The sequence below is a fragment of the Brassica napus genome, chromosome C4, assembly GCF_020379485.1.
Source record: "Brassica napus cultivar Da-Ae chromosome C4, Da-Ae, whole genome shotgun sequence".
Lineage (NCBI taxonomy): Eukaryota > Viridiplantae > Streptophyta > Magnoliopsida > Brassicales > Brassicaceae > Brassica > Brassica napus.
This window is the reverse complement of record NC_063447.1, coordinates 43,069,076-43,190,957: the sequence shown is the minus strand read 5'-3', so window position 1 is coordinate 43,190,957 and position 121,882 is coordinate 43,069,076. Positions and strand designations below refer to the sequence as shown.

The 121,882-nt window shown below is 35.6% G+C and overlaps 14 protein-coding genes, 3 long non-coding RNA genes, 1 other non-coding gene and 1 pseudogene across 19 annotated transcripts in view; 11 read left to right on the top strand and 8 right to left on the bottom strand.

Moving 5' to 3' along the window:
* The first annotated feature begins 1,806 nt into the window (after positions 1-1,806).
* Positions 1,807-14,856, top strand: LOC111202621. Its single transcript, XM_048754777.1, has 2 exons — positions 1,807-8,412; positions 8,481-14,856. Exon 1 carries the CDS (start codon positions 2,869-2,871, stop codon positions 4,024-4,026), a length of 1,158 nt encoding a protein of 385 aa, XP_048610734.1. The 5' UTR covers positions 1,807-2,868; the 3' UTR covers positions 4,027-8,412; positions 8,481-14,856.
* Positions 14,857-23,403: 8,547 nt separating this feature from the next.
* On the bottom strand, positions 23,404-24,571 carry LOC111205035 (annotated as a pseudogene).
* Positions 24,572-31,133: 6,562 nt separating this feature from the next.
* On the top strand, positions 31,134-35,022 carry LOC125585526. Its single transcript, XR_007322503.1, has 2 exons — positions 31,134-34,526; positions 34,602-35,022. It is a non-coding gene; the product is annotated as an uncharacterized LOC125585526 (long non-coding RNA).
* An 8,900-nt stretch (positions 35,023-43,922) lies between these two features.
* Positions 43,923-50,019, top strand: LOC125586095 (mucin-1-like). Its single transcript, XM_048755900.1, has 3 exons — positions 43,923-43,979; positions 44,564-44,998; positions 49,483-50,019. Exons 1-3 carry the CDS (start codon positions 43,923-43,925, stop codon positions 50,017-50,019), a joined length of 1,029 nt encoding a protein of 342 aa, XP_048611857.1.
* Positions 50,020-52,194: 2,175 nt separating this feature from the next.
* Positions 52,195-52,782, top strand: LOC125586094 (RING-H2 finger protein ATL34-like). Its single transcript, XM_048755899.1, has one exon. The coding sequence runs from the start codon at positions 52,195-52,197 to the stop codon at positions 52,780-52,782; it is 588 nt and encodes a 195-aa protein (XP_048611856.1).
* Positions 52,783-54,190: 1,408 nt separating this feature from the next.
* Positions 54,191-54,802, top strand: LOC125586093 (E3 ubiquitin-protein ligase RNF181-like). The gene has a single exon (XM_048755898.1). The coding sequence runs from the start codon at positions 54,191-54,193 to the stop codon at positions 54,800-54,802; it is 612 nt and encodes a 203-aa protein (XP_048611855.1).
* A 4,840-nt stretch (positions 54,803-59,642) lies between these two features.
* LOC125586092 (RING-H2 finger protein ATL34-like) lies at positions 59,643-60,230 on the top strand. The gene has a single exon (XM_048755897.1). It carries the CDS (start codon positions 59,643-59,645, stop codon positions 60,228-60,230), a length of 588 nt encoding a protein of 195 aa, XP_048611854.1.
* A 1,408-nt stretch (positions 60,231-61,638) lies between these two features.
* Positions 61,639-62,250, top strand: LOC106448188 (E3 ubiquitin-protein ligase RNF181-like). Its single transcript, XM_013890112.2, has one exon. The coding sequence runs from the start codon at positions 61,639-61,641 to the stop codon at positions 62,248-62,250; it is 612 nt and encodes a 203-aa protein (XP_013745566.2).
* Positions 62,251-67,092: 4,842 nt separating this feature from the next.
* Positions 67,093-67,680, top strand: LOC125586091 (RING-H2 finger protein ATL34-like). The gene has a single exon (XM_048755896.1). It carries the CDS (start codon positions 67,093-67,095, stop codon positions 67,678-67,680), a length of 588 nt encoding a protein of 195 aa, XP_048611853.1.
* A 1,408-nt stretch (positions 67,681-69,088) lies between these two features.
* LOC125586090 (E3 ubiquitin-protein ligase RNF181-like) lies at positions 69,089-69,700 on the top strand. The gene has a single exon (XM_048755895.1). The coding sequence runs from the start codon at positions 69,089-69,091 to the stop codon at positions 69,698-69,700; it is 612 nt and encodes a 203-aa protein (XP_048611852.1).
* A 2,771-nt stretch (positions 69,701-72,471) lies between these two features.
* LOC106379149 (15.7 kDa heat shock protein, peroxisomal) lies at positions 72,472-74,110 on the top strand. Its single transcript, XM_013819163.3, has 2 exons — positions 72,472-72,702; positions 73,544-74,110. Exons 1-2 carry the CDS (start codon positions 72,582-72,584, stop codon positions 73,840-73,842), a joined length of 420 nt encoding a protein of 139 aa, XP_013674617.2. The 5' UTR covers positions 72,472-72,581; the 3' UTR covers positions 73,843-74,110.
* Positions 74,111-76,503: 2,393 nt separating this feature from the next.
* Positions 76,504-79,684, bottom strand: LOC111202674. 2 transcript variants are annotated; one of them, XM_048754774.1, is made up of 2 exons: positions 79,036-79,684; positions 76,504-78,723 (listed from the first exon to the last, which is right to left on the bottom strand). In XM_048754774.1, the coding sequence occupies exon 2, from the start codon at positions 78,714-78,716 to the stop codon at positions 77,475-77,477; it is 1,242 nt and encodes a 413-aa protein (XP_048610731.1). In that variant the 5' UTR covers positions 78,717-78,723; positions 79,036-79,684; the 3' UTR covers positions 76,504-77,474. The 2 variants fall into 2 exon arrangements, with proteins under 2 accessions (XP_048610731.1, XP_048610732.1); XM_048754775.1 differs by having other exon boundaries at positions 79,067-79,684.
* A 9,708-nt stretch (positions 79,685-89,392) lies between these two features.
* On the bottom strand, positions 89,393-89,543 carry LOC125586503. The gene has a single exon (XR_007323032.1). It is a non-coding gene; the product is annotated as a U4 spliceosomal RNA (small nuclear RNA).
* Positions 89,544-90,211: 668 nt separating this feature from the next.
* On the bottom strand, positions 90,212-91,802 carry LOC106437000 (ADP-ribosylation factor-like protein 8c). Its single transcript, XM_048754773.1, has 5 exons — positions 91,516-91,802; positions 91,102-91,183; positions 90,855-91,009; positions 90,611-90,772; positions 90,212-90,536 (listed from the first exon to the last, which is right to left on the bottom strand). Exons 1-5 carry the CDS (start codon positions 91,551-91,553, stop codon positions 90,419-90,421), a joined length of 555 nt encoding a protein of 184 aa, XP_048610730.1. The 5' UTR covers positions 91,554-91,802; the 3' UTR covers positions 90,212-90,418.
* A 2,895-nt stretch (positions 91,803-94,697) lies between these two features.
* Positions 94,698-97,319, bottom strand: LOC106437002 (GDSL esterase/lipase At5g37690). Its single transcript, XM_013877943.3, has 6 exons — positions 97,013-97,319; positions 96,474-96,601; positions 96,262-96,388; positions 96,025-96,137; positions 95,269-95,518; positions 94,698-95,101 (listed from the first exon to the last, which is right to left on the bottom strand). Exons 1-6 carry the CDS (start codon positions 97,248-97,250, stop codon positions 94,881-94,883), a joined length of 1,077 nt encoding a protein of 358 aa, XP_013733397.1. The 5' UTR covers positions 97,251-97,319; the 3' UTR covers positions 94,698-94,880.
* A 2,865-nt stretch (positions 97,320-100,184) lies between these two features.
* Positions 100,185-104,451, bottom strand: LOC111212156. Its single transcript, XR_007322502.1, has 3 exons — positions 104,256-104,451; positions 100,683-104,128; positions 100,185-100,568 (listed from the first exon to the last, which is right to left on the bottom strand). It is a non-coding gene; the product is annotated as an uncharacterized LOC111212156 (long non-coding RNA).
* LOC106436452 lies at positions 104,034-107,414 on the top strand. Its single transcript, XM_013877419.3, has 5 exons — positions 104,034-105,193; positions 106,381-106,439; positions 106,528-106,656; positions 106,732-106,867; positions 106,963-107,414. Exons 1-5 carry the CDS (start codon positions 104,492-104,494, stop codon positions 107,269-107,271), a joined length of 1,335 nt encoding a protein of 444 aa, XP_013732873.2. The 5' UTR covers positions 104,034-104,491; the 3' UTR covers positions 107,272-107,414.
* Positions 107,415-107,524: 110 nt separating this feature from the next.
* On the bottom strand, positions 107,525-110,190 carry LOC106436453 (THO complex subunit 4D). Its single transcript, XM_013877420.3, has 7 exons — positions 109,998-110,190; positions 109,490-109,771; positions 108,621-108,764; positions 108,475-108,543; positions 108,183-108,382; positions 108,018-108,104; positions 107,525-107,872 (listed from the first exon to the last, which is right to left on the bottom strand). Exons 2-7 carry the CDS (start codon positions 109,721-109,723, stop codon positions 107,704-107,706), a joined length of 903 nt encoding a protein of 300 aa, XP_013732874.1. The 5' UTR covers positions 109,724-109,771; positions 109,998-110,190; the 3' UTR covers positions 107,525-107,703.
* An 8,806-nt stretch (positions 110,191-118,996) lies between these two features.
* The window catches only part of LOC111212155, a 5,556-nt gene continuing 2,670 nt past the window's right edge, over positions 118,997-121,882 (bottom strand). The window contains exons 1-2 of the long non-coding RNA XR_007322501.1: positions 121,322-121,882; positions 118,997-121,112 (exon numbers count right to left, since the gene is read on the bottom strand). The exon at positions 121,322-121,882 is cut by the window's right edge and continues 2,670 nt beyond it. This is a non-coding gene — a long non-coding RNA (uncharacterized LOC111212155). The remainder of the gene's footprint in view (positions 121,113-121,321) is intronic.

Here is a 121,882-nt window from a genome sequence, read left to right as displayed (position 1 = left end):
TACCTCTACATCCTTTGTAGAGATCAACTCTATAGAAGAGTAGTAGCTGAAGAAGAAGTCGAAGGGATTCTCACACACTGTCATGGATCATCTTATGGAGGTCATTTCGCTACTTTCAAGACTGTCTCAAAGGTGTTACAAGCTGGGTTTTGGTGGCCTCATATGTTCAAGAACACTCAAGACTTTGTCTCTAGGTGTGATTCATGCCAAAGAAGAGGGAACATCACCAAAAGGAATGAGATGCCTCAAAACCCAATTCTAGAAATGGAGGTGTTTGATGTGTGGGGTATTGATTTCATGGGACCATTCCCATCATCTTTTGGCAACAAATACATTCTTGTAGCTGTTGACTATGTCTCCAAGTGGGTAGAAGCTGTAGCAAGTCCTACCAATGATGCTAAAGTGGTGATCAAGATGTTCAAAAGCACCATCTTTCCAAGGTTTGGAGTTCCAAGAGTTGTCATCAGTGATGGAGGCTCCCACTTCATCAACAAACTGTTTGAAAGTATTCTCAAGAAGAATGGTGTGAAGCATAAGGTTGCAACTACCCACCATCCTCAGACAAGTGGTCAAGTTGAGATCTCCAACAGAGAAATTAAGTCTATTTTGGAGAAAACTGTGGGGACTACAAGGAAAGACTGGTCTATCAAGCTAGATAATGCACTTTGGGCTTATAGGACAGCTTACAAGACCCCTTTAGGAACCACACCTTTCAACCTTGTATATGGAAAGACTTGTCATCTACCAGTTGAGCTTGAATACAAGGCATTATGGGCTGTTAAGTTACTGAACTTTGACATCAAGAGTGCCAAGGAGAAGAGATTTATCCAACTCAATGAGCTTGATGAGATTAGACTGGATGCTTTTGAGAACTCAAAGATTTACAAGGAGAAAACCAAAGCTTTTCATGACAAGAAGATCTTGAAGAGAGAGTTCAGTACTGGAGATCAAGTGCTTCTCTACAACTCTAGACTGAAGTTGTTTCCCGGGAAACTCAAGTCAAGATGGTCCGGTCCTTTCAAGATCAAAGAAGTTAGGCCATATGGGGCAATTGTGTTATGGGATAGGAATGGTGGAGACTTTACAGTCAACGGACAAAGAGTTAAGCTCTACATGGGAACCACAATAGAGGAGAAAAGAATCTCGGTTTCACTCTCCGACCCCATCACCGCCTAGCCAAAGGGAAGCAAAGTCAAGCTAGAGACTTAAAACAAGCTCACTTGGGAGGAAGTCCCAAGTCTATCCTTGTACATACCAAAAAAAAAAAAAAATGAAGACAGTTAAAACGCGGGTTAGTACACGCGGGATGCCTTACCCGCGTCACTTCGTCGATGTCTTGACGCGGGGTGGAGTCACGCGGGGTGCTCAACCCGCTCGCACAACGCACAAGTCGATGTCTTTACGCGGGGTGGGGTCACGCAGGGTGCTCAACCCGCTCGCACAACGCACAAGTCGATGTCTTGACGGCGCGGGGAGGGCAATGCGGGTCTCGGGAAACAATTTCTACCCGCGTCACTCGGGTCTAACCCGCTCAGGTATGGTTTCTAACCTTAAACCCGACCCGGTTACACCCTAAAAACACCTACCCCGCATCTCTCTCTCTCGTTTCCCTCATCTCACTTTCACAAAACATCAAAACTTCCTTCACCAAATCAATCCATTCTTCTTCCTAAATCAAAGATTTCGCCTATGTAGTCTATTTTCTTGTTTCACATCTACATTTCCTTTCATCCAAAACAAGGTATTGTATCCTAAAGCTCAATTTCGTAGGTCCCATGAACCCTAGAAATTTAAACTTGAAATTTGATCGTTTTCTTGCTTGATACTTGTGAAATAGACTAGAGAATGCTTATATATCATGTTGGGTTGTTGATTCTATGGTGAAATTGAGTTAAATTTGAACTTTAAAAAATTAGGGTTCATTAGAATTGGGGATTTTTCGAAATTCCTATAATTCCATACGATTTTGGCTAAGTTGGGTTAGTTAAGATGTTTTGGAACCTCATTTGATAAGTGTCCATTTGAAGAACTCATTTCATACTTAAAATTTGCTTAAAAGCCTTATTCTTTGCTTGTGATCATCTCTTGTAGCTTTCTATAAATAATTTGTGTGCATTGTGCTAATTAGCTTTAGCTAAGTGATCATGAATTGAATTCACATTTGCATTTATAATGTTTCCTTCTTCCATTTGCTTATCCTTTTCCAAGGTTTGAAATTTTCAGGTACAAATGGGGAGAAAGGATCAACAAAAGATGGAAGCTAAGAAACAAGAGCTTGCAAGGCAAAAGACTGCTAGACATGGGAAGTCTCTATCCTCAATATCTACTCCGGGAGGAACTTCTAGGCAGCAAGTATTGGCAGCAAAAAAGAGAGAAGGAAAGCAAGTCGCCACTGCTGAGAGTGTGGATGCTGGTGGTAGAAAGTCAGCCCATTCCAAAAGGTCAAAAGAACCGAAAGGCAAGGGGCCAGCTCTTCCCCAAGAGGAGGAAAATGAAGACATCACTGAAGAAGACCAAGCTCCGCACAAGCGAGCCAAAGTGTCTACGGGGAAGAAGGTCGACACTGAGAGAGATAGAACCAAGACACCAACTGAAGATGAGCTATATGGGCATTTGAAGAATGGTGTATTGTGGCCTCCAACTCGATTTGCAGATATCAAGATCATGGAAGAGTTGGAGATAGGTGACGACATCAAGCAAATGTTGGAGCACATGAACATGCAAAGCTTCTTCACTATGGCCTATCCTACCTATGAAGAAGAGTCTTGTCAGTTCTTGTCATCATTGGTAGCTACTTTTCATACCGCCAAACATGTGAGGCAAGGATGAGGAAAGATCAAGTTCAAAGTCCATGGAAAGATTTACAACATGACCTTCAAGGAGATTGGACAGGCTCTTGGTCTTCAGGATTTGGAGGAATCTTCCATCCCTATCCTATATGATGCCCCTAGGGAGGAAAGCATGGCTAGAATGGTTTGGAAGGTGTTGGCGGGGAAGACTCGCAAGCCAAGCCGTGACAAGAATGCTTCCATTCACCACCCTTCAGTGCGCTATCTCCACCGGATAATTGTCCACACCATCTTTCCAAGAAAGGAACCATGCACTGTTAATGATGAGGAGCTACAACTTCTTCACCAAACCGTTCAGCATTATGCTCATCCCTCTCAGTTGTCTTTGGTCGATGCTGACTTTTACAAGAACTTTGGCATGGTGGGATTCTTTGTGAAGCGCCTCGTCCACTACAAGGAATGGGCTTGGACAACAAGTGACTCAGAGCCTCAGGTTGGCATTGGCGGCATGATAACCCCATTGCTTCAGTTTAAGGATATACCCTTAGAAGATAATCCAACTGGTCTCGCCTTCTTAGACGGAAGCTACTTGAAGAAAGCTCAGTACTTCAGTGGGAGGTTCAATGGAACTTGCGTCTATTCCTACATACAGTCTACACGAGAGGTTGAAGTGCTTCTCCCAAACACCGCCCTGACAAGCTTGACTAGGCCTGGAGCTATTAGCTTTGATATTGGGAGTGAGAACTTCCTTGGTCCCCATGGTCCTCTAGGCCCCATACGATCTCCAAAGAGGAAGAAGACAACAGATAGATGTGGTGTTTTCCAAGAAGAAGCTTCCGGTCTAAACTCCGAGCTCCTCTATGGTCCTTCTCGTTACTACTTTGCGCAGCATCCGGGAGCTCTTCCCCATGGACCCCTTCGCCAGGCTCATGAGCATATCAGCAAACTCCAACGATGGAACAAAGCTCAGGACAGAACAATCTTCAAGCTCAAAGACAAGTGTAAGGCGTTGAGTAAGACTGTGAAGAGGCAAGCAGAAGCTTCAGCTCAGTTCATGAAGAAGGTAGCTGATATACTGACTAGAGGAGCTGTAGCGGGATGTTCATCATCAGACTTTGACTTCCTTACCCCCCAGCCTCAGCCTGCAATTGGTCCTTTAGCACTCAGACTTCCCGCCACCGAGAAAGAACTGCTCCGCCAGAAGAGAAACCCACCAGCTCAACAGTCCGAATCATGAAACAAATCTCCATCCCTTGCCTCTACAGATGAGGAAGCTGACACCAAGGATGAGGCATCGGCCTCCTCCCACGCTTCATAGAGAGGTACTCTACCACTTCCCATTGTATATACCAGTTTTTCTTTGCATTTCTTTCTTTTTTTCGATATCTCCTTCAACTTCCTAACACATAGACTGTGTGAACTAAGTTTGGGGGAGGTATCAAGTATTTGATCACGTTTTCTTTGATGATGTGAGTCTCATGCATTACATTGTACATACATATATGCATAAAAAAAATTAAATAATAAAAAAAAAAAACATGTAGTTGCATCACTTGCACTTTTAGGATTGAGTCTAGAACATATAGGTTGCATTCACTTGCATTGGGAACAATGATTTAAAATGCCTTGCAAAGAACCCTTGTCTAGAACTCAAAATGACATCCTAGTTAAACACATCAAGTAGCTTAAGCATCTCTTGAAAACCTTGTACGCTTCGAGCCTTGAAAACTCTTCTTGAAGCTTGTTTGCTTGCTTGATGTTGGCATTGTTCTTGAGATCAGCTCCAACCCGAACTTGGCTTGAATGAACTTAATCTCTCTTGCATATGGGCATTTGCATACTTGATCATGGATCTCATACACATTTGGGTTATCTTATTCCTTTATATACCAATCTTTGTTAACCCAAATGGCACTCCATACCCTACAACCCTAGCCATTCTTTGAAACCAAACATTTAATTGCATGAGTGAGGCCTCTTTTGATAGCTTGTCATGTGCAAAATCTTGAGAGTATTGGAGGCGACATAGATTTGTTCTCATCTCTTGCTAGAAAAATAAGCTAGCATTTGGGGATGGTGAGAGGGGTTTGTGTGTTCTAAATGTTAATATCTTGGGTTTTTGAGTGTGAGAAAGATAAGAGAGATGAGCAAAAGAGATTAAATAGAAATGAAAACTCTAGGGATAAAAAGAAAATGTGAAACTCTTGATTATGCAACAAAGAACCTTCCCCCTAATATAAAAAATAAAAATAAAAAAAAAAAAAAAAAAAAAAAATCAAAGAGAAGTTGGGGAAGGGAATGAAAAAGAGTTAGAGTTTGTAAAGAGTGAATTAAAATCCCTAGTAGTTGAGTCAAAAGAAAAAGAGAGTTGTTCATTGAGTGAGTGATGTGAGGGGTTTGCTTTGATTTTGAGATGATGATAAAAAGGGTAGAACTTGTGATTATAACAAAAGGGGTAGTATGATGAGAATGAATCTATGTATGCATGAGTTGCTTCTAATCTTAGATAAATTTTGCATAATGATCAAGCTCCTTGTTTTTGAGTGATAACCACCTTGAAATGATGACATTTAAACCTTTCTCTCTTCATTCATATTAGACCATCCTTACCTAGCCAAATGATTGAGATCATGTGCCCATTTGTGAGAATTCACCGTGTGTGTGTGTGTGTGAATCAATGTGAGAGCTGGTTTAAAGAACTTGTTGGTTGATGAGTATTGCAACTTGTGTAGAGGCATAAAGAGTATTGATAGGCCTAGAGAAGCTAGAGTTGAATAGGGAGTTGCTCATGCTATTTCCTATGTTTCCTTAAGATGATAAGTTGAGTACTAGGAAGTGTTACTTTTGGCTATGAGTTCCCACCTTCAAACCTCTTTCCCTTATGAGTTCTTGCAAAGTCACTTGAGGACAAGTAAAGAACAAGTTTGGGGAAGTTGATATCTTGCATATTTGCATTGTTTTAAGCTTCCATTTTGTACATAATGTTCATATAGAGTAAGAGTTTAGCATCTTTAGGATCCATTTTGCATTCATATGTCTTAATCAGGTATTAGAGTGACCTATGGAGTGATTGGAGGTGTTTAGAGGCATGGGAGTTAAAGAAAAGATGAAAATGAAGTTTAGTTCGAGTTCAATCCAGTTCAACTCGGGGAGAACCAGTGCGGGTTAGTTTACCGGCGTCGAGATGTCGAGAAGAAGAAATGAAGAACTCCACGCGGGTTGAGCAGCTCGGGAAGCAGTACCCGCTCGCGCCGAAAGCCACATCAACGCCAGTCTCGCGCGGGTTGCAACACCCCGAGTCCTTTTACCCGTGTCACGGAAAGACCAAATCGGAGGAGCCACGCGGGAAGAGGCACGCGGGGACAACTACCCGCTCGCACGAGCTAGAAGGATTGTCGACGTCTTCACGCGGGACGACGACGCGGGGGATCTCCATCTTTCCTTACCCGCGTTAAGAGCTTTGTTCGAGGAGCCACGCGGGTGAAGCAGCGCGGGGACACTTACCCGCTCGCATGAAGAAGGAATGTCGTCGAAGGTCCAATGCGGGGAAGGCCACGCGGGTTGGTGCCGATCGTCTTGACCCGAGTCGAGACTTTACCTTAGTCGAATTTTAATGTTTTCAAGGGCTTTTTAGACTTTTTAATGGAAACCATTAGGTTTACCAAAGACATATAAATACTCTTGTAATCCCAAAGTTGGGATCTTATCTTGTTTTCTCTATCTAATCACAAAGAACTTTTAGGTGAAAGATCTTATCTTGATCATTTTCTCTTGTGATTGTTTTGATTATTGGGATCACTAATCATTATTAGCACCAAATCATCATTGATTCTTGGGCTCATCATGAAGAGTAGTGAGTAGTCATCTTTGGATTCATGGGTTAGGGGGATTAAGGGTGATTAAGCTAGATCTAAGGTGTTTTAGTATAGATCCATCTTGTTCCTTGCTAGTAGAGTGCTTTTAATGCAATTCTAGAGTTGGCCTCTCTAAAAGTTGAGCTCTAGGCATTTCATGCCTGAAAGGTGTTTGATGAAATGCCTGAACCAACTCTCCTAAGCTTTTAACATTATTTACCAAAGAGATTTGTTGTTAAATGTGTTAAGATGGCTAGTAGACTTGAGATTAATGATTACTTAGATAACATTCAACCAAAGAGATTTGATGCTTGAGTTATCTTAGTAAATGAACACTCATCTAGAGATAGAGTTTGTTTAGGATGATGTCTAGGTCTAAGGTAGATAGATTGGTTGAAAGTTAACATCTTTAGATTGAAACTTGATCACTCAAGGTCAATTCCTTTAGCCCATGAGTTCTCTTATCCTATAAGAAAGAAAACTTTGTCCTTTATTGCATTTTAGTATCATTCCAGTTAAAAAATCATCTCACCAATTGATAGCACTTAGATTAAGCATGGTCTTGCATTCCCTTTGCTTTAGAATCACTTAGAACTGGTTTGACATTCTTTATTCTACAACATTTGATTAGGAGCCTTGAAACTCCTATCATCAGTTAGGAGCACTATTTATCGTGAAATCATGGACTTAAAAAAATAAATTGATGTAAATGGGTAAAACAAATAATTATATGAGCACTATTTATCGTGAAATCATGGACTTTAAAAAATAAATTGATGTAAATGGGTAAAACAAATAATTCCTATGTTTTTGTTTTTTGCTAAAACATTATTCGTATGTTAAATGCTCAGTATATGTCAAATTAAAAAAATTTAGTTAATTTTTTTGTTTATTCTGCTCTTCACCTTATATATAATTTTTAATAACAAAAAAATGGATACAAAAATTTTGAATCACGTAAGACAAAAACATTGAATATTTTAAATTATTTTATAGCTATCTATAACTACTTATATTTTTATAATAGATAATAAAATTCATATATTAAAATAACCATACTAAATATATAATCAAAATTTAAATTTAAAGAAAAAACTCAGGCGTAGTCCGGACCGACGCTGGGGAGAGTTCAACCAACTTTTTCACATCATATAGTGGATGTTGAATCTTCTTTAGTATCTCTGAGAGCACAAATGAGACACTTGTACAGAGACGTTCCTATATGATTAAGATTCAAAAGAGGAATAAGTTTCTTGCAGCAAGAACATATGATTTTTCTTACATATGCAAGAACATATGATTAAAGGTGATAAATAATGTTTCACTTAAATCAACCGATGCCTTGTGAGTTCTATGTAACCAGAGTTTGGTAAGTACCCGCGCCAATGATCAATTCAACTTCTGTTAAAAAGTGGGCCAGATTCTCTTTTTTTTTTGGAACTAAAATGGGCCAAATTCATATATGCATATTTTCGTGATCTATGTATATAAAGTATTAATTTTCTGTCTTCCAAGCGCATGCATCCTTGGCGAGTAAATTACACAGCATCAAAATATATGGATTTTAGTGCTCGCGTGACTCTACTTTTCAATATGGACTTTTATTCAATGAAATAAATTTTTAGTTTTTGTTGAAAACCTTGGTCACCCACCGTTTCTTCGTCTGGTCTTTGCATGTTCTCAGATTATTCCTTTTGCGTAGGAAGCAATCAAATCATGGATTATCGGCGAATCCTCCTTTATTATCGTTTGCTTGATTATTCAAACATGTGAGGTAAATCCTAGCTATTATGTGGAGTTCTAACGCTTAGGTTTTCTTGTTCGGATTATTTTGTAGATCGGGATTTGACTGAAATGGAGAACGAAGATTCGGATGTCTTGCTATATTATGAGAGATTTCTGAAGAGTACTCTTGTTTAAGTCAGGCATGGGCTTTGTTTTCTCCGGTGAATCAAGGTTAGAGTTCGTCTACTCTCCCAGCAACCATCTGCGAAGAAATCATCATCAATAATCGAAGGCCTGACGTAGTAAAGGTATGAGTTTTCATGGGGGATTGAAAATCATGGGGATATGGTGGAGGCAAACGTCTCCAGCGTCGATGTTAGAGTAGAGACAATGAGGTCTCCCCTAGTTCTTTCTAGATCTCTCTTCAAATCTCTAATTACATCGTAGTGCGTTAATTTTTAGTATTAAGAGTTTGGTTAGATATAATTAGCTTGTTGTATATGGGCCTTCGTTTGTACTTTTTAAATCCATTTGGGCTTGAATGGAAAAAGTAGTAAAAAAATGTTCACGTCAAAGAAAGAAACGCAGAGTACTGAAAGAGAGGGACACGTGTCATGACGAGGGATATCAATTTATCTAGTTGGCATCCTATGTGGCGTTATGAGAGTGAATCAAACACTCTTATATAATAATAATAATAATAATAATAATAATAATAACTAGGATTGGCCCAGGCTACGCCCGGATTTTTTGTTTAAATTTTAATTTTAATTTTAATTATATATTTAGCATGTTTATTTAAATATATAAATTTTATAATATATTATAAAAATATAAGTATCTATAGACAAATATAAACTAATTTTAGATTTTTCATCTCTTTTGTCTTACGCAATTCAAAAATTTTAATATCCAATTTTTTTTGTTATTGGAAACTATATATAAGGTGCAAGATAGAATGAACAAAAATTAACCAAATTTTAGTTATGGTGTTTAAATGGTTGAATGGTAGATATATTTCAAATCAGTTAAAACTATTTATAATGTTGTTTCCAGTTAGTCTCTAAGTAATTTAGGGTTCAATTGGTAATTAGACTGTTGAGGCTTTGTGGTTATGTAAAGCATTGAAATCCAATAATTTACCAATCAATTATTTGAGATTTTAGAAATATATAAAGCCTTAAAAGCTCATTTTTAGAAGAAGCTGTTTTTTTGTTCACCTTGTTCTACAGTCATTTTTAAAGATTTTAAAGCTTTTTTCTTTATTTTTTTTAAAAAAAGTGGCTAACTAATATTTTTTTTGTGTCTTTTGTCTATTTTTGACCAAGAAAATAAAAAAATAAAAATGATGATTGATAAATTAATTATTATTAATTAGTTAGATTTTTAACATGAGGAAAAAATCATAACCTACTATTATTGAAAATTAATTTTTTAAAGCCTAAAAGTTATTGTCTATCGTAACTAAAACATTTACGAATGATTATATTATTATTTCTATAACAAATAAATAAAATATATTTGTTGATAAATTTTAACTGATTTATCGTTTAAAACTATTCCACATATTCTATAGACTTGCATAAATAAAACAAAAGTAGATAGAAAAATGTAGATAATACATTTTGAAAATGAATCATAAATATATATTTATAACAGTCAGAGCTTCTAAAACTTTTAATGCCAAACAGGTTTTTAAACTTTTTAATGTAATAGTTTCTGGTTTTAAAGCTAAAATATTTACAGCCACAAATCTAAAACCAAAGCATAAAGCGAAATTCGTATCAATCGGAACTTGAATGGACTCTACCCCTTAAATTTACAACCCTATATATTTTTATGCTTCGTCCAAAGTCTATTTTGATGTAAATGCACCATATATATATGTATATATATATATCGATTTTGAAGAATGATCATAATCGTACTTTTATCTCAACATTGACTGTTGGTTAAAAAAGTTATCACCAAACTATAACAAATTTTGTATCGTGGTTTTAACCGATATAGACAACCAAGATAAGTCATTTAAATATGTCTAGATTGTGTTTGTACTTTATTCATTGTTTTCACTTTCGTCCCCACATCTCACCTTTGAAGCAAATACTTAAGATTTTATTTGGAAGGGTCTGATTATATATTTTATGTGATTCAATATTTTCGACCATCCTAAGTCCTGTCTCAAAAAAAATAAAAATTCTTTACCATCCTTTTTAATTAAAAATGATATTGAATTCATTCTCGTTACGATTAATTAAACTTCGCATGACTGATTATTAATTTTTCAGTATAATGCTAAAAATAAAAACGATAATCGATCACAAGATGGCCAAATAGCCAAATCTCATTGGATAAACATAATTTGACATAAAAGAGTAATGCTAAAAGTAAAAATGATAAACGATCATAAGATGGCCAAATAGCCTAATCTCATTGGATAAACATAATTTGACATAAAAGAGAGTTTCAACATTAACTTAAAAAATTTGCTTATATGACACAAATATGTATATAGTTCAATGTAAAAGACTCGTACCACAAAGTAGACAGAATAAGAAAAAAGATAGTTACGAATCTATCACTATACGCATCAGCAAAGGAGCAGAGAAGAGAGGCAACATAGAAACGGAACCCAGCCCAAGAATTTACTGTATGGCTGCTCATGAATTACTCATCTTCACTACATTTGTTAGATATGTTACTTAGTTTGATGGAACTCCTTTAAGCGCATATCTCTCCATTCCCGCAATCACTATACACAAAAACATCATATACAAAAAAAAAAAATTGATCATTAATTTCAGTGAAGTCTGAATCTTTGAAAGAGACAAAATAAGAGAGAGAGGAGATGGGTAATTAGCATATGAGAAAGGCATATGACTTGCCAAGTTCTCTGGAAGTTACGTTTCAGAGGAGACCAACATATATTCTTATGGAAGCTGGGTCGTTCTAGTGTTCCTTAGAGGAATCCAATGAAGAAATGTTTTCCTAGGACAGCGAGACTAACCTCTGAATTTTAATAGTCGCTATCACACGTACTTTGCTCTGTAAGTCTTCATTCAGTGTGCTTCTGATCTCAGTCAATTCACCGAAAATGTCTGCCAAACAATAATTGGCAGTGACAGCATCAGCAAGTACCTATTGTTCATTGCGGTATTTGATGCACACAAAAAAAACAGAATATATGTTTTAGAAGCAGAGGCCGAGAGAGTACCCAGGAAGATGAGTATTGACGTTTGCTAAAGCAAGTAGCTGATGTTAACTGCAGAACCTGAACAGCTACATGGGTATTGGATTGGCCGGTTCGGTTATCTCAGCAAGACAGTTTGATCACTGAAACGTACGGAGAGATTGGAGTCCGACAGCTTGAAGTTAACATTGCTACACGGAACGTCAAACCCACTAATAGAGTACAATGAGCCTTCCTAAAACATCTATTTGAAGGTGTTGAGGCGGTGGCCTAAAGATCAACAATCCAGAAGTTTGCATTCTTTCTCGTAAAAACACTAAAAACAGTTAATGTCCACTGAAATTACCTTCTCGTCAAGGAGGAGCCTCAACATTCGGACTTCGGTGTTGCAGCAATGCCCAGATTTCAAGTCGGCTAGCAAAATTGATGAGTCGGCCATTCCTGGTGAGAGATTTTATGGGGACTATAATGATTGATCCATAGAAACTGAAAGGAAAACTCGAGAGCCATTTCTCATTAAATAAGTAGATTGATAGGATGATTTAGAGTGTATGGATGCCAACCTTTTTATAGTTGAACCTCCACCGCCTATGGATTAAGAAGGAATTTAATAGGAATGAATCTGTAACCGATTGATTTCTGGATCGGCAGGTAGAAGATGAATAAATCGATAGAAACCTTAGAATCGCTACTGTGGAGAAGAGAGAGCGATGAAATTATAAAATCAGAAACGTTGGACACCATTTTTAGGTCGAATTCTTAATTAATTTTTTTATTTGAATATATATATGTTAGAATTATGTATTAAAATAAGTTAGTACACAAATTTTAAACTATTACTTTATTGTTTTCTGCCTAATAAATCTAAAAATTTTAGAACTTATAGTTTGTCGAGGGTTCTATAATATAACACTATAGAGATGATGGTATAAGTAAGAAATTAATGGATCATCTCTTCTGGAGAGTCTCCCCACCGATGTAGGATCATCAATTTGTGTGGATACTTTGGTACATTTGGAAAGGAAGGAACAATAAAGTTTTTAGTAATCTGGACATGGACCCAAGGGACACGCTCAAATTGGCAGAAACAGAGTCAATACTTTGGACTGACGCACATGTATTGACCGGAAATAGGATAGTATCCCAAGTCGAGGTTATGACTCTCCCATAAATTCCAGGGAGATGGTGTTTTACAGATGGTTCCTGGAAGGAGAATGAGATATTCTCTGTGCAAGGTTGGCAGAGTACTTTAGAAGGTTTTGATGGGCCGTTGGGAGCAAGGAATGTCTGGGCTTGTCTATCTCCTCTACATGCGGAGATAGAAGCACTACTCTGGCAATGGAATGCATGAAAAACTTACGCCAATTTCAGGTTACGTTTGCAACAGATTGTTCTCAGTTGGTGAAGATGGTTTCGGAACCAGAAGAATGGCAAGCATTTGTAAATTATTTGGAAGATATTAAGACCCTGAGAGAAGGTTTCACACGATCATAGATTATCTATGTGCCAAGGACGCAAAATTCAAGAGCGGATAGCCTAGCACGTAGTGTCATGAAGCAACCGTCGTTTGTTGTTCACATGGATCAAGATTTTCTGGAGTGGTTCACAGAGTCAGTATGAGTCTGTAGTTTGATGTCAAAAAAAAGTAAGAAATTAATGGTCAGACATGAAAAATTCTCTAGCTAGATTGTTACTGTAAAAAATTGGTTAACAAGATTTTAGTTTAACCAATAATTTAAGTGTTAATATTTAGTTTAACCAATAATTTAAGTGTTACTATTTATAAGGCAAGTCAAAATGACCAAAACAACTGAAAACTTTTGTCCACCAAACCAATTTATGGAACGCCATTACAAATGAAAGGTTAGACGAAAATCAAACTAAATGACAAATTCTTAAGCAAACTACCACCCAAAAGGCCAAAACTTTATATTTAAATCTTACAAATCAGGCCATGAAACGCAAACCAATTTTTTTTTAACTCTTAGAGAAAATGGAAAGTGTCAAAAACACCATAAAGATTCAAAAGGAACCTCAACAACAATTGAAACTACACTAAAAACTAAAAAGCGAAATAGAAACACTAAGAGCCTAAAACTCCAGCTTCTCTCCAAAAACACATAGATTCACCATAAACTTTCAACTCCACCATCATCTGTTACACGCTGTTCCTCGCACCTTCTTCTGCAAGCAAACCATGTAACCAAGAAGGATTACTTTGGGCCACATAGGACTGAAGTCTCATCTTCTTTGTCACGCTTCGAGCAATCAAGAAAACACCTCAGTTAGCCTCTCTTGTCACCATATTCACCTTCCAATCTGTAAGATTACTCAGCACTTCAGTTTATTCCAAACCATACGCTCGAAAGGCTGGCCAGGCACGTGGTCTATTAATTGATCCAACCAATTCTGAAGCTTCTAACTCAAAAATCACAAGCTGCAACCTGGTGTATCGTCTCTGTTAGAGGCAAAATGCAAACCAATTAATCTATTTTCATTTCTTTATTCTTATTTATAAATAAGCTAAGCTTCTTATACAGAGAAGAAAAAATCTCATTGCTGCTTACCCTATCCTTCTGGTGAAAACTGAAAGCACAGAAGGTATAAACTCAATAAACTCGTGATGAATCTCTTATCTAACGGCATCCCAGGTTTACCTTGCTCCAGCTTGCAGCTAACTTCAGATTCAATCTCTTGGACAACATTTTAAACCCATGTTTCAACCTTCAAATTTCAAACAGACCTCTAGATTTCAATACGAGAAAATCCGGATTCATGACAGGAACAAAAGTGTAAGCCATGAAGAACCCTATCACTGCAGCACGACCTGCAAGACAAAAACTTCAAACTTCAAATTATGTTTAGCTGAAAAGTACGCAAGATATGGAAATCACCGTTAATTGAGGAGTTGATATTCTTGTGATGATATTGCTTCATCCATTCCCACCATTGGATAATCGAGGTATCGAAGAGAAAAAAAAACTGTTAGTAGTTATTTCTGAGTTATCTTCAAGCCACTTTCTCCTCTTTGCCTCTATAAGTAAAGCAAAAAATCAATCACTCATCTCCCTATACCTTATTACAAAACCAAAGCAATAAGCTTACATAAAATGAGTGCAGAACTGAAATAAAGATTCGAGCTTTAGAGGATCTAACCATGAACTATCACCGAATCCCGATCTGTTTTGCCTCGAATTGTTTCTGATCCTAGTTTCCATTAACTCACTTAGAATATTGAAAGAATGATCTCACTCTTGGTGATTGGCAAATTTGTCATGTCCCCGTTCCTTGAACTTGACATGGGACATAGATGTTTCAACAGAAACGGGACTGCTTTGGTTCAGATCATGGGAATTGATCGTGAACAGGCTGTAATGAAGTGAATGATCAGGATGGATCATGAGAAAACCAAGTCTAGGTCTGAAAATAGAACAAGGGACTTAGTAGGATTGAATAATATGAAGAGAGTAAGCTGGAAGAGTGATGAGACAGCTGGACAATGCCAGAATGAAGCTCAGTCAGCTGGGCGAAGCTTAGACAAGCTCAGTGTAGCTCACATCAAGTTCAGCCAGCTCAGCTCGCTGGACTACTAGCTCACTCATCTGGGCCAGCTGGGAGTCAGCTCAACTCAGCTGGATCGAGTGTTGGAAGCTCGGACCAGTGTGACAGTTCTGGGTGGTTACATGGCCGGTTGGTTGGCCAAGGATGGCTATTGGCCGGTGGGCTCTTCTGGTCAGGCCATGGGCATGGACAATCCATGTGGGCTTGTTTTGGACATGTTCAGGAGTGGTTTGACAGTTCCAGGACGTCTGGTAACTGCCATAGGCGAAGGGGTGTGATCTTGTCCATTGATTAAATCAATGGCCAGAATTGATGCAATGGTTAAGAAGTAACCACCCCTTCTCCTATATAAGGAAGGCAAGCCTGTGCCGTTTCAGGCACGCCAAGGCTTCCTCTTACACCCTGAAACACAAATAAAAATAGAGAAAATCCAGAGAGTTGGTCGGATTCATCATCCAAGACCAAGAGTGGTGTGAAGGCCACAAAGAGGCAGTTTTGGGCAGATCAAGAGGGACGTTATGAACGCCCCTCTGAATGTTTTTGATCATTGTTGGCAACACCCAAGCATCCTCCAGAGCCTTAGAACACACGAAAATGGTCAGGAAAGAAGAGGGATGGCCGGATTCCACTCTCAAAGGCATGGACAGCCTTGTAGGCGGATGCAGCATAGAAATCGGTTTCATGGAAGTTCAAGGGAAGAGATGAGCGACCATTGTATGGATCTTATCATTACTGTAAGTATATGATAAGGTCTTGATGAAGGTGTGGGTTGGAGGATCATGGATGATCACGATAAGGGAAGGAGCCAGATCCTACACCATCATGTATAAGGTAACCGGTTTTATGATTACCTTTTGGATTACAATTCTGTTGACTGTGGAATTGATCATTGCCAAGTATGGCATGGCCTTGAGGACTATATATATTATGAATGATTATGGTGTAGTCTGTTGGATCAGACTTGATGGCACTGAACCATGGCCTTGGTCGGTTCAGGAATGGTGCCCATGGCCTTAGCCGGGCTGTTCATGATCAGGATCCATATGGCCCGGGTCGATTCTTTGGAATCTGATTATGGGAATATCTTAGTTGGGATTTATCATGAGTTTTAGTGAATTGTAATTAGTTTTTAGACTACTTTCGAAATTGGTCTGATTTGGGTCTGATGAGTAATTTGATGATTAGTTATGGAACCAACCATGCAATGATAGATCCTTGTGTTAGGTTATCTTATCACATGCTTGTGTGATGTGATATGTTTGTCACTTATGATTATTGATCATAAGGAATGGTAGTTATCAAACTTGGTATTGATAAGTTATGTGCAAATCCTTGGCTAAGAGCCATAAAGAAGAGTATAGCTAGTACTTGGTGGTGTGGACCATAAGTACTGAACTTGGGTGTTATTATTCAAGAAAGGGTGTGTGTTATCTGATCTTGGGCAAGGATCGACGACATGATCCATTGGTGATGGAATAAGGTGTCTGCTCTGATTGATCAAAGGATACACCGGATGTTAGAACAAGATTGATCGGCTCCGTTGGGACAAGGTTCCATGGCCGGTTGGGTAAGTGTGAAGACTCATCAGTTCTGAGTCATGTGGTGTGGTTGGTTGATTGACTTAGGATCTGATGGGCATTATTAGTCCATGAAAGGACTTGGCATTGTTAGTCCATGAGCTGTACTTGGTATCATAAGCTGATGATCAAAAGGATGTTGGATGTTGCATGAGCCGGACAGAACCAAATGCATATCCTTAGCTGTTTGAAGACTTCTCAAGGGTTACTTAAGTCTGTGGGGATGGTTGGCTGAATGACTAAGTACCTAGGGGAGTTGTTTTATATGTACAGGAGCTGGACGCAGTATATGGCAGCTGGCCATAGCTCGGTCTTAGCTCAGTTCGAGTGTGACAGCTCGATCAGCTGGTCTACGAGTTCATTCAGCTAGAGCAGCGGGGCCGATGAGCTAACAAGCTCCGTGGATGTGGCTAAGGTATGATCTAGTAACTCGTATGACTTGATTCGGGTTTAGGATCGACCTTAGAGCTAGTTGGTAGCTGGGTAGACTTACCACAGCTGAGGTGATTCGACCGGACGAGTATTAGATTGGATTTAGTCCAATGGTTAAGTAGAGAATATTCCGCTGCGTATGAGTTGAAATGATCTAAGCTAGGGAATGGCTAAGGTAGTCTTGACCTAAGATCCGAGTTAGCTTTCGCCTATGGGCGATGTTTTAAATAAAGGGCGAAATTTTTAGAGGTTCGGCCTGGAAGTGGACCGAGCGACGTGAGGCGTCGACCGCGGCCTAGACCGCCGGGATCGGGTCTTACAAAATCAGTCTCGTCTCCTCTATTATCAGACACAGTGGATCTTTTCGTTGGAGATTTAGCCGGCACCTCTTCTACAGAAACGAAAGCAGGCTTCAGAATTTCCACGATGGTTGCAGAAAGAGGACCAGAAGAGTGAGAGATCTTGGGGATAAGATTAGGGTTTTGAAGTGAAGCAGAGATCGCTTCCATATAACCGTAAAGTAGAGAGGGCTTGGTCTGATCGAGAAGAAACGGACATGTATAGATATTCAAGTGAAGAATGATAACCTTTATATAGGTGTAGATACACCGTCTTACAGAGAGTAAACACGCCTTTAATGTCAGATCGTGCTTCACATTGATCTGTAACTCTCAGTTTTTCAACTGATTAGAAGAGGAAACGGAACAACGCAGAAGAACTCTTTTTTGGTGTTAAGAAGAGGCCAAACCTTAAAACAGCATGTTGTTCATAAACAATATATGGGCTTCTGGGTATCAGGCTTAACTCGGTAATCAAAACAAACAATGGAATGCAGGAGCCCAATGTCTCATTAATGAAACGCAGTGTATTGCAAGAAGGGAGATATGTCGGGCTCTTGTGAGCCGAATTTGTGACGTGTCTGCTGATGTTGAGGGCCCTAGAGAGAAGGAACTCTACTTTATATGATAAAAGATATATAGATAGATAATAAATTTGTTTTCGTTCATTTTGTTAAAGATCCTTAATAAATCCGGATTTTCTGCATAAAAACGTCGAGGCAGTTTTTTTGCAATTTAATCTGTGAAACCAAGAATCTATAGGGCAATCCACGAATTGGCAGTCAATTTACAATATGTGTTGTGTACTGATGACATGACAAAAGTTAATAAGGTTAACTATTTACGGAAAAGCATTTTGATTATTGTTAGAGAAATCAAGCTTCAAATCAGACCGAGATTTATTGGGCTTGGAAAAGGACGCTTCTATGAAACCACTCACACTTCTGAGACAACTGGTTCACAAAACAAACAAATTGCTGATATGTACGTATTAACATGGTTTACACTTCCAAATGTGGAATGTAGATTTAACATCGGGATCTATAAACAAATTTATGTTTTTGCACGTAAATTCTTCAAGTACAATATAATAAGAGATTCACTAGAGAACATTTAAATTTCATTGAATTAAAAAGATGATATATAAATATATCTGTGTAAACAACAACAACCTTTTCCAAAAAAATAAAAATAAAAACAACAACAACAAAAACAACAAGAAGAAATGGTAGTAAATAAAAACTAGAAAACACAAATCCAATAACATTTAACATCAAATAAAACGGCAACACAAAGAAAACACGTGAGAGTTTGGAGTTGTAGCAGCAGGTGTGCCACTGCCTGAGGTGGCGGGTGGTGGAGCACTGGAGGATTCACCAGGGAACAACTGCTGCTGTGGAGCAGTGGAGGATTCACCTGGGAACCCCTGCGGCTGCTGAGGCTGGTGGTGAGCCTGACGGTAGTGATGGGTATTGTCCATAAATGGAAATCCCATTTGGTTAGCAGCATAACCCATAGGCAGGTTCTGACCAAAGAATCCAGCATATGGAGCAAATGGTTGATAAAACTGCTGCTGATTCTGAGCCAAAGGGTACATTTGATATTGAGTATTGGAATCGAATGATCTAATTACATTGAGGAACTCTGTTCTTATATGTACAGAGATGATTACAAGAAAGGCAAGACAATATTCTAGGAGATACAATAGACTAATTACAGACTATGTAGCCGTTGATAGACGTTAATGATTATACACTTTCCATACTCTTACACACCCCCTCAAGACGGACGGCCATTAGAAAATCCGATCTTGACTAGTAGAGAATCAAACCGTGTGCGAGGTAATGGCTTCGTCAGTGCGTTGGCAAGTTGATCAGCTGAGATACGCGCAGTTCACCGCTTTGCACATATTGTCGAACAAAATGATAGTCAAGAGCAAGAATGAAAGACCGGATTGGCAGCAAGGTATGTAGCTCTAATATTGTCACAGTAGATGACCGGTTTAGTAGGAGATGGGGCTTCAAGCTCGGACAGAAGAGACTGAAGCCAGCAGACTTCAGCTGTAGTGGATGCAAGGGACCGATACTCTGCTTCTGTTGATGATCGAGCTACACCAGTTTGTTTCTTAGATGACCAAGCAATAGGATGACGGCCAAGATAGACTATATAAGCACCAGTGGAAGTATAGTCGTCTCGGTTCCCAGCCCAATCCGCATCAGTGAAAGCGTGAAGACTAGGAGTGTTGTGAGCTGGAAGAAAGATGCCGCGTGTGGTTGCGCCAGCAAGGTAACGAAGGATGCGCTTGACTGCTTGCCAGTGTTCAGTGGTGGGCTTGTGCATGAACTGCGACAGCTTATTTACTGGAAAGGAGATGTCAGGCCGCGTCAATGAGAGATACTGGAGGCTGCCGACTACTGCTCTATATTCTGAAGGATCAGCCAAAGGAGTACCTGAAGACAACGTTAAAGTAGTGTTAGAACACATAGGTGTCTTAATAGAATGACAGTCAGCCATTTTTGTACGATGTAGAAGATCTAATATGTAACGACTTTGATTCAAGTGCATTCCCTCCTTTGTCCTAATTACTTCTATGCCAAGAAAGAACGACAAATCATCTAAATCTTTTAAAGAAAAACGTTGAGATAAGGATTCGATAAACCGTGATGTATGAGAGGGACTGTTGCCAGTGATGATTAAATCATCTACGTAGACAATCATGTAGATGAGAACCCCGCTGTTGTTGTAGATAAAGAGAGAGGCATCCGCTACGGAGTTCTTGAAACCAGACTGGAGAAGAAACGTGCGGAGCTCATTGTACCATGCCCGTGGGGCTTGTTTAAGTCCATAAATAGCCTTCCGGAGCTTACACACTGCGTTGGGATTATCTTTGTCAATAAAACCTGGGGGTTGCATCATGTAGACATCTTCTTTGAGATGGCCTTGAAGAAATGCATTGTTGACATCAAGTTGACGCATGTTCCAATTTTTAGTGACTGCAATGTTGAGAATGGTCCTGATTGTGGCCGGCTTCATGACTGGACTAAATGTGTCATGATAATCGACACCGGGTCTTTGAGTATAACCCTTGGTGACAAGTCTTGCTTTGTAGCGAGCTATGGAGCCATCTGCGTTTCTCTTTATGGTGAAGATCCACCTGCAACCTACAACATTAACATGATTAGCTGCTTCAGTTAGTGTTTCTAAATCCGATGAATGATTCCCTGTTTGAGCATCAAACTCATCACTCATAGCTTTGCGCCAATGGGGGCTCTTGAGGGCTTCAGCCACTGTTTTAGGAATCTGTTCCAAGAGTGAGGTAGTTGTAGTATGAAGTTTTAGTTTCTGGACTGGTTTCCGTGTACGAGTACTCGCGCGAGTAGGTTGAGGGAGTTGTGTTGAAGGTGGTATAGATGGAGGAGGTAAAGGAACATCGAGAGGTTGAGTGTTAGTGGGAGTGGTAGTAGCAGGAGGGGTAGGCTGAGGTGTGTTTGTTGCGGCTGGAGGTTCAGTATGAGGAACCGGTTGCGGTATAAGAGAGACAACAGGATGAGAGCGAGTGGGAACGTCTTGATCATCCTCTGTTGAAATTTTTGAAGAAGGAATAGAGAATGGAAAAACCGATTCATGAAAACTACATGACGCGAAGTACAAATCCGATTTGTTTCTCTATCAAGACAGAAATAGGCACTTTGTGTTATAGAATAGCCGAGGAAGACACAAGGTGTCGATCGTGCATCAAGCTTGTTAGATGCATATGGTCTAAGCCATGGAAAACACAGGCAGCCACAGATCCGAAGTTTTTCATAGTTTGGAACATGTCCATGTAACTTTTGAAAAGGAGTTTGAAAATTTAAATCCGGAGTTGGCATTCTGTTTATAAGATAGACAGCCGTAGCAAATGCATACGTCCAAAATGATTTAGGCATTGAAGCATGAGATAGCAGAGCAAGACCAGTCTCGACTATATGTCGATGTCTACGCTCCGATATACCGTTATGTTCTGGAGTATGCGGCAGACTTGTCATATGAGAGATGCCATGAGAAGCTAAAAAGGATGTTAACGCTATATATTCACCCCCATTGTCAGTGTATAGAGTTCTAAGTTTGGTTTGAAATCGATTTTCAACCAAGACTTTGTATCTAGTGAAAACATCAAACACTTGGGATTTTTTTTTCAATGGATATAACCATGTATAGCGTGTAAAATGATCTACAAAAATAACATAATACTTGAAACCATCTTCTGAAATCTGTGGAGATGTCCACACATCGGAAAAGACTATATCAAGCACAAAAGATGATTGCAAAGTAGAATTTTGAAAATGCAACTTGTGCATTTTATTAATAGAGCAAGAAGTGCATGGAGAAGCCATTAAAACACTAGATGTAGTAGGTAATTGATAAATAGAAACTAGTTTTTGAAGAATTGGAAAAGCAGGATGACCAAGACGCAAGTGCCAATCAGACGAAGAGAAGGAGGTTTGGAAGTTTTTGAAAGCGGCCATTCATAGGTACCATCTTTAGGCTTGCCCTCCAGACGAAGAGCCCCCGTCTGCAAGTATCTCACCTGAAAGTAGGTTGGAGTAAACGTGACAGCAAACCCCATTAGTTGAGCATAATTGAAACACAGAAATTAAGTTCTTTTGTAACGATGGAACACATAATACACTATTAAGAAAGAAAGGTTTTGTATAAGAAGGAAGAGATAAAGAACCAGTATGGGAGATGTTGAGGCCTGACCCATCACCGAGTAAGAGACCATCACCGCCACTGTAAGGATTGTGGAGAGACAGATTAGCCAAGTCAGATGTCATGTGGTGGGAGGCGCCACTATCAAAGAGCCATGTAGATGCATCAGACATGATTGGTTGATTCATCTGAGATTACATGAATGCTTGATTAGCTTGAGGATGCCACGCCAGGTTGAGTTGTTGAGAGTTCCAAGACTGTTGAGGTTGCATTGCAGTCGCTTGTGGTGGCGTTACTGCACCTCGAACAAGACGGAACTGTGGACAATACTTGGCACTATGTCCTTGTGTGCCGCATGCTTGACATCTGCCAAGATAAGGTTTGTTAAACCTCGGTTGAAATGTGGCTTGATTCCCTCTGTTCTGTGAATAGTTGTTTTGATTGTTGTTGTTGTTCTTCCAGTGAGAACGTGATCTAGCATCAGTAGCGTGTGCCACAATCGGAGTCGCAGCAGAAGATTCTTTACACATGAGCATGGCCGCGCAATTAATAAGTCTTTCGTATAGCTCAGTGAACGGGATCGTAGTGTCACGGCCGTTGATAGCATCAATCTCTGGTTTGTACTCCTCAGGGAGTCCATCAAGAATTCTCTCAGTAACATCTTCTGGATCCATTGGCTTGCCGAGTAAGGCTAGCTCATCAACCTTGGACTTAACTAGGCGCAAATATTCACTAATGGTCTTGGTACCTTTGACAGAAGATTCGATTTGCTTTTTGATCTATCGCACATGACCACGCGTCGGAATGCCAAAGGTAGATAGGAGAATAGTCCACACATCTTTTGTTGTTGTTGCGCTAGAGACGACGGTCTGAACCGGTAAGGTGATCGCACCTATGATAGCGCTGTAGAGAAGCCTGTCTTGTCGCCTCCAAGGAGCAAACGCCGGGTTTGGTTGAGCCTCGCCATGAACATTAATAGTCAGAGCGGGTGCGGTGTTGTTATCATCGATAAAGTGATGAAGTTCATGACCCTCAAGAAGCGCACGGATCTGGCGACTCCACATCAGATAGTTCGTCATGGTGAGTTTGGTCACGCTCGACATATTGACCGAGAGCAAGGTGGTGCGTGGATTATCGGGATTGAACACAACCGTACGTTCAGCCGTGTGTTCATTCATTGATACATGGAGAGAAAGTTAGGTCTGAGACAAGAATAAGAAATGAGATTTGGGAGAAGAGAGGCGGAAGAGAAAAGAGAAGAAGAAAAAAATAGGTTTTCACCTATAGCGCTCTGATACCATATTGAGTATTGGAATCGAATGATCTAATTACATTGAGGAGCTCTGTTCTTATATGTATATAGATGATTACAAGAAAGGCAAGGCAATATTCTAGAAGATACAATAGACTAATTACAGACTATATAGCCGTTGATAGACGTTAATGATTATACACTTTCCATACTCTTACATTTGATTGAACAAATATGCACCAGCAGCAGCAGAAGAGGAGGAAGAACCTACCCCATGGACAGTAGTGGCTGGAGCGGTTGTACCTTCCACGAAGTCAACGCTCCAACCGGCTCAGAAGGATCCTGAGTCGTAGCGCAACAACATTGGAGGATTCACCGATCTCCACACCCGAGCCTCCTACTAAAACCTCAATCATACGATTAAAACCATTCAGAAACTGATCAACAAGATAACCTAGATCGTTCAGATCCCTAGCTGCAGTACCCGAAGGTCCCATGTTCTGTTTCAAACATTGATACATGGCCTCCGTCAGCTGAACCTCTCTGTTGTCCTTCCTATTCTTCATCAGAAGGTTGTCGGCTTTTGTTATCCTTTGTTTGAGGAACTCCTGTTGATTGGCCGAATTCTTTTGCCGGTCTATCTCCGGCATGTTCCGGAAAGCAGCAATCAGCTGGTTCATACCATCAACGGAGGGCCACACCGCAGGGGTAGGATCTTAGGGACTGTAAATGATGGCCCCAGCTCTAATCCCACATAAAGTGGATATCTCATGCACCTTCCTAAACCACCCCCTTTTCTGTTTCTTGTAGGTTGCTTTCCGGGATGAGTTGTTAACAAGGAAAACAAGTTTGACTTTCTTTCTTGCCATGGTGTTTGTTACTTTGTGATGTATAGTTTTGAGTTGAGGAATGTGTGCGTCTTAGAGCACCCGCAACCCAGAACCGACGGCTCGATAACCAAGAAACAACTTTTGAAATATTTTATTATTTTTTCTTTTTTTCGTTCGAAAAAAAAAAACTGACCAATCGCGGACCGCCACGCGAAGTGGGGCCCGCGAGCAGTAACGAACTTGCGCATGAATGAGTCCTTATGCAAGAGGTTTATGGGGCACAGAAACCTAAAAAACGAATATTATAATATTTTTTCTCCTAAAAAACATTGCTAAGGACTCCTACCAACCTAGCGTTGCGGGTGCTCTTATATATTTATGATTAATAAAAAATGAAAGAATATTAGTCACCAATCGATAAAGAAGTGATTAATATTTTTATTGACTATGACTAATATTTTTCTTTTTCTACTAGTTATAAATCAAAAAAATATTCTCAACTTAAAAATATATATTTAAATTTACTTTTAAATAAGACACACATATCCCTGAACTCAAAACACCATACAAAGTAACTACCACAAAAACACCATGACAAGAATGAATGTGAAACTTGTTTTCATCGTCAATAACTCATTCAGAAAAGCAACCTACAAAAAAAGGAAGAAGGGTTTGCTTTCTTTTTTTTTTTTTGTCACAGGGGAAGAAGGGTTTGTTCAAAAAAAGTGATTGAGATATTCTATCTTTCTAAGATTTGGTTTTCAATAATATTTTGTAAATAATAATATTTTAATTATAATTCAAGTAGATATCTTAAATACATATACATTTGAAAAATAAACTGGTTATAACATTTTGTAATACTATTAAAATCTATATTATAATAGTTGAATTTTTGCTGACTCCTCAGCGCGCCACGTCAGCGTTTTGTAGGTTCCATTTTTAAAAAGTGTGAAAAAGTGTCAAGTCTATGGCTCGAACCCGGGTTATTGAGATATAAACACCAACATTTATACCACTAAGCTAAATGATACTTTGTACATTGATGACCGAACCTAATATATATTTATGAAGGTCGGAAGCCATTGCTTCTTCGGCTTCCTCTGAGGGTCGGGCATACAAGTATATTATGGGTTTCATTTTTAAATGGGATTCATCACATTATATGAAAAAGCTTAAGTTTGCAACGATTATGGTTTTCCTATATTGTAAATTGTTGTCGTTTAACATGAGTTCGGGTTCTTTTCATCATTGTCTCAAACAAGTCTGAGTTACAGAGTTGCGCCGTGTGTGTTCGTAATCTATTTTTTCACCGGTAAACTCTTTATCAAGTCCCCATCTTAAATCGCTTTAACATAAATGTTCCTGATTTGTAGCTCCTCTGTAAACCCTATATATATGATTCTCATCTTTGATGAACCCAATCTGCATCTCCACAAAACTCATTGATTCCTCTTAGCTTTAACCATCTTCTAGAAAATGTTTCTCTCTGTCTCTCCAGTTCCTCAAACCGGCGTCCCGACGTCCATCACTCAACCTTCGAGTCTCTCTGTCTTGGTCGTAGTAGTCAGAGCATAGCCTCTGGCTTCCTCTGCTTATGGGATTCCCTGAACTTCAAGAAAGACAGAGAGTTTGTGGGATTCACTGTTCTCTTCCTCGATGAAAATGTAAGTTAATCTTCGATCTATCATACTTATTTAACATAATTGTTTTAATTGATTTCCTGATTCTTTGTTGAATAATATTATTTGTAGATTCCGTGATTTATGGGTTTACTCCCGTCGGACGTGCTAATCATTACATGCCATCTTTGAAAGCATGTTCCATTGTGAAAGTCGATCATTTTGAGGTTGCTAGGTGCTCAAGCATGTACAAGATAACTGATCATCCATTCCTCATTCGTTTCATCTCACTAACCATTATTGATGAAATCATCATGGGTGCTCCTGAGATCAATTTCCAGTCAAGATTAGACTGTTCGACAATCTCTAAGTGATTGCGAACATAAACCTAGAACTACCAGGTATATTATCATATTGCATCTGAGTTTATATTATGTTTCGATATCATAACTGATATTTAAACTCGCAGATGTGATTGGGCAAATCCGTTATGCCCAGGGCTCTGACCTCACCAAAGAAACAACTCGAGTCGTTATCCGTCTCCTCATTGATCCGTCTTCTCATTGATCCGTAAGAAACAATCAACACATAATTCCCTTTATATTACTGTCTATATTGTGCTAACATCAATAATCAAAAATATTTCCTACCCAAGATTTGTGGTCGTCTATATATCTCCCTTACTTATCAATCTAATTTTACACAAATCTTTATTTTACAGCTTAAAAGAAACCACAATAACCCAAACAATCAAAACACCAAAAACTAGAATCCCAAAAAAGACGAATTATTAATGATCACCTCTCTTTTTGTCTAATCTTACAAATAAACTTCAAAACAAATATATACCAAATCAATCAACTCAACTAAAACTCAACGACACATACATTGAGCCAGCTAAACAAATACAAACTACACGACCAGCTATTTAACAATTTACAAATTTACTTTCGCAGATGCTTACGAAGAAAACGAAGACGACAACCAATTAGTGAAATTACCTAAACAAAAAAAGCAGAGTAAGTTACAAACTCTGATAAATACAACTAACAATGATTTTTGTTTACATATTACTCATCAAATAAAAGAGAAACAAACACAACCACACCAGGAGATACAAGAGACAATCCCAACAGACGCAAAGGAGGCAACAACATCCCCACCTGCTCACTCCTCTTGTCTATGAAAATAGCTTACATGATCAATGTCAACATGTCAATGCTATTGTCTTCTTATGAGAAATACATATATTCGTTTAAAACTCATTAAGGCTCAAATACTAATTTTCACTCATTTTATAATTATTTTTACAAGTCTTCATGTATTTGTTTTAAAGGTCCGGTAAAAACAACAAGTTTAAAAATAAAATAAAAAACATATAACCAACGTAATAAGAATAAAAAAATTATTACTTAATACACAAAACTTACACAAATAAACTGGAGAAAAAATATTCAGAAACAAAAGGTACTCTCAACAACATTAATATAATTTATGTAATCTCAACAGTACAAGTAACAAATTAAAAAGACAAACAAACAATAAGTTTCAGTGACACAGCAAGCGACACCACGAACTATATCAATCACATTACTAACACAGTTTAGTCTTTCATGAGTTGAAAACAGTGTATACACAGTTCATCGTCACAACTCTAACCCTATAACAATAAAAAAACTTGAAAAACAATGATCAACCCAAAGACGCAAAATTCACAGCTACAATAACCCTAACAAATATTGAGACGAAACAAGAACTCTGTCCACAACTCCGAGCTTGCGCGGAAGCAATGCCCCTAGTATTAAAATAGTTATATTTCCCAAAAAGATAGAATATCTGGACGGATTTTATTACATTGTATTTGCTATGATCAATACATATTGTGTATTGATACTAAGAATGCAATGCAATCAAATCTTATAGAATTTCTGTTTACTAGTAAATTATTTATTTTTTATTTTCTTCTTTAGAAATGAATAAAAAGTAAAATTAAAATATTTATCTTGAAAATGAAATTACAACACATAGTCTTTATGTAAGTTTTGCAGTGATTAAAATATATGTAACACCTAACTATAACTAATTGTTAGAAAATATGAGTAAAATAAATTCATCTGGTTTGATGAAATAATCCAAAACTGACAATACAATTTAATGAATGTAGTTATAGCTTTCTAAGTAATGACAGCACTTTTCATGTTTTCTTATAAACCGAAAAACCAAATATATGATAATTATATAAAATTGTTTCGAACTAAGGATTTTAAGAGATAACATTCATACTAACAAACAAAATTCAACTAAACTACTACAGTTATTTTTCAAAAATCATCAAATCCAATACATAATTAAAATGAAATGAAATATACTGAAATGTACTGAAATATATTTTAAAACAAAAAGATGATAACGTTTATAACAATCTTATTTTAAAATAAAATAAATAGACACATGTAATAAATCAAATTTTAATTATGAAAATTATTGAGATCAATCTGTTTAAGAAGTATGCCATATATTTGGTGTTAGAAAAAGAAAATGAGATGCTAAAGTTTGTCTACTGGTTGAACATCTTCTTCATTTGTAGAGATATGAGTTCAGTGATTGTTAATAACTTGTATGAAAAAAACATTATTGTTAAGAAAAAGTAATGAAAGTTAACTTTGTAACAAGTTTTTCTTTTTAAAAATCTTTAGAAAAGAAATTTCACTGAATTATTTGAAACGTAATGAAAATAAGCTTTACATTTCACTTGATCTTGACGAGGATGATCTCTTTATATTTTCTTTTGGATTATATCGTAACATAGACTTCTGAAGTGATCATTATATACAATGTTTTCGTTATGAAATAATGAAACGCGTCATCATTTTCATCTACCGACATAGTTTAATATTAAATTTGACTAAAAAATTAGGTAAGTAATATTGTTTTATCATTTTTACGTTGTCACACAATATAGAATACGATATTGGTATCAAAAATATAATTATATTTATTTTATGGTAATACAATGCTAGACTAATTTATATCTAAAGCAGTTTTCAATAAAAATAAATAAATATTATCATATTTAATATTAACACAACATTTAAAAATAAAAATACAACAAGGCTCCATCAATCAATTTATTTTTAGAAACATATTGAAAATCTGATTTATTAATTATCAAATAAAACATGTTTAATTATTCTTTTTATATAATTTTTTGCAATTAATTTTATGCTCAAAATTTTATTTAGAATGAATAATATTAAAAATATATTAAATATTTAATAATTTGTTAGTAGTTATTTATTTATTATCTGGTTTAACTTTTTTGCTTAGTTTTGTATACATATTTATTAAATTTGGCTAAACATTTAGGTGAGTAATATTGTTTTACTATTTTCACGTTGTCACAGAATATAGAATACGATCTTGGTATCAAAAGTATAATTATATTTATTTTATGGTAATACGATACTAGACTAATTTATATTTAAAGCAGTTTGCAATAAAAAAACACTAAATTTTATAATATTTAATATTAACACAACATTAAAAATAAAAATACAGCAAGGATCCATCAATCAATTTATTTTTAAAAACATATTGAAAATCTGGTTTTTTAATTATCAAAGAAAATATGTTTAATAAATCTTTTTATATATTTTTTTGTAATTAATTTTATGCTCAAATTTTTATTTAGAAGGAATCATATTAAAAATATATTGAATATTTAATAATTTTTTAGTAATTATTTATTTATTATATGGTTTAACTTTTTTTTGTTTAGTTTAATTTTTGTATACATATTTATTTAAAACTGTATGTTTGCATATGGGTTCTCGAAATTTTATTTTCATGTGTGTATATATATATATATCAAAATGAATATATTAAAAGTTATAATATTTATGCTTATTTTGTGTCTATCATTTGTGATTGTTGTTTGGTAAATAACTGAAAAGTGAAATTTATCTTTAATTAATTTCCAGGCACAAATAATATATTTAAACAATTGAACTTTCAGTTCGTTTTTTAAACAAAACTTCTAATATTTATTTTTGAACAAATCTGTTAGTATTTCATGTAACATCTCATGAAACTCATCAGCAGATATATAATCTGAAGTAGTAAATAACAGTCCACATGATTACGTACCATGGAACATTCTGAATGTTTTGATTTTTTTCTAAAATTTTATAGTTCAAAATTCTCACTACAAATATAATATTTTTTTGAAAGACCCAATATAATTTTAGTTTAATGAATATTATTAACAAACAACGTAACGTGCTATGTGAAATCTTAAAAATGCAAGTTTGTTGGCAGTAACTCAATATCAAAAATGTGTTAGGTTCATGTTATAAATTTAATTAGCATCATTTTCTATGATCTATATTTTATAAGAACATGAAACAATATTGTTATAATAGAAGACAATTACTGTACAGAGATTCTATAAACAAAGTTATGTATATATGTAGTATATATGTAGTATCTAACATATATACATAACTTTGTTTATAGAATCTCTGTACAGTAATTGTCTTCTATTATAACAATATTGTTTCATGTTCTTATAAAATATAGATCATAGAAAATGATGCTAATTAAATTTATAACATGAACCTAACACATTTTTGATATTGAGTTACCTTTGAAAAAATTAATATGTATATTTTAAAGCGCTTTAAATATACTACATGTGTTAGAAAATAAAATTATAGTCATCATTCTCTAAAAAATATTTTTTCTAGATAAAGATAGATTTTCTGACATAATATTTTTCAGTCAACAAAAGAAATATTACATATCTATATATGTGATGATGATGATGACGACGACGACGACGACTGTATTTTGTTTAAATAACTAATATGTTCATATCATTTTTTTAATTTCCAATTTTAACATTAGCATTTTCAAACATGTCTTATGTGTTAGTAAATAAAATTATAGTCATCATTCTCTACAAAAATATATATTTCTTGATAAAGATATATTTTCTAAATATAGTGACATATTATTTTTCAGTCAACAAAATAAATATTATATTATATATGTGAAGATGACGACAACAACTGTTAACTTAGAAGAACTCAGTATAACTACACCTCAGTAGTACTCAGTATAGCTAGTATAACTCAGTATAACCAGTATAACTTAGAAGAACTCAGTATAACTACACCTCAGTAGTACTCAGTATAACTCAATATAACTAACATCAGTATTACCTAGTAGAACGAAGTACAACTAAGTAAAACTATATGATATAATGTAGAATCCAAATTTTGAAATTTTGAAAACTCGAAATTTTGAAACTTTGAAAATTTGAAAATTTGAAAATTTGAAATTATTTTTTTTATTTTAAAAAATAATAATTTCGAAAAATTAAAAAGGGCAAAATCGGATTTCCATATTTCATTAAAGCAATGAGGGTATAGGAGATTTGAGAGACCCATAGGAGATTGCTCTATCACATAAGGGGGCATGGGAGGAGTTGACTCGGAGGATAGCAAAAAGAATCTTTCTGTTTCTCTTTTTTTTCTCGGAACAATGGCTTGTCTATGCCCTCCTGAAATCTCCTATACCCCCAATTCATTAATGAAGTGGTGATTGACGAAAATACACTCTTATTTAAGAAAACAAAATTAGATAAAACATAAATTGAAGTTTCGGTTTGGTTGGATTGGTTTAAGGTTTGATTAAAAATCGGTTTTGACTTTATCATTTTTTTTAAAAAAATAATAAAACATGGCAAAAAAAAGGAGCGTAACCGCAGTTCTTCATTCCCAGCTCCGCTTTCCCCGCTCACCTCCACTCCCTCGGCTCTGGAAGCTCTCTCGCAGCTCAGCTTCTCCTCCTGAACCTCCACTCCTCTCTCCCCTAGCTTCTCCATCGCCACCGTCTGTCGGCGTAGACCAATCGAAAGTAGGTTGTGGTCTCCGTTTTGAGCTTTCTTTGGGAAGTAGGTTTTAATGGATTTGCAATTGAAATGCACAACAGCCTTGTTTTGTTTGGGGGTCGATTTGTAAAGGAAATTGGTATATATTGCATTTCAGTGATGGAATGAGAGTGTATAGGCAGTAGAATTAGACCTAGATCGATCTTGGGCACCTGAAACCTAATTCAATTATTTCTTGATAATTGTAGTATAACTGTCTAACTCAGAACAACGGGTAGAACTGTGGATAACTGGAAAACTAGGAACAATTGATTGAACTGTGGATAACTGGAAAAACTAGGAACAGCTGGTATAACTTTGGATAACTGTAGTCAGTTTCTTGTGTTTGTTCCTTTTTTTGGCAGGATACAATGAGCAATCACGTCAGTGATATACCTGGTAGTCCGAAGAGAGCTACAAGATGATGTATAGCTATTTGTACATGTTAGAGCAAGTGAATCCGGAAACAAAAACTTGTGTGAAATTGGATGATGCAAGTAAATTCAAGTACCTCTTCATAGCTTTGGGAGCTTGCATTGAAGGGTTTGCAATTATGAAGAAAGTGATAGTTGTGGATGCGACATGGCTGAAGAACAGATATGGTGGTGTTCTAGTTTTTGCGAAAGCTCAAGATCCTAATGTTCACAGTTATCCACTTGCATTTGCAGTACTAGATGGTGAGAATCTTGTTAGTTGGACTTGGTTTTTCGAGATGCTTAAAAGTGTTATACTAGACTCTTCTGAACTGGTTATCATGAGTGAAATAAATCAGAGCCTGATCTTTGCTATTGGAAATGTGTTTCCACAGGCTTACCATGGTCATTGTTTATGGCATTTGATGGAAAATGTGAAATGGCATGCTTGTAACGTCAACAAGAATATAGTCGGGCATAGATTTATGGAGTTGGGCATATATTATACGGTGGATGACTTCAACTCTGCTTATGACTCATTTAAGATAAGATATCCTGTTGCGTACAAGTATGTGGAGAAACATACTGAAAAGGACAAATGGTAAGAGTTTTTTTCCCATGTGACAGGTACAACTTGGATACATGCAACAATGTGGAATCAATGAAGAACGCGGTTAAAGAGGCAACAAGGCTGGCCTTAATACCAATGCTGGATTGTATCATTAGGAAATTCTCTGATTGGTTCAATCAACAAAGGATGATGTTTCTAGATCAATCGATACAAGACTGGTGCCTCTGGTTGAGAACTACTTGCACGGTCTATGGGCTGAGAACTACTTGCACGATCTATGGGCTGTTGCACAACAGCTATCTGTGCGGGAGCTTGATAGTTATGAGCTTAAGTACGAGATCACTGACACTGCAGGAAAGATGTTTTGGGCGACCTTGGTTGGAAAATCTTGTACTTGCAAGGTGTGGGATTATGAAAAGTTTATTTGTCTGCACGGACTGGCAGCTTACATCTATTTCACTAAGAACGTTGATGGCAGCCGCCTTAAGATCCATGAGCTGTGCTCAAAATACTACTGGACGGAGCTGTGGGCTTTGGCGTATTCCAGGAAACTTTATGTTGTGCCCGAGATGTCTTCTTTGAATGTACCGGATCACATCAAGGAGGTGAAGATCATGCATCCAGATCGCATCACACGGAAGGGAAGGAAAAGAATTAAAAGTTAGTTATTTGGATGAATTAGGAGTAATACATTTAGCTCTATTATCTGTTTATTTTGTGTTGTATGCTTCGGAAAAACTGAGTAAAACTTGGTTATCTACTTTTTTTTGTTCCTTTGTTTTGTAATGCATTAGTATTATCTATATCACAACTCGGTTATCATAGTTTTCCATTTGATTTCTATACTCTAACTTATAATTCTTACAAACATGACAAATGTTTTTACAAAATTTTGAATACTCGTAATATATGCATTATAAAACCTTGTAGTTTCAATCACACTTTTTCAATGAAGAACTTCTTACAAAGGAAATTTTCGACTTATATCTATTAAACCTACATTATTGTACAGAACAATAGAAATTACATTTTTAAGTACTAAAATCGAAAATAAAACTAAAAAAACAAATTAAAAAAATTAGTAACACTAAATAAATTAGAAACCACCAAAAGTAGAACTATGACCAAATTTCGTAACACTACTATCTTCTGTATAACTAAGAACAAATGTTAGGAGGGAAATGAATTTTTTTTGGCGCCTAAACAATAAAAAAAGAACGAAAGAAATTTCTCATCTCAGTTGGAACCTTCACTTTTTCTTATCCATCTCTCTCTTCTCCTAAACTCTCTCTATCTCTCTCTCTCTCTCTCTCAGAATTCTCATCTCAACCACACAACATCCTCTCACTTTTTCTTATCTATCTTTCTCTTCCTTCATTTCGAGAGTCAAACCGGTCCATTTCCCGAATCTTCCATTTACCAACACTAATTCTCTCTCTCTTCTATTACATCTGAAACAACAACTTCCCTCTTCCTCTTCCAACTCTCTATATTCCTTTCGACCTCTCTCTCTCTCTCTCTCTCGGAATCGTTCGATCTCTCTATCTCTTTTCTTCTATTCTCAGGTGGAAAAAGCGAAGGTGGAAAAAGCGAAGGTGGAAAAAGCGAAGATGGACGTGGGTTCGGGATCTTCGACGAGGAGCCGAAATTATGGTTGGAGATTGCGTTTTTGTAGCTTACCGGCGAATATAACGCAAGCTTGGACTGACAAAAACTCAGGTCAACGATTTTATAGCTGTCCGCGTTTTAGGGTATGAGATATGTTATGATAATTGAACTTTAGATGTGGAATATATATTTAAAAACAAATTTGGACCTTGTGGCAGCTTGGAGATGAATGCAATTACTTCTCTTGGTTTGATGAAGAGGAAGGTACGAAATGGCAAAGAAGAGCTTTGATTGAAGCCCGAGATGAGATCAGGCAGAAGACCAGAGTGATTGAGCAATTAATTAAAAGCATCTCAGAAATGAAAAGGAATTTGGAGAACAAAGAGATAGTGGATGACGATAATGACGATGGGGTTGTTAGAAAGTTTGAAGAATTCTATGTTTAAGTGTTTTGGATTGTCGGTCTTTTCCTCATTTATGGTCGGTCTTTTCCTGTTTGTTTTCCGTTTCTTTGCTTCGGCGAATAGGCTTACAAGTCTTTATTTTGTGGTTTGTCTAAGACTTGTAAAACTCCAAACTTTCGTTTATTTATTTTGTGGTTGACGATAACATGAAATTGAAATTGCAACATGATCTCATTAAATTGCAACATCCTGAAAATGAAATTGAAATTGAAATTGAAATTGAAATTGTAACATCAAGAAAATGATAGTTTCAAATTTCTACAAACCGAAAGACATAGAGTTTTGCAAAATAATCCGACATAAACAGTTCCCATGAAACATCAACAAAACAACTCAGGGTTCCTTTCTTCTCTTTCTCTTTGATCCCTTCTGCCCTTCCTTCACAAACGGATGAGAACACTATCGACAATGAACCACACTTCTTTGATTGCTTCGATGGGCTCAAATTCCTGCAAGTTACATTTACTTCTACGCCAGTTATACCAATAATACCAAATAGTTTTCACAAAGTTAGTATAGTATTCCTTAGTATACCTACATATTACTAATTTTACTAATTTCTCAATGTTTCACCGAGTGGTACTAGTATTACTATAGTTATACCATAATTCCTAGTTCTACACATCATTACCATAATTCCTATTTCTAGTTCTACACATGATTCCTTCCTTCATTCCTTCACCAAAACATTACCAATTCAAACAAAACCTATGATTCAAAATCCAAGGAATTTCAAAATCCAATCCTAAATTGGGAATTCTCCTAAATTGTTACCTCGTTGTCGTCCTCCTCCTCGCCCCCATCCTTATCTCCTTCCATTACACTTTCCGAACCTTTATCCTCAGGGACATCATCCTTACCGTCATTCTCCTCTCCAGATGTAACTGCCACTGCAGCTTCAACGAGGACATCATCCACACCGTCATTCTCCACTATACACCTATACTAATTTGGAAGAAATAATGTATATAAAGTTCAAAAAAAAAATCATTATATCTAGAAATTAACTTAAAAGTGGTGATGGAAAATCCATGTGCAATCAAAAAACAAAAGTAGAAGATTTGAAGATAAGAAACACTCAAATGTTCATAGTACGTACGTACACGTTCACATACACACACCGAAATCTTGTAAAGTTAAAGTAAGTCAACTGACTTTTGTCTAAGAACACTTACCAGAGAAAGAATAAAAGAATATTAATGTTGTTAACAATTCTCCATCCACTTTTTTTGCAAGAAAATGGACAAGATAGTTTCTTCACATCACCTGCATCATCTCATGAGAGAAACGGATGTAATATAACAAACACTGTAGGAATGTATAAAAGCATCATCATTGATAAAATGAGAAGACACAATTTTAATTTTAAAAAACGGATGTAATATAATAAACATTCTAGGAATGTAATATTATGCATAGACATATAATTACAAAAACACTATATTACATCTGAAAGGATACATAATTATAGAAGGAATACTTATTGAAATATGTTAACAGTTATTAAAAAATAATTTGTGTTTTATAATGAGAAGACAAAATTTTAAAAACTAATAATTGTAATAAAAACATTTATTGGAGTATTTTAACTACTTTGTAAGAACTTTTCCAATGTTGGAACTCCCCTGCTCAGCTTGTGCGATTGCTGGACAGAACAATACCCTGAGTTCAATAGCCTTCTGATGCAAAGATGGCTGGGAAAGAATTAAAAGTTCTGCAACTGCAGTAGCAATTTAAAGATTTCAGTATTGTAAACATTTTTTCTTTTGTTGATATATAAATTTAACATTTTAACAAAAAAAAAAATTTCTAATGGTTGCATGTCGGAGAAACAAAGATAATATCAGTTTTTTTTTAATGAAAAGACACAACCTATTGGCACTAAAATGAGATTTTAATTATTAATTATTAAAAATAAGTTGTCCTTATATTGAGAAACACAACTCTTAATACTAATAATTGTAGAAAACACTTATTGAGATTGTAACTACCTTTTAAGACTTTTCTAATATTTGCATATTATAAAAATAAAACTAATCTCAGTTTTTAATGAATATACACACAACATTTCAACATTAAATGAGATTCTTATTATCAATAAATCCTTTATAATGAGAAGACACAAATTTGAAAACTAATCTACTAATAATAGCAATTTCAATTAATTCTAAAGGTTGTGAATTCCAATTATGTTGACAGGTTGTGACTATTCATACATAGCTTTGAAAAACTATAAATATTTCATGTTATTGAGTTTCTTATTGTAATCTATCACAATTAATTAAAATTTGTTTTTGATCATATGATTTTTTTTATTTAGGGTATTTTTTTGTAATGATGTGTCTCATTAAAAAAATATTTTAGAGATACTATTTTAAAATAACTACCTATAATCTGAAAAATTATGACTATTTGTATATAGCTTTGAAAATCTATAAATAATCCATGTTCATGAGTTTCTCACTGTAAATCTTTCACAAATTCTTAAAACAGTGACGAAAAAAGTTCTGTATAGTTACCTGGTTCTAAATATTTAGAAGATTAGCTGACAAAAAAATATTTAGAAGATATTCAAATGAAACGTTATTAATAAAATATTGTAAGAAGAGTCATTCGTGTTTGGCTAGCAACAAATCTTAAACGAAACAATGAATTTATTAATCTAAATTTTCTTCTACTAGATGAAAGGTGTTTTTTTAAGGTGTGTTTTTCTTTTTTATAATTTTTTCATTTGTGATCATGTCACAAAAGTCTGTAAATTTTGGTAACACAATACCTGCCTGAATGAATGCATGCACGCTGTTTAATGCGGTCAAACGTATAGTGTTTGTTGGTATATTTGTAAATGCATAGAATACAATGAAAGAAAAATTGAAAATCCAAAATAAACTCGATAAATTAATAAACATAATAAATTAATAAATTTCAGCGGTACCAAACTAGGCCGATGTAAAGTATGACACAAATTTGATAAAATAGTGGTAATATTTATAAAAACATTTTTGTAAATATATGATCCCGATATGAATATAAATTAATATATAAAAAGTTTACATATATAAACAATATATTTTATTGTTTATTGTTTATTCACAATAAAGTTTATCTTCACTTTTTCTTAATATTTATAAATATATTGATATTATTTTATCATTTTACACTTAAAATAAATTTATAATTACGATACATATTTTCTATACATTAAATATTCAAATGAAAACAACATAAATTTTTATCTATAAAATTTAATTAGTACATATACGGTAAAAACAAGTATTTTTTTCTTATTTTTACATAAAATCATACTTTTAAAATATATAAACATAAAAAAAAATTTCTGTAAATTAATAACTATATAAATTAATAAAATATCAAAATCCCGACATTGTTAATTTATAGAAATTTTACCGTACATTATCTGAATCCGAAAGGATAAATAAATATTCATGCATATCTGTTACTATACGAACTTTACTATGTTATAATAGTATGATTGATTATGATTAAAGAAATGTTATAAATAACATTTGTAAATGCATATAATACAATGAAAAATCTACAATTTGTAGAAAAATAGATCATAATCAAAATCTGGGGATAAAATAAAGTAACATTTATAATATAGATTTCTATGGTTTGTGGATCACATTTTTTTTTCATTTAGAATATTTTTTATTGATATGGTATGTGGTTATTTCTCATTTTACTTATATTATACATTTTTAAAGTTCATGAAAAATCAAAAATATGTAATTTTCTCCTTATTTTAGTATACTTTGATGACAAATGAACTTCTTTGATAGAAAAATAAGATGCTTTATATTATATTAAGTTCTACAAAATGGCATATGCTTTTTAATAAAATAAGTTCACGATAATAGCTTAAATGCATAGATACTTAAATGCGTGTGCATTTACTAATTGGTACTGGCATATGTGTAATTTATCACAAGTAGCCTATAAAAATCTTTAAAAATGCATGTATGATGATTTTGTAACACATGTATTTTTTCAAAAGTAATTATATAAAATGTGGCATACTTTTTTTATAAATGAGTTCTCGTGCGATATCGCAGGGTTCCTTGCCTAGTAATTATAAAAAGGCACTTACTGAAATATTTTGGTTACTTAAAAAAAAATCCAATAGTTGGAAGATGGAAAAAAAGTAATCTATGTTATTTTTATGAGAAGACACAATTTTTCAACACTAAAATGAGATTTTTATTATTAATTTTTTTAAAATATTTTTTCCTTATATTTGATGTCACTCAAATTGCCCTAAAGAGTAATTTATTCTCTCAAATAAAAGGTTCGATTGCAGTACATAGGAATCGAATCTACAGAGAGCTAAGACACACGATAAATTCTAATCAGCAGTGATTAAGCTAGATTCAGTATGATTAATCTTAAGAAGCAAGGTTGAACAAGATACTTGTTCGGTTGATTGAGGTTGAAGATAATATTAAGAACGCGGTAGACCTAGAGTTTCTATTCAATTAATTAGGATTGTATATAGAGGCTAATGTTGCATGCATGATATTATAGAACTCAACTTAGCAATAATCTATCAACTCTCGTTTTACTAGATTATCTATTGTCTAGAATCTCAAGATCTCAGCTGTCGCTTGTTGATCCGAGAAAGCGTCGATCAATTTTCCCCCACGGTCGTCGATCGATTTTCCCTCGCGGTCGTCGATCGATGCACCCTTCAGAAAGTCAATCGATTTATCTATACGATAATCGATCGATGTTTTTTCCTAGCAAGCTTTACGAATAGGTTGAACTATGTTCACTAGATTTACTAGATCAACTCTCGTTTGTTTCTAACAGATCCAGCTCAATAAGGATTATTCAAGTAAATAAGTTAAGCTAATGCCTAAACCTATCAACCTAGATCAATGTTATAGTTAGCTACTCTAGAACAAGCAATAAGCACAATCCTATTGATGAATATCACAACTTAGCAATTCTATATTTTGGGCTAAACCTATTTGAACCCTAAATCTAACAAGTGAATTACTCAGACATAACAAAACAATTCATAACAAGAGATAAATAAAACTGCATAGAATAGATTATAGTAAGAAAACTAGATTCCAATACAAATCTCTGAATGAGTCTTGGATTTTTTCTCCAAACATAAAACTCTAAGTATGAAAACTAGAAAACAATAAAGCATACTTTGCCTCCACAATTGGCAAAGCACATAAGTATTAGGTTAAAACTTGTCAGGGGTAATCTTGTAATTTGGTGTTGACTTGGGCTTAAGGTCAGCTGGGACCAATTCGGGCCTTTCTCGCTTCGCCGTCGATCAATGGCACAGGGTGTGCATTGATCGATTTTTATCTCTGATCGTCGACCTCTTGTCTGCTCGATGGTGAGCTCGGGTAACTTCTAATTTTGTCTCAAAAATGCTCTAAAATCATCATTTTATTCCAAAACACTTCTGAACCTAAAAACATACTAAATAGACTCCAAAACATAATAACTATATCCTAAACTACTTATATACCATGACTAATAATAGGTAAAATCTATAGTATACCAACTCCTCCATACTTACCATTTTGCTTGTCCTCAAGCAAAACAAGAGTATTCTTTCTGAAAGGGGTTTGAAAACAGCAGCTACTCACATGATTTAAAAACTCAGTATCATCACCTCTACAATGTTGCAGCCACTCAAATCAATATCAACCTTAGAGATACTGTATATGCAATATCCTAGCTTAGCAACCAAATCCATTCACTCAGCAACTTAACTAATCATGTCTGACTAACTCCTCTACTGACTTCATTTCTTGCATAAAATAAAAGTGTAGGCTTTATTAGGAGTATCGATCAAAGAACACATGGACTCTTACTCAAACAAGTATTTGGACCAACAAATATTATCTTCTCAACAGGAGTTCCTTTCCTCTCTCTCTTCTCACTTCTCTCAGTCAATGTCTACTTCTTTTGCGGGGTGTTTTTTATTCTCTCCATTGACTGAGATAAAAGACAGGCTTCCATGAATCAAGCCTTGACTATTGCCGCCACCAGGTCATGTTCACTTCTTTTTGACATATATCTATTTTCTAGAATTCTTGATGAATCAAGCCTTAATGGTTGCAGCCACCAAGTCATGTTTGAATCATTTTGACCTCTTCCAGAATTCTTTATGAAGCAAGCCTTAATGGTTGTGGCCACCAAGTCTTGTTCGAATCCTTTTTGATCTGAAGGGGAGAGAGAGTGGAATTATCAACACTTTTTCCAGACTTGTAGGAGGAATCCGATCCCTTGTATACCAAGCCCCAAGACAAAAAATTCTAGCTCAATTAGGTTAGAAGTCAGCTTTGGTTCCTTCGAACAATCTCAGCAAGTGTGAATAACTGGCGGATGATCCACTTTAGCATCTCTAGTATACCTTATGGTCAATAAATCTAAGAATGGTGCTAAAGAGTGGTTAGATAATAAGTATAAATCGAAAAAGTTCATTGTCCCCTTCTTAACTCAATTAAACTTTTTTGAAAGCATTTAAATAAGACTCACAAAGTAAATTGATATCAGTAAACCTTCACTGGGACTTAAATTACATTGTCCCCAGTGAAAATCCAGTCAGAGTTATGGTGAAAACATAAATCATAAGGACTCAATGTAACAAGTTGTATCGATATACCTGACCGAACTTTGGATCGATCGATGGAATGATGGTACCATCGATCGTTTCTGGTGTTGTACTGTCGATCGATGTCGACATGGTCTCATCGGTCGATTTGGGCACACGTCTACTCGGTTCTTTTTCTTTCTTTTTTTGACCTGCAAAATTAAAAACAAAAATTAGTAACTTATAGAATAAAACCAAATAAAATTACCGAATAGTGGGTTGCATTCTACTCAGCGCTTTGTTATAGTCATTTAGCTTGAATTTGGATGTGTGTGGCTAGTATGGAGGTGAAAGACTACTTGTTGGGAAGCAAGTGTCTACTGCTTCTTTGTCCTTCTGGAACCATGTACCAATGAAGCGTCTTATGTCCTCTTCTGCTCTTGTCCAGTGATTCTTCAATACTGCTATTGTGCCTTCCACTGTATGCATCCTCCTCTCAAGATGTCCAATGCTCCCCTGATGCATTCTGAGTCTGGCATACGTCTACTCTGAGATATCCTTCAATTCCTGATTGATTTCCTCTTTCATCATGTCCTGAGAAAAATTAACATTATCAAGAATATCTTCGAATGACTGTAGCCTTTCCTCGAATAATGCAAGACGAGAATCGATCGATTTGTGGGAGTCACCATCGATCGATTTCGAAGCTCGTGCTCTGGTCGTTTGTTGCTGCTGAATCGTGGCTATGTCCTGCTTCATCTCGTCCGTGCGTGTAGTCAGCCAGCTGATACTGTTGTCGAATGGGTAGTAGAGATCATCAAGCCTCTTGTAGAAATCATCTTATGACATCCTTAAAGCTCTGTAGCTCCCTTGTGCCCTCTCATCAACCTCTTCTTTGTTGTAAGTGCATGGCTCTGGCATGGACTGAGTGTATCCCTCTGCATGTTTTGGAAGACATATATAAGAGCGCTCATGCATTGCAGCTCTTTCAAGAATGACTCTGATGTCCTCCTTTGACACATGGATGCCTCTACCATCTACAACTCGTGCATATCCATGATCATCTCTGTAGACAATATACTCATCTCTCTTTTTACAATGAAATATGCTTTGTCCGTTCTGATCATAGGCTCTCCGTCCGAACTCTAGGCAATTGTCGATCGATGGTGGGACTGGACCGTCGATCGATTTTCGACCTCGTGTTCATTTCTGATACTCATAACGCATTTCTAAACCACAAGCCGTAGCAAACAGCTCGTCTATAACCCTATGCTGGTACTCTGGATCTCTACGTTGCTGAAGGAAGAGGTTGTCTGGTCCATTGGCCATCTCAGGGATGTCTGCAATATTTTCTCTCGATATTTTTTAGAACACGTCCATCCATAGCTCGTCTTGGCCTCATGGGTCCCTGAAAATACCAAATTCATCCGGTGTTAGATACCCATAATATGTATCATCTTCTTGTTTTACCTCGGATGTCGGTGTGGAATGAGGGTCGATCGGTGAGCAGTTGCCGTCGATCGATTTTGCTTCCTCTGTTCTGGAGGAATTAGGGGTGTTCAATCCGGATATCGGTTCGGTTTCGGTTCGGTTTTTTTGGTTTTTCGGTATTTCGGTTAGTAAAATATAACTACCATTCTAAATCCATATTTACTTCGGTTCGGTTCGGTTTATATACCGTCGGTTTTCGGTTTATTCGGTTTTTATACCAAAAAACATAATTCTATATTTTGGGATCATATTATATGAATTTTAGAGTCTTGTTGTCAACACATTCATTTATTAAAAAATATTATAAGTTTAAATAAAAGAACAAAAATGAAAAGTGTTTCTATCATCTAATAAAATAATCAAATCTATAATTAAAATCAAAGCTCAAAATTTTGATAATAAAAATAAAAAACAAAAAATAAAACAGAAGCACGAAGCACAAAAAATAAGTTATTATATTCTTTCATATTTAGCGTTCATCAAAGTCATGTTTCTTCTATTAAACAAGAAACTCTATTCGTTTAAAGATAAAAAAAATTGTGAAGAATTTCCACTAATTGTTATCATCAAATTTATAATCTTTATTTCAATTTAGTCAATGCTAAATTAAAGCAAAAAGATCAAAAGAAGACTAAGAAAATAAGAAGCATGTTTGCGATGAATTGTTATTTAATTATAGTTCAAGTGTTTTACAAATCAGGACTATTTTATTACTGTAAAAAATATGGTAATAGTTATTAGCAAAAAAATTAACTTATAATTTTCATACGTTGTTATAAAATATATACATATTTACATGTTTCCATTTTTTATCGGTTTTATTCGGTTTATTCGGTTTTATCGGTTATATACCGAACCATATCCAAATCCTGCGGTTTTTTAAAAATCATATCCATTCGGTTTGTATGGTATATACCAAATCCAAACCATATTATCTATTTTGGTTTGGTTCGGTTCGGTACGGTTCGGTTTTGCCATATTGAACAGCCCTAGGAGGAATGATGGATAACTCTTTCTTCCATAGCAAGACTTTGGTGCTCAATAGCATGTTCCTCTCTGTAATCCTCATCATACTCATCAGAACGTAGTGCAGTATCCACTGTATAGGTTTTTTGGCAGCAATTATCTGCCCAACTCCCAATCGAGTAGTTACTGTTGGACTCAATTTCGGTTAATATTTTTACCGGGCCAAAGAGAAGATGGGCCGTACGATCCCGAGCAGAGGCAAAGTGTGACGCCCAGACCCGGTTTCCCTTACCGGCGGTTTGTCCTCAGTTCGCTTCCCTCGACCAAACTGGCCATATCCGAATTTTAATCTTAACTTAGGATTTTTATCCAGTTTTCCCTTAGGAGGTTCAGTTCAGATCCAAGTGTTCGCTAAGTATATCCAACATCCTAGCGAATCACTACAACAGACAGTATAATAAACATATACCTTACTGCCTCAGTGCTTTGTTATCTGAAAATCCATCCGAACACTCCGTCTTATCCAGCCAGCTCGATCAGATACTTAACCGAATCCCCTTGTTCCTTAGTCACTCAGCCAACCATCCCCACGTGACCCAAGCAAACAAAGAGAGACGGCTTGGTGTCCAACCAGCCATCCAGAACAGACAGTACGCTAACCTTATTAGCGTTCCAGAAACAGTCACGTGATCACCACCAGATCAGTCAGTACACAGTCGGCTCCACAGCCATCACTTCAGTCAGTCCTGATCACGTCGGGATCAGTCAGTACACAGTCGGCTCCACAGCCATCGCTTCAGTCAGTCCTGATCACATCCGGATCAGTCAGTACATAGTCGGCTCCACAGCCATCGCTTCAGTCAGTCCTGATCACGTCGGGATCAGTCAGTACACAGTCGGCTCCACAGCCATCGCTTCAGTCAGTCCTGATCACGTCGGGATCAGTCAGTACACAGTCGGCTCCACAGCCATCGCTTCAGTCAGTCCTGATCACGTCGGGATCAGTCAGTACACAGTCGGCTCCACAGCCATCGCTTCAGTCAGTCCTGATCACGTCGGGATCAGTCAGTACACAGTCGGCTGGCTTGGTCTCCAACCAGCCATCCATTCAGTCAGTTCTCTACACGGCTACCCTGCCATCGAACTATCCAGTTCCAGTACAAGTCTCAGTCCATTCAAAACCGATCCATCAAGACTCGGCGCAATGCCATAACCGGTACAGATCCTGAGACTCGATCCTGATTCCAGTCGATCCTCCTTCAGTATGGCACCGGTCCCGATCGCCTTCAGCGATCCGATCACGACAGTACCACATCTCTCCATGGCGAGGATCGTTCCAAGCACAGTATCCGATCCTTCCTTCAGTTCATCAGAATAGGCTGATAGCGTATGCTGTCGCACACCGATCACACCCAAACCGTACACAGTATCCGATCGGGGTTGATCAGATCAGGGCATCGAACCCAACTCAGGCCCGCGACCACTGCATCTCGATCTTAACCACCGCAGATAACTCCAGACGCCTCCCATCAGATCAGATCGGACAACGTCGCAGTGAACCAACAGACCTGCAGTCTCTACGAGACTCCGATCGGCCCTCCGGCCAAAGCTCTCTTGTTTCCGATCTGTCTCCCTGATCTAACAGTGTCGCAGTGAACAGACAGCCCAATGGTCTCTATCTGAGACCCCGATCCGCCTTCCCAGATCTTCAGTACGTCCCTTGGCTCAGTCCGCAAGGATCAGTACGCAACTAACCCAGACTCGCGGTCACCGTCGATTGCTCGGATCGGCTTTCCGGCCATGTATCTCACTCTTCTCGTCCCGGTTTCTCCTTTCTTTCCTCTGTTTTCTGTCCCAGAACAGAGTAAAGCAGAGTAGAATAGAGCAGAACAGAGTAGAACCGAGATCCCCTTTCAGATCCGCCGGATTTCCATTGCTCAGTACGCGGCTCACCTCTTACGACTCAGACTAAGCCGCACAGGCACCATCGCTCTCCGACGGTTGGGTTAGAACCCGATCAGTCTGTTTCCGCGAACTCAGTCTCTCTCTCGATCCCCTTTTCTCTATGGGTTCTGTTCTCTGAAATTTTGTCTCAGAAAACCTGTATCCCCTTTTCCCTTCCGCGAAATCGCACTTAAGGGAAACGTATGGGCGGTTTCTCCACCAACCCCCACCGACAATCACTGTTCCAAACAGTTATTTACTTAACCCACCGACACCCCGCGCTCCAAGGTGTTCCATGCGCGAGTTTTTCCACTTTTCGGACTTTAACTGTTCCCGCCAGTTTTACTTAGGCGAAAACCGAACTAGAGCTGACTGATCCAGTCAACAACTCTAACCTTGTCCGAATCAGACTGATACTACTGAATCAGCTCATCTCAGCTTAGCCGACAGTCTTAACCGACTTGTCTGGCCGTCCTGATAACTTCTCGGTAACTGTTCTATTAACTGATCCCGCCATTCTCCTTAGCTAATCAGTTCATGTACAGCTCAGTCTCGGTTCCCGTTAGAACGTATACAAGTCAGTCCACACATTGACTAACTTGTCTCGGATGACAAGACCAGATGCCTTCTCTGAATCCGTCCAGCTTAGTCCAACAAGCTAAACTGCTATGTTCGGACAGACAGTATCATCTTAATCAGATTAGAACTATCCAGATGACATGTCCAACATGTCTGTCCCGTTTGATCAGTCCGACCTTGGACTGATCCAGTTCAGACATCGGGACAGGGATGCTACAACTCTCCCCCACTTGGAATGAACTCGTCCTCGAGTTCAGCAGGCAATAGAACTTTGTTCTACCCATTCAGAACAGTCTCCCCCACTTGGAATAAATCCCAATCAAACGGCACTCATGCCCTGACTCAATGAACAGCCTTTCGGTCACACGACCATTCTGTGTTCCAGACTTCCTGATCACAATCACGCTTGGAGTTCATTCCAACAGACTCGGTTCAGTGCACCAACTCACTAAGCATAGTAGTCCTTACTTCCGAGCAATCTTTTGGTGTTTGGTCATACACTTTGGCGAGAACGTTAGACTCCCAACAGTGCTGACCAGTTTACCTCAATTCTCGAAGTGTTAACTCACTATCTTAGTTAAGTTTTTCCAGCTTAAACCTTACCCGATCACAGTCACATATTGACTCAGTTTCATCCTTCTGGAACTCAGTTTCAACCAGTCTCAGTCCAATCCTGACATGACTGTTTGATTCTCGCACTCCAGTGTTCCGTAGCATGGCCTAACTCCGAGTACTAGGAACTTAATCTTTTCAGAACGCATGGATCTCATCTTGATCCTTACAGTTGTTTCCTTCGGATCACTCCCTGATCCTATCCAGTCACCGACCACTTATGATCGACTTCAGCTTTTCTCAGATCTTTACTGATCTTTTATTGACACCTCCGGATCATTCTTGATCCTTACAGACATTTCTTACCGGATCCTACGCTTGATCCCTTGCACAATTTTCCTTTCGGACTCTCAATCCTTTCCGGTTCACAACTTCAAAATTGCAAACTCATCTAGTTCCCATTGACTCAGTCACAGTTATGTCTTGGAAACTCAGCAGTTCCCAATGACATCAGTTCATACCATACGTACCGAACGCACATACGTCCTACAGACATGGGATGGCAAACTCTCACTAGTTCCCATCCATGATTTCATCGCGATCGGAAACCCACAGTAGTGAACTCCTAGAGTTCCAGTAACAGTACAGTTATGCCTTGGAAGGTACATCTCCCACAGACATCAGATTGGGTTCCCGCAGATCACAGTACAGACACGCGATGGCGAACTAATCTAGTTCCCACCGACGCGATTACAGTTACGTCTTGGCAACTCTACAGTTCCCACAGACGTCAGGACAGTACACGCGATGACAGACAGTCACGTCTTGGAAACTCTCGGTTTCCATAGACGCCAGAACAGACAGTCTCATTACAGTTATGCCTTAGCAAACCCATTCAGTTTCTAAGGCATATTATCACCACTCATCATCAATAGCATCTTGTACCTCCGAGTAGTTTCTTGATCACTTAACAAGTCTTTGGCAAGTACACTTGACTTCCAATCTCTTGTTCCGATGATCTCAACTCTCGGACAGCACAAACCTACTAAGACAATCAAGCTTAGATAGTCTTGACAATTCCATTGTCCTTTTCTTTGTATCCAGACTTGCTTACACTTGCCACTTGCTATGTGTAAGTCTTACGCAGATTTTTCCGAATCCTTTCATGGAACTTCCAAATTTCAATTTCCCGGACCAGCTTGTCCTTTACCTTGAAAATCTTAGAATCCATCTAAGCATTCTCAACAGGTGTCCCATTCGAATGTAAGTCTCGGTACTTCACATTCCAGCATCAGTGCCTTAGCCATTAGTCCTTAGGCTCTTCCATGGACGACTTGTCCAATTCAGTTTTCCGATTCCCTGACTCTTTCAGGTTATCCCTTAGCAATCCAGCTATCGCCTTAGCCAGTTCATTGAGATTCCATCACAATCCTCGGACCACCTGTCCAACTCTGTTTCCGTTCACAACCTTCAGCTCATCCACTCGGCTATTCTGCCTTGAATCTGTCCGCTGAAGTCTTCTTTCCAAATTCAGTTAATGGACGTCTTGTCCATACAGAGTTAAACTCATCAGCTCCTTGGCTCCATATCCGACATCATTGTCCTTGTCTTACTTAGACTTTTCCGAAGCATCCTTGGCTTCCTCGAGCCACTTGATTCAATCCTAACTTCAGCAAGCTTATTATCCTTAAGCTTCAGAATACACTTCGTCAATCTTTCCCGTTTCTTCACTTCAGAATTCGGGTCCATTGACTTAAATAAACCTCTCGGTTGTTTCCAACTCTTAGGTAGATTTATTGGATAACTCTTCTCGAGTAATCCTGAACACCTTAAGCAATCCGATCATTCTCCAAATGATCTTAACTCAGACTTCATTCAACCAATCCAATCATTCATCAATGATCTTATCTCTGGTTCTTTACAGTTAGACTTTTAACTTACATTTGCCCATACAATGTGTAAGTCCGACTTGATCACTCCCAAGATCAAGTCTCTCATCAATTCTCCAGTGCTCGCGCTCAGCATTTTTCCGCGTCCATTCGGTCTAGACAAATCTTGAATAACCCTTCCAACTCTGTCCTAGAACCGTAATCGCTCTGATACCAACTTGTGACGCCCAGACCCGGTTTCCCTTACCGGCGGTTCGTCCTCAGTTCGCTTCCCTCGACTAAACTGGCCATATCCGAATTTTTATCTTAACTTAGGATTTTTATCCAGTTTTCCCTTAGGAGGTTCAGTTCAGATCCAAGTGTTCGCTAAGTATATCCAACATCCTAGCGAATCACTACAACAGACAGTATAATAAACATATACCTTACTGCCTCAGTGCTTTGTTATCTGAAAATCCATCCGAACACTCCGTCTTATCCAGCCAGCTCGATCAGATACTTAACCGAATCCCCTTGTTCCTTAGTCACTCAGCCAACCATCCCCACGTGACCCAAGCAAACAAAGAGAGACGGCTTGGTGTCCAACCAGCCATCCAGAACAGACAGTACGCTAACCTTATTAGCGTTCCAGAAACAGTCACGTGATCACCACCAGATCAGTCAGTACACAGTCGGCTCCACAGCCATCACTTCAGTCAGTCCTGATCACGTCGGGATCAGTCAGTACACAGTCGGCTCCACAGCCATCGCTTCAGTCAGTCCTGATCACATCCGGATCAGTCAGTACACAGTCGGCTCCACAGCCATCGCTTCAGTCAGTCCTGATCACGTCGGGATCAGTCAGTACACAGTCGGCTCCACAGCCATCGCTTCAGTCAGTCCTGATCACGTCGGGATCAGTCAGTACACAGTCGGCTCCACAGCCATCGCTTCAGTCAGTCCTGATCACGTCGGGATCAGTCAGTACACAGTCGGCTCCACAGCCATCGCTTCAGTCAGTCCTGATCACGTCGGGATCAGTCAGTACACAGTCGGCTGGCTTGGTCTCCAACCAGCCATCCATTCAGTCAGTTCTCTACACGGCTACCCTGCCATCGAACTATCCAGTTCCAGTACAAGTCTCAGTCCATTCAAAACCGATCCATCAAGACTCGGCGCAATGCCATAACCGGTACAGATCCTGAGACTCGATCCTGATTCCAGTCGATCCTCCTTCAGTATGGCACCGGTCCCGATCGCCTTCAGCGATCCGATCACGACAGTACCACATCTCTCCATGGCGAGGATCGTTCCAAGCACAGTATCCGATCCTTCCTTCAGTTCATCAGAATAGGCTGATAGCGTATGCTGTCGCACACCAATCACACCCAAACCGTACACAGTATCCGATCGGGGTTGATCAGATCAGGGCATCGAACCCAACTCAGGCCCGCGACCACTGCATCTCGATCTTAACCACCGCAGATAACTCCAGACGCCTCCCATCAGATCAGATCGGACAACGTCGCAGTGAACCAACAGACCTGCGGTCTCTACGAGACTCCGATCGGCCCTCCGGCCAAAGCTCTCTTGTTTCCGATCTGTCTCCCTGATCTAACAGTGTCGCAGTGAACAGACAGCCCAATGGTCTCTATCTGAGACCCCGATCCGCCTTCCCAGATCTTCAGTACGTCCCTTGGCTCAGTCCGCAAGGATCAGTACGCAACTAACCCAGACTCGCGGTCACCGTCGATTGCTCGGATCGGCTTTCCGGCCATGTATCTCACTCTTCTCGTCCCGGTTTCTCCTTTCTTTCCTCTGTTTTCTGTCCCAGAACAGAGTAAAGCAGAGTAGAACAGAGAGAACAGAGTAGAACCGAGATCCCCTTTCAGATCCGCCGGATTTCCATTGCTCAGTACGCGGCTCACCTCTTACGACTCAGACTAAGCCGCACAGGCACCATCGCTCTCCGACGGTTGGGTTAGAACCCGATCAGTCTGTTTCCGCGAACTCAGTCTCTCTCTCGATCCCCTTTTCTCTATGGGTTCTGTTCTCTGAAATTTTGTCTCAGAAAACCTGTATCCCCTTTTCCCTTCCGCGAAATCGCACTTAAGGGAAACGTATGGGCGGTTTCTCCACCAACCCCCACCGACAATCACTGTTCCAAACAGTTATTTACTTAACCCACCGACACCCCGCGCTCCAAGGTGTTCCATGCGCGAGTTTTTCCACTTTTCGGACTTTAACTGTTCCCGCCAGTTTTACTTAGGCGAAAACCGAACTAGAGCTGACTGATCCAGTCAACAACTCTAACCTTGTCCGAATCAGACTGATACTACTGAATCAGCTCATCTCAGCTTAGCCGACAGTCTTAACCGACTTGTCTGGCCGTCCTGATAACTTCTCGGTAACTGTTCTATTAACTGATCCCGCCATTCTCCTTAGCTAATCAGTTCATGTACAGCTCAGTCTCGGTTCCCGTTAGAACGTATACAAGTCAGTCCACACATTGACTAACTTGTCTCGGATGACAAGACCAGATGCCTTCTCTGAATCCGTCCAGCTTAGTCCAACAAGCTAAACTGCTATGTTCGGACAGACAGTATCATCTTAATCAGATTAGAACTATCCAGATGACATGTCCAACATGTCTGTCCCGTTTGATCAGTCCGACCTTGGACTGATCCAGTTCAGACATCGGGACAGGGATGCTACACAAAGCCCAACTCGCATGGCCGTGATCGAATGGACTGAGAGAATATTATCAGGTATAGAGTCAAAATTTTAATGGTGTGAATATAATTGAATTGAACCATTGGTCTCGTGTAACACCTATATATATATATCAGAAATTAATAACCAACTCCCAGTCGTTTCATCAGTTATTGACTGACTTACTGAAGGTGTAATTAAACCTTAACAAACCTATTCTTTTGGATTGAGTTTCCAATAAATAATCCAATCCAAAGGTACAAAAAAAAACTATTTAACGGTCAGTTATTTAAAATGAAAAAGGAAACAACTTGGGTTTTAACAAAAAGAAACGAAATAAGGAAATAACGATCAATAAATGATCAAGTTTTACAAAAAAGGAAATTAAAAAAATCTTGCAAAAATAAGGAAATTAAGACCTAGTTTTGCAACATCGCTCTCTCTATATATATATCATGCTCACTCGTTCCCCCAGGATTTCAATCTCAAAGTCTCTCTCTCCCTCTTAAGACCCAAAAAAAAATCATCATCTTTCTAATACGGAATTATTTAGGGTTTATTGTCGTTTGAATCTTCTTCTACTATTGCCATGGAAATAGAAGAAACTAATATAATTGAAGTTGAAACGAAGGTGATGAATCTAGCGCTAAACATGGAGTCTATGAACATTCTCTCTATCCGTGTACACAATCTGATTGAAGATTTTACCGAAGACGTGATTTTACATATAAGATCACGTTACATCCGCTTGGAGCCACACGGCTTCACGCCAAGTCATATCTCTGAACTCCTTCGTGGCCAACAAGTTAATGAATCTCAACACATAGGTGAAAAGATCGCTAATGAAATCAATCGTTCACTTAGTAATGATAAAACTCTCCGAGAGCCTGTCTTCGTGAACGTCGAAGTTGAATTCATCAAAGAGAGGCGTTTGGTTGTGCCGTCTGATGTTCCTGCTTCGTTTGACGTTTTACAGAGGTTGGTGGAAGAACATAGAGTGGATTTGAACGGAAATAAAGAAACTCTGTGTTCAATTTGCATCGAGGATTTGTCCAAGAGTCAACAAAGCGTCATTGAGATGCCTAACTGTTTGCATATGTTTCATCAAAACTGTCTTTTCGAGTGGCTTGGTCGGAAAAACTCGTGTCCGTTGTGCCGGAGATTCGTACGACCTAGGAATAGGATCAAGAAACAGAAACTCGAAAACGTTACAGGTTTCGATTCTGTTGCGAATTGTTGACACTCATCCTTATGTTAATTAATTCTTATAAGATGAAATTGTTTACAAGTATCATGAATTATTGACTGACTTACTGAAGGTGTAATTCATTATGTAACCAGATCACAATTAGATTTTTATTTTTTTAAATGAAAGGATTGTGATGATTAATCCTTAGCAATTCCGACCAATCTTAAAAGTAAGGTAATATATTACACATAGAAAACTCAAGTTGAGATCAAAGGAGTGTCAGATGGACTGGATCTCATCTTCACATTACCCCTGTTCTTTTCTCCGTCTGCGTCAAAAAAAAATACAGTTAGAACACAGAAACAATTTTTTTGGTGTTCTAATTAAAAGTAGACGCAACGGACAATCGGAGGCATGGAAAGGGAGTTGCCGCTGCCCCTGAAATTTTCAGGGTCGTATTTGATGGGTTGAACTTCTGGCGTTTATAAAACGAACAGCACTGTTATCGTTATCCTCTTTTTCGTTTGGCATGAGTTTTCGTTTCTTCATCTTGATTTCAAAAACACTTATTTCATATCTGTATACATTGTTTGAATAGGTATTTCTGCTTAGACTATTGATAGACTTTGTTTGGGTCAGTCTATCTAAATCCAAGACTCTCTTAATGAATACAAAAGGAACAAGCGATTACAGCTTTGAAGTACAATCTTAGCTTCACTCTCATGGGCCATGGCGAGCTACACTAAGATCATCAGTCTCATGTCGACTGAGAAGTCTTGACTCATGGCGTCAAGAACATACTCATGAAGTCCTGAATGAGTGGAAGACAATCCCAGTCATATAAGAGAAAACAGGACAGGATGCCATATTCTAAATCATTGTCGATTTACTCTTGTTTTGATCTCATAAATACTCCACTCACCAGATCAGTGTCGATTTACTCTGCTTATGATCTCATCAGTCACAGTGCCACATCCAGAGTAAATAAAACATCATATGGGATGATAAAGCGGTTTGGTTTGGTCGGGTTCTGTATCACCGATAATATGAGATATTTACAAACTGACCTCAATTGTCTTCGTCTCTGTGGAGGAGGATCTAGTAAAAAACGGGTTCTATCTATTACCGGATTTCGGATGCCTATTAATTAGAATCTCTCTCAATATCAACAGCTAAACCAGAATAAACCGAACGTATACAAAAGAAAAGTATCTTCTGGGTTGAATTCCGGTACAGATATCCTAATGCGAACAATTAGTTAACGTTCGGATTTTAGAAAAAAGGAAATAGTCAATGAATGATCTGTCTTTAAAAAAGGAAATAACCAAAATATCCTTATATACTACAGAACACTCATTCGGGAATCGATTTCTCTTTCACTATCTGTCTCAGCAATCTTCGTCTTCTTTACTTTCGAAATCAGGGTTTATTTTTCTTTCTTTTTGTTTTTCTTGCGGCCATGGAAACAGAATTTGATACACCGAAAGTCTACACGCTGGTGGCAAACCTACCTAAAATATTCACGAACACAGTCGAGATCCTCTTACAAGAACTCATCCAAGACGAAACAGGAGTGGTACAAGTTTTAACATCGGATAACATCAACCTGAACCCAAGCGGCGGCTTCACGCCGCATCATCTCTCTCGACTCCTTCGCGACGAACAAGTTCCTGAGTCTCAGTTTCTAGGTCAAAAGATCGCTCTTGATATCAGTCGCGAACTTGCTAATGACGATTCCCTTAGAGAGCCTGCTTTCGTATTCGTCACTGTCAATTTCATCAGAGAGACACGTTTGGTCTTTCCACCTGATGAACCTACTCCATCGAGAGGTGCTTCCGGTGAAGTTCTCCATAGGTTAGCGGACGAACAGAGAGTTGAAGTCAAGAAAAACGAGATTCAGTGTTCGATTTGTATTGAGGATTTGTCCAAGAATCATGCAAAAATCATTGAGATGCCTAAGTGTTTGCATAAGTTTCATCAAGATTGTCTCTTCGAGTGGCTTGCTCGGCAAAACTCATGTCCCTTGTGCCGGAGTGTTCCTTACGGCTTGGATCAAGAAACAGAGTCTTAAAAAAGATATCACATTAGGGTTTGGAGTTTAGAGATCGGCTTAGGGTTTTTGAATGATTTATCACATTGGGTAATATGTTTGGAAATTTTGTAACTTTTTAGTATAAAAGTTGAAATATTTGTTCTCTTGATCTTATTGCAGTGTAACATATAACTGAAAGTACATATTGGACTTGTTGGCTCTTTTTCACTACTTTCATAGTCTTACATTTTCATCCATCATTGTTGCACTCATACTGTGTACTGAAAATTTCATACATACATCTTCAATCAATAGTCCCTTTCTCTGATCAGTAAGCATATGATCATACTAAAATCATCACTTTATTCCAAAACACTTCTGAACCTAAAAACATGCTAAATAGACTCCAAAACATAATAACTATATCCTAAACTACTTATATACCATGAATAATAATAGGTAAAATCTATAGTATATCAACTCCCTCATACTTACCATTTTGCTTGTCCTCAAGCAAAACAAGAATATTCTTTCTGAAAGAGGTTTGAAAACAGCAGATACTCACATGATTTAAAAACTCAGTATCATCACCTCTACAATGTTGCAGCCACTCAAATCAATATCAACCTTAGAGATACTGTATATGCAATATCCTAGCTTAGCAACCAAATCCATTCACTCAGCAACTTAACTAATCATGTCTGACTAACTCCTCTACTGACTTCATTTCTTGCATAAAATAAAAGTGTAGGCTTTATTAGGAGTATCGATCAAAAGACACATGGACTCTCACTCAAACAAGTATTTGGACCAACAAATATTATCTTCTCAACAGGAGTTCCTTTCCTCTCTCTCTTCTTACTTCTCTCAGTCAATGTCTACTTCTTTTGCGGGGTGTTTTTTATTCTCTCCATTGACTGAGATAAAAGACAGGCTTCCATGAATCAAGCCTTGACTATTGCCGCCACCAGGTCATGTTCACTTCTTTTTGACATATATCTATTTTCTAGAATTCTTGATGAATCAAGCCTTAATGGTTGCAGCCACCAAGTCATGTTTGAATCATTTTGACCTCTTCCAGAATTCTTTATGAAGCAAGCCTTAATGGTTGTGGCCACCAAGTCTTGTTCGAATCCTTTTCGATCTGAAGGGGAGAGAGAGTGGAATTATCAACACTTTTTCCAGACTTGTAGGAGGAATCCGATCCCTTGTATACCAAGCCCCAAGACAAAAAATTCTAGCTCAATTAGGTTAGAAGTCAGCTTTGGTTCCTTCGAACAATCTCAGCAAGTGTGAATAACTGGCGGATGATCCACTTTAGCATCTCTAGTATACCTTATGGTCAATAAATCTAAGAATGGTGCTAAAGAGTGGTTAGATAATAAGTATAAATCGAAAAAGTTCATTGTCCCCTTCTTAACTCAATTAAACTTTTTTGAAAGCATTTAAATAAGACTCACAAAGTAAATTGATATCAGTAAACCTTCACTGGGACTTAAATTACATTGTCCCCAGTGAAAATCCAGTCAGAGTTATGGTGAAAACATAAATCATAAGGACTCAATGTAACAAGTTGTATCGATATACCTGACCGAACTTTGGATCGATCGATGGAATGATGGTACCATCGATCGTTTCTGGTGTTGTACTGTCGATCGATGTCGACATGGTCTCATCGGTCGATTTGGGCACACGTCTACTCGGTTCTTTTTCTTTCTTTTTTTGACCTGCAAAATTAAAAACAAAAATTAGTAACTTATAGAATAAAACCAAATAAAATTACCGAATAGTGGGTTGCATTCTACTCAGCGCTTTGTTATAGTCATTTAGCTTGAATTTGGATGTGTGTGGCTAGTATGGAGGTGAAAGACTACTTGTTGGGAAGCAAGTGTCTACTGCTTCTTTGTCCTTCTGGAACCATGTACCAATGAAGCGTCTTATGTCCTCTTCTGCTCTTGTCCAGTGATTCTTCAATACTGCTATTGTGCCTTCCACTGTATGCATCCTCCTCTCAAGATGTCCAATGCTCCCCTGATGCATTCTGAGTCTGGCATACGTCTACTCTGAGATATCCTTCAATTCCTGATTGATTTCCTCTTTCATCATGTCCTGAGAAAAATTAACATTATCAAGAATATCTTCGAATGACTGTAGCCTTTCCTCGAATAATGCAAGACGAGAATCGATCGATTTGTGGGAGTCACCATCGATCGATTTCGAAGCTCGTGCTCTGGTCGTTTGTTGCTGCTGAATCGTGGCTATGTCCTGCTTCATCTCGTCCGTGCGTGTAGTCAGCCAGCTGATACTGTTGTCGAATGGGTAGTAGAGATCATCAAGCCTCTTGTAGAAATCATCTTATGACATCCTTAAAGCTCTGTAGCTCCCTTGTGCCCTCTCATCAACCTCTTCTTTGTTGTAAGTGCATGGCTCTGGCATGGACTGAGTGTATCCCTCTGCATGTTTTGGAAGACATATATAAGAGCGCTCATGCATTGCAGCTCTTTCAAGAATGACTCTGATGTCCTCCTTTGACACATGGATGCCTCTACCATCTACAACTCGTGCATATCCATGATCATCTCTGTAGACAATATACTCATCTCTCTTTTTACAATGAAATATGCTTTGTCCGTTCTGATCATAGGCTCTCCGTCCGAACTCTAGGCAATTGTCGATCGATGGTGGGACTGGACCGTCGATCGATTTTCGACCTCGTGTTCATTTCTGATACTCATAACGCATTTCTAAACCACAAGCCGTAGCAAACAGCTCGTCTATAACCCTATGCTGGTACTCTGGATCTCTACGTTGCTGAAGGAAGAGGTTGTCTGGTCCATTGGCCATCTCAGGGATGTCTGCAATATTTTCTCTCGATATTTTTTAGAACACGTCCATCCATAGCTCGTCTTGGCCTCATGGGTCCCTGAAAATACCAAATTCATCCGGTGTTAGATACCCATAATATGTATCATCTTCTTGTTTTACCTCGGATGTCGGTGTGGAATGAGGGTCGATCGGTGAGCAGTTGCCGTCGATCGATTTTGCTTCCTCTGTTCTGGAGGAATTAGGGGTGTTCAATCCGGATATCGGTTCGGTTTCGGTTCGGTTTTTTTGGTTTTTCGGTATTTCGGTTAGTAAAATATAACTACCATTCTAAATCCATATTTACTTCGGTTCGGTTCGGTTTATATACCGTCGGTTTTCGGTTTATTCGGTTTTTATACCAAAAAACATAATTCTATATTTTGGGATCATATTATATGAATTTTAGAGTCTTGTTGTCAACACATTCATTTATTAAAAAATATTATAAGTTTAAATAAAAGAACAAAAATGAAAAGTGTTTCTATCATCTAATAAAATAATCAAATCTATAATTAAAATCAAAGCTCAAAATTTTGATAATAAAAATAAAAAACAAAAAATAAAACAGAAGCACGAAGCACAAAAATAAGTTATTATATTCTTTCATATTTAGCGTTCATCAAAGTCATGTTTCTTCTATTAAACAAGAAACTCTATTCGTTTAAAGATAAAAAAATTGTGAAGAATTTCCACTAATTGTTATCATCAAATTTATAATCTTTATTTCAATTTAGTCAATGCTAAATTAAAGCAAAAAGATCAAAAGAAGACTAAGAAAATAAGAAGCATGTTTGCGATGAATTGTTATTTAATTATAGTTCAAGTGTTTTACAAATCAGGACTATTTTATTACTGTAAAAAATATGGTAATAGTTATTAGCAAAAAAATTAACTTATAATTTTCATACGTTGTTATAAAATATATACATATTTACATGTTTCCATTTTTTTATCGGTTTTATTCGGTTTATTCGGTTTTATCGGTTATATACCGAACCATATCCAAATCCTACGGTTTTTTAAAAATCATATCCATTCGGTTTGTATGGTATATACCAAATCCAAACCATATTATCTATTTTGGTTTGGTTCGGTTCGGTACGGTTCGGTTTTGCCATATTGAACAGCCCTAGGAGGAATGATGGATAACTCTTTCTTCCATAGCAAGACTTTGGTGCTCAATAGCATGTTCCTCTCTGTAATCCTCATCATACTCATCAGAACGTAGTGCAGTATCCACTGTATAGGTTTTTTGGCAGCAATTATCTGCCCAACTCCCAATCGAGTAGTTACTGTTGGACTCAATTTCGGTTAATATTTTTACCGGGCCAAAGAGAAGATGGGCCGTACGATCCCGAGCAGAGGCAAAGCCCAACTCGCATGGCCGTGATCGAATGGACTGAGAGAATATTATCAGGTATAGAGTCAAAATTTTAATGGTGTGAATATAATTGAATTGAACCATTGGTCTCGTGTAACACCTATATATATATATCAGAAATTAATAACCAACTCCCAGTCGTTTCATCAGTTATTGACTGACTTACTGAAGGTGTAATTAAACCTTAACAAACCTATTCTTTTGGATTGAGTTTCCAATAAATAATCCAATCCAAAGGTACAAAAAAAAACTATTTAACGGTCAGTTATTTAAAATGAAAAAGGAAACAACTTGGGTTTTAACAAAAAGAAACGAAATAAGGAAATAACGATCAATAAATGATCAAGTTTTACAAAAAAGGAAATTAAAAAAATCTTGCAAAAATAAGGAAATTAAGACCTAGTTTTGCAACATCGCTCTCTCTATATATATATCATGCTCACTCGTTCCCCCAAGGATTTCAATCTCAAAGTCTCTCTCTCCCTCTTAAGACCCAAAAAAAAATCATCATCTTTCTAATACGGAATTATTTAGGGTTTATTGTCGTTTGAATCTTCTTCTACTATTGCCATGGAAATAGAAGAAACTAATATAATTGAAGTTGAAACGAAGGTGATGAATCTAGCGCTAAACATGGAGTCTATGAACATTCTCTCTATCCGTGTACACAATCTGATTGAAGATTTTACCGAAGACGTGATTTTACATATAAGATCACGTTACATCCGCTTGGAGCCACACGGCTTCACGCCAAGTCATATCTCTGAACTCCTTCGTGGCCAACAAGTTAATGAATCTCAACACATAGGTGAAAAGATCGCTAATGAAATCAATCGTTCACTTAGTAATGATAAAACTCTCCGAGAGCCTGTCTTCGTGAACGTCGAAGTTGAATTCATCAAAGAGAGGCGTTTGGTTGTGCCGTCTGATGTTCCTGCTTCGTTTGAAGTTTTACAGAGGTTGGTGGAAGAACATAGAGTGGATTTGAACGGAAATAAAGAAACTCTGTGTTCAATTTGCATCGAGGATTTGTCCAAGAGTCAACAAAGCGTCATTGAGATGCCTAACTGTTTGCATATGTTTCATCAAAACTGTCTTTTCGAGTGGCTTGGTCGGAAAAACTCGTGTCCGTTGTGCCGGAGATTCGTACGACCTAGGAATAGGATCAAGAAACAGAAACTCGAAAACGTTACAGGTTTCGATTCTGTTGCGAATTGTTGACACTCATCCTTATGTTAATTAATTCTTATAAGATGAAATTGTTTACAAGTATCATGAATTATTGACTGACTTACTGAAGGTGTAATTCATTATGTAACCAGATCACAATTAGATTTTTATTTTTTTAAATGAAAGGATTGTGATGATTAATCCTTAGCAATTCCGACCAATCTTAAAAGTAAGGTAATATATTACACATAGAAAACTCAAGTTGAGATCAAAGGAGTGTCAGATGGACTGGATCTCATCTTCACATTACCCCTGTTCTTTTCTCCGTCTGCGTCAAAAAAAAATACAGTTAGAACACAGAAACAATTTTTTTGGTGTTCTAATTAAAAGTAGACGCAACGGACAATCGGAGGCATGGAAAGGGAGTTGCCGCTGCCCCTGAAATTTTCAGGGTCGTATTTGATGGGTTGAACTTCTGGCGTTTATAAAACGAACAGCACTGTTATCGTTATCCTCTTTTTCGTTTGGCATGAGTTTTCGTTTCTTCATCTTGATTTCAAAAACACTTATTTCATATCTGTATACATTGTTTGAATAGGTATTTCTGCTTAGACTATTGATAGACTTTGTTTGGGTCAGTCTATCTAAATCCAAGACTCTCTTAATGAATACAAAAGGAACAAGCGATTACAGCTTTGAAGTACAATCTTAGCTTCACTCTCATGGGCCATGGCGAGCTACACTAAGATCATCAGTCTCATGTCGACTGAGAAGTCTTGACTCATGGCGTCAAGAACATACTCATGAAGTCCTGAATGAGTGGAAGACAATCCCAGTCATATAAGAGAAAACAGGACAGGATGCCATATTCTAAATCATTGTCGATTTACTCTTGTTTTGATCTCATAAATACTCCACTCACCAGATCAGTGTCGATTTACTCTGCTTATGATCTCATCAGTCACAGTGCCACATCCAGAGTAAATAAAACATCATATGGGATGATAAAGCGGTTTGGTTTGGTCGGGTTCTGTATCACCGATAATATGAGATATTTACAAACTGACCTCAATTGTCTTCGTCTCTGTGGAGGAGGATCTAGTAAAAAACGGGTTCTATCTATTACCGGATTTCGGATGCCTATTAATTAGAATCTCTCTCAATATCAACAGCTAAACCAGAATAAACCGAACGTATACAAAAGAAAAGTATCTTCTGGGTTGAATTCCGGTACAGATATCCTAATGCGAACAATTAGTTAACGTTCGGATTTTAGAAAAAAGGAAATAGTCAATGAATGATCTGTCTTTAAAAAAGGAAATAACCAAAATATCCTTATATACTACAGAACACTCATTCGGGAATCGATTTCTCTTTCACTATCTGTCTCAGCAATCTTCGTCTTCTTTACTTTCGAAATCAGGGTTTATTTTTCTTTCTTTTTGTTTTTCTTGCGGCCATGGAAACAGAATTTGATACACCGAAAGTCTACACGCTGGTGGCAAACCTACCTAAAATATTCACGAACACAGTCGAGATCCTCTTACAAGAACTCATCCAAGACGAAACAGGAGTGGTACAAGTTTTAACATCGGATAACATCAACCTGAACCCAAGCGGCGGCTTCACGCCGCATCATCTCTCTCGACTCCTTCGCGACGAACAAGTTCCTGAGTCTCAGTTTCTAGGTCAAAAGATCGCTCTTGATATCAGTCGCGAACTTGCTAATGACGATTCCCTTAGAGAGCCTGCTTTCGTATTCGTCACTGTCAATTTCATCAGAGAGACACGTTTGGTCTTTCCACCTGATGAACCTACTCCATCGAGAGGTGCTTCCGGTGAAGTTCTCCATAGGTTAGCGGACGAACAGAGAGTTGAAGTCAAGAAAAACGAGATTCAGTGTTCGATTTGTATTGAGGATTTGTCCAAGAATCATGCAAAAATCATTGAGATGCCTAAGTGTTTGCATAAGTTTCATCAAGATTGTCTCTTCGAGTGGCTTGCTCGGCAAAACTCATGTCCCTTGTGCCGGAGTGTTCCTTACGGCTTGGATCAAGAAACAGAGTCTTAAAAAAGATATCACATTAGGGTTTGGAGTTTAGAGATCGGCTTAGGGTTTTTGAATGATTTATCACATTGGGTAATATGTTTGGAAATTTTGTAACTTTTTAGTATAAAAGTTGAAATATTTGTTCTCTTGATCTTATTGCAGTGTAACATATAACTGAAAGTACATATTGGACTTGTTGGCTCTTTTTCACTACTTTCATAGTCTTACATTTTCATCCATCATTGTTGCACTCATACTGTGTACTGAAAATTTCATACATACATCTTCAATCAATAGTCCCTTTCTCTGATCAGTAAGCATATGATCATACTAAAATCATCACTTTATTCCAAAACACTTCTGAACCTAAAAACATGCTAAATAGACTCCAAAACATAATAACTATATCCTAAACTACTTATATACCATGAATAATAATAGGTAAAATCTATAGTATATCAACTCCCTCATACTTACCATTTTGCTTGTCCTCAAGCAAAACAAGAATATTCTTTCTGAAAGAGGTTTGAAAACAGCAGATACTCACATGATTTAAAAACTCAGTATCATCACCTCTACAATGTTGCAGCCACTCAAATCAATATCAACCTTAGAGATACTGTATATGCAATATCCTAGCTTAGCAACCAAATCCATTCACTCAGCAACTTAACTAATCATGTCTGACTAACTCCTCTACTGACTTCATTTCTTGCATAAAATAAAAGTGTAGGCTTTATTAGGAGTATCGATCAAAAGACACATGGACTCTCACTCAAACAAGTATTTGGACCAACAAATATTATCTTCTCAACAGGAGTTCCTTTCCTCTCTCTCTTCTTACTTCTCTCAGTCAATGTCTACTTCTTTTGCGGGGTGTTTTTTATTCTCTCCATTGACTGAGATAAAAGACAGGCTTCCATGAATCAAGCCTTGACTATTGCCGCCACCAGGTCATGTTCACTTCTTTTTGACATATATCTATTTTCTAGAATTCTTGATGAATCAAGCCTTAATGGTTGCAGCCACCAAGTCATGTTTGAATCATTTTGACCTCTTCCAGAATTCTTTATGAAGCAAGCCTTAATGGTTGTGGCCACCAAGTCTTGTTCGAATCCTTTTCGATCTGAAGGGGAGAGAGAGTGGAATTATCAACACTTTTTCCAGACTTGTAGGAGGAATCCGATCCCTTGTATACCAAGCCCCAAGACAAAAAATTCTAGCTCAATTAGGTTAGAAGTCAGCTTTGGTTCCTTCGAACAATCTCAGCAAGTGTGAATAACTGGCGGATGATCCACTTTAGCATCTCTAGTATACCTTATGGTCAATAAATCTAAGAATGGTGCTAAAGAGTGGTTAGATAATAAGTATAAATCGAAAAAGTTCATTGTCCCCTTCTTAACTCAATTAAACTTTTTTGAAAGCATTTAAATAAGACTCACAAAGTAAATTGATATCAGTAAACCTTCACTGGGACTTAAATTACATTGTCCCCAGTGAAAATCCAGTCAGAGTTATGGTGAAAACATAAATCATAAGGACTCAATGTAACAAGTTGTATCGATATACCTGACCGAACTTTGGATCGATCGATGGAATGATGGTACCATCGATCGTTTCTGGTGTTGTACTGTCGATCGATGTCGACATGGTCTCATCGGTCGATTTGGGCACACGTCTACTCGGTTCTTTTTCTTTCTTTTTTTGACCTGCAAAATTAAAAACAAAAATTAGTAACTTATAGAATAAAACCAAATAAAATTACCGAATAGTGGGTTGCATTCTACTCAGCGCTTTGTTATAGTCATTTAGCTTGAATTTGGATGTGTGTGGCTAGTATGGAGGTGAAAGACTACTTGTTGGGAAGCAAGTGTCTACTGCTTCTTTGTCCTTCTGGAACCATGTACCAATGAAGCGTCTTATGTCCTCTTCTGCTCTTGTCCAGTGATTCTTCAATACTGCTATTGTGCCTTCCACTGTATGCATCCTCCTCTCAAGATGTCCAATGCTCCCCTGATGCATTCTGAGTCTGGCATACGTCTACTCTGAGATATCCTTCAATTCCTGATTGATTTCCTCTTTCATCATGTCCTGAGAAAAATTAACATTATCAAGAATATCTTCGAATGACTGTAGCCTTTCCTCGAATAATGCAAGACGAGAATCGATCGATTTGTGGGAGTCACCATCGATCGATTTCGAAGCTCGTGCTCTGGTCGTTTGTTGCTGCTGAATCGTGGCTATGTCCTGCTTCATCTCGTCCGTGCGTGTAGTCAGCCAGCTGATACTGTTGTCGAATGGGTAGTAGAGATCATCAAGCCTCTTGTAGAAATCATCTTATGACATCCTTAAAGCTCTGTAGCTCCCTTGTGCCCTCTCATCAACCTCTTCTTTGTTGTAAGTGCATGGCTCTGGCATGGACTGAGTGTATCCCTCTGCATGTTTTGGAAGACATATATAAGAGCGCTCATGCATTGCAGCTCTTTCAAGAATGACTCTGATGTCCTCCTTTGACACATGGATGCCTCTACCATCTACAACTCGTGCATATCCATGATCATCTCTGTAGACAATATACTCATCTCTCTTTTTACAATGAAATATGCTTTGTCCGTTCTGATCATAGGCTCTCCGTCCGAACTCTAGGCAATTGTCGATCGATGGTGGGACTGGACCGTCGATCGATTTTCGACCTCGTGTTCATTTCTGATACTCATAACGCATTTCTAAACCACAAGCCGTAGCAAACAGCTCGTCTATAACCCTATGCTGGTACTCTGGATCTCTACGTTGCTGAAGGAAGAGGTTGTCTGGTCCATTGGCCATCTCAGGGATGTCTGCAATATTTTCTCTCGATATTTTTTAGAACACGTCCATCCATAGCTCGTCTTGGCCTCATGGGTCCCTGAAAATACCAAATTCATCCGGTGTTAGATACCCATAATATGTATCATCTTCTTGTTTTACCTCGGATGTCGGTGTGGAATGAGGGTCGATCGGTGAGCAGTTGCCGTCGATCGATTTTGCTTCCTCTGTTCTGGAGGAATTAGGGGTGTTCAATCCGGATATCGGTTCGGTTTCGGTTCGGTTTTTTTGGTTTTTCGGTATTTCGGTTAGTAAAATATAACTACCATTCTAAATCCATATTTACTTCGGTTCGGTTCGGTTTATATACCGTCGGTTTTCGGTTTATTCGGTTTTTATACCAAAAAACATAATTCTATATTTTGGGATCATATTATATGAATTTTAGAGTCTTGTTGTCAAAACATTCATTTATTAAAAAATATTATAAGTTTAAATAAAAGAACAAAAATGAAAAGTGTTTCTATCATCTAATAAAATAATCAAATCTATAATTAAAATCAAAGCTCAAAATTTTGATAATAAAAATAAAAAACAAAAAATAAAAGAGAAGCACGAAGCACAAAAAATAAGTTATTATATTCTTTCATATTTAGCGTTCATCAAAGTCATGTTTCTTCTATTAAACAAGAAACTCTATTCGTTTAAAGATAAAAAAAAATTGTGAAGAATTTCCACTAATTGTTATCATCAAATTTATAATCTTTATTTCAATTTAGTCAATGCTAAATTAAAGCAAAAAGATCAAAAGAAGACTAAGAAAATAAGAAGCATGTTTGCGATGAATTGTTATTTAATTATAGTTCAAGTGTTTTACAAATCAGGACTATTTTATTACTGTAAAAAATATGGTAATAGTTATTAGCAAAAAAATTAACTTATAATTTTCATACGTTGTTATAAAATATATACATATTTACATGTTTCCATTTTTTTATCGGTTTTATTCGGTTTATTCGGTTTTATCGGTTATATACCGAACCATATCCAAATCCTACGGTTTTTTAAAAATCATATCCATTCGGTTTGTATGGTATATACCAAATCCAAACCATATTATCTATTTTGGTTTGGTTCGGTTCGGTACGGTTCGGTTTTGCCATATTGAACAGCCCTAGGAGGAATGATGGATAACTCTTTCTTCCATAGCAAGACTTTGGTGTTCAATAGCATGTTCCTCTCTGTAATCCTCATCATACTCATCAGAACGTAGTGCAGTATCCACTGTATAGGTTTTTTGGCCGCAATGATCTGCCCAACTCCCAATCGAGTAGTTACTGTTGGACTCAATTTCGGTTAATATTTTTACCGGGCCAAAGAGAAGATGGGCCGTACGATCCCGAGCAGAGGCAAAGCCCAACTCGCATGGCCGTGATCGAATGGACTGAGAGAATATTATCAGGTATAGAGTCAAAATTTTAATGGTGTGAATATAATTGAATTGAACCATTGGTCTCGTGTAACACCTATATATATATATCAGAAATTAATAACCAACTCCCAGTCGTTTCATCAGTTATTGACTGACTTACTGAAGGTGTAATTAAACCTTAACAAACCTATTCTTTTGGATTGAGTTTCCAATAAATAATCCAATCCAAAGGTACAAAAAAAAACTATTTAACGGTCAGTTATTTAAAATGAAAAAGGAAACAACTTGGGTTTTAACAAAAAGAAACGAAATAAGGAAATAACGATCAATAAATGATCAAGTTTTACAAAAAAGGAAATTAAAAAATCTTGCAAAAATAAGGAAATTAAGACCTAGTTTTGCAACATCGCTCTCTCTATATATATATCATGCTCACTCGTTCCCCCAAGGATTTCAATCTCAAAGTCTCTCTCTCCCTCTTAAGACCCAAAAAAAAATCATCATCTTTCTAATACGGAATTATTTAGGGTTTATTGTCGTTTGAATCTTCTTCTACTATTGCCATGGAAATAGAAGAAACTAATATAATTGAAGTTGAAACGAAGGTGATGAATCTAGCGCTAAACATGGAGTCTATGAACATTCTCTCTATCCGTGTACACAATCTGATTGAAGATTTTACCGAAGACGTGATTTTACATATAAGATCACGTTACATCCGCTTGGAGCCACACGGCTTCACGCCAAGTCATATCTCTGAACTCCTTCGTGGCCAACAAGTTAATGAATCTCAACACATAGGTGAAAAGATCGCTAATGAAATCAATCGTTCACTTAGTAATGATAAAACTCTCCGAGAGCCTGTCTTCGTGAACGTCGAAGTTGAATTCATCAAAGAGAGGCGTTTGGTTGTGCCGTCTGATGTTCCTGCTTCGTTTGACGTTTTACAGAGGTTGGTGGAAGAACATAGAGTGGATTTGAACGGAAATAAAGAAACTCTGTGTTCAATTTGCATCGAGGATTTGTCCAAGAGTCAACAAAGCGTCATTGAGATGCCTAACTGTTTGCATATGTTTCATCAAAACTGTCTTTTCGAGTGGCTTGGTCGGAAAAACTCGTGTCCGTTGTGCCGGAGATTCGTACGACCTAGGAATAGGATCAAGAAACAGAAACTCGAAAACGTTACAGGTTTCGATTCTGTTGCGAATTGTTGACACTCATCCTTATGTTAATTAATTCTTATAAGATGAAATTGTTTACAAGTATCATGAATTATTGACTGACTTACTGAAGGTGTAATTCATTATGTAACCAGATCACAATTAGATTTTTATTTTTTTAAATGAAAGGATTGTGATGATTAATCCTTAGCAATTCCGACCAATCTTAAAAGTAAGGTAATATATTACACATAGAAAACTCAAGTTGAGATCAAAGGAGTGTCAGATGGACTGGATCTCATCTTCACATTACCCCTGTTCTTTTCTCCGTCTGCGTCAAAAAAAAATACAGTTAGAACACAGAAACAATTTTTTTGGTGTTCTAATTAAAAGTAGACGCAACGGACAATCGGAGGCATGGAAAGGGAGTTGCCGCTGCCCCTGAAATTTTCAGGGTCGTATTTGATGGGTTGAACTTCTGGCGTTTATAAAACGAACAGCACTGTTATCGTTATCCTCTTTTTCGTTTGGCATGAGTTTTCGTTTCTTCATCTTGATTTCAAAAACACTTATTTCATATCTGTATACATTGTTTGAATAGGTATTTCTGCTTAGACTATTGATAGACTTTGTTTGGGTCAGTCTATCTAAATCCAAGACTCTCTTAATGAATACAAAAGGAACAAGCGATTACAGCTTTGAAGTACAATCTTAGCTTCACTCTCATGGGCCATGGCGAGCTACACTAAGATCATCAGTCTCATGTCGACTGAGAAGTCTTGACTCATGGCGTCAAGAACATACTCATGAAGTCCTGAATGAGTGGAAGACAATCCCAGTCATATAAGAGAAAACAGGACAGGATGCCATATTCTAAATCATTGTCGATTTACTCTTGTTTTGATCTCATAAATACTCCACTCACCAGATCAGTGTCGATTTACTCTGCTTATGATCTCATCAGTCACAGTGCCACATCCAGAGTAAATAAAACATCATATGGGATGATAAAGCGGTTTGGTTTGGTCGGGTTCTGTATCACCGATAATATGAGATATTTACAAACTGACCTCAATTGTCTTCGTCTCTGTGGAGGAGGATCTAGTAAAAAACGGGTTCTATCTATTACCGGATTTCGGATGCCTATTAATTAGAATCTCTCTCAATATCAACAGCTAAACCAGAATAAACCGAACGTATACAAAAGAAAAGTATCTTCTGGGTTGAATTCCGGTACAGATATCCTAATGCGAACAATTAGTTAACGTTCGGATTTTAGAAAAAAGGAAATAGTCAATGAATGATCTGTCTTTAAAAAAGGAAATAACCAAAATATCCTTATATACTACAGAACACTCATTCGGGAATCGATTTCTCTTTCACTATCTGTCTCAGCAATCTTCGTCTTCTTTACTTTCGAAATCAGGGTTTATTTTTCTTTCTTTTTGTTTTTCTTGCGGCCATGGAAACAGAATTTGATACACCGAAAGTCTACACGCTGGTGGCAAACCTACCTAAAATATTCACGAACACAGTCGAGATCCTCTTACAAGAACTCATCCAAGACGAAACAGGAGTGGTACAAGTTTTAACATCGGATAACATCAACCTGAACCCAAGCGGCGGCTTCACGCCGCATCATCTCTCTCGACTCCTTCGCGACGAACAAGTTCCTGAGTCTCAGTTTCTAGGTCAAAAGATCGCTCTTGATATCAGTCGCGAACTTGCTAATGACGATTCCCTTAGAGAGCCTGCTTTCGTATTCGTCACTGTCAATTTCATCAGAGAGACACGTTTGGTCTTTCCACCTGATGAACCTACTCCATCGAGAGGTGCTTCCGGTGAAGTTCTCCATAGGTTAGCGGACGAACAGAGAGTTGAAGTCAAGAAAAACGAGATTCAGTGTTCGATTTGTATTGAGGATTTGTCCAAGAATCATGCAAAAATCATTGAGATGCCTAAGTGTTTGCATAAGTTTCATCAAGATTGTCTCTTCGAGTGGCTTGCTCGGCAAAACTCATGTCCCTTGTGCCGGAGTGTTCCTTACGGCTTGGATCAAGAAACAGAGTCTTAAAAAAGATATCACATTAGGGTTTGGAGTTTAGAGATCGGCTTAGGGTTTTTGAATGATTTATCACATTGGGTAATATGTTTGGAAATTTTGTAACTTTTTAGTATAAAAGTTGAAATATTTGTTCTCTTGATCTTATTGCAGTGTAACATATAACTGAAAGTACATATTGGACTTGTTGGCTCTTTTTCACTACTTTCATAGTCTTACATTTTCATCCATCATTGTTGCACTCATACTGTGTACTGAAAATTTCATACATACATCTTCAATCAATAGTCCCTTTCTCTGATCAGTAAGCATATGATCAGATTCCTCAGATACTACTCTAGCTAGTAATCATCGATCCTCTGTGAAACAAACATCCTCCAGCTGAAAACATTAATCAAAAAAGGTTTCAGAGCTATTGCCGGATTTAACAAATATGGAAAAAAGGTTCTAACTGAAACAGAACAGACCAGAAGGTTCAAACTTGCCATCCATCATCTCTGTAGAACCTGCAGTCACTAAAAAATTTCATACTTTGGTAGAAGAGAACCCTATGTCATAGAAAACTCAAGTTCAGCATCAACGGTCTGATCTTAGAAACCCGAGCCGGTTACAAAACATTAATTTTTTAGATTTAATTCCAAACCGAGCCGGTTACCAAGCAAATCACCTGTCGGTTAACCGCTAAACCATAACAAACCGAGCTGGTTAGCAAACATTTACTTTTAGATTTTATTCCGGTACAATAAACCCCAAATTGTGAAAAAAGGAAACAACAAATCAACGGTCGGATCAATATAGAGTTGTAGAAAAAAGGAAATAAAACATCCCTCTCTCTCTATATATATATGATTCACTCATTCATTCTGTCATTCACCCTTTAAGAAATCGATTCTGGTATCTCTTTCTCTGGTTAAGATAAGCAATCTTCATCTTTATCACATCTGAAATTAGGGTTTGCGTCCTTCTTCTTTTTTTCTGCGGCCATGAAGACAGAAACTAATGACACAGTCGAAGTCACCACGCCCGTGTCTAACCTAGCTCAAAACATGGAATCTACGAACACAGTCTCGATCCATCTACACAAACTGATCCTCGAAGACGAAAGTGGAGTGGCAACACATTTAGGATCATATCGCATCTGCTATAAGCCACGTGGCGGCTTCACTGCAAGTGATCTCTCTCAGTTCCTTCACGAACAAGAGGTTTCTCTTTCTCAACAATTAGCTGAAGTAATCGACGGTGAGATCAATCATTCGCTTGCTCTTGATATTTCTCTTCGAGAACCTGTTTTTGTAACAGTCAATATCAGTTTCATCCAAGATAGGCGACGACCGACGAATCGAACCGATGGGTCTGAAAGAAACAAGTGATATTCAGTGTTCGATTTGTATTGAGGATTTTTCGGACAGTCACGAAAACATCATCTGGATGCCTCAATGCAAACATGTGTTCCATCAAGATTGTCTCTTTGAGTGGCTTAGTCGGCAAAACTCGTGTCCCTTGTGTCGGAGTACTGTTCCTATGGAAGATCAAAAAAACAGAGAATCAAAGAATGGATTGTTCATAAACTAGAAGTTTCAGGGTTTTGAATATTCCGTTTGACATTGACCTTTTTAGATAATCTTTTACTTGCAGTTATTCATCAGAAGCATAACTTTGTTTATGGATTTAATTCGATAGATGAATAAGATAAAAAAAAATCTTCATTTTTTTACTTAAAAACAACAGGTTACTACTACGTTGTATAATGTGCATATTGATGGCTTGTTGACTCTTATCTCTACTTTCATGTTTCTGCAGTTTGATCTTCCTGTTTGATGCATTTGTCTCTTGAAATTTTTTCATTATTATATTGCCTTGCCTGCATTTGAATTGGATACTGTAGATTCCATACAACATCTTCTGATCCACGGTCGCTTGTTCTGATCCTCAGCGACGACCATATGTTCTTCTTAACAGATGAGATATGCCTAGCAGCTCAGTTTTACTGGTTTATCTTTAACAAAAACATTCTTCAGCTGCAAAAAGTTAAAAGATAAGAAAGGTTCTGACTGAAACAGAACAGACATCAGACATGAAGCTTCAAACTTTACATCATCACTGAAGAAATCTACAGCCACATCTTTTGGTATAAAATTTGAATTTTTTCTTCAGTTGTAGTAATATAACGTTGTTATGGAAAAACCCTTTCTTTATATGAATTTCCCAACATATGAAGTGGTGTAGCCAATAAGGATTGAGAGAGAGATATATATATTTTCTTTGTTAAAATATAATGAAGAGGATGAACTGCAACAACAACTTTTCCCACCAAATTTTGATTTAATAAAAGGAAACGGGCCAAACCCAAATACAAAGGTCCACATTACTAATCGTCCAACCAAAAACAAACAAAAGCCTAAGCCCAAATTGTCTACACCGGCCCAAAGGCCACATCCTCGAGCCCAGCACCGACCGGCTCTGGAACGCGTGCATCGAGGAGGCTGAAGCGAGACACGTGTGGAGATCCTGACCGTCAGTGCGCCACGCATCGCTCCGCCTCGACCCAACCTTCTCCGCCTCACCAAGCCGCCGTACCCAACCGCTGAAAACCTCGTTTCGCCGGAGCTCTTAATGTTAATCGATTTATCTTAAATAAAAAGTGCAATTGTTTGTGTCCTGAATTTTCATCCAACGGTTGAAATAATCGATATCCACGATAGCATTGTACTCCGGCCCGTAGGTCACACCGACCCCTCTTTCGTCTTCTCCAATGTTCTGGATAGATGATAAAAAAACAAGATAACGAAGAACTGTCTAGACTCTTACTCATTTCCTCTCGTCATATACTATATATACACAAGTTTGTTTTGGAAATAAGCTCCGCTAAAGAAGAAAAAAGAGAAGAAAACAAATGGCGGATGGAATATTCTGGTATCCACTTCGGAGATTTCGTGAATGGTCAGGAGGATCAACGGCTCTGATTGATTGGATGGAATCTCCAAACGCTCATATCTTCAAAGTTAACGTTCCAGGTAAAAATAAATAAACAAATTATTAGGGCAAATGTCCAAAATAGCACATTTCTAAGTTTATATCACAAAAATAGCACTCAAAAACTAAAATGACCAAAATAACACTTTTCTAAGTTTATATCTTATCCCCAAAACCTCATTTCTCAATTCTAAACCCTAAACTCTAAACCCTAAATCCTAAACTCTAAACCCTAAACCCTAAACCCTAAACCCTAAACCCTAAATCCTAAACTCCACCCTTTAACTCTAAACCCTAAGTTTGTGACTTTTGATAAAACATTAAGTGCTATTTTTGTGACTTTTGACTTTGAGTGCTAGTTTGGAAACAAAAATTTGATTTAGTGCTATTTTGTCTTTTTCTCCAAACGCTCATTTCTCCAAACGCTCATTTCTTCAAAGTTAACGTTCCAGGTAAAAATAAATAAACAAATTATTTGAAATTTTCACTAAGGGTATGTGTCAAATTCATGATAAGTAATGGTGTGTAATTTGGATAACTTATTCTGGTAATTTAAAACAAATTTGAAGAATTTTACGACACTCAGTTTTAATTTTCAAAAGTTTAGTGACAGTTTTTTGTTTTTGTAAGGGAAAATCGAATATAATAAAAATGGTTCAAGAGACTAGTATACAATTATGTCAAAATTAAATGATGTCTGCAACTACGGTCTTCTTGTTTATGGAATTATAATTTCATTTTAGTTTTAGAGCTTAAAAAGTTAAAATTCATATTTTATTATGTTTTTCAGATAGTTTTCTTCTATGATTTAGGGTTGTTTTTTTTTATTTTTAGACTATTTTCTTAACCTAAACAACATTCCATGGATTATTTTGTTATTAGGATACAATAAAGAAGACATAAAAGTGCAAATTGAAGAAGGAAACGTTCTAAGCATTAAAGGAGAAGGACTGAAGAAGGAAGAGAAAGAAAAGAAAGAGGATTTGGTGTGGCATGTGGCGGAGAGAGAAGCTTTTTCCAGTAAAGGAGAGTTTCTCCGACGGATTGAGTTGCCGGAAAATGTGAAAACCGACCAAATAAAAGCCTACGTGGATAACGGTCTCCTCACGGTGGTCGTTCCCAAAGACACATCACCCAAATCCTCTAAAGTACGGAATATCAATATCACTAGCAAGCTCTGAAGTTTATACCGGTGTGAACCGGCTTTTGGTTTTCATTAGCCTAAAGTTTGAATAAATGTAGACTGTGGAGTAGTAGTACTTAATGAATCCGACAAGACTCAAAACCAAACCCCGTTTAACTGAGTTTTGGTTTTCATGAGCCAAAAATTCAAATCAAACTGGGCTTTATACTTCATAAATTCATGTATTAAAGTTTGATTTAGTACTGTAAACAAACGCTTATAAGATCTCAAACCAAAGATAAATCAAACGCTTATCGATTTACATCGCTAGTAAGGCTCTGAAGTATAACTGAATTAAGCAGGTTGGTTTTCATAAAGTCTAAAGTTTGTACAAAATTGGATTATATTGTTAGGAAATCCATTTGGATCACGTTTCTGAATTTTCAGATTTAGCCTCGTTAGTTTTGTTATGGTTTTACATTTTAGGTCCTATTCGGTTAATAATATTTCAGGTGCAAGTACAATTTATAATTACGTTTAAAACTTATTTAGAATCCAAACTCATTTCGTTGGTTAATTTTTGTTGATGTTCAAGTCTTTTATATATCATACTAGGAAACATGTAATTAAATATTTAAGGTGATTATTCAAGTTTTGAATATCCGAAGAAAAGAACTGAATCATGTCTAACCTTATAATATTTTAATAATACATGCGCCTTGCGCAGGGTGAATTTATTTCTATATATTATCGATAATTTTTTTTATATATTTGATCATTTTATTTATATATATATACAATATTTTTTGTTGTTATTATATAATTTCTTTCCGATGGATCAAATCAATTTTTATTAAAAATGATGGAACAAAACTATAATTAATACATCATGGGTTGATCGGATTGGACATTAAACAAATTATGACATAAAAACCTTATTTTTTTCATCGAACACATTTTTGAAAAAAGTGAACAGTGTTGTTTTCACAGTTGAATTATTTTGACTTTTATCTTTCATATGGTTTTGAAAGCTTTCAAATCAACCATCGAATTGATACATGTCATTTTAATGTTTTTAGTCGTATACTTAAGGAAAATTTACATTTTTGTAATTTAAAGTCGTTTTAAAAAATTCAAAATATAACATATAAGAAAAAGTCTAACATATAAGAAAAATATAACATATAAGGTGTCCTCATTTTTGTATTTTAAAGTCGTTTTAAAAAAAATAACATATAAGGCTTCCTCATTTTTGTAATTTAATGTCATTTTAAAAAATTATAAATATAACATATAAAAAAAATCTATTTTTTTATTATATGGTTAATGTGATTGTTTATGTTTTTAATAATATTAAATTAAACAAAATGAAGAAAGATGCAAAAATTGTTATCAAATCTTTATTATTCATAATCATTAATTACCATATATATGTAAATCATATTAGGCAATTTTGTAGCTTTTATTTAGGAAAAAAAATACACACTTCTTATATTTTAGGTTAATATAATGTTCTCTAGTGGACATTAAACAAATTATGACATAAAAACATTATTTTTTTCCTCGAACACATTCTTGAAAAAGTGAACAATATTATTTTCACAGTTAAATTATTTTGACTTTTATCTTACATATGGTTTTGAAAGCTTTCAAATTAGTCATCGAACAGATACATGTCATTTTAATGTTTTTAGTCGTATACTTAAGAAAAACTTACATTTTTGTAATTTAAAGTCGTTTTAAAAAATTCAAAATATAACATATAAGAAAAAATCTAACATATAAGAAAAATATAACATATAAGGTGTCCTCATTTATGTATTTTAAAGTCGTTTTTAAAAAAAATATAACATATAAGGTTTCTTCATTTTTTTAAATTTAATGTCATTTTAAAAAATTCCAAATATAACATATAAGAAAAAATCTAATTTTTTTATTATATGGTTAATGTGATTGTTTATTTTTTTAATAATATAAAATTAAAAAAAATGAAGAATGATGCAAAAATTGTTATCAAATCTTTATTATTCATAATCATTAATTGCCATATATATGTAAATCATATTAGGTAATTCCGTAGCTTTTATTTAAGGAAAGAATACACATTTCTTATATTTTAGGTTAATATAATGTTCTATAGTGTTATATAATTATGGAATAATGTGACACCATTAGATTAAACTATACTTTATATTAGATGCTCTAGAATTCTTTGAAATTGAATTTAGAAGGCATTTAGAGTGTCACCTAGGATTTGGAGTTTTTTTTAATTAATACAAAATTAAGGTTCTAATTTTTCAAATGCTTCTCAATTAATATATAGGGGATATTTGAAATACTAAACATATAAAAATTTTAATATTTGAAGAACTGAAACGCCACAATCCAAATATTTATTTGTCATTAGTTTAAAAATTCGAATATATCTGGATCACAACTATATACTTATATATATTATTTATTTTTAAGTAACATATCTATAATATATTTAAATTATATGAAAATATCTAATTTATTTGAAGATAGCTACAAATAACATTTTGAAAATAGCCAAAGTATTCAAAACACAGAAAATATTTAAAATACTTACCTGATTTCCACCTAAATATTCAACAAACCAGTTTTATGTTAATTTTAGGTACTTAGTCTTATATTTTAATTTATACTAGACTTTGATCCGCGCACCCGCTCGGGTGTTTGTTTTATTTTTATAAATCAAATATGATTGGTTATCTTTTTCAAATATATTTATACGATGTTGGTATTCATTCGGATTCGGGTCCCCAATTTGGTTTGGTTCGGATTTATTTGGATTGTGAGTTTTTGAGTTTGAAGATTTCAACCATATTGAGGTATTTATAAATTTTGGTACAAGTTCGGTTCGAATCTCTGTGGGTTTGGTTCAGATTCAGATAACCCGTAAATTATTTTGTAAAAGTTTAAAATTTTGATATATTTTAATTTTTCCAAATTTTAAAATAAAATTAATATATAACATATGAATTTGAATATTATATGCCAAAATATTTAAGTTTAACATAAAATTGTTTTGACATGAATATCTAGACAGAGAATCAATATATATTTTAAGTATTTTTGGAGTTTTGAATATTTTTTAGCTATTTTAGATTGGACAATTTCAAAATATCTTATATATTTTGGATAATTTTTGTATATTAAATCTAAAAATAATTAATATATTTAAATATATGAATATGATTCAAATATATTCAGACTCGTAATATTTCAGATTGGATATATACAATTAGATGACCCAATGATATGGGTTGCGTTAGATATTGGAAGATTATAGCGACCACAAAATAGAATATTCTTCTTTAAAAAAAAAGAAATATAATGATTTTATTGATCCAAGTTACTATTTACGTATATAAGAGCATCCACATTAGTGAACCCCCATTTGGGGTTCATAGGATTTTTTTAATATTTTTTAGGTGGGGTCATGAATAGTGTTGAACCTCTTAGTATTGTGCTTCTGCATTAGTGAACCTGAGAAGGGGTTCACAGGAATTAAATAATATTTTTTTTAATTTTTTTTTTGTTTTGAAATTAGTTTGAAAACATGTATAAAATATTATGCAATAAATTTTTTAAATAAAATTTATTCATTACATTGATAATTGATAATTGATGAACATACAAAGATTATTGATCGTTTCCAAATGTTTGTCATACATTTTCAACTAAATCAGCTTTCAAACGTTCATGTTTTCCTGAATCTCGAACTTCATTGCGCATGCCTAGCATGTTAGTGGAATGCAAACTTTCTCGCCTTGTGACCTTCGAACCTCTGCTCGACTCTCCTGACTCGAACTGAGAAGTATCAGTTAGACTGTATTTGCCTCGTTCGTTCTCCACAATCATATTGTGCAATATGATACAACATCTCATAATCTTCCCTAACGTTTTCTTGTCCCATAGCCGGCCTGGGTTTTTGACTATTGCAAACCTCGGTTGCAATACCCCAAAAGCTCGTTCGACATCTTTTCTGGTGGATTCTTGATGTTTAGCAAACAGCTCTGCTTTCTCACCTTGAGGAAGTGAGATAGATTGGATAAATGTCGACCAATTTGGATAAATTCCGTCAGTAAGGTAGTACGCCATACGGTAAGTGTGGTTGTTGACCTTGAATTTAACTTTAGGTGCTCGACCTTTTATAATGTCATCAAAAACAGAAGACCGATCAAGAACATTGATATCGTTAAGGGTACCTGGTAATCCGAAAAATGCGTGCCATATCCAAAGATCTTCTGATGCCACAGCCTCTAAGACAATTGTCGGCTTTCCTGAACCTCGTGTGTACTGCCCTCTCCAAGCCGTTGGGCAGTTTTTCCACTCCCAATGCATACAATCAATGCTGCCAATCATCCCGGAAAACCCGCGTGCCTCTCCAATATTGAGTAATCGTTGAAGATCTTCTGCCGTAGGTATTCTTAGATACTCATCACCAAAAAAGTGTATTATCCCATTAGTAAAATGTTCCAAACATAAAAGAGCAGTACTTTCACCGAGTCGGAGATATTCGTCATACGTATCTCCCGATTGACCATATGCGAGCATACGTATAGCTGCCGTACATTTTTGAAGTGGTGAGAGCCCTTTCCTTCCGTGAGCATTTACTCGGTGCTGAAAGTACGGAACACCTGTAGTTAGCCGCTCGACAATGCGAAGGAACAATGGTTTGTTCATTCTAAAACGCCGCCTAAACATGTCCGTTGTGTAAGTAGGATTTTCGTCAAAATAGTCGTTCCATAGTTGAATGTGGCCTTGTTCCCGATCTCTTTCGATATAATTCCGTTTCTTTGGGTTGGTGGCTTGTTCATCAAGTAGGGAGTTGAGGATATTATCAAATTCTTCGTCAAAATATTCTTCAAAAGCTTCATCTACTCCATCGGATGATGAGGACGACATTATTTGGCTACATTTGATTTTAAGATAAAAAAGAAAAGTTCGATAAGAAAATATAAAATGGATTAAGAAAAAATGGAGATGGAACAATATATGAATGGGGTTTAAGAAAAAATGGAGATAGATGAATTGTTTTTTTTTAAAATAAATCAAATGGAGATAGAACAATAAATGTGGTTTAAGAAAAAATGTGGTATTTTCAAATGGAGATACAATTCCCATATATATTATAGTCTGATTAATTTAGAAACAAAGAGAGTGGAAAAAAAAGTTAGACGACTGTGGCTGTCTGAAATTAAGCAAAGTGTGTGAGTGTGCTTACTAGAGAACAGATGCTGTCTGAAATGAATTACCAAATTCGAGATGTGGGCTTATGTGTGCTTCAGTGTTGTTGTGTGATTAATTACAGAGAAGAGATTGGAAAGATGGTTTTGTTCTGATTGTTTTGAGAGAATAGATCGAGATGAAGATGAGAGCAATGCATAAAATGAGAGTGACGATAATGTAACCCATCAGCCTTGGTTAAACAATAAACACATCAGACAACACATTCCAAATATTGAACTAAAGCACAGGTTTGTATCTAATAATTCAACTGGGTAACAGGGTTTGTATCTAACCTCGTAGTTTACACAGCTGAAGAAGCGTTTCCCTGGCTGAGTGTCGAACTCATCCTTCACTCGAACCTCGTGTATCATTCTCCCACCACAAGCGCATCTTTTGGGCATCCCATGTTCCGAATCGGAAACGTATCTCAGGAGGTTTATGTGCTCCAGTTTCCTCTTACAATCTGTTCTCTCATCTGCGGGATCCATCTAAAGCACAAAACAAGAATTGATTAGCACAAAAAAACTGTAAAATACGATCATACCAACCGTCTATCCAACCCACACTACAAGAAAACATCATCTTAACGAGGGCGGTTTTCCTCGTTATTTCGTCGTAAAAGAGGCTTTACGACGAAATAGCGAGGAAGCGCGTTTGCTCGTTACTCGTCCGTCGTAACACATATTTCCTCGCTAATTCGTCGTAACTTAGCGAGGAATATATTTCGTCGTAAAGACGAAGTAGGGCGATTCGTCGTAAAGACCACGTCAATATTCCACGAAAAGACGTCGCTACAATTCCTCGTAAATACCTCGAAATGAGTTCCTCGTAACCTACACGTAAATACCTTGAAAGAGTTTCCTCGCAAAATACACGTAACAACCACGAAACGATTTCCTCGTAAAATACTCGTAAACTTTTCCTCGTTATTTCCTCGCAAATGTTTCCTCGTAAAATAGTCGTTAATTGTTTCTCGTCATTTCCTCGTAAGGTTTCCACGTAAAGAGGTGGTACATTAGCTACGAATTTACTTCGTTTTTATTATTTTTACAGAATTTAAAAATATAATTAAAAAATAATTAAAATTATTTAATTTAATAATAAATTAAAATTTAAAATAAAAATAAATCAAATGAAAATATTTATATATAAATAAGTTTTGAATTTATATAATACAACAACCAAAAAAAAAACTAAGGGTCGTTCATCGCCCGGTAGAATTCATCACTCCTCCTCGTAACATCCGCCTCGTTATGTACGTCGGATGACTCGCCTTGAATGGGATGTTGTTGTCGCATGTTCCTCAACATGGACTCCCATTCCGGATTTGTGGCCGCAATAACGTCCAAGAAACCCTCGACTCCACCCATACGAGATTTTGTCGCGGTCAACTCGTTACGCAGCTGAGCGGACTCTCTACGCAGCTCAGTGACTTCATCATCCCGTCGCTGACCATAAGACGATGTCGCTCTCGGAACATCGTTGACGGAACCAATACCCAACGTCCGTCCCTTTTTTTTAGGGACAACCTTAAAAACAAAAAATAAATATTGTAAGTAAAAATTTAAAGTTAAATTAAATGAATAATAAAAAAATAATTTTTTTGAAAATTTACCTCCTCGTAAATCTTATCCACGTCAAGTGTGGATAAGGTGACGGGTAATCCGTCGGTAGACTGCTGGGTCAGCTGAGTCTGGCGGTCTTCAACCCGAGCAACTACGTCGTTGTAGATTTGCTCGGACTTGCCATCTACAAATACGCCCGCCTTGTTCTTGTGGGTCCTCTCGTAAAGTTCCATAAGAGAAGGGAGATGTCCCGTCTCTTTGGCCTAAAAAACAGTTAAGAAAGTTAGAATAAATTAATATATATATTAAAAAAATTATTTAATAAAATATTTAATTACCATTTCCAAACGGACACCGGCGTGGGGTTTTTGGCCCGTAGTGTGAAGCATCGGCCCGTTCCCGTGCTCATCGACCGTGTTACGGGAGTTAGAGCAAGCCTGGGCGATTCTAATGGAATCAGGAAGGCGCCAATAACGGATGAGGCCATCCCACACATCCGTGGTGAGCTCAGCGGGTTTGCCACGCTCATACCCCTTCACGATCCAGTCACCCTTCCAGTTGGAGACCGTGTCCAACAAGCGAACTTTCGCCTTCGCGTTAAACTTCTTCCTCACCCTCTCAGTGATCCCCAAGGCCCAAGTATATTTTTGCTGTTGGAAAAATAAATTAACAATTAGTTTTTTAGAAAGTATATATATAAATCATGAAAAAATTAAAGTATATATAATTAATTAATAGAAACTTACAGCGTAAATTTTGAACCACGTCTTTCTGACGTAGTGAGGCGTCTTACTCCAGTTTGGATGTGGCATGGAGAAGTAACCCTTGATCGTGTCGGTTACGTCCGATGCAAGACATCCGTCAACCCCCCACCTGGAAAATACAAATTTAAAATATAAATTATTTTTTAATGTTATAAAAGAAATTTAAACGAATTAAAAAAAATTAATGCAACATACCACAAAGTTCCGTCCGGTCGGTCTGGGTCGATGACTGGTAAACCTTCTCTGCCTGGCAGACTGAGAATGTCCTCTACAGTGTACTGCGAGTAAGGAGCACTCGGAGGCACCATCAAATCAGGATGAATATCGGCGGCCATCGGAGGTGCCATCGGAGGAGGCACAGGAGGAGGCATCGGAGGAGGCACATGAGGAGCCGATGGTGCAGTAGAAGAAGTAGACCCAGAGACTCTCTGAGTGTACTGAGTCTCGGGGACAGTCTCCTGGCCCGAAGAACTGGGAGCGGAAGAAGAGGCCGGGTCTAAACGACTACCCGGCTCACCGAAGATCTCTCTGTAATGGGCAGTAAGTCTTCCTTTTCGAACCTGGAAAAAAATGAAATTTTTAAAATTAACATCAACAATATATTTCCCAACATTATCCACATAATCAACACTAAACAACATAAAATCCGCAAACCTATCTAAATTCCCTATACTAACCACCTAATCTATCATAAACTAACCAAATTAGAGAGGAATCAGAGAGGCTAACCATTGCTACGAAATGGAGAGGAAGTAGAGAGGAAGTAGAGAGGAAAGAAAGAGTGAGCGCTCGGGTGTATATATAAGATTACATATCGTCGCAAATTCCTCGTAAGTTTACGACGAAATAGCGAGCAGTTACAAAGGCCCGTTTTTTTTTTAACGAGGAAATTGCGAGGAATCACAAAGGCCCGTGTTTTTTTATACGAGGTATTAACGACGATTTACCTTACGAGGAATTAACGAGGCTTGCTTTCCTATAAATATACCCACAACTCTCACTCTCAAACCACACACAAACTCCCAAATCACACCTTATCTCAAATCACAATCCTCAAAAAAATCCTATTCAAATTATAAATATTTGAAAAAAATAGGAAAAAGAGAAGATATTAGAATTCATGTGGGCGAGACTTACGTATTATAATTGCTGGAAGTCTTGCCACATGTTAATCTTTTTTTTTTCAAGTTTGTACACTACGAGATATTTACGACGATTTGTACTTACGTGGAATTAACGGGTTTATGTATAAATCCGTTTATGTGGTCTTTACGACGATTTCTGCTTACGTGGAATTAACGAGTGTTTTGTTTAAATCATTTTACGTGGTAGTTACGACGATTTCATCCTACGAGGACTTTACGACGATTTGTGCTTACGTGGAATTAACGAGTGTTATGTTTAAATCCCTAGAATCCGAAACCCGAAACCCGAAACCCGAAACCCAAACCCGAAATCCGAAACCCCATACCAGAAACCCCAAACCCCAACCCCCAAACCCGAAACCCGAAACCCAAACCCCCATCTTTAATTTTCTACTTCATATATTCCAAACCCCATATTTAATTTTAAGTTTCGTCGTTATTTTTAACGAGTGTTATGGTTAAATCCCTAGAACCCGAAACCCGAAACCCGAAACCCGAAACCCGAAACCCGAAACCCGAAACCCGAAACCCGAAATCCAAAACCCGAAACCCCAAACCCCGAACACCTAAACCCGAAACCCCAACCCGAAACCAAAAACCCGAAACCCGAAACCCGAAATCCAAAACCCGGAACCCCAAAACCCGAAACCCAAAACCCCAAACCCGAAACCCGAAACCCGAAACCCCAAACCCCAAACCCCATATTTCTTATTTTCTACTTCATATATTCCAAACCCCATATTTATTTTTAGGTTTCGTCGTTATTTCCTCGTTGTATTACGTTATATTTACGACGATTTCATCCTACGTGGTTTTTACGACGAATTCATCCTACGTGGTATTTACGACGATTTAGTCCTACGTGGAATTAACGAGTCCTTCGTCGTTATTTACTCGTTGGAATACGAGGACTTTACGACGATTTAAGCTTACGTGGAATTAACGAGTGTTATGTTTAAATCCCTAGAATCCAAAACCCGAAACCCCAAACCCCAAACCCCATATTCCTTATTTTCTACTTCATATATTTCAAACCCCATCTTTATTTCCATTCCAAACCACAATTCCCACATTTGCTTATTCATAAAACAAACTCCCACATTACCTTATTCATAAAACAAACCCCACATTATCTTATTCATAAAACAAACTCCCTCATCTTATTCATAAAACAAATACATCAATCGGATACATCGACATTCTCGTCATCACTAGAAACATCATCATTTTCATTAAACTCGTCTTCAACAGCTTCGTCTGTGGCATCATCGGTAAGATCTTCGTACTCGTGATTATGCGGATCAATGAGAAGGATATCATCAATTTCTTGTTCAGGTTCCTCAACTTCATTTATCTGTTCTTCTTGCAATGGTGGTTCTTCTCCACTGATGATTCGTCCTCGAGGTGTAACTTTGATTACTGCTAACCAATTTATACCTGAATCTCTCATCCGAGGGTATGGAAGGAAGCTAACTTGGTCTGCTTGTGAAGCTAAGATGAAAGGCTCGAATTTGTTGTACCTTCGTCCACCGTTGACATCAACTACACCGAATTTGTTAGACCGAACACCTCTGTTGACGACGGGGTCGAACCATTCACATTTGAAGAGGACGCATTTCAGCTTCAGTATCCCTGGAAATTCGACTTCAATAATCTCCGTCAAGATCCCGTAGAAATCTGTTTCCCCTTTCACACATATTCCATAGTTACTGGTCGCCCGTTGTCTACCATAGTCATATGTATGAAAAGTATAGCCTCGTGTGAAATACATCTGTGATGTGGTGACCTTTACAAGTGGAGATTGAATTACTTCGTGTAACCACTTAGGATAATCTGCATCGTCGTCGTCATAATCAACCTGCAAAAATAAAGAGAATGTTAATGAAATACAGATAATGTATGAAATTTTTTTAGTTAATACCTGATTCCGCAACCACTTAATGAAGTGTTGATCTTTCCTTTTGTCTACGTCACTTGTGGATATACCAGGAAATGTTTCTTCGACTTGAGAAACAAATAGGCTGTAAAATCACATTTTATAGGAATGAATCTCTCGCAATTATACAATTAATTATACTTATATGTGTTTCGAAGTGTCAATATATGTTACCTTTCAAAATAACGCATCAATGGATCTTCGCAATTGAGTAGAATATAGGTGTGTGCACTATGAGCGTCTTGTTCACTCGACCACCAAACCTCTTTAGACTTCCCACCGAGTCGCCCAATCTGGCTAAAGATGTCTGGAACACCAGCAACTGCATATGTTGGCGCAACACCACCATCATCATATCTTCTTGGAGCTCTTCTCCGTGTACGTACTTTTGACGCAAAGTAGTACGATGTGAAGTGAGAAACTTCTTCCGTCAAACTTCCAGCAATTATAGAACCTTCAACTTTGGCGAGGTTCTTTGCTTTTCCCTTCAAATATTTCATGGCTCGCTCATACTGATACATCCATCCGTAATGTACAGGTCCACGAAGCAATGCCTCATATGGGAGGTGGACAGCTAGATGCTCCATGACGTCAAAAAATCCGGGAGGAAATATCTTCTCCAAGTTGCACAATAAGATGGGAATGTTCTCCTGAAGCTGTTCCACAACTTCTTCTTTAAGAGTGCGTGTGCTCAGATCCCTGAAAAATGCTCCAATGCCTTTTATATTCAAAAAAAAATTAAACACATTGTTAGTCATATATTATTTTGTAAATTATTGTGATATAATACACTACGTACCTGCAAGTGCTTCATGTACGTTTGTTGGAAGTAGCTCCGCAAATGCAAAGGGCAGTAGTCGTTGCATAAATACATGACAATCATGACTCTTCATCCCGGAGAACTTTTGACCCTTTTCAACACATCTAGAGAGATTCGAAACATACCCATCGGGGAACTTCACTTCTGATGCCACCCAGTTGAACAACACCGACTTTTTTCTGAAGATAATCTGAATATCGGAACGGGAACTTGTCCATTGCTTTTAATATGTAACTCGCTTCTTGAGCAAATATCCGGCAAGTCCAACCTCGATTTTATGTTGTCTTTTGTCTTCCCTGGGACATTCAATATTGTATTCATGATGTTCTCAAAGAAATTCTTCTCTATATGCATCACATCGAGGTTGTGGCGCAGAAGAAGATCCTTCCAATATGGCAACTCCCAAAATATACTCTTCTTGTGCCAGTTGTGATGAACACCGTAAGAATCTGGCATATTACGAGGGACATGCCAATTACCACCCCAACGAACTGTTTCGTTAGCTCCGTAGTAGTCGATTTGCGCTTCAATTTGTTCTCCAGTTAGATATGGAGGAGGAGTGTCTCTCACAACCCTTTTGTGCCTAAACAAATTCTTGTTTCTTCGGTAAGGATGGCCAATGGGAAGAAATCGACGGTGACAATCAAACCAACTTGTCTTCCTACCATTCTTCAGTTGAAACGCATCTGTCGTTCCATTACAATATGGACAAGCTAATCTCCCATGTGTAGTCCATCCAGACAACATCCCATAGGCAGGAAAATCACTTATGGTCCACAAAAGCATCGCTCGCATCGTAAAATTCGTCTTCGTTGAACAGTCATACGTCCTCACCCCTGTTGACCACAAATCCTTCAACTCTTTTATCAGTGGTTGTAGGAAAACATCCAGGGACCTTTTTGGATGGTTCGGACCAGGTATTAATATGGTCAAGAATAGTAACTCCCGTTGCATGCACATCTCCGGTGGCAGGTTGTATGGAGTAAGAAAGACTGGCCACAATGAATATTGTCTCCCTGACATTCCGAACGGACTAAATCCATCTGTGCATAATCCGAGATACACATTCCGGATATTGCTAGCGAAATCTGGATGTACTTTGTTGAAATGTTTCCAGGCTCTTGCATCTGATGGATGAGTCATCTCACCATCCGTCTGAGTATGCTCGGCATGCCATCTCATCTTTCCAGCAGTCTGCTCTGATTGATACAATCTTTTCAATCTGTCTGTAATTGGTAGGTACCACATCCTTTGGTACGGTACCCTATTACGTCCCCGTCCTTGCGGCTTGAATCGTGGCTTCTTGCAGAATCGACATTCTTCTAGCTTCTCATCATCTCCCCAATAGATCATGCAGTTGTCGATGCAAACATCTATCATCTCCGAAGGCAACCCAAGACTATAAACCAGTTTCTGAATCTCATAATAAGAATCAGCAGACACATTGTCTTCCGGCAAGTACTCTTTAAACAAGTCCGCCCATTCGTTCATGCAACTTTCAGGTAGATTGTGATCAGTTTTAATATTCATCATTCTAGCAGCTAACGACAATTTAGAGAGACCTTCTCTACAACCACTGTAAAGTGGTTGATTCGCCGCGTTTAACATTTCGTAAAACTTTTTTGCATCTATATTAGGTTCTTCATCTTCATCATGAGCTACGAATGCATCAGCTACCATATCATGAACCCTATCATAATCTACCATCTCCTCCTGATGGTAACTATGTTCATTATGCAAATGATGATCAACCGGTTCTTTTTCCTGAAAATTGCTATTACTACTACTTGCTTCATTCTGATCATAATTAAAACCTTCTCCATGTTGAAACCAGATATAGTAATTTGCCGTGAAACCTCTATTTATTAAATGCTTCCAAACATTTTCACGATTTGCCAGTTTCGAATTGTTGCATTTCCGACAAGGACATAACATCTTACCACTTTCTTGGGCGAGCGGTGTTGAATCTGCTTGATGCATAAATGTCTCCAGACCCGCAAGGTATTCTTTCGTCACTCTCCCGTTAGCATCTCTATGCATATACAGCAACTCGTAAATAGTCCCGGAGCCAGCCATTTTTTTTCTTTCACGTTTTTTGTTGTTGGTGTGTTTAAAATGATGTTCAAACATCCATATTTATAGGAAAATTCGAATCTGGTAGTTGTAATTTTGCTATGAATTTACGACGAAAATTAATTAGGTGGGCAAAAAAAACGTGTAACACCTATAAAGTTGGTGGATTCAAAAATTTTCTCGCTAAATACACGTAAACTATTACCTCGTAAATACCACGCAAAGTTTACGTCGTATTTACGAGGAAATAGTTTTTCCTCGTAAAATACTCGTAAAATTACATCCACTTTACGACGAAACAGTTTTGTCGTTACGTTACGAGGAAATAACGATGACTTTAGTTTTTCACGTAAATTCGTCGTAAACTCGACGCAAATTTACGAGGATTGTTTTTCCTCGTTAATTTTCGTAGTTAAGCATGTGTTTTCTTGTAGTGCCAGTTTAATATATCAAACCACAAATCGAAACCCCCAAATTTTTTTTTAACCCTAATTCGAAAAACCCCTATTCGATTTTCAATCCGCAAATCTCGGACCATTAATCGATAAATAGAACCCGTAGACGAGGTTATACAACCCTAGATCCAAACACATCTCGATTTCGAACCCTAACCCGAGATCATAAAATCTTTTGACAATTCACAATGGCGATATCGACAACAGAAGGCTAATATCTAAACGTCAATCGACTCGGAACTCACCTCTGGTCGTGGAGGAGACAATCCGGCGCCGAATCGATCGAGAAAAGGGGAGAAAATGGGTGAGAGCTCGGCGTCGCAAATGAAATCGCCACACAGAGCAAACCCTAGCTTTCTCGCAAAAATGAGAAAAATGATTCTCTCTCCGCGTTCAAGCGCGTGACCTCTACTCCCCTTCACCAATCAGAATGCGACACCTGTGCTGAACCTGTATCGGACGGGATCACAGGTAAGAGGCGGTTCGCCAAATTAAACCCAATTTCTCATTTATTTTTATCCAAAAGGCCTTAAAACCTGAGTCCATGAACCTGTTTAAAACCCTGAATGGGGTTGCTCTAACAGTTAGATATTTAGGGATCTTATGGCCTATAATCAGTGCCTATAATGAAGGCCTAGTATCTGCAACTATATCGTATCTATAGGAAATATTAACCAAAAAGGAATAATACATTAATGGTGAGTCACGACAATTATACGTATCAATAAAATAAGTAAATCAAATTGAGTTGGTTTGATAATTTAATATGAAAGATTTAAGTCAGTGGCATGTGATGGTAATTATTGTGGAAAAGTCAAGTTTAAGTACAAAATGTTTTTAGTTTTAATAGATTAAGATACTTTATATTATTTTTATCTTTCGAGTTTGAGAATTATAGGTATATTTGGGTTTTTTAAAAAGTTCATATAATTTAAATGGATATCCAAATCCGAAACTTGCAATGATCCTAACCAAATTTAAGCAAATGCTACTCCTACCTATTTAAAATATTAATTTAAAATTTTAGCTCGGATTTTTTGGATTTGAGTTTTTAGATTAGGGAAATTGCACCTCATACACTACACTTTTATCCTAATTAACCAAACACCCTAAATCCCACAATGTTATACTTTTTCCATAGAGAAAAATGAATCAAATCATAGGTATTTTCATTTGTTTAGGGTTTTCAACCGATTGACTCTTTAGATTATCCGTTATGTAGCTAATTGTCATCCACTAATATACATTTACACTTCCAATCGAATACGAATTATCAATTAAAGTTCATATCTGAGGTTTCAGATTTTTTTCCAGACCTAATGTTTCATATATCAAGAAGAACACAGAGAGATCAAGACCATAAAAAGGATTAAGTTCGGTTAAATGTTTTTGTTATGTAAGTCTAAAACCATACATTCAATCTACCAATAGGATGTTCTCAGCCTTTTTTTGGTCCTCGCTCTAATCTAATCGAGCCGGTTAATTAACTTTATGAGGATTGTTTGACCGTATACTACAAATAACGTGTTTGTTTGACCGTATACTACAAATCACGTGTTCCTAAGGCTTAAAAATATTAAACTGAATATTGTAGGGCTTTACCCCGAAAGGAGCCCTTCCAGAAATTCTCGAAGGCCCAAGACAAGCTTAGGCCCAGGAGGGGGTTTGGAAATAGTTTTCAACCAGCAATAGACGCGCCTCGGTTAGTACCTCATTAGCTGCGTCATTGCCCCAAGCGCAAAGATAATTACTAAAAGACAGAAGGCCCTTTTTTTATACGGAAGCGAAACAAATCAGCTTGACATTAAGTTCCGATGTGGGATGTTTCTCTTTTACACACCGTGCCGTTTGCGAATTATTTTATTATTTAAACAACTTGCTGGTCTCTTGCGAGCTTGAAACGTCATAAAAGAACGATCTCCCCATCACCCAAATCCTCCAAACCCCCCCCCCCCCCCCCCCCCCCCCCCCAAAAATCAAGCTCTTAGGATTAAACCGGTTTTTGGTTTACATGTGAAATAAAATTCGTCAATTTACTTCGCAAATCCAAGTAGTGTGCTTACCAGTATTTCAAATGATTTCACGAATTGTAACACACGATTCTATGATTAGGACCCAAAAAAGCAAACCAAAATGCTTATGAATTTAATATAACCGGATTAAACCGGTTTCTGGTTTACTTTATAAACCTAAAGGTTGCATAAAATTGGATAGTGTACTTCAACAGTTCAACTAAGAGTATGTTTACCAAAGTTCAACATTTGAAAAATACTGTATTTTCAAGCAGTGTAAACAAGATTTAAACGAAAAAGCTGAAGATTTACTTTATCAGAAAGCTTTGGCTCTAACCGGAGTAAACCAACCGGGTCTCTTATCTTAACAAGTACAACAAGCATATGCTTAACAGAATGTATAAAAGGAAAGTGTTTTTCTGAACTCTGAAGAATGTAAAACAAGGTTTAAGATAATAAGATGAAGAAGACCAAGAAGAAACCAAAAGCTGGTGATTTACATATTTGATTGATTCTCGACAAATAAACAACATCAAGAAACCAAACACACAAAGCCTGTCTCCTCCTCTGCACCGATGAGATAGATGAACTCGTTGGCTGTCTGCTGTTTATTTAGCGGTTCTGGAGTGCTTAATGAGCCAATCAATTACTGCATCGATGTTTATTGAGTCCTTACACGAGATCATGTAACAACAAACCTCTCTGTCTGCTACGGAATCAAGCCCCCTGCATCAAAACAAACCAGAGTCATCCTCAAATTCAGACCGGTCTCGAAAGAGTTGTTCCCAGTAAAAACTTACAGTTGATCAACCAAAGCTGGCTTGGAGAGAGCTTCAGACTTATCAATCTTGTTGCCTAGGATCAAAAGAGGAATGCCGTTCAAGGACGGCTTCGTTAACAGATCATGCAACTCACTTCTTGATATGGGTACACTGTCTCGGTCTGCGGCATCAATCACATACCTGCAAATATTACCAACACAATACATCAAGATTTGTCTACCAAATAGTAAACTTCAAAGATATCGCAGAAGGACATAGTTACACAATGGCGGAAACTCCACGACAATAACGCTCCCACATGGTGCGGAACCTTCGTTGACCTCCAAGATCCCAAATCTTGATGGTAACGTTTCCTTTAGTGACTTTCCTCATGTTAAACCCCACTGTTGGTATCATATCTTCACTGTAACCTCCAGTCTTTGACCAAATCCAAAGGAAACAAGAACCCGTTTAATCTAATGTTTGAGAAAAAAAAACACACTATCTATGGAGGATATGAATTTACACACAGCGATGGCATTGACAAGAGAAGTCTTTCCAGCATTCTGAAGGCCAACGAGTGAGAGCTCCATCTCTTGTTTGAAGAACAAGCTGGCAAATATAACAACATCAAGCAAATACTGATTTGTGTTGAAATTATAATTCAATACTAAAAGAGAAACCAAGGCACAAGAACATCTAAAGGAACAGTAGATTGGTTAATGAAAATCAACTCATACAATGTTTATGTAACAATAAAGGGTACACAACCCAAGAAAAGTTGTAAGATTTTGAAACAAAAGCAACACAGTTTCGTCGACTCTTTCTGAGGTGACTGATTAATTATAACTACACCAACTACTTCACTTAAACCAACTTGATTAATAAAAGAGATGATTTTTATACAAAATCTCAACACAAGGGGTACAGAGAGAAAGTATTACCTCCTGAGCCAGTTTAGAAGCGAATCCCATAGACCCATCCCCCAAAGAATCGATCTTTTCGACGATTAAACACTCGGATTATTATCTTACCCCTAGTTCGATTGTGTTGTTTCTGGGTAAAAATGAGAGAAGCAGAGCGAAGAGGAATCTGTGACCTCAAAGGGTAAATATATATATATTTTGGCGGTTTGTGAAAAACGGTGTCTCTTCAGTCTCTGTCACGCTTTTGTTGCTGCCTTACATGTCACATATTCATCATTTTTCTTTGTTTTTTCTTTTCCCTTCGCACAATAATTCTCAAACCAGGAATCTAATGTAAAAAGCCGTTCTTACGACGGCCAAATATCAGCCGTTGGATGGATCGAATGTTTTGGTTTTAGTGTGGTGAACATGACAGAGAATACAGCTCTTCCGATATTTCCGAATTCTTAACAAAAGGCCCATTATTTACTTAAATAGATAGGAGGCCCAAATATTGGTTACACTGATTTTGTTTGTCCTATAGAAGGTTAGAGCTAAACATAAAGAATATAGGGATATCCAGCGGATGGTTGGTTCCATTTTTTTGACTAAAAGTTCAGTTTTCTTTAAACAAATTCAATTCGTTCAAAAGGAATAAAAAATAAAGCAACATTTACTATAGTGGGTTGTTTCATTTTCTCTTTCTAAAATGAATATTGCAAATAAATTTCATTTTCAATGTATCATCAATTATTAAATAACACCTTGCAATTTCATTTTTACTAATGTTACTCAATTGTTTTTGCTAAATTTCAGTTTTTTTTTTGTTTTAACAATTATCCAAGGTAATTATTATTAAATATAAATTAATCATTATTATCTATAAAATTATTAAATAACATAAACAAATAAACAAATAATGTTATATACTATATTCTATAAAGAAGCATCACATATACATTTCTTCTATAAGTGATTTATAAAAGTGTTTAAAAGTAAAAATGATTTTTATTTATCTTTGATTTTTCAAAATCGAGTTAAATGTTCTTAGAAAAAAAAATCCATGTTGTTAGATATAAACATCTAATTAGATGAAAATATTGATTAAGATTTTGAAAGTAATAGGATAATATTGATATATATAATTTATTTTGGTGAAAGAAAATAATACGTAAAAGTTAACAATCCATTTATAATTTAAATAATCTAATTTCACAAAATAAGAATGTAAACAGTATATCTTCAATTGAATTAACCCCGTTTATCGCTTCACTAAGCAATAATAAAGTAGAATTGGAGCAAAACATTCTTAAAAATGAAGTAAAGAGTGAAATATGAATTAAGGCTGAAAATGGTCTAACGCTTACAGATGCCAAATTATTTGACCATGATATGATATGGGATTAATCAGAAATTATTTTACAAGTTTTCATCATGTTTTAGTTTATATAATTTGATGTTGATTGAAATCCTTAATTTTTTGTTTTGACTGGCTCTTATTATCATTGGCTATAAAAGTTAAAGTACCCTAAAGTAATTGTTTAATATTATTTTTTGATTTTTAATGAAGAATAATTGTAAATTTTATTTCATCTTTTTCATTTAGGTTAGAAAATTCTGCAACTCTCTAAATAACAGCCGCTTTAATCATTTGCAGTGTTTTTTTTAACTCAAAACTAATAGATTTTGCTTAGATTATTGATTTTAAAGTTAAAAAGAGAAAAACAATCAAGTCCTTTCAAAGTTTTTGATTTTTCAACCTAAATAAAGGCACATTGCAACAGTATTTTTGCTTGCTTAACGGTCACGTCTTTGAGTTCTATATGGTGTGCTTATAATGAAAAAAAATATATAATATATAAATAATGATGTGTCTTTTTGATAGTAGTAATAAATTCAAGAATTATTACTTTTTAGTAGATAAAAAAATAGATCAGATTTTATTATAGCTCACATGACTATGAAATCATCTGTTTTGGATCCCTTACAATTTGATTTTCTATAAATAAACTTTAACTTTAAAAATAAGTAAAATGTCTTTTAAACCTATGAAGTTCAAGTTATTTACTAACATAACCACTCATATCTAAACCAATTTTCCTATAAAAAAAAACAACCTGATTTCTAATCTTAAACCCCCAATTCCCTCTCACATTTCAGTTCTCACACACGAACAACTTTCCCTCTCCAATCACGCTTCCAAAAATCCATCCAAATTCAGATTGATTTTCATCTCTTTTATCTCCATCTCTCCCGTCCTCTTATCCACAATCTTCATCTCCTCCATTTTCGTATTCTCCATCCCATAATACTTTGAAAACATGATATTCACCGAAAAGAAGAAGAAAAATAGCGATCCAGCAAAAAATGGATCAACATAATCATCCTCAATCAATTCTCAACTCATATGAAACCAAATTTCATCTTCAATATACGAAATTTTTGACAAATAAAAACGTAGAGTATTACTAGTATAATTAAAACTGGTATAACTAGTACAACTAGAATGAGTTATAGTGCAATTAGAACATGCATAGCTAGTATAATTGGTACAACTACAACACACATAACTAGCAAAACTTTACAATTAATAAGGTTGTATTTGGTATTTGTTTTCAGCGTGCGAATGATGCTATAAAGAGGATGATATAAAACCAATGAAACATGTTGGTCTAATGTCCTCTACTTGGATGTGTCATATTAATAGTTTATTTTCTATAATATTTGATTTGAATAATGATTTTGTTTTCATTTGTACCATTTCCGTAAACTTCATCTTCATCTTTTTTGCTCTCGAAGCCGAAGAAGGCAGTTGCGAAGCCGGAAAAAAATATAGTAGGTTCATATATGTTTTGTAGTATCCTACATGATCCATTCGGGTATTTTTTACATCTCATATGAGATATGGATCTAGTTTTTCGGTTCGGGTTCGGATCTCGGATTCTTGATTTTATGCAAAATCCATCATGAGGCCGAAGATGATGTATATGTAAATACTAATATGCAATATCGGATCGGATATCCATACTTAAAAATGTTAGGTATTTATGATTTGTTTCATCTCTTACGGATATTGGATATTAGTATTTAATTTGATTTAGAGTTATAGATATTCACATTTTCGATTCATATCGAAATGAATAACGAATCGTGGATATTTTTTCCACCTAATTATATCTAGTGTATGTTCAGGAACCATAAAACGCGCACGAGACAAGATGTATCCAAGAAACATACAAAACCATAATTATCTCAACATAAATAATGCTTACGTAACAAGGCACACATACTTCTCCCGATGGTTACATCAGAAACATATATTGAAATAATTACACATGCATCTCGTTCGAGGAGTATATAACAATACATTTGTTTAGTCCTTTTCTTCTCCAACAAAAACTATACTAATAATTGTTTTTAGGGGCAGGAGCAGGAGAATGAGAAGAAGAAGAAAGAAGAGAAGAGAAAAGTTGATCGGCTAAGATTTGATTAGCTGAATCGGACGGATGGAACGCGTCCCAGAAAACAAAGTCTTTACGGTTTTTGCACATCTTTGAATTGGGAAGACAAAGCCCTCCAACACTCGTGTCCACGTTGCAACACGACGTGTTCGCTACCTTAAATCCTGCGTTTATTGTAAAATTGCGTTCGTGTAAGTGAGTAAAACGCAAACTAGGACTTTACAAGCATTAAAAAAAGAAACAAAACGCAAACCACGACTTCATGAGACATGAGGTAAAGAAAACAAAACGCTAAATATTGATTTTGGGACAATGAGTAAAATTTTCTTACCGTAGCGCGTGGGGTTGTCAATGAGATCGAGAACGGCTGGATAAGTGTCGGCAAACGCAAATTTAGCTCCGGGAAGGCGTTTGCTGAGATCTTCTAGAAGCTTCGTTGTTCTTGTATTAAATTCCATTACCCATTCGTTGACACGCTTGAGGCACATACCTGTCTTCGATTTTACTCTCTGTGATGGGATGCAGCCTAATGGACCTAGCCCATGAAATATAACCTTCCTCGCTCCTAGTTTGTATATTGTCTGCTTCCCATCATATTTCATGTATTAATATAATTAACCAAATAACTCGAATGTAATACTTTAGTTAACTGAACAGTAGACATGTGTTTTAAGAATGATAATTTATCTGATACCAAAAGTCATTTAAAACTAAACTGGTGTCGCAAAATGTGAGCAAAATTTTATATATTGAAGACCTGCAAAACCTTTTCTATGGATTATTCACATTTTTGTTTTTTTTGTTTTGACAATTTTTACTTGGTTATTTATCTAAAAAATTGAAGATTTAAATTAATTTACGAAGTTACTATATATGAATATATCCCTAGTTTTAATGCTTGTCAAACTAGATAAAATATTAATGAATATTACAAAAGTTAGAGTTTATTACAAACGGGCACAAAAACAAAAACTTCAGCCATGCATTGAGAAGACTAACCATAGAATTTGGGAAAATACAAAATGGGAGCTTTGTATTTTGGATTTCAGAAAATGAAGCAGAAGTAGAAGTTGGTTGGGATATATACCGTGAGTTGATTGTCTAGAGTTGAGGTCAATAGTTCGACAAATTCATCATGTGTATATTGCTGCCCATCTGCCATAAATGGCTGCAAGAAATTGTTTACGTAATCGTTGCTTCCTATATATTTAAATTGTAAAGAGAAAAATTATGTTAATGATGATTGTGATTAAAATACTTCTTTTAAAACGAAAAGGAGAAGAAACTACAGAACCAAATTAAGTGGTCTAATTAAAAGCTATACCCAAGCCAATGAAGTACATGGCATCATTAACATGCTTGTTGGCAGCTCTATCTCCAATTTTCGCCCTAATAACCTCTTTAGTTTTCTTGAAACAATTAATTTGATCATCAAACGTCAACCGTTGGATCTGCTCGATCACAGTAAAAGCAAAATTTAAATAACTGAACTTTATAGAATTTATAGAAAAGAAAGAGAAAGATAAGAGTAAATACAAAATAGACGCCAGTTTCGTTGAGGATACCAGCTCCACCGGATGCGTAATTGATACCGTTCAGAAATGCGTCATCGTTTCGTGATAACGATAGATATGGTGGTGGTGATGGGATTCCAAGCTTCGTAGCTACAATATGCATATCAATGTCTCTGGATGTTAGTGTAAGTAGGAATATTTTCACACCTAATTAATCAAATCTAAAATAGATTTGGTTCTATTAAAATAATATTTACTTATTTAATTAAGCCGAAATCAAATACCAAGCTCAACTGAAAATAAATCTGATATTGATTCAGACCTTACTCTAAATAAAACCATTAAAATAGAAGTAAAAAAAATTCTTTTTAAGGTAAAAAAAAATTCAAAGTAGAAATGGGTAAAAGAATTGAATTATATATATATATATATATATATATATATATATATATACATATGTATATTTTAGTATAGATGGCCACATCTACATGAGAACTAAATACATGCATGTGTACATCTTTATATGCATATAGGTATATGAGGGAAAGAGGGCGTCTGTACATATGATATCCCCGATTGTCCGACCGTTGGTGAATCTTCCGGTAGCTTGGCCGCCGGAGAAATCAATTCCATACCACGGAAAGTCTGATCTCGCCAGCGAATATTGCAAATAATTGTTGTTACCAACTTCGGTTAATGAGTCGCCAAATATATAGGTTATAAGAGACGTCGTTGAGGCTGATTGTGCAGCCACGGAGGAGGAGATGACGGCCACGAGAGCCAGCCTTAGAATCATCATTGAGTTTTGGGTTACTTAATGTATTTTAAAGTTTGGACAGAATATGTGTGATCGAGTGTTGAAAATATATATAGTGATGATGGGTTCAATTTTATCCATTTAATTATATTATATTGGTCATGCCCATTACAGCAAGTTTGTATATGTTAGGTGATTATTTTCTTAACCAGAGAAGTTGCTTGATTTTTACCTTTTTATTGTTCTAGAAAACCGAATTTCTAGAGAAATATCATGGGTGGGAAAATTGTCAGAAGATACATCTACTTTTAAGTGAGAGTCGTCAGACTCCGAACGTTTTGAGAACGACTGTTTGAAAAGTATCGATGCACGTTTAAATTGTGTACCTAAAATCGTTTGGTTAGGTCCAATTCAATCTGGTTTGTTCGATACAAATCCAGTTTTTGGTTCCGTATCTTTATTTTTTGTGTGCACCAACTACTTTCGTTAAAAAACTTAACCGGTTAAACCGGATGCAGAAACAAAGCTACCAAGAGGCTGTTTCGCTTGTTCATCTTCAAAAGACAGAGAACCTCGATGGGTAAATTGATATCAGCTAGAACTCCATGAAGGTCTGACCGTCTGAATAGCTTGATCCTCCCACAATAGCTGCTACCAGTTGGAGAGAATCCGATTCAAAGAGAACATTTCTGAACTAATGGGCGACTGCATGTTCCATCGCTGAGCGTAGTGCCAATCCCTTCACCACAAGAGATGAGATCACCAACGCAACTGAAGGGCGACTGCATGTCCCGTATCTTTATTTATTGTTTTGTTATTAAATGGGAACCATCAAAATCCATTTGTAGTTTGGTTTTGTGTTGATTGAGTTCAATGCAATTATATTTTGTATGGATGTTAAGAATAACCAAAAACTAGGATAGTACCAATGCTTTCTTGTTTTTGTTGATAAATTTATAAATATGTCTGTTTGTTTAATACATTTAGACATTGACTTTTGGTTTTCGGTTTGCTTCCAGATTGTTATTTTTCGTTTTCGGTTGTATATTTTGGTTTTTGATTCAATAGACATAGAAACTGTTTGGTTATTTATGAATTTGGATTTGGTCTGGATTTAGTTATTTTAGTTTTTATTTTGTTAAAATAACAATGTTAGAAACTGATAAAATTTGAAGTTTAATTCGAGCGCGTGGATCTGAACAGAGATATGAAATTTTTGATTTTGATTTTTTATTTAGGTAGCTATATTTTTTAATAGTTGAAAAAATATTTATGCACTTATGGGTATAATAGTTGAAAAAATATTTATGCACTTATGGGTAGTACTACTTGGTTTTGTATTTTTTGATGTTTTGCTGGGCTCAGCAAAGGGGTTAGTAGAATTTGTATGATACTGTTATTATCTTGCTCAGGCGATCCAAATTAATCTTTGATAATAAAAAAAGAAGTTAAACTTTGATCTTTTTCTAGATTTGTTTTTTTTTTTGTTCTTCGTCCTATTAAACTTTGATCTTTCTGGATATTTCTGGACATCTTGCTCAGGCGATCCAAACCAACTCACCATATGCTATAAATGTTATTAGCAATCAAACATGTAGATGTTAATAATATATATCTTGATTATTATGTTTAGAAATAAATAAAAATGAGAAAAGATTCTTATGTTTGCTTAACTGTATGAGATCAAGATTTATAAAAGTAGTGTTAGTCCTGAAGATAGTTTTTGACTCATGCTTAGAAAGATTACCAAAAATTGTGTTAGAAATCAATGACAACATAAATAAGCATTCCAAAACGTAGAAACTGAAGCAAATGTCTTTGATTAGGTGTTGTTTTGGATTGAAAAAAAACTTACTCGATGGTTTCTAGACCACCACCTTGAGACCCGGTGCTGTAGAAGATTTTGGCTGACTTACCAGCAAGTTGTTGAGTCCTCCAGAGGCCACCAACAGGGCCGGGTTTGACCACAAGCTGGTCAAGCATTGAGCTTGGAGCCAAAATTGTTTAATAATTTAAGGGGCCAATATTTTGTATAAAAATGCCTACAGTTCTATTGGTGTTTGGCTTTAGTATGAAGGTTTGAGATCGTGGGTTTAAACTGTCTGCAGAGATATTTGAATTTTTTCAAAAGCTAATAATTAATGGGCCAAAAAAATTTGTATGCTTGAGAGCCTAAAATATTCCTGCCCGTTGCATCTAAGAATGCCTTGAATTCCATAATACCGAACCTTGTTGGGAAGCCAAAGACAAACCCATCCGCTTCAAAAAGGTCGTTGGAGGTGATAAGAGGAGCATCACTCTTTGCTGGTGCACTCTATTTAGAGATCACATCTTCTTGGAGCGTCTCTGGTACTACCTGTCAAGAGAAAAACGCTTTACTCGATGCTTCAGTATGAATGTCTTCGTATTTCTTTGAGAGGATGTAAGTTGAATTTAAGGTAGCTGAAAACATGCATCAGTGAGATTAAAAGGTGTTAAATCACTCAAAAAATTATCACATACCCTAAAGAATGGTGGCATATATATTCACCAGTAATAGAATATTATATAGAAATGTATTCCCTCTTTCATCCAGGCATAAAAACTTGTTTCTAACTTCAACTCCTATTCTGTTTCAAAGATTTGATGGTCAGTTCTTGTGTCTCATTGTAGCCTAGAATTTTCAGAGATGCTTCATAGAAAATTCAGTAAAGAGAGCACTGACTGACCTGCCAGAGTTTGGCATCGACACCATCGACCGAAGCAGCACCGTTCCTAATCCCATGTGCTAGTTTCACCACACGTCTGTACATTGAGTAGTACCTGGTACAATCCACCACATTTGTCAACAATCAATTAATGGATTTCCAGTTGAAATCCAAATCCGTTACAAGAGGCCAATATCATTTATGGTGTACATACCCAAGTATTCTAAAACACAGCTTAAATAAAAATCCACAAATAAAAACTATTTAACATATCGTTCGAGAAACGTATTAAACCACAAACAAATTTTCAATTTGCAGTGAAAAATCATACTATAGGGCATTTCATGTTCAGATCACAGAAACTAAACCGAGTCAATCAGAGTTGACCGGTTGATTATTTGATGATCAAACATGTATTTACATGTAGAACATTTCGAAAAAATGATTTGTTTGTTTTAATTACATACATGATATAAATTGTTCGCCATGGAAATAAGTATCCTTCTCCTTCAACCTTCTCGAGAATCTCTGAAAAGTTTTGATTTTTCTTGGCATTGTTTCCAGCCAAGATTTTACCATGTAGCGTGAGCTTTTGGCAGAACAGACTGCTATCCACACAACCCAGTCTGATCCAAGAATTGAGATATCATCTTCTTCCCTTTCGATACACAACCTAGAAATCAAAATTAGGGCTTCCTGATTTTAAAATTCAATTACAAATAATAAAAGAAGGAATCGAATGACTACGGACTTGAATGTTTTAAGCCATTCAAGTCCATGATTTTACCATGAAGCGTGAGCTTTTGACGGTACAGACTGATCCAAGAATTGAGATATCATCTTTTTTCCTTTCGATACATAACCTAGAAATCGAAATTAAGGTTTCCTGATTTTAAAATTCAATTATTACAAATAATAAAAGAAGGAATTGAATGACTACGGACTTAAATGTTTTAAACGGGTAAAAAAAAAACGCACTATAGGACAATAATATGTCATCACCATTCAACTATGTTTTGGCTACCAATTTTTATAAATAAAATAATCATACATTAAAAAAAAATAGTGCGTGATAGCTTTTGGCTTGGACCTCATGTAGAATTGTGAAGAGAGCCCATATGATGTGGTTGGATACATCATTGTAAATAAAATTGTTTTATCTTGTTTAACTATTAAAAATGTAGAAGAAAATAAATACAACCACTAATATTTTACAGCTTTGAATTCTCTTTTACATGTCAATCATTTAATTAATAAAACTAATTATGACAAATAAAATATGTAAAATAATAAATATTGAATGTGTTGTATATGCGTAAGTTTTAAATTTTCCGTTCTTTATCTAAATAATATATATTATGTTTAACAGATAAATTATTATTTAAAACAATTTGAATCATAATTTATTTCAGTTTATAAAAACAAATATCTATAATTTGTATTTTGTACCATTTATAGTTTTTGCTATAATTCAAATATTTAATGTTTCATACTGTATGTTATTCTGGTTACCATTCAAATTTAATTATGTACTGTTTTTTCTAGTTTAACTGCACGTATATCGCAATATGCGTTTTTTACAAAACCCTACTTGAACCGTACCACAATTATATTTTTTGCTTGATCCACACTGTAACCCACTATTACCATTATGAGCCTATATGAGTTAATGTCACTTAAGAATATTATTAAGTTGATACAAAAATACATTATTTTAAGATTGAATAAGAAGTGTGTTTTGAAATTTTATATTACCATAACATGTTCAATACGTTCAAATTTAAAATATGCCACGGTAAAATTACAAATATGACTCTAAATTAATATATTAGATAATTTAATTAGTATGATTATCTATAACATAAAACCATATTCGGTTCGGTTCTACGGTTGCCATTTTGTGCACTTCATACCTGACATGGACTCATAATCAAACCAGTAAACACGGTGATTCATATATAATATAGTTCGAATTAAAAAAACATTATTAATTAAAAATCTGATAAATTTAATACAAATTCAAACCGTTGTCATTACCTTGTGATCCAATATCAGTTGACCAAAAAAAAATTATAAAAAATTGATGATATTTCTAAAAAATATTGATTAAACATCTCATATATTTTTTAATAATAATACATAAAATTAAATAAACTATTTTATTTACGATTCTTTAGAAAACACATTGATTAAATTTCTACTATGCCATTGAAAAATGAAGAAAATGGTAATAGAAAAAACTAAAATTTATTGATATGATTCATTAAGTTTATTTTTGTTATTGATAATTTATTACAAATTTATATTTTTTTTATTTTAGGTTTTGAAGTTAATTTTACAATAATTATTTACTATCTCAATTTTTAGCTAAAGTCTATTTGGTATTAAAATTAGTTAAATATTTTATCTTTATGGCTAGTAAAAAACAAAATTGTAGATACTTAATTATATTTTGTAAATAAAACATGAATGTTGTATAGTATCTTATTTCCAATAGTTAATAATATTATATTTATGTATAACTATATATTAGCATTTATTAATCTATTGATTATGCTCGATCGGTGACCCTGAAAAATAATTTAGTTCAGTATCTCTATCAGGTTTAAAAACATTGCTATAAGAAGGGTTTTCTCACAGTCGCACGGTTCTTTGGTGCATGAATGAGTAGTCAATCTTGGATATTAGGTTAAATTGTACTCAATGAAAACTGAAAAGAATTCTTATTTGGTATGAGAAAAGAGTATGAAAAGTATTTCCATTTGTAATTACTTTTATAAGTTGAATGAAAGCCTTAGTTAAAAAAGAAAACTCTATAAGTATGTATACGGGCTCTTACAAGTTATGATTTGGTTGTTTAGTGAAAGTAGTTGGCTAACTTCCGACTGACGTCGTAAGAAGTGAGAATGTGGTTAGATTTGATTGGTTTAGCTCTTTTTTATTTACAACTTACCGTAATGAAACCCAGATTCATGAAAACAAAAACACAAACTATATTGGCAAAGACTCTTTCGATAGCTCAAAAATCAAAAAATATTAGGGTTTTCTTGTGGTTTTTTTTTTGCAAATTAATCCGCGAACTCAAAAACCCACGGGTCAACCCTTCAAGTGCCAGTCAACCCACAATATAACCCTCGGCCGTATTTATGTGTATTTGATTGTGTATAATTTTAACATTTTTTCAATACTAGATCGTTTTGGCGCTAATTTTTTAATGAAAAAAATTGTTGAAATCGTGGTTTGAAATTTGAACCTTAAATACCATGTGCATGCTATATAACCATCTCGGCCAACAAATATATTTGTTTACTTAACAAACACAATTATATAGATTTCTAAAACGAAATGACCTTGTTTTTCTCGGACATGAGAGCTTGCGTAAATGCACAATGAAGGTGGGGTTCAACAAATTTTTTTCATTAAAAAATTAGCGCCAAAACGACCTAGTATTGAAAAAATGTTAAAATTATACACAGTCAAATACACATAAATATGGCCGAGGGTTATATTGCGATTTGACTGGCACTTGGAAGGTTGACCCGTGAGTTTTTGAGTTCGCGGATTAATTTGCAAAAAAAACGACATTGAGGGTTTTTTTTGCAGAAAACCCAAAATATTAATATCTGTTTTTTGTTAATTTTTATTTTTAAATTACTTAGCCATTTAATTTGTGACACTAGTTTATAAATTATTTAGCCATTTAATCTGTCACAAATTATTTAGCAAGTTTCGTTTCTGTTTATTTCGTTAATTAGAGTTTGTCCAGAGACAAAGAAACAGAAACAAAACTTGTATCAGAGTTTAATGAAAGATATAAACAAGGAGTCAAGGACTGACACACAGAAGAATATGTAGAACATAGGTCATTCAGATATAATTTTTTTGTTCGAGGTCATTCAGATAAAAAGATAAAAGATAAGTGAAAAAATAACCTGAGAAACTAGTCAACATAGCTTCCCTGTGCGGATGGGTATCAAATGAGAATCAAAGATTTCCATAATTTCTAAATAAATAAGAAAATGTGATATTTTAATAGAAAGACTTGAAAAATGGGCATATTCTTTTCTTTTTGGGCTGCCTGTCTCTGTCGAGATTATCTCTCTTATGATCTTACCTGTCTTTACTTAGCTGGAATCTTCTCTTTTTTTTTTTTTTTTGAAATATAGCTGGTTTCTCATGATGCTCTCATTGCAACTAGTTTCTTCCAAGTTATCGATCCATTTCCCTTAATTCCTTTTCAGAAAAAAAAGAATCAGTTCATTTTCCATAAACATCTCCAAATCCTAATTACTAAAGAATAATATATGTATATATTCTTCAAAACCCTGTTTTCATAATTTCAATTCAAATCTTTACCAACCTTGAGTCTTCTTCTCTAGTTGTATTTTGTCTGAAGTGTTCTCTAATTACACCATTTCAAGCATTCCCCTCTCTGTTCCTAGCTGCCAAAAAATAATCTTATCTTTGGGTCAAAGTTTCCGGTTTTCGAAATCATAAAAATCCCAATTCCCAAAAAAAAAAAAAAAAAAAAAAATTTGAAGCCTTAAAACCCAATCGGCTTGTAATTGTAAAAAGCTGAGATTTAAGGACAAAAAAATGTCAGTAGCTTGTGGACTGGAATGCGTCTTCTGCGTGGGTTTCAGCCGGTGGGCATGGAAACGCTGCACACACGTGGGCTCCGACGACAGCGCCACGTGGGCAGCAGCAACACCCGAAGAGTTCGAGCCGATCCCACGAATCTGCCGCGTGATCCTCGCCGTCTACGAGCCCGATCTCCGAAACCCCAAAGTGTCTCCGTCGATCGGAAAGTTCGACCTGAACCCGGATTGGGTCATCAAAAGAGTGACCTACGAGAAGACCCAAGGACGATCTCCGCCGTACATCGTCTACGTCGACCACGACCACCGTGAGATCGTACTCGCGATCCGCGGTTTGAACTTGGCGAAGGAGAGCGATTACAAGATCCTTCTCAATAACAAACTGGGTCAGAAGATGCTCGGCGGTGGGTACGTTCACCACGGGCTCTTGGAATCGGCGGTTTGGGTTTTGAATCAAGAATCGGAGACGCTTCGTGGACTCTGGGAGGAGAATGGGAGAGAGTATGATTTGGTCTTCGCTGGTCATTCTCTTGGGTCTGGTGTTGCGGCGTTGATGGCGGTTCTCGTGGTTAATACTCCGGCCATGATCGGTGGTGTGCCCAGGAGCAAGATCAGGTGTTTCGCGCTTGCTCCGGCCAGGTGTATGTCGCTTAACCTCGCCGTTAAGTATGCTGACGTCATCTTCTCCGTTATTTTGCAGGTTTGAAAAAAAAACCTTTGTTTTTCGATTTTTTTTTTGTTTTTAATTTTTACCACTTAGTGCCAATATGGTTATTTAAAAAGATTCAAGAATATTGTTAAAGAGATTTTAGTTCTAAATATAGCTAATACATTGGAGTTACAATGTTATATGAATTGAGAATCTGTTTAACAGAAAAAATGTTGAAATGATGTCTGAATACTCTTTCAGAATAGTTTTGCAACATTTGAGAAGATAAAAAATTGACAATTTTTAGGTTGTAAAATAAGGATTTAAATTTAAAGGCTTATTAAGTTATTATTATGATTTCGTTTTTTTAGATGTGAGAATTTTGTTCTTAAGATTTTTATAGTGTAGATTTTAGACTAATTTCTTAATTTTATGGTTATTCAAAATTGATAGAAATTCTGAATAATTGTGATAAAAAAAATTACACTATTTTATTAACTCTTTTGTTTGGATTGTGATGGTTAGTCCATTTTTGACCAAAGCATTGTCATAATCAGCCTTCCTAAGTTTAGAATATGCTTTGTCTTATAACATTGAATCGAAGCTTTAGTCAGAATATTCTGCTAAGTTTGTACTCATTGCAACGTTAGATAATAAAATTGACAGTTTTTTTTTTTAGTTTGTAAAATAAGTATTTAGATTTAAAGGAGTATTATGATTTATGTTTCAAGGATTATGGTTTAGTTTTTTCCTTTTGAAGTGAGAATTCTGTTCTTAAGATTTTTTTAGTGTAGATTTTAGACTCATTTTTTAAATTTATACGGTTATTAAAAAATTGATAGGAAATAGGTTGAAATGATGTCTTAACATTTTTAGGATAACTATTCAATTTAGATGAGATAACAGAGATTGTAAAACATTGGTTTAGTTTATTTAATTCTGAATAATTTTATAATTCTTATATAAAAATTCACACTATGTTTAATAATTCTTTCGTTTGGATTGTGGATGGTTATGTCCATTTTTGACCAAAGCATTGTCGTGATCAGCCTCCCTAAGTTAAGAATATGCTTTGTGCCTTATAACATTGAATCGAAACTTTAGTCAGAATATACTGCTAAGTTTGTACTCATTGAGGAGCTTGTTTGGTTGTTAAGAAAAGCATGTTAAACGTGAAGTAAAATACTGCTGCTAAGTATATGAATATCAACTCAAGAAACTTTTATTTTGTCTCGTAGGATGATTTTTTACCAAGAACGGCGACGCCATTAGAGGATATTTTCAAGTCCATCTTCTGGTTAGTGTTTCTGCATAGTCATTCTTTTGTTCCAAAATGCTTCTATACTTTAATAGGAACTTATTTGTATTATGTTGTGTTGGACAAGCTTGCCTTGCTTGTTGTTTCTAGTTTGTTTGAGAGATACGTTTATACCAGAGGGTCGGAAACTAAGGGACCCTCGCAGACTTTATGCTCCTGGTCGAATATATCATATCGTGGAGCGAAAGTTTTGCAGGTAATAATAATATCAAAACTTAATACCTAATTTTCTTTGTGATTCTTTCTCTGATTTTTTTTTTAATATATTTAGATGTGGAAGGTTTCCTCCTGAAGTGAGAACCGCCATTCCTGTTGATGGGAGATTTGAACATATAGTACTGTCATCAAATGCAACATCCGATCATGCGATTCTATGGATAGAAAGAGAATCTGAAAAGGCCCTTCAGGTTAGTTTCAAGAAAATGCCTAGTTTAAAGGGATTATTAGTTAGGTAATTAATGAAATAAACAATGGTGAGTGTTTGTGTGACGTGTGGCTGCAGGAAATGAGAGAGAAGAGTGCAGAGACAGTGGTGACAAAGGCACCAAAAGAGAAGAGAATGGAGAGGTTAAACACTTTAGAGAAAGAGCACAAAGATGCGTTAGAGAGAGCTGTGAGTCTCAACATCCCACATGCAGTGTCTGCCGCAGAAGAAGAAGAAGAAGAAGAAGAAGAAGAATGCAACAATGCCGAAGCATCGGAACCAAAGTCGAAGAAGAAGAATTGGGACGAGGTGGTGGAGAAGCTTTTTCATAGAAGCAATTCTGGTGAGCTCGTTCTTAACGAGAACGTTGATGGTACTGATAGGTAGTCACATAAAAGGTTAATTGTAAGAATGAATCGTGTTTATTTCTTTACGCAGTTTTGTATATCTGTGCGGCTATTGTTTTGTTTTTAATATATGCGAAAACGGGTTTGTGTTTATGAGTATCTAATCCAAATCAGTTTCTAATATCTTTTCATCTCAGTGTAAACCTTAAAATAACAAGCAAATTTCAATTGTAAATTTACTATTCTTATAGGTTTTGCATCACGAGTTTAGAATTATGAAGCACCTTTCTATCTTTTTGAAACAAACATTCCTCATTTACTGAACACTAGTACCAACCTCCAAACAAAACTAAAATCACACAAAACGAAGAGCACAACACATCATATCTCAACCACTGAGACTAAGTAGTAACAAACAAACACACAAGCCTAAGTAGTAACGAACCAACACTGATTCTTTTTTGAGGCTTTTTTAAGAAGTGTTCATGGCATCTGCGTGATAGCTCTCAAGATCCTTGTCAAGGTCAGCAGCCGATTTCTCCACTGGCTTCTTCCCATTCCCTCTTCCACCACCACGACCACGTCCACCACGCCCTCTACCACCACGAAACCCACCCCTTCCCCCTCCTTGCCGGTTTTGACTGCCCAAAATAGAAGATCCAACGGTTAATATTCCTCTTTTAAGAATAAAAGGAGGCCTTTACGTCTCAAGCTAGAACAATATTTTAATTTTGTTGCTTTCTATCCTATCATTAAACAGTACTAAGAGGAACGTGTTATACTTACATTGGAAGGCGATTGACAGTAGGAGCTGGACCTCTTCCTCCTCTCCCTCTCCCTCTCAATCTACCAATACCTCTCCCTCCTCCTTGCCTGCCAGCATCAGAGAAGATTGTGTTAATCATTTATCTCTAGTGCAATGCGTAAACAGAGAAAGACAGAAAGTTATACTGGATAACGACGGTCCTCTTCAGCCTTCCATTGAGTCCAGAGACATTCACATTCACACGACCAGATAAAGGAGGAGCCTCATAGTTGTTTCCACCCAAAATCTCAAGTCTCATTGGCCTTCCATCCAACAACACATTGTTGTATTTCTTCAGAGCTTGAATTGCATCACTTCTTCGTGGATACACCACTTCAGCTGTGCCCTATAGCACATAGGACAATACCAAAGAGAGGTCACAGTCAGAAAAAGCAGAAGCTTTTCAATATTCAAGAAGATAGATCGGTGAGAACTTACACTTGGCCGCCCATTTTTGTCAAAATGAATCGCATAACGTTTTAGCTCCCCAATCTCAGAGAAGAGTTCCTAAGATCCCACAATGATATAATTACTGTTCGTTATGAAAGCATAAAATATATATAAGTCAAGATTATAATTTATACCCTTATATCATCGTTTGTCACACCGTTGTCTAGGTTGGTAATATGGAGCCTGGTTTCAACATCAACCCCTGACACTCCAGCAGCTCTTAGGCCATCTTCAAACAAGCCATTCTGCCATGGCACGCTTCTGGTCCTACGAACAGGCTATTGAAAAGACCAGATAACATCAGTACAACGTTTCTGTTGATCTTCTGCAATGTCAATGAAATATAATTTCGAAAATATAAAAGAGACCACCCATTTGTCTGAAAGAACGAAAACCAGTCAAAGCAAAAAGCTCCACCAAGTAGTCAAGAACCATCCAATGAGAAATCAAATGAAAATGGGGGAGCAATGAATTTCCGCCCACTGCATATTGCCAACTACTCCGGTTCCAAGAGAAAGACTTTGTACCAAAGAAAAAACCAGGACATTCATAGTAAGCCGAGATGCTGCAAGATATTCATCAATAACTTCATGCATGATAGACTGTGTAGGGCTAAGTCACTACAGGCCCCAATTACTGCCAGAACAGTTAACTGAAGTTCCCCCAAACACCACACATCTTTTGTGGTAGTGGATAAACAAAGATTTGACTGAAGCTCCTCAGCTCAAAAGAAACTAAGAACTTGTGCACCTATCTATACATGTCCGCCAAAATCCTCACAAATAGTCACGGTTTAACCACAAGTCGCAAGGGTAAGAGGCATTTCTAGATGAACTACGAAGAGGCATGTATCAGTTCCTATACTAGTCTGAATGCTAAAGCTTTTATGCATGAATGAGGAAACCTGCTCCCATAGTTTAGTTTTAGCATGATTCAGTCAGTATATGCTTGACACCACAAAGACTCCGAAATTCACATAGGAGATCCCAGATGATGAGCTTGCCTTGTTAATGGTGAAAGATGAGGTCCGAGAATTCACAGCAAGAGGGCCTCTACGAGCAGGTCCGTTTCCTCTTCCACCACCAAGAAACCCATTAGGTCCATGACCATGACCATGACCACGACCACCACCACGGCCACGGCGGGAACTTCCTCTTCCTCCTCCTCCTCCTCCAGACCTAGCAGCCTTGGCCCTCTTGATAGATTCATCAAGAGTCATATCTAAAGCTCCAGACATCTTCAGCGCAATAACAATCCAACCCTTCTTTATGTCAAAACACAGAATCTGAAACAGATACATAATTATAGTATAATCAATACACAAATCTAATGACCTAAATCAAAATTACGAATCAAAGATCCCATGAGGTATCACAGATCAGGTAAGCAAGTGAGAACAAACAATAACGGCGGCATCAATACGAGGAAACCGATCGTTCTCGAAGCACCTAGATCGACAGATCTATGCATCTTATACAAGAACTGGGAATCGAAAAAGGGTGAAGAGTTACCAGGAAGGAGATCGAGGAGAGAGAGAAGATGTGATAATTGGGATTTAGGGTTTTGAGAGGAGAGAGTTTTGGGTAAACCTTCTTCTCATGCTTAGTAACGAAGGATTAAGTGGGGGCAGGAGAAAGGGATTGGTCACTGCAGTGCGGTTTAAGTACGGTTTGTGTTAGAAGTGCGACTAGTTTAAAAAAACGGTTTAAAACAAAATATGAATGGTGACATATATAATTAATAGTGTAACTGCAGAATACATAATATATTTATATTTTATAGACTAAAAAAATATTAAAACTAATATTATTTTATATATATATATATATATATATATTAGTTTAAGAATATTATATATATGAAATTTAATATGTTATTACTCACTAATTATCTTGAAAATTAAAAATTGTAGAAACAATATATTTATGATAATGATTTGATGTGCTTTTAATATATGTGAAAACAATAATATTTTTATATGTTACAAACTAAAAAATATGTGATACTAATATAATTTTTAAAAATTATTTTATATATCTCAAATATGAAAGTTAATATACTATTACTAAAATTTATAGCCAATTATTTTATTTTAGAAAATTATATTTGCGCTAGTTTTCTTTAGACAAAATTAAATTAAGATATCTGAATTTTGTTTTTCTTGTCATCACCATAAATAGATTCATGAAAACTCTGCAAACCCAGCTTTAAGATATCAATGATATTAAATTAAGAATCTGAAATTTTTTATTTAATTTATGAAAATCTTTAAATTATCTAAAAAACTTTACAAAATCATATTTAATCATGCTTTATTATTAATGTTATATTTATTATTATTAATTATCATTTAAATTTATGCTACTTAATTTTGTTAATTAGATCATTTACATTTCAATTTCTGTATATTATATGGACAAAATATTAGTGATTAAATATGGGTTTAATGTATTTTTGATAACTAACGTTTATTTTAAATAATTCTGTTTGAAACAGTAGCTAAATCACACCTCATCTCTTTCTTTTCAAGTTCAACTGCGGTTTAGACCAAAAGTTGTCCTGCTACAGTTTTTTCTTTTTAATTTATAATATTTTATTTATAAAAGCACTAGCAATAAAATCACGTGACACTCTGCTTCACCCGCCATGCGTTACTCTTCTCCCGCACTTCTCATTCACAGTCTTAGTATTTGGGAGGCGAGGATACTTTCGTAATTAGTTGAAGTAATTTGACTAGATAAATGGGCCAGTGGCGAGGATACTTTCGTGATTAGCTTCAAAATCTGTGATTTCGGATTAGGTAACGAATGGACCAAGTGGGTTGGCAAAATTCTACATACTCATATGGCTGGGCAATTAGAGTCTTAATCGGGTTTTAGTTTGGTTCCTCGGGTTTCAGACTTTTGGGTTCATGAATTTCAACCTTGAATATTATACAAATTTAGATTGGAGTCGGTTTGGTTTACTCGAATTTGGTTTGGATTTAATTATAAGTCCAAGATCCGGTTGAACATAAATAGTTTCTATTTTGGATATTAATCGAATTAACGGTTCCAAAAGTATTAATTTGTACTTGATTAAACTCAATAGATTTCCAATCTTTTCAAAAACTATGTACGTAGCTTCCTCAAATTATTTTGTTGTCCTTCAAATAATTTTGGGAGACTCATCTATCGAGACTCGTCTTTGAACTATAAGTGGCAACATCAGACATATCATGATTAATGAAAAATCAAAGCTTTGTAAGCAACCAAAAATTATATAAAATGAAACATACACAAATTAAAATTAACAACAAATAGTATATAAACGTAAAAACACTATTTAAACTTTAAAAACAATAACATTGTTTAAACTTTAGAAGCAAACTTATTCATAGTTGAACTTGAAATATAATTGTCAAAACATATAAACATTAACAATGACGAAATACCAAAAATATACATTGGACTAAGTATTTGAGTTAATTATTCATATAATAGATAATTATTTTAAGTACTCAATAATATAGTAATGTATTTAATTGACTTAATCATAATAAATCAGATCCAAACCATCTAACCAAAAACTTGGCACAAATCCAACAAATTGTTACTTACTCTAAATTAGTAGTATTATTTATATTAGTTATACAAGTAGTATTAGTTATGCTAATATACAAGTTGTACTACAAGTAGTAAGAGACGTAAAGTCGTAAACTGTTGAATACAAATTTTCGAGTACAACTTGATTTAACAGTTACTCCCTCAGCCCATTAAGTGACATGTATTTCACATTTAATGGGTGGAGACTACCGAAGAGATGATTATGCTCGCTTTGATCCCAATTGTTGATCCAAAAGTTTTATTCGATCTAGCGATTCAGATTTGACACTGTCGAATCGTCACTTCCAGCGACAATCTTTCCTTGTTGTAGTGTATTGAGGCGATTAACCGTATGGTTGCGCTTTATGAGTGGATGATACGTGATATTCATCAAAATAATGAGCTCGTCGAGGTGAAAAGACGACGTGAAGAGGGTGGTGACTAAACTCAACACCGAAGATGACATGAGCAATAAGCTTGAGGTAGCGAAGGAATAACTACTGGCCCTTTGCACCAAAAATAGGTTAGCGGTTGCTCAAGCTGAAAATGGTCATCTGAGATTCCCGCGTTGAAGGTTATTTAAGTATATTTAATTACCAACTTAACTACAGTGAATTGTAATAATTAAGGAAAATAGGTGTGGCTGGTACAACTAAGGTTTTCTAAATGTTATGATATGTAAAATGTGCCAGTTATACTATTTGTACTTTTTGTATGAATAGTTTCAGTTATCCTAGCTGTAGCAGCTAAATTAGTTGTATATCGTACATGAGTTACACCAATTATACCGCTTGTTAATATGTTTAGTTGTATTCGTTGTATTCGTTGTACTATCCTCGTTAAACCATTTCTATTGCAATTTCATGATTCAACCTATACTAACATCCTACTGAAATTCGAAAACAAACTCATTAGGTCGACACAGCTTTGTGTAATTAAAATAGTTTAGCCTAATCAAACAATTATCATATTTGATAGTGTATTTAGTATGAATAGTACAACTTGTATAAATAAGAGAATAATAACACGTAGTTGTATCATTTTAAGATGTACCAAAGTGAATATAATTGTATTTTGGCTGTGAAATTGAAAAACTTAATTGTACCATACACAAAATATAATTGCATCAAAGATGTACTACTTATTTATGTGTATATACTATGTTTAACATCTTTTGAAATAATAAATCTTGTGAAAATATCTTTGTATGGTTTTCAAAAATAATGTGGCTAAGTTATTAGTAAAAAAATAAAAAATATAAAGTAAATAATGTAAATTAAAAAATGTGGTGTAATGATTGCAAAAAATAAATAAAAACTTCAAATAAAATAGATAAATCTTTGGTCCTGATTTTGATATTTGTTTGCTTTTTCATATAGATGAAGATACTGAAACTTTGTCAATTTCCAAAATTACAAAATTACATGAAGCTGTGCCCATCTTATTAGTTGCACTAAGATGAACATAATTGTTATTTGGCACTTGAAACCAGTTATACCATAAACTAAATTAAAATTTTTACTTGTATATTTCACTTTATATATATATATATATATAAACTATATTTAACATATTCTAATATCATAATTTTTCTTAAAAATACATATAATATTTTTTCCATATTAATAATTTGGCTGAACTAGTAATTTAAAAAAAAAAATATAAAGTAGAAAGTGTAAACCTAATAACTGATATAATAATTTCCCAAAATATTACTCAACTAAGATAGATGTTGAATTTACCAAAATAGACAAATACTCAACTAAGATAGATGTTGAATTTACTTAATAGACCAATATAAGTTTTAATTTTATATTTTATATATAAGACCAGATTTACAAATGTTGTTTTATAAATTTTTATCATTTCAAAATTGTATTAATTGTACCAAGTATACCAAATGTACACATAGACCAATATAAATTTGTAATCGTCTATTTTATACATAATTTTAATCAACTATACCAAGTTGTATTAAGAAATAAATAAAATTTAATAATCTATCATAAATACTTAATATGTATAAGTTGTTTTATTTGTTCCAATAAAACCAACCGTTCATATCTTTATATGATTCATTGTGCGTCAACCTCTCAAATTCATGACTTATCAATAAAACACTTTGTCGGATATATAAAACAAGTTTGATATGTACATATATTATTGGATTAAAATCAAGAAAAAAATTCAATGAATTAATTAAACTAATTTTATTTTAAATCAAACTCCTCCATTTTTAATTAAAAATTAAATAATATCTTATAAAACAATCTAATATATAAAATAATATAAGATCCAATGAAATAAATTACCTTAAATTAAAATTTTAATTTCGTTATAGAAATTACATTTTAAGTTTGTTAGAAAATGAAAAACAAAGAAAAAGAAGAAGAAGAGAAAATAAATTGGAGTAGAAAAAAAAATAGCACTTGAAATGAGTAAGAATGAGACAAGAAACTAGAATTTCGGTTTTATTTTTTACTAGATCCTTTCTCCGCGCTACGCGCGGATAATATATTTAAATTTCTTACATTTATCATTTTTATTTGTATGTGAATTTTGTATATTAAATTATATATAACTAATTTTTAAATTTGATTTTTTTTTATATTTTTAGTTTGAAGTAAGTATTTCTATTATATGTAACACAATTAACTAATAAAATATGAAGAATCAAGTCTTAGATTTTAGACTTATGTAAAAAAATATAATTATGTATAGAACATAAATTATCTTAGTTTAAAAGATCGGAATCTCATCTAGAATAAATTTACGAAAAGAAAAAGTACTCCAATAACCTACTTAAAATATAAAAGCCCTTTTTAAAAAAAAAAGCGTACTTAATAATATTTTGTACGTGTAATAGTTGAAAACTGACATTTGAATATTGATCTAGAATATTCTTTTAATATATGTAATGGTAAAATATTAATTTTAATAAACAAATTTTGAATTTTGTAATATTACATGAATTAGAAGTCTTTAAAATCTAAAATCTATTTTATTAACATAATATACTTTTTATTCATTTATTATTTTAACGTTACAAAATATTGCTTTAGTTTTATTTGTATATTATTTTTTTAATAATTTAGTTTCTTTTTAAGTAATTTTAAAATTATTAAGAATATAATATATTTAAAATTATTTATTTAAGTATATTCAAATATGATGTCTCATTTTTATGTGTGTTTGCGTTAAGCATATTTAATTTGTAGTTTGTATATTTAATAACACCTTGTTGCGTGTCGTTCTATGGTTTTAGTAAATGCGTTGTCATTTCATTTTTATTACTACTAACATGATTTTTTTAGTGATCAGTGATAATGTATTTTTAATGTTATGTATTATACTTTATCGTATATTTTCTAACTCTTCATGCTGACACTTTTTTTAGAATCATTTTAATTAGATAATAGGTTTAAAGATGTAAATAAAACAGTGTATGTTGTAAATTTAGACTTTTTAGTGTAACTGAGCACTATCAATTATGAAAATTATATTATGATTTTAGTTTACTAAATATTTCTTTCTGTGTATATTTTTTGTTTTATTTTGTACTTTTATAATTTTATTGCTTTATTCTTTAATTGCAGAGAATTGCTATTTTCAATTTTTGTTTCTTATACCTTAAAAGTTTTCGGTTGATTTTTGTTTGTTTTCTTCCTCCAATTGCAATGTACAGTTCGGGCGTTTCTTTTTTTTTGGGATCAAACTACTAATATCATCAGATGGAAAAATTTAAACTCAGAGTGAGTATTTGTGCTAGAGAAAACTGATTTAACCACTAATATAGTGAGATATTATAATATTAGAAGGTATGAAAACTCTTCTCTGTTGTCCTACGCCGGACATAATTAAGTTGTTGTCAATTGATTCTATATTTGTGATAACTGGAAATACATCTTTATGTCTTCCTTACATCATCCTTGATTGGTTTACGGTTCGACCATTTCTAATATACTGAGAATAACATAATATTAGATGTTGATTATCTCCTTCCAATTAGAAATGCACATAATGAGAGAAATTCAAGGTGAGACCACTTTACAATTTTGTCCTCATATCTATATAGAGTTAGTTTATAGATTAATCTATCTGTTTCAAAATATAATCAGTTTTAATTAAAATTTGTAATATTTAAAAGTTATTACTTTAGAAAACTGCCATTTAATATATAAATTTAATCAATTACACAGTAATTTACATAATTTAATTGGCCACACAATATCCAATAAATATAAAGTTACATTGAAATATAAAAACAATTTATATAGTGAAACAAAAAATATTTTTAAACTATTATATTATAAAACAAAGAGAATATTCAAATTATATTGAAACATTAGAATAGTAAGAATTATAAAAGCAGAAATCTCAACGTCGATCATTTACGTCGGACATGCCGTAGACCATCTCCAATATATTCCTCTATTTTTTCTCTCTAAAATAGAGGAATTTCATAATAGAGATGAATTTGTCTCCGGTGTATTTTTCTATTTTCTCTCCTAAAAAGAATATTTTTCTATGTTTACAAATAATATTTTTTATTTGTGAAATTCGAAAACCAGCCCAATTTATTTTAGTATTTTATAAAATTATGATATTATTTGCACTAAATATTTCTTTACAAACTATTATGTAAAACAAAAATATAATTATATTTATATAAATAATATATTTTACTAAAAAAATATTTTCGGTTATAATTGTTTAAGTAATTAAAAAGTTAAATCATCATTTTGTTAAAACAAATAGGGGATGTGACATGCCAAAAATATAGTTTCTTATTGGCCGATTATTTTCGCCTACGTGTACACTATATATAAGATTTATATCCTCTTTTTATTACTTGTTTGATCTAATAATAAATTCATTAAACGTGTAATAGTGATTTTAAGCAGAAAAGAGCCATAAAGAACAAAATCGGTAAGACATGTTATTTTATTCCTTTGGACGCCAAATTAGATTAGCCCCGATAACACAGACCACTGCTTCCATTAAATAGTAGCAAATATCCAAAGACAATAAAAAAACATGTCACCAAGTAACCCAGAGAAGGAAAACAAAAAAGATATTAGAAAAGTTTTCGAAACAGGACTGATAACTAAAAGGAAAAAGTTTAGATCTTGGGTCATGATTTGACTGAGTTTAATTGAGTTCAACCTAATTCTGTTAAATTTAATTAAAGAATAAAAATATAATTAAATCTGAATGATTTGTTAGTTATCTTTGTTGAATTTTATAAACATTATTAAGTTTAGTTATTAAAAATTTTATTTATCAAAGAAATATCAATAATTATTAAATAAAATTGAAGTACAAATAAATGAAAATCAAATATAAAATCAATATTTTTTATTTAAATATATTATCAATATTTTGAAATTTATATTTTATCATTGTGATTTTTGAAATTTCTTAAAAATGAGTATAATAAGAAAATATTATTATTTTGAAATTATTATAATAATTTAAAAGACAAAAACAAGTAACAAGTTTTATTTTTGATAGTAATTTGAATAAATTTGATTTTTATTCACCTGAACCAGATATATGTCCGGTTTACGGTTTAATCCGTTCTGATTATCGGATCAGTGCGATTTAAAAACACTGGATATTGGGTATGAGTATTTATTTGGGCTCTAGCCTTTTAGGATACCGTCCTTTTAATTCTAAGTCTTATAGACTAAAGAAGTCTACAAAAAATATTGTTCAGTATTGGTGTAAATTTTAGTCTGATTTTTGGTTTGAAAATTGAGTCAAAATAAATTATCTATAACTAAGAAGTATCATGAAATAATATATTTCGGAGAGAAAATTGATCGTTAGAAACCACATTTAAAACATTGAAACTGATGTACTTTTTTTTGTTGGTTGTACCACAAAATAGCAATACAAATTACAAATTACAAATAACAAATAACAAACAAGTTACTTTTGAGTTAAACCAAGATATTCAGACGGACGAGAAAAACATATTTCACCTTTGAACAAATAATTAGGAGATTAAAAGAACACAAACTGAAGAAAAAATTCAGGATGTGTTATTGGTTTGTTTATCAAGAAAGAGAAACATTTGACTTTATAAAAATTGGTATTATTTAAGTATGAATTTTCAAAATTAATTTAAAATATGGTGCTGTTGTTCTGTTTATTTAGAAAGAGAAAATTTTGAACGTTTTTAAAAAGATTATGGTGTTTTTAAGTAATACTTTTCAAATGATTTTTTAAATATAGTGTTATTAGTTTCTAAATTTATAAAAAATATTTTTAAAGATTTAAAAGTCTAAATTTATTGCATACATCATTTTATAAAATCAAGAAAAGCCTTGTATTATTTTAAAATAAAAGAAAATAATTCATATCGTCATTTTTAAAATTTAGTGTTATTAATAGATTGATTTTATACATTTTTCTTCCCAAAATCTATTTCACAACAAAGTATTGTACGTTTACCATAGACTCTCAGAGTTAGTTTCTAATAAAAACATTATTGCATTATTATAACCGGAAAGCTAATATTCCCATATCTAAAGGCATGGCCATGATGACCTTGGTGGTTGAAACTTGCTTAATGTTTAAACAGAAAATAGTAGTATCAATAATAAAAAAAAAGTCTTATACTGATGTGGATAATCTCTCTAGTCTCAAATAACACATTTTACATCATAGATTAGGTTACACACCTTGCAATATGCATCCTTTTTCTTTCTATTTATTAGTTTTGTTTTCTTGTATTTGTTGTTTTATACTCCGATGAGTAGTGCTAGTGTTAATAGCAGCACTACATAACTATTATTGTATTTCATCTCATGAGCATATGTGCGCTTAAATATCTTTGTCGATGTTCAGTTGTATGACTTGATGTCGACTTCTCTACCAAAATGCTTTAGAAAGTAAACGAATAAACAAGTAGTGGTGCGAACAAATCAATCTTAAGAATTTGATATCATGCAAAAAAAATTCTAAAGTCTTTTAGATCAGACATTTTGTTTTATTGAATACTAGAAAATTTGGTTATTCAGAAAATAAACACTTCAATTTATTGATTTAATAGATAACAACGGAGACCAACATTCTGTTTCTTGTTGCACATTCAGAAACCGCCAAGTAGACGCAGAACCAAGTGAATGAATGAACCGTTTTGGATGTTGTAGTCTGCTATGTTGTGACCATCTTGAAGTTGCTTGCCTGAAAAGATGAGCCTCTGCATTTCCGCTGGGACGCCTTCACTCTCCTCGATCATATCCTTTAGGTTTTCAATAGTATCAGAACCATCCACAGTTAGGCTTACGTTTCTGTTCTGCATATCCTCGACGACTATTATACTTTTCTTTTTACCTTTTTCTCTCCTAAACACTGGACAAGAAATCCGAAACTTTAAAACGAACAAAAAGATTGGATCTGTGTCATAAACAACATCTAAATCTCTTATATATATGCTGATTTGTTTTTATAGTTTCCAAAAATAATTTAGGGAGGGGTGTATTGAATCTGAAATTTGAAGTGATTTGATTTTTAATTAGTTTTCAAATGATTGTAGAAAAATTTGAGAATTTGGTGTGATTTTTGTTAAATAACTCTAGAATCCCATATAAAACCATATGATTTTGATTTTGATTTTTATAACTAAAGAACTCTTCTCAAACACTCTAGAAACACTTAAAGCACTTTAAAATCTCTAACTTAAATTTTGTTCAATAACAGTGAATTTCAGAGTGTATTATAAAATAACATGTTCAATAACACTTGATTTCAAAGTATTTTTTTAAATTCATGTTTGAATAACATTAGATTTGTCATTTTAATACAAATCACTTCCAAATTGAATACAGCCCCCCCTTAGTCTTTGACCGTTTCTGAAAAACGTGGTCATGACTTTTGATGAAGATATTAGTAGTAATTAATATATGATTAATCGATTGTTGTGATATTTCCAAATGATTTTTCTTAGGTTTCCGTTTTCATATTTCAGAGCTTTTTCTACAGACTGGACTAAATAATTTCGGTGCATTATAATTTTGATAAAAAATATTTGTAATACTTTTTCAAAAAAAAAATATATATTTGTAATACAAATAATAACCACCGTAGGAAGCCAATGAATAACTGCTAAAGCAGAGGAATATTGAAGTTTTCATTTAGTGTTTCACATCACTGTTTGACTACAACCTTCTTACAAATTTCATAACCTGGAAATTCTCTGCATTTCATTAGTGATTGTTGGTTGGTCTCGAGTACTCATGTCTCGCCAAACTATTTCAAATGTAAATGGCATCAACATGTACATCAAGATAATTTAGTGTTTTGAGCAACCGTAAACTTATAGAAGGCATAGTCATTTATGTTAAAATTACTCTTAAGATTATTCAAGGGTTGATTAAAAAAAACAAAGATTGGTCAAGGGATTGTGAAATTCTTATATGCATGCTTTTGAATCTTCAAAGCTTTAGCGCAGAAACAGAAACAGAAACAGAAACAACAAGATATTTTTTTCTGTTGCCTAGACCAAGTCTAGTTACCTTTCCCAAATACTGCTGCTGCAGATTCAATTATGATATGATTAGTTTCCTGGTAATGTCATCAAAATCCTGTTTTATAATTTATGATGCATTTTATATGTTTGGAAGTTGCATCGAATTTCAGGCAAGTAGTGTTACAGAAGTCGCAGCTAAAATCGTCAAATGAGAATATACTACATAAAAGTATATATATGAAGAGCTGTAAATTGTATCTACTATATTAGTGTAAGTAATAACATTTGTATTGAAAACCCCGTTAAGTTTAATGAAATATATATTTGCAAGAAAAAGGATCACTGATATAATGATCCAGTTCTTGCAACTTTTGTAGAGTTAGATTTGTTTTTGTATAGAAATTCTCCTAATAAGGACCGACGAAGACGATTCTTCCAACCCTTGCCTTCACGAGCTTTACTCTCTTCTCTTCCTTCGACCTTTTCCAGTGGTTCTCGCTCTCTCTTGCAGAGCAAGAAGTTCGTTTCATCCATTGAGCCTATCTTCTCTTGTGGATTCAAAGCTAACACCAAAACAGTGATACAGACAAATTAAATCAATTACTACTGATAATAACTTTATACTATAAATGTAAAACACAACGTTAATTCATGCAAACTATTTCCACGTGTTTTTCTTAAACAGTTGATTTCCATATTGAAGTTCAAACTAGTCCAGAATATGCGTGATTGTAAAGTAACACAAGTAAAGAGTGGTAAAGATGTAAAATACTGTTGAATCCTGCACTATTGGAGTAGAAAATGAAGTTGTTGACATCTAACCCTAGAACCGGGATCCTGCCTTGACGAGCATAGGTTTTCAAAGCTGTGTTAATAACACTTGAAACGTTATCGTCTTCATTGACCAAAAACCTTATAGGACCAACGCTTCCAAGAACATTCACACTCACCAAAAACTTTTTCTTCGGCTCTTTCATCACTCTTTTTCACTGAAAGATTATGTTTCCCCTTCGTCTTTGCATGAAGCTCACATCCTCAATGGTTGCATTTTATAGAGGAAAAAAAGAAGGACATGAAAGATACATGTTTGGAGTTTCGTCCATTGAGAGTCATTTAGAAGAACCTATAATATGCTTCTTTTATTTATAAGTCCCGACAAAACAAGTCAGATAGATTTTCTATCAAGGCCATGAAATTTCTTTTTATGAGGTTAATCACCATACATGTAGAACCACCACAGTGAGTCTAAATTTATTAAGAGATTGATGGTTATTGGTAGTTTATTGTATATGTACATATAGAAACTTTGAAGAATCTAATGCCATTGGCTTGT

What these genes read in the sequence shown, in the direction of transcription:
- LOC111202621 (XM_048754777.1), top strand. Translation starts at nt 2,869, where the DNA reads ATGACCTTCAAGGAGATTGGACAGGCTCTTGGTCTTCAGGATTTGGAG.
- LOC125586095 (XM_048755900.1), top strand. Translation starts at nt 43,923, where the DNA reads ATGGATAACTCTTTCTTCCATAGCAAGACTTTGGTGCTCAATAGCATG. An exon ending in TCAATAGCATGTTCCTCTCT is followed by an intron (nt 43,980 to 44,563) that starts GTAATCCTCATC and finishes TTAGCGTTCCAG; the next exon opens with AAACAGTCACGTGATCACCA. An exon ending in TCCAACCAGCCATCCATTCA is followed by an intron (nt 44,999 to 49,482) that starts GTCAGTTCTCTA and finishes TTAGCGTTCCAG; the next exon opens with AAACAGTCACGTGATCACCA.
- LOC125586094 (XM_048755899.1), top strand. Translation starts at nt 52,195, where the DNA reads ATGGAGTCTATGAACATTCTCTCTATCCGTGTACACAATCTGATTGAA.
- LOC125586093 (XM_048755898.1), top strand. Translation starts at nt 54,191, where the DNA reads ATGGAAACAGAATTTGATACACCGAAAGTCTACACGCTGGTGGCAAAC.
- LOC125586092 (XM_048755897.1), top strand. Translation starts at nt 59,643, where the DNA reads ATGGAGTCTATGAACATTCTCTCTATCCGTGTACACAATCTGATTGAA.
- LOC106448188 (XM_013890112.2), top strand. Translation starts at nt 61,639, where the DNA reads ATGGAAACAGAATTTGATACACCGAAAGTCTACACGCTGGTGGCAAAC.
- LOC125586091 (XM_048755896.1), top strand. Translation starts at nt 67,093, where the DNA reads ATGGAGTCTATGAACATTCTCTCTATCCGTGTACACAATCTGATTGAA.
- LOC125586090 (XM_048755895.1), top strand. Translation starts at nt 69,089, where the DNA reads ATGGAAACAGAATTTGATACACCGAAAGTCTACACGCTGGTGGCAAAC.
- LOC106379149 (XM_013819163.3), top strand. Translation starts at nt 72,582, where the DNA reads ATGGCGGATGGAATATTCTGGTATCCACTTCGGAGATTTCGTGAATGG. An exon ending in CTTCAAAGTTAACGTTCCAG is followed by an intron (nt 72,703 to 73,543) that starts GTAAAAATAAAT and finishes TTTTGTTATTAG; the next exon opens with GATACAATAAAGAAGACATA.
- LOC111202674 (XM_048754774.1), bottom strand. Translation starts at nt 78,716, where the DNA reads ATGTCGTCCTCATCATCCGATGGAGTAGATGAAGCTTTTGAAGAATAT.
- LOC106437000 (XM_048754773.1), bottom strand. Translation starts at nt 91,553, where the DNA reads ATGGGTCTATGGGATTCGCTTCTAAACTGGCTCAGGAG. An exon ending in CTCTTGTCAATGCCATCGCT is followed by an intron (nt 91,010 to 91,101) that starts GTGTGTAAATTC and finishes ATTTGGTCAAAG; the next exon opens with ACTGGAGGTTACAGTGAAGA. An exon ending in CGTGGAGTTTCCGCCATTGT is followed by an intron (nt 90,773 to 90,854) that starts GTAACTATGTCC and finishes TAATATTTGCAG; the next exon opens with GTATGTGATTGATGCCGCAG.
- LOC106437002 (XM_013877943.3), bottom strand. Translation starts at nt 97,250, where the DNA reads ATGATGATTCTAAGGCTGGCTCTCGTGGCCGTCATCTCCTCCTCCGTG. An exon ending in GACAATCGGGGATATCATAT is followed by an intron (nt 96,602 to 97,012) that starts GTACAGACGCCC and finishes TGCATATTGTAG; the next exon opens with CTACGAAGCTTGGAATCCCA. An exon ending in CATGTACTTCATTGGCTTGG is followed by an intron (nt 96,138 to 96,261) that starts GTATAGCTTTTA and finishes TTAAATATATAG; the next exon opens with GAAGCAACGATTACGTAAAC.
- LOC106436452 (XM_013877419.3), top strand. Translation starts at nt 104,492, where the DNA reads ATGTCAGTAGCTTGTGGACTGGAATGCGTCTTCTGCGTGGGTTTCAGC. An exon ending in GTGGAGCGAAAGTTTTGCAG is followed by an intron (nt 106,657 to 106,731) that starts GTAATAATAATA and finishes TAATATATTTAG; the next exon opens with ATGTGGAAGGTTTCCTCCTG. An exon ending in AATCTGAAAAGGCCCTTCAG is followed by an intron (nt 106,868 to 106,962) that starts GTTAGTTTCAAG and finishes GTGTGGCTGCAG; the next exon opens with GAAATGAGAGAGAAGAGTGC.
- LOC106436453 (XM_013877420.3), bottom strand. Translation starts at nt 109,723, where the DNA reads ATGTCTGGAGCTTTAGATATGACTCTTGATGAATCTATCAAGAGGGCC. An exon ending in CATCTTTCACCATTAACAAG is followed by an intron (nt 108,765 to 109,489) that starts GCAAGCTCATCA and finishes TCTTTTCAATAG; the next exon opens with CCTGTTCGTAGGACCAGAAG. An exon ending in ACTGTCAATCGCCTTCCAAT is followed by an intron (nt 107,873 to 108,017) that starts GTAAGTATAACA and finishes TATTTTGGGCAG; the next exon opens with TCAAAACCGGCAAGGAGGGG.